Consider the following 144,179-nt stretch of genomic DNA (forward strand, 5'->3'; position numbering starts at 1 on the left):
ATACTGTGTGTGGGGGTATGGCGGTACTATGATTTAGATTATACTGTGTGTGGGGGTATGGCGGTACTATGAGAACATTATACTGTGTGTGGGGGTGTGGCGGTACTATGAGAACACTATACTGTGTGTGGGGGTATAGCGGTACTATGAGAACACTATACTGTGTGTGGGGGTATGGCGGTACTATGAGAATATTATACTGTGTGGGGTGGGTATGGCGGTACTATGAGAACATTATACTGTGTGTGGGGGTATGGCAGTAGTGTGAGAACACTATACTGTGTGTGGCGGTATGGCGGTACTATGAGAACACTATACTGTGTGTGGGGGTATGGCGGTACTATGAGAACATTATACTGTGTGTGGGGGTATGGCAGTAGTGTGAGAGCATTATACTGTGTGTGGGGTATGGCGGGAGTATGAGAACATTATACTGTGTGGGGGTATGGCAGTACTATGAGAACATTATACTGTGGGGGGGTATGGCGGTACTATGAGAACATTATACTGTGGGGGGGTATGGCGGTGCTATGAGAACATTATACTGTGTGTGGGGGTATGGTGGTACTATGAGAACATTGTACTATGTGGGGGGGTATGGCAGTAGTGTGAAAATACCTTTTTCACGAGAGATGCCAGTACTGTGGAAACATTATACTGTGTGAGCGACATCATATACAGTGGGGAAAAAAAGTATTTAGTCAGTTAGCAATAGTGCAAGTTCCACCACTTAAAAAGATGAGAGGCGTCTGTAATTTACATCATAGGTAGACCTCAACTATGGGAGACAAACTGAGAAAAAAAAATCCAGAAAATCACATTGTCTGTTTTTTTAACATTTTATTTGCATATTATGGTGGAAAATAAGTATTTGGTCAGAAACAAAATTTCATCTCAATACTTTGTAATATATCCTTTGTTGGCAATGACAGAGGTCAAACGTTTTCTGTAAGTCTTCACAAGGTTGCCACACACTGTTGTTGGTATGTTGGCCCATTCCTCCCTGCAGATCTCCTCTAGAGCAGTGATGTTTTTGGCTTTTCGCTTGGCAACACGGACTTTCAACTCCCTCCAAAGGTTTTCTATAGGGTTGAGATCTGGAGACTGGCTAGGCCACTCCAGGACCTTGAAATGCTTCTTACGAAGCCACTCCTTCGTTGCCCTGGCGGTGTGCTTTGGATCATTGTCATGTTGAAAGACCCATCCACGTTTCATCTTCAATGCCCTTGCTGATGGAAGGAGGTTTGCACTCAAAATCTCACGATACATGGCCCCATTCATTCTTTCATGTACCCGGATCAGTCGTCCTGGCCCCTTTGCAGAGAAACAGCCCCAAAGCATGATGTTTCCACCACCATGCTTTACAGTAGGTATGATGTTTGATGGATGCAACTCAGTATGCTTTTTCCTCCAAACACGACAAGTTGTGTTTCTACCAAACAGTTCCAGTTTGGTTTCATCAGACCATAGGACATTCTCCCAAAACTCATCTGGATCATCCAAATGCTCTCTAGCAAACTTCAGACGGGCCCGGACATGTACTGGCTTAAGCAGTGGGACACGTCTGGCACTGCAGGATCTGAATCCATGGTGGCGTAGTATGTTACTTATGGTAGGCCTTGTTACATTGGTCCCAGCTCTCTGCAGTTCATTCACTAGGTCCCCCCGCGTGGTTTTGGGATTTTTGCTCACCGTTCTTGTGATCATTCTGACCCCACGGGGTGGGATTTTGCGTGGAGCCCCAGATCGAGGGAGATTATCAGTGGTCTTGTATGTCTTCCATTTTCTAATTATTGCTCCCACTGTTGATTTCTTCACTCCAAGCTGGTTGGCTATTGCAGATTCAGTCTTCCCAGCCTGGTGCAGGGCTACAATTTTGTTTCTGGTGTCCTTTGACAGCTCTTTGGTCTTCACCATAGTGGAGTTTGGAGTCAGACTGTTTGAGGGTGTGCACAGGTGTCTTTTTATACTGATAACAAGTTTAAACAGGTGCCATTACTACAGGTAATGAGTGGAGGAAAGAGGAGACTCTTAAAGAAGAAGTTACAGGTCTGTGAGAGCCAGAAATCTTGATTGTGTGTTTCTGACCAAATACTTATTTTCCACCATAAAATGCAAAAAAAATGATAAAAAAACAGACAATGTGATTTTCTGTTTTTTTTTTCTCAGTTTGTCTCCCATAGTTGAGGTCTACCTATGATGTAAATTACAGACGCCTCTCATCTTTTTAAGTGGTGGAACTTGCACTATTGCTGACTGACTAAATACTTTTTTGCCCCACTGTATATTACATAAGGGGTGTAAAAAGGAGAGTCATAAAAAAGATTCCTCAGGGCTGTGCTGCATTTGTACAAAAAGACTGCTATCTGCCGTCCAGACGGGACCATGTGACATCAATGGGAAGAGGGAGGGTTTCCGGAGGGAAGAGTCTAGAGGGTGCACCTGGTCAGGAGACCTTCATGACGCAGTTACTTATATTATAAAGGCCGGAGCCCCAAAGGCAGAACAGATTTGGCTCTAAACAAAGGAAAGGGGTGCGGGGAAGAATCTGAGGTACCAGCTGATGGTAAAGTGCCCGAGGCAGCTGGGTGTGGGGCAGAACCCTGCTTACAGGGCATAATGGGGGCATTACACTGTGTGGGGCCAAGAAAGTGGCCCTGTACTAGGAGAACAATCCGCTCCCTCACTTCTTCCCCTGTCTACCGGCCGCTGTAAGAATTCTCCCTTCTTCCCCCACATGGTAGTATTCCCCTATTCACCTACAGGGGCCATAAGTCCTTCTATCTGGCCCCCATAGATCACTACTGGCCCCCGTGTGCCCCCAAAAATCACTACTGGCCCCCGTGTGCCCCCATATATTACTACTGGCCCCCGTGTGCTCCCATATATCACTACTGGCCCCCGTGTGCCCCCATGTATTACTACTGGCCCTTTGTGCCCCCATAGATCGCTACTGGCCCCCATGTGCCCCCTTATATTACTACTAGACCCCATGTACCCCCTTATATTACTACTGGCTCCTGTGTGCCCCCATATATTACTACTGGCCCCCGTGTGCCCCCATAGATCGCTACTGGCCCCCGTGTGCCCCCTTATATTACTACTAGACCCCATGTACCCCCTTATATTACTACTGGCTCCCGTGTGCCCCCATAGATCACTACTGGCCCCCTTGTGCCCCCATATATTACTACTGGCCCCCATAGATTGCTACTGGCCCCCGTGTGCCCCCATATATTACTACTGGCCCCCGTGTTCCCCCATAGATTGCTATTATTATTATTATTATTATACATTTTTATAGCGCCATTTATTCCATGGCGCTTTACATGTGAATACGGGGCAAATATAGACAAATACATTAAACATGGGCAGATAACAAGGCACACGGGTACATAAGGCGGGAGGACCCTGCCCGCGAGGGCTCACAGTCTGCAGGGGATGGGTGATGAAACACTAGGAGAGGGTAGGGCAGGTTGCGCGGCGGTTCAGTAACTTCAGGATCACTGCAGGCTGTAGGCTTGTCGGAAGAGGTGGGTCTTCAGGTTCTTTTTGAAGGTTTCTATGGTAGGCGAGAGTCTGATGTTTTGGGGTAGAGAGTTCCAGAGTATGGGGGAAGCACGGGAGAAGTCTTGGATGCGGTTGTGGGAAGAAGAGATGAGAGGAGAGTAGAGAAGGAGGTCTTGAGAGGATCGGAGGTTGCGTGTAGGTAGGTACCGGGAGACCATGTCACAGATGTATGGAGGAGACAGGTTGTGGATGGCTTTGTATGTCATTGTGAGGGTTTTGAACTGGAGTATCTGGGCGATAGGAAGCCAGTGAAGAGCTTGACATAGGGGAGAGGCTGGGGAATAGCGGGGAGACAGGTAGATTAGTCGGGCAGCAGAGTGTAGGATGGATTGGAGCGGTGCCAGAGTGCTAGAGGGGAGTCCAGAGAGTAGGAGGTTGGCCCCCGTGTGCCCCCATAGATTGCTACTGGCCCCCGTGTGCCCCCATATATTACTATTGGCCCCCGTGTGCCCCCATAGATCACTACTGGCCCCCGTGTGCCCCCTTATATTACTACTGGCCACCGTGTGCCCCCATAGATCACTACTGGCCCCCGTGTGCCCCCATAGATCACTACTGGCCCCCGTATGCTCCCATAGATCGCTACTGGCCCCCGTGTGCTCCCATAGATCGCTACTGGCCCCCGTGTGCCCCCTTATATTACTACTGGCCACCGTGTGCCCCCATAGATCACTACTGGCCCCCGTGTGCCCCCATAGATCACTACTGGCCCCCGTATGCTCCCATAGATTGCTACTGGCCCCCGTGTGCCCCCATAGATCACTACTGGCCCCCGTGTGCCCCCATATATTACTACTGGCCCCTGTGTGCCCCTATATATTACTACTGGCCCCTGTGTGCCCCCATATATCGCTACTGGCCCCCGTGTGCCCCCATATATTACTACTGGCCCCCATATATTACTACTGGCCCCGTGTGCCCCCATAGATTGCTACTGGCCCTCTTGTGCCCCCTTATATTACTACTAGACCCCGTGTGCCCCCTTATATTACTACTGGCCCCTGTGTGCCCCCATTTATTACTACTGGCCCCCGTGTGCCCCCATAGATCGTTACTGGCCCCCGTGTGCCCCTATAGATCACTACTGGCCCCTGTGTGCCCCCATATATTACTACTGGCCCCCATAGATTGCTACTGGCCCCCGTGTGCCCCCAAATATTACTACTGGCCCCCGTGTGCCCCCATAGATCACTACTGGCCCCCGTGTGCCCCCATAGATTGCTACTGGCCCCCGTGTGCCCCCATATATTATTATTGGCCCCCGTGTGCCCCCATAGATCGCTACTGGCCCCCGTGTGCCCCCTTCTGTTACTACTGGCCACCGTGTGCCCCCTTATATTACTACTGGCCCCCGTGTGCCCCCATATATTACTACTGGCCCCCGTGTGCCCCCATAGATCGCTACTAGCCCCCGTGTGCCCCCATATATTACTACTGGCCCCCTTGTGCCCCCATAGATCACTACTGGCCCCCATATATTACTGCTGGCCCCGTGTGCCCCCATATATTACTACTGGCCCCCATGTGCCCCCATAGATCGCTACTGGCCCCCATGTGCCTCCATATATTACTACTGGCTTCTGTGTGCCCCATAGATCGCTACTGGCCCACGTGTGCCCCCATATATTGCTACTGGCCCCCGTTTGCCCCCATAGATCGCTACTGGCCCCTGTGTGCCCCCATATATCACTACTGGCCCCCGTGTGCCCCCATATATTACTACTGGCCTCTGCTTGCCCCCACGTATTAGTAATGTGCCGCCACATATTAGTAATGCCACCTACAGGGGCTTCTCACAAAATTAGAATATCATCAAAAAGTGAATTTATTTCAGTTCTTCAATACAGAAAGTGAAACTCCTATATTCTATAGAGTCATTACACACAGAGTGATCTATTTCACGTGTTTATTTCTGTTAATGTTGATGATTATGGCTTACAGCCAATGATAACCCCAAAGTCATTATCTCAGTAAATTAGAATACTTTATAACACCAGCTTAATAAATGATTTAACATCTGAAATGTTCGCCTACTGAAATGTATGTTCAGTAAATGCTCTCAGTACTTGGTCGGGGCTCCTTTTGCATCAATTACTGCATCAATGCAACGTGGCAGGAAGGCGATCAGCCTGTGGCACTGCTGAAGGGGTTTATCGAAGCCCAGGTTGCTTTGATAGCAGCCTTCAGCTCGTCTGCATTGTTGGGTCTGCTGTCTCTCATCTTCCTCCTGACAATACTCCATAGATTCTCTATGGGGTTAAGGTCAGGCGAGTTTGCTGCTAAACAAGCCCAGTGATACTGTTTGTAAACCAGGTATTGGTAATTTTGGCCGTGTGGACAGGGGCCAAGTCCTGGTGAAGAATGACATTTCCATCTCCAAAAAGCTTGTCAGCAGAGGGAAGCATGAAGTGCTCTAACATTTCCTGGTAGATGGCTGCACTGACTTAGGTCTTGATAACACACAGTGGACCTACACCAGCAGATGACATGGCTCCCAAACCATCACTGATTGTGGACACTTCACACTAGACCTCCAGCAGCTTGCATTGTGGCCTCTCCACTCTTCCTCCAGACTCAGACCTTGTCTTCCAAATGAAATACATAATTTACTTTCATCTGAAAATACCTTGGACCACTGACAATAGTCCAGTTCTAATTCTCCTTGGCCCAAGTAAGGGTGTGTTTCCACGGTCAGGAAATGCTGCGTGTTTGATGCTGCGTAGAGCTGCAGCGTCAAACACGCAGCGTCCAGATGCTACAGCATAGCGGAGTTGATTTCCACCTAAACGGACATGCAGCGCGTCTTTTCAGAACGCAGCATGTCTGTTTACCATGTGGCGACGCTCCGTTGCCGCACCGTAAATTTCCCATAATCATTAGATGCGGTAAAATCGCATCTATGATTAGTCACATGCGTAGTAAGTGTGTAAACGCAGCTTACTACGCATATCTGCTAATTTACATGCGGGCTTACCTGCCCCGCCGCCGGAAGTCCCGCGTCCACTGCAGTTCTCGCGATAACTTTTATTATCGCGAAAACTGCCGTGTACGTGACCGGGGGTTATCTCCGGTCACTAGGCTGGTTCTCACGATCAGCTGATTGTGCGAACGCTGTAGTTTAGGTGATCGATGCAGAGTTATCTCCACCGATCATCTACAAGTTCTGCTACATCTGGATGTCAGGCATCCAGATGTAGCAGAGCTGGACTCTTGGGACACTCGTTATGTGTGCACATACACCATGCAACATACAACATGCGACATACACCATGCAAAATACACCATGCAAAATACACCATACACCATGCAACATACACCATACAACATGCCACATACGACATGCAACATACAACACATACATACAGACATACAGTGCATATAACATAGAGTACATACTGTTGTGAATTCCGTTCTGGAGCTCCTTCCTGTGGTTGCTAATGGTATTTTTGTGAGTTCTGCCCTTGGGCTCCCTCTGGTGATTTCGAGTGGAACTGCTGCTTCTTTAGGTAGCTGTAGCAGCTGCCTTCACTAATCACCTTGCCTGGGTTTGTTATTTAAACCTGCTCTGGGCTTTAGTTCATGCCTGCTGTCAATGTTCTTGGTTGGATTTTGTTCTCTCCTTGGATTTCTCATATTGCCAGTCCTTGTCTGCAAAAGATAAGTTTTTGCTAGTTTTTGTTTGTCCATTTGTTTGGACTCTATTGCTTTGCATATTTGTCTCTTTTTGTCCAGCTTGTCACTATGTATTATTCAGGCTAGCTGGAAGCTCTGGGAAAGCAGATTTGCCCCTCCACACCGTGAGTCGGTGTGGAGTTCATTTTTGTAAACTCTGCGTGGATTTTGTAGTTTTTTATACTGACCGCACAGTATCCTTTTCTCTCTGTCTATCAAGTTTAGTATTGGCCTCCTTTGCTGAATTCTGATTTCATTTCTTTGTATGTCATTTCCCTCTCCATTCACAGTCAATATTTGTGGGGGGCTGTCTTTCCTTTTGGGGGTTTCTCTGAGGCAAGATAGCCTTCTATTTCCTTCTTTAGGGGTAGTTATTTCTTTGGCTGTGAAGAGGTGTCTAGAGAGAGTCAGGAACATCCCACCGCTATTTCTAGTGTTGTTGTTAGGATTAGGGACTGCGGTCATTAGAGATACCACCTTCTCAGAGCTCGTCCCATGTTGCTTTTTAGCCACCAGGTCGTATCAGTGTGGGCTCTTAACCACCAGGTCATAACAGTACAGCAGGCCAAAAATGAATTAGATGCATCTCAAAAGAAGGAAAAAAAAGAGTTCTGAACCATTTTTTTTTCTGTGCTCTGTTCTGTCTTTTTTTCTTCCTCTTGATATCTGGGTGGTGCTGGATATATGCTCTGGTATGGAGGTTCAGGGTTTGTTTTCTCGTGTGGATCAACTTGCTGCAAGAGTCCAGAGTATCCAAGATTATATTGTCCAGACTCCGGCTCTAGAGCCTAGAATTCCTACTCCTGGTTTGTTTTTTGGGGACAGATCCAAGTGTTTGAACTTTAAAAATAGCTGCAAATTGTTTTTTGCTTTGAAACCCCATTCTTCTGGTGATCCCATTCAGCAAGTAAAAATTATCATATCCTTACTGCGTGGTGATTCTCAAGACTGGGCTTTTGCTCTTGAAACAGGGGATCCGGCATTATTGAATGTAGATGCATTTTTTCAAGAGCTCGGATTATTGTATGACGAACCTAACTCTGTAGAGCATGCTGAGAAAACACTGTTGGCCCTGTGTCAGGGTCAAGAAGCGGCAGAGTTATACTGCCAGAAATTTTGAAAATGGTCTGTGCTCACTAAATGGAATGAAGAGACTCTGGCTGCTATTTTCAGAAAAGGTCTTTCTGAAACCCTTAAAGATGTTATGGTGGGCTTTCCTACGCCTACTGGTTTGAGCGAATCTATGTCTCTAGCCATTCAGATTGATCGGCGCTTGCGTGAGCGCAAGGTGGTGCACAATATGGCAGTGTCCTCTGAGCAAAGTCCTGAGCCTATGCGATGTGATAGGATTTTGACTAGAGCAGAAAGGCAGAAATTCAGACGTCAGAATGGCCTGTGTTTTTACTGTGGCGATTCTGCTCATGCTATTTCTGATTGCCCTAAGCGTACTAGGAGGGTTCCTGGGTCTGTTACCATTAGTACTGTACAGCCTAAATTTCTCTTGTCTGTTACCCTGATTTGCTCATTGTCGTCCTTTTCTGTTATGGCATTTGTGGATTCCGGCGCTGCCCTGAACTTAATGGACTTAGAATTTGCCAAGCGCTGTGGTTTTTCCTTGGAGCCTTTGCAGAGTCCTATTCCCTTAAGGGGGATTGATGCTACGCCATTGGCCAAGAATAAACTCTCAGTACTGGACTCAGTTAACCATGTGCATGGCTCCAGCACATCAGGAAAATATTCGCTTTTTGGTGTTGCATAATTTGCATGATGTTGTTGTGCTGGGTTTTCCATGGTTACAGGTACATAACCCAGTGCTGGATTGGAGATCTATGTCTGTGACTGGTTGGGGTTGTCAGGGGATACATAGTGATATTCCTTTGATGTCCATTTCCTCGTCCCCTTCTTCTGAAGTTCCTGAGTTTTTGTCGGATTTCCAGGATGTATTTGATGAGCCCAAGTCCAGTTCCCTGCCTCCTCATAGGGACTGCGATTGTGCCATTAATTTGATTCCTGGCTGTAAGTTCCCTAAGGGCCGACTTTTCAGTCTGTCTGTGCCAGAGCATGCCGCTATGCGGAGTTATGTAAAGGAGTCCTTGGAGAAGGGGCATATTCGCCCGTCTTCGTCACCGTTGGGAGCGGGATTTTTTTTTGTTGCCAAGAAGGATGGCTCCTTGAGACCCTGTATAGATTATCGCCTTCTCAATAAGATCACTGTCAAATTCCAGTACCCCTTACCTTTACTTTCTGATTTGTTTGCTCGGATTAAGGGTGCCAGTTGGTTTACTAAAATCGACCTTCGAGGGGCGTATAATCTCGTGCGTATTAAACAAGGTGATGAATGGAAAACAGCATTCAATACGCCCGAAGGCCATTTTGAATATCTTGTGATGCCATTCGGGCTCTCTAATGTTCCATCGGTATTTCAGTCCTTTATGCATGATATCTTCCGGAATTATCTGGATAAATTCATGATTGTGTATTTGGATGATATTTTGGTTTTCTCCGATGATTGGGAGTCTCATGTGAAGCAGGTTAGGATGGTATTTCAGGTCCTTCGTGCTAATGCGTTGTTTGTGAAGGGGTCTAAGCGCCTCTTTGGCGTTCAGAAGGTTTCTTTTTTGGGTTTCATTTTTTCCCCCTCGGCTATTGAAATGGACCCTGTTAAAGTCCAGGCCATTCATGATTGGACTCAACCTACATCTGTAAAGAGCCTTCAGAAATTTTTGGGCTTTGCCAATTTTTATCGCCGCTTTATTGCTAATTTTTCTAGTGTGGTGAAGCCTCTGACCGATTTGACGAGGAAGGGCGCTGATATGGTGAATTGGTCCTCTGCGGCTGTTGAGGCCTTTCAGGAGCTTAAACGTCGTTTTACTTCTGCCCCTGTGTTGCGTCAGCCAGATGTTTCTCTCCCTTTTCAGGTTGAGGTTGATGCTTCTGAGATTGGGGCAGGGGCCGTTTTTTCTCAGAGAAATTCTGATGGCTCTTTGATGAATCCATGTGCTTTCTTCTCCAGAAAGTTTTCGCCTACTGAGCGTAATTATGATGTCGGCAATCGGGAGTTGTTGGCTATGAAGTGGGCATTTGAGGAGTGGCGACATTGGCTTGAGGGAGCCAAGCATCGCGTGGTGGTCTTCTTGACTGATCACAAGAATCTGATTTACCTCGAGTCTGCTAAGCGGTTGAATCCTAGACAGGCTCGGTGGTCTCTGTTTTTCTCACGTTTTGATTTTGTGGTGTCGTATATTCCGGGATCTAAGAATGTGAAGGCTGATGCCCTTTCTAGGAGTTTTTTGCCTGATTCTCCGGGAGTTCTTGAGCCGGCTGGCATCCTCAAGGAGGGGGTGATTCTTTCTGCCATCTCCCCTGATTTGCGGCGTGTACTTCAGGAGTTTCAGGCTGATAAACCTGACCACTGTCCTGTGGGGAAATTGTTTGTTCCTGATAGATGGACTAGTAGGGTAATTTCTGAGGTTCATTGTTCGGAGTTGGCTGGTCACCCTGGGATTTTCGGTACCAGAGATTTGGTGGCTAGGTCCTTTTGGTGGCCTTCCTTGTCGCGGGATGTGCGTTCGTTTGTGCAGTCCTGTGGGACCTGTGCTCGGGCTAAGCCTTGCTGTTCCCATGCCAGCGGGTTGCTTTTGCCTTTGCCTATTCCTGAGAGGCCCTGGACGCATATTTCCATGGATTTTATTTCTGATCTTCCTGTTTTTCAGAAGATGTCTGTCATCTGGGTGGTTTGTGACCGGTTTTCTAAGATGGTCCATTTGGTGCCGTTGCCTAAGTTGCCTTCCTCTTCTGATTTGGTTCCGTTATTTGTTCAGCATGTGGTTCGTTTGCATGGTATTCCGGAGAATATTGTGTCTGACAGAGGTTCCCAGTTCGTTTCTAGGTTTTGGCGGTCCTTTTGTGCTAGAATGGGCATTGATTTGTCTTTTTCTTCTGCATTCCATCCTCAGACAAATGGCCAAACGGAGCGAACCAATCAGACCTTGGAAACCTATTTGAGATGCTTCGTGTCTGCTGATCAGGATGATTGGGTTACCTTTTTGCCGTTGGCCGAGTTTGCCCTTAATAATCGGGCTAGTTCGGCTACCTTGGTTTCGCCTTTTTTTTGTAACTTTGGTTTTCATCCTCGTTTTTCTTCAGGGCAGCTTGAGCCTTCTGACTGTCCTAGTGTGGATTCCGTGGTGGACAGGTTGCAGCAAATTTGGACTCATGTGGTGGACAATTTGACGTTGTCTCAGGAGAAGGCTTAGCGATTTGCTAACCGTCGTCGGTGTGTTGGTCCCCGGCTTCGTGTTGGGGATTTGGTCTGGTTGTCTTCTCGTCATGTTTCTATGAAGGTTTCTTCCCCTAAGTTCAAGCCTCGCTTTATTGGGCCTTATAAGATTTCTGAAATTATCAATCCAGTGTCTTTTCGTTTGGCCCTTCCAGCTTCCTTTTCCATTCATAATGTGTTCCATAGATCCTTGTTGCGGAGATATGTGGTACCTATGGTTCCCTCCGTTGATCCTCCTGCTCCGGTGTTGGTTGAGGGGGAATTGGAATATGTGGTGGAGAAGATTTTGGATTCTCATTTTTCGAGGCGGAAGCTTCAGTATTTGGTCAAGTGGAAGGGTTATGGCCAGGAGGATAATTCTTGGGTTGTTGCCTTAGATGTTCATGCTGCCGATTTGGTTCGTGCTTTCCATTTGGCTCGTCCTGATCGGCCTGGGAGCTCTGGTGAGGGTTCGGTGACCCCTCCTCAAGGGGGGGGGGTACTGTTGTGAATTCCATTCTGGAGCTCCCTCCTGTGGTTGCTAATGGTATTTTTGTGAGTTCTGCCCTTGGGCTCCCTCTGGTGGTTTTGAGTGGAACTGCTACTTCTTTAGGTAGCTGTAGCAGCTGCCTTCACTAATCGCCTTGCCTGGGTTTGTTATTTAAACCTGCTCTGGGCTTTAGTTCATGCCTGCTGTCAATGTTCTTGGTTGGATTTTGTTCTCTCCTTGGATTTCTCATATTGCCAGTCCTTGTCTGCAAAAGATAGGTTTTTGCTAGTTTTTGTTTGTCCATTTGTTTGGACTCTATTGCTTTGCATATATGTTTCTTTTTGTCCAGCTTGTCACTATGTCTTATTCAGGCTAGCTGGAAGCTCTGGGAAAGCAGATTTGCCCCTCCACACCGTGAGTCGGTGTGGAGTTCATTTTTGTAAACTCTGCGTGGATTTTGTAGTTTTTTATACTGACCACACAGTATCCTTTTCTCTCTGTCTATCAAGTTTAGTATTGGCCTCCTTTGCTGAATTCTGATTTCATTTCTTTGTACGTCATTTCCCTCTCCATTCACAGTCAATATTTGTGGGGGGCTGTCTTTCCTTTTGGGGTTTTCTCTGAGGCAAGATAGCTTTCTATTTCCTTCTTTAGGGGTAGTTATTTCTTAGGCTGTGAAGTGGTGTCTAGGGAGAGTCAGGAACATCCCACGGCTATTTCTAGTGTTATTGTTAGGATTAGGGACTGCGGTCAGTAGAGATACCACCTTCTCAGAGCTCATCCCATGTTGCTTTTTAGCCACCAGGTCGTATCAGTGTGGCCTCTTAACCACCAGGTCATAACAACATACTCACCACCACCTTGATCCCCGAAGCCATTGTCACCTATAAAAAATATTAAAATAATAAACAATATACTCCCTGATCCGCAGATGTCCAATTAAAACAAGTGTCCCACGACGATCTCCCATGGAGAGCAGCAGCATCAGTTGATACGACCGCTCTCCAGGAGCTCCAGGAATACTATGACGAAAGGTATCCTTCCGCACTGTATTCCTCCGCCCCTGTGAGAAATAGTCCCAATTCTCACTTGTGGCACTGCTGTGTGGGAAAATTCCCACACAGCTTTGCCATAAAGTGAGCCTTTGAACTAAGGTAACCTCAGTGATACACTGCAGGAGCCATTGTCTCCTGTCAGTGTGTCACTGAAGGCCCTATAGAGGAGTGACATCACCTGATGTCACTGTTGTATAGGTGAGATCATCGTGGGATACTTGTTATTAATTGAACTATGGCGGAAAGTGAATATACGGTTTATAATTTAAAATATTTTGCGGGCGATCGAGTATGGTAAGTATGGTTAAATTAAGAATATTAAAATACTTTTTCTGGCTCTTTTTTTTTTTTAACTCTCACTACTATAGGATTAGTAATGGATAGGCGTCTTATTGACGCCTCTCCATTATTAAGCAGGTTTAATGTCACCTTTCAATAGCAAGGTGACATTAACCCCTTATTACCCCATATCCCACCGCTACAGGGGAGTGGGAAGAGAGGGGCTAAGTGCCGGAATTGGCGCATCTTACAGATGTGCCTTTTCTGGGGCGGCTGGGGGCTGGTATTTGTAGCCGGATGGGGGCCAATATCCATGGCCCCTCTCTAGGCTATGAATATAAGACTGCAGCTGTCTGTGTAGCCTTTCTGGCTATAATATATAGGGGGACCCCACGTCATTTTTTCCCCCCTATTTTAATAGCCAGTGTTTTGTCCATTCCAGTAGGACAGTGTGGTTCGTATTATGCATTAAAGTTTTAGTACTATAGTCAGGGCCGTATTTGCCACTAGGCACTTGAGGGCACGTGCCTAGGGCGGGGACAGGCGTGGGGGTGGCACCTCAGCAAGGTTTTTTCTTTTTTTTCTTTTTTTTTTTTTTATATACCAGTCCTGTGCGTCCCTTCCTGAAGACAGGGGGCGGCAGAGCGGCAGCCAGAACACGTGGTGCTGGTGCCGACTCTCCCTACTTCCCCTGCTGAGGCACAGTGACCCCCTGCTCACAGCCTCACTGGTGCCTGGCGGAATGTGACTGCTGAGGTGGAGCAGCGGTGTCCTGTGTCCCGACCATGGGTCCTGTCCTGGACTCACATTGCCTGCCTGGAGAACTCGCAGTAGAGCAGTACATACACAGTAAGTAGTGTACTGTCTGTCTCTAATGATCTCCCTCCTGGCTCCTGCCTGCGCGCTGCCTGCTGCAATGCACGGCTCTGTCTGTGACTCACCTCACGGTCCTCACTCCTTCCCTCACATTCCTCAGCATAGTCTCTGACTGTAGTGCCTGAGGCTGGAGGAGCCGTGCAAACACACAGCAGCCCTTGAATGTTTGATCTTTGCTCCCGGCAGACGGAGCCAGAGAGTGAGTGGTGGGGTATAATACACCCCCACTCACTCTATCTGGGTCCTAGGCGCAAACATTGCCAGTGCTGGTGTGTGTGGCTGTATGTATGTGTGTGTCTGTGCGGTGCTGTATGTGTGAGTGGGCGCGCGGAGCTGTATGAATGTGTGTATCTGTGCGGTGCTGTATGTGTGTGTGTGTGTGCGGGCCGCAGAGCTGTATGTGTGTGTGTGCGGGCAGCAGAGCTGTATATGTGTTCGGGCAGCAGAGCTGTATGTGTGTGTGTGCGGGCAGCAGAGCTGTATGTGTGTGCGTGCACGGGCAGCAGAGCTGTATGTGTGTGTGTGCGCGCAGAGCTGTATGTATGTGTGTATCTGTGCGGTGCTGTATGTGTGTGTGTGTGTGCGGGCAGCAGAGCTGTATATGTGTGCGGGCAGCAGAGCTGTATGTGTGTGTGTGTGCGGGCAGCAGAGCTGTATGTGTGTGCGTGCACGGGCAGCGGAGCTGTATGTGTGTGTGTGCGCGCGGAGCTGTATGTATGTGTGTATCTGTGCGGTGCTATATGTGTGAGTGTGCGCACGGAGCTGTATGAATGTGTGTATCTGTGCGGTGCTGTATGTGTGTGTGCGCGGGCAGCAGAGCTGTATGTATGTGCGTGCATGGGCAGCGGAACTGTATGTGTGTGTGTGTGCGCGCGGATCTGTATGTGTGTATCTGTGCGGTGCTGTATGTGTGTGTGTGTGTGTGCGGGCAGCAGAGCTGTATGTGTGCGGGCCGCAGAGCTGTATGTGTGTGTGTGTGTGTGCGCGGGCAGCAGAACTGTATATGTGTGTGGGCAGCAGAGCTGTATGTGTGTGTGTGCGGGCAGCAGAGCTGTATGTGTGTGCGTGCACGGGCAGCGGAGCTGTATGTGTGTGTGTGTGTGTGCGCGCGGAGCTGTATGTATGTGTGTATTTGTGCGGTGCTGTATGTGTGTGTGTGCGGGCAGCAGAGCTGTATGTGTGTGCGGGCAGCAGAGCTGTATGTGTGTGTGTGTGGGCAGCAGAGCTGTATATGTGTGCGGGCAGCAGAGCTGTATGTGTGTGTGTGTGCGGGCAGCAGAGCTTTATGTGTGTGCGTGCACGGGCAGCGGAGCTGTATGTGTGTGTATGCGCACGGAGCTATATGTATGTGCAGTGGCGTAACTACCGCGGTCGCAGCGGTCGCCAGTGCGACTGGGCCCGGCAGGTCAGGGGCCCGGCAGGTCAGGGGCACCCAACACCATGTTGCACTGCAGGAGATTCCTCCTGCACGGCAACAGTCCGAGGAGTATCTAGGGGGAGGGGGCAGCCGGGGCACGTGAGAGACAGGAAGCAGCTCCAGTCATCATGCCGGGTGAGACTGTCAGCTTCTGCTCTAGTCTGCAGCCCCGGGATAGAAGGTGAGAGCAGGGGGGGGAGGTGCGGGACGGAGCCGCTTTAGTCAGGAAAAGCTGATGCAGGTGCGCAGATGGAGTCCTCTGCTGCCCGGGGCTTCAGGAAAATGGCCGCGGGATGCCGCGCGTGCGCAGATGGAGATCGCGGCGGCCATTTTACTGAAGCCGAGATGCGAGCAGAGGACTCCATCTGCACACGCGCGGCCTTAGGAAGATGGCCGCCCCCACCGATCACCAGGGAAATAGAGCCGATCGTGCGTTTTTTCTTCACCTGTGCAGTGGATTCAGCAGTTGGGCATGCGCAAACCACTACGCCACCAACGGAAAGATATGCAAGATCTGGGGGAAGAAACAGCGATGTCACCACGCCCATATGACCAGACCAGCCTGATTGACAGGCGAAAACGGCGACTTTGGTAAGGTATTTCGGCAGCATAGGTGGGGAATCAGGGTACACAAAATACACTATTGTAACGCACAGCTCAGGCCCTATTAAACAGTATTTTTATCTCATACTGAAAAAACGGGGTGACAGGTTCCCTTTAAGATGAGACAAAAAAACACTGCTAGCAGCGCTTTTTTTCCGTTGCTGCAAGTACCGCATTTACCGGATCGCAGCAAAGCCGCAAGTGCGGCACATGTCTGCAAGTCCCACAGGGAATGAATGAGGCCGAACGCAGTGTTGCCGTAAGTGATGCGTTACATGGCAGATGCAGAAAAACTGCCCCATCTGCCGCGAATGGTAAAAATCGCTGATGTGAAAGTAGCCCAAGTCACTGCTGACAGTGTCTGCATTAGTCATAGTCACCAATGGGGGAGGCAGCACGAAAAGTGCCTAGGGCAGCAAAAACTCTAAATACGGCCCTGACTATAGTGTTTGGTTTGCTGTGTTATATCACCATCTAGTGGTGGTTAAATTTATTATCTGTGCTTTAGTAACAATTAGAGTGTTGCATTGTGGGATTGTACCAAGGTATCCTGGGATAGGGAAACTCCATTATTTTCTGTGTACTTCCTGGGACACACGTGCTCATGTGCTGTGCTGGAACCATCTACTTACTTGCCATCCTGGTTAAGTTTATCCCGTAAGATTCCTACCTCTGTTCTTGTAATATAGTGTTGTACAGAATGTGATTTACTGTATAGCAGCCAGTACATAGGAAATATATTATCAGAGACTTACTGTATGTAGTTATATACACAAGTTGCATCATACTGTATACTTTCTTTGTTAGTTGTAATGTGTCAGTTGTGCTATTATTTGGCCCAATACTTTTTTGTGTCATTTGTATTTTTATAGTTTTACCGCGTGTGTGCATTTGCACACCTGTTTACCAATAAACGAGTTAGACTACAAAGAACAGTCTACTTATTTTGGAGGACAGACGTGGTTTATGCTGTATGTTGGATCACACACCGTATCGACATGTATGAATACAGAACCGTAAAATGGAGGCTAGATGCTGGCGATAGCAAATAGCAGTTGTGCTATTATTTGGCCCAATACTTTTTTGTGTCATTTGTATTTTTATAGTTTTACCGCGTGTGTGCATTTGCACACCTGTTTACCAATAAACGAGTTAGACTACAGAGAACAGTCTACTTATTTTGGAGGACAGACGTGGTTTATGCTGTATGTTGGATCACACACCGTATCGACATGTATGAATACAGAACCGTAAAATGGAGGCTAGATGCTGGCGATAGCAAATACCACTTACGCAACCGCTTGTACCACACCGCACTGCCTGCAGATACCGCAGCGGCCGCCATACACTCACAAGTAGCGAGAGAGCAGCCCACCAAGCGCGACACGTCTCAGTCCACGCTGAAGTTCATTTCTACCTTCTCTGAGACGTCCTACAGCCTGCAATAGACACGAAATGTCTGCAAGTCGAGCATCTTCACTCGGGACGAGGTCCCAAACAAGCCGCTCTAGCAAGTCGTCATCGAAAGGGTCTGCCGCTCTCGCCTGTGCAGAAGCCGAGGCGGCGAAAGTAAGATCTTCCTTCGCTGCACAAGAGATGCAGTTAAAGGTAAGAAAAGCAGAGCAAGAAGCAGATACAGCACGCCTGCGAGCGACCTTGGAAAGGCGTTCCGCTGAAAAGGAAGCAGCAGCCGCAATAGCCAGAGCTGAGTTCTTAGAAGTCATGGAGTTTCCCGAATCTGAGCGAGACAGCGACGTGCGTGGACCAGACCTTGATTGACAGGACCCAGCTCAACGTGTCTCAGAATATGTCCACCAACATCCTAAAATAGATGATAACTGTGATCCGTTACACCAACCAGCCTATACAGATTACCAGAGATCATTCCTCCAAATGCCGTACTGAAAGCAGGAAGGTACACCGCGAAACGACGTCGACCACCACTACTGTCATACAGAACATAAGGTACCGCCTCCTCCCAGACTGACAGGGACACCCTTCGCTTCGGAACGGTTTTATACAGACTTTCCTAAGCCAGAAGCTCCTACCAGGTATGAGGATGCACCACACACACCGCTTGACAACAGCACACCAGCTTGTGTCGGCACTGACTCAGCCACTATGAACTTTGCAAGGTTCTTTACCCGCCGGCAGCTGGTGACCAAGGGACTTGTAAAGTTCACTGATCGAGCTGAAAGCGATAGAGCATGGCGAGCCTCCTTCCAGAACGCCATCAGAGACTTGGATCTTTTCAGTAGTGAAGAGTTAGATCTACTGGTAAAGTGGTTTGGCAACGAGTCAGCTGAACACGCCAAAAGAATCAGGAACATTAACATAAAGTACCCACACACAGGACTTCGTATGGTGTGGGAGAGACTCGAAGAATGTTATGGGTCAATAGAAGCTATAGAAAACGCGTTGTATAAAATAATTGATGATTTTCCCAAGATAGCAAATAAGGGTTTTCAAAGGCTCAGGGAACTGAGCGACTTGTTAATGGAGGTACATGCTGCTCAGGCAGAAGGTGACCTACCAGGGTTTGCATTCCTGGACACTGCCAGAGGTGTCAACCCAATTGTCCAAAAGTTCCCTTACAACTTGCAAGAAAAGTGGGTCAGTCACGGGTCCCGTTACAAACAGGCTCATAAGGTACCATTTCCTCCTTTCAGGTTGTTTGTAGACTTTGTTGCTCAGCAGGCTAAAGTTAGAAATGACCCCAGTTTCGATTTCACTATGTCACGTACCACTGCCTCTGGTGTAAAACCCTGTAAAACACCAGTGGCAGTCCACAAAACTAATGTTACCTCCACAGGGTTTCCTTACAGGGCAAGTAAGTCCTCTCCAGAAAAGGACAAACTTCAGGATTTCAGCAAACACTGCCCCCTACACAAGAAACCTCATCCTCTACTAAAATGTAGAGCCTTCAGGAAGAAGTCTCAAGAAGACTGTAAGAGTTTCCTAAAGAAAAACAAGATATGCTTCAGATGCTGCGCGACGACCTCACACTTCGCCAAGAACTGTGAAACCAGTGTGAAATGCACAGAATGTAGTAGAGTGGAGCACAACACGACCTTACACTCTGGACCACCCTCAGGGGTATCGTTGCGAGTAGAAGAATCTGCCAAAAAACAGATGGACACTGACATTGACACCCCAGAGGTCACTTCTCAGTGTACAGAGATCTGCATGGAACTTGTAGCAGGAAGATCCTGCTCGAAGATCTGTCTTGTCAGAGTATTCCCAGCGAGCCAACGGGATAAGGCAATCAAGGTATATGCAATCTTGGATGATCAGAGTGTGTGGTATCGTCTCCCTCTGCTGGTCATCATCAGCTATTACAGTGTGTGGTATTGGCTCCCTTTGCTGGTCATAATCATCTACTACAGTGTGTGGTATTGGCTCCCTCTGCTGGTCATCATCATCTATTACAGTGTGTGGTATCGGCTCCCTCTGCTGGTCATCATCATCTATTACAGTGTGTGGTATCGGCTCCCTCTGCTGGTCATCATCATCTATTACAGTGTGTGGCATCATCTCCCTCTGCTGGTCATCATCAGCTATAACACTGTGTGGTATCGTCTCCCTCTGCTGGTCATCATCATCTATTACAGTGTGTGGTATCGGCTCCCTCTGCTGGTCATCATCATCTATTACAGTGTGTGGTATCGGCTCCCTCTGCTGGTCATCATCAGCTATAACACTGTGTGGTATCGTCTCCCTCTGCTGGTCATCATCATCTATTACAGTGTGTGGTATCGGCTCCCTCTGCTGGTCATCAGCTATTACAGTGTGTGGTATCGGCTCCCTCTGCTGGTCATCATCAGCTATTACAGTGTGTGGTATCGGCTCCCTCTGCTGGTCATCATCATCTATTACAGTGTGTGGTATCGGCTCCCTCTGCTGGTCATCATCAGCTATAACACTGTGTGGTATCGTCTCCCTCTGCTGGTCATCATCATCTATTACAGTGTGTGGTATCGGCTCCCTCTGCTGGTCATCATCATCTATTACAGTGTGTGGTATCGGCTCCCTCTGCTGGTCATCATCAGCTATTACAGTGTGTGGTATCGGCTCCCTCTGCTGGTCATCATCATCTATTACAGTGTGTGGTATCGGCTCCCTCTGCTGGTCATCATCATCTATAACACTGTGTGGTATCGGCTCCCTCTGCTGGTCATCATCATCTATTACAGTGTGTGGTATCGTCTCCCTCTGCTGATCATCATCATCTATTACAGTGTGTGGTATCGGCTCCCTCTGCTGGTCATCATCATCAGCTATTACAGTGTGTGGTATCGTCTCCCTCTGCTGGTCATCATCATCTATTACACTGTGTGGTATCGGCTCCCTCTGCTGGTCATCATCAGCTATTACAGTGTGTGGCATCGGCTCCCTCTGCTGGTCATCATCATCTATTACAGTGTGTGGTATCGGCTCCCTCTGCTAGTCATCAACATCTATTACAGTGTGTGGTATCGTCTCCCTCTGCTGGTCATCATCATCTATTACACTGTGTGGTATCGGCTCCCTCTGCTGGTCATCATCATCTATTACAGTGTGTGGTATCGGCTCCCTCTTCTGGTCATCATCAGCTATTACACTGTGTGGTATTGGCTCCCTTTGCTGGTCATCATCATCTTTTACAGTGTGTGGCATCGTCTCCCTCTGCTGGTCATCATCATCTATTACAGTGTGTGGTATCGGCTCCCTCTGCTGGTCATCATCATCTATTACACTGTGTGGTATCGTCTCCCTCTGCTGGTCATCATCAGCTATTACACTGTGTGGTATCGTCTCCTTCTGCTGGTCATCATCATCTATTACAGTGTGTGGTGTTGTCTCCCTCTGTTGGTCATCTTCATCTATTACAGTGTGTGGTATCGTCTCCCTCTGCTGGTCATCATCATCTATTACAGTGTGTGGTGTTGTCTCCCTCTGCTGGTCATCATCATCTATTACAGTGTGTGCTATCGGCTCCCTCTGCTGGTCATCATCATCTATTACAGTGTGTGGTGTTGTCTCCATCTGCTGGTCATCATCATCTATTACAGTGTGTGGTGTTGTCTCCCTCTGCTGGTCATCATCATCTATTACAGTGTGTGGTGTTGTCTCCCTCTGCTGGTCATCATCATCTATTACAGTGTGTGGTATCGTCTCCCTCTGCTGTTCATCATCAGCTATTACAGTGTGTGGTATCGACTCCCTCTGCTGGTCATCATCATCTATTACAGTGTGTCGTATAGTCTCCCTCTGCTGGTCATCATCATCTATTACACTGTGTGGTATCGGCTCCCTCTTCTGGTCATCATCATCTATTACACTGTGTGGTATTGGCTCCCTTTGCTGGTCATCATCATCTATTACAGTGTGTGGCATCGTCTCCCTCTGCTGGTCATCATTATCTATTACAGTGTGTGGTATCGGCTCCCTCTGCTGGTCATCATCATCTATTACACTGTGTGGTATCGTCTCCCTCTGCTGGTCATCATCATCTATTACAGTGTTTGGTGTCGTCTCCCTCTGCTGGTCATCATCAGCTATTACAGTGTGTGGTACCGGCTCCCTCTGCTGGTCATCATCATCTATTACAGTGTGTGGTATCGGCTTCCTCTGCTGGTCATCTTCATCTATTACAGTGTGTGGTATCGGCTCCCTCTGCTGGTCATCATCATCTATTACAGTGTGTGGTATCGTCTCCCTCTGCTGGTCATCATCAGCTATTACAGTGTGTGTTATTGCCTCCCTCTGCTGGTCATCATCATCTATTACAGTGTGTTGTATCGTCTCCCTCTGCTGGTCATCATCAGCTGTTACAGTGTGTTGTATCGTCTCCCTCTGCTGGTCATCATCAGCTATTACAGTGTGTGGTATCGTCTCCCTCTGCTGGTCATCATCAGCTATTACAGTGTTTTGTATCGTCTCCCTCTGCTGGGCATCATCATCTATTACAGTGTGTGGTATCGTCTCCCTCTGCTGGTCATCATCATCTATTACAGTGTGTGGTATCGTCTCCCTCTGCTGGTCATCATCAGCTATTACAGTGTGTTGTATCGTCTCCCTCTGCTGGTCATCATCAGCTATTACAGTGTGTGGTATCGGCTCCCTCTGCTGGTCATCATCATCTATTACAGTGTGTGGTATCGTCTCCCTCTGCTGGTCATCATCATCTATTACAGTGTGTGGTATCGTCTCCCTCTGCTGGTCATCATCATCTATTACAGTATGTGGTATCGTCTCCCTCTGCTGGTCATCATCATCTATTACAGTGTGTGGTATCGGCTCCCTCTGCTGGTCATCATCATCTATTACACTGTGTGGTATCATCTCCCTCTGCTGGTCATCATCATCTATTACAGTGTGTGGTATCATCTCCCTCTGCTGGTCATCATCATCTATTACAGTGTGTGGTATCGTCTCCCTCTGCTGGGCATCATCATCTATTACAGTGTGTGGTATTGGCTCCCTCTGCTGGTCATCATCATCTATTACAGTGTGTGGTATTGGCTCCCTCTGCTGGTCATCATCATCTATTACAGTGTGTGGTATCGGCTCCCTCTGCTGGTCATCATCAGCTATAACACTGTGTGGTATCGTCTCCCTCTGCTGGTCATCATCATCTATTACTGTGTGTGGCATAGTCTCCCTCTGCTGGTCATCATCATCTATTACAGTGTGTGGTATCGGCTCCCTCTGCTGGTCATCATCAGCTATTACAGTGTGTGGTATCGGCTCCCTCTGCTGGTCATCATCAGCTATTACAGTGTGTGGCATCATCTCCCTCTGCTGGTCATCATCAGCTATTACAGTGTGTGGTATTGGCTCCCTTTGCTGGTCATAATCATCTATTACAGTGCGTGGTATTGGCTCCCTCTGCTGGTCATCATCATCTATTACAGTGTGTGGTATCGTCTCCCTCTGCTGGTCATCATCAGCTATTACAGTGTGTGGTATCGGCTCCCTCTGCTGGTCATCATCATCTATTACAGTGTGTGGTATCGACTCCCTCTGCTGGTCATCATCATCTATTACAGTGTGTGGTATCGGCTCCCTCTGCTGGTCATCATCATCTATTACAGTGTGTGGTATCGGCTCCCTCTGCTGGTCATCATCATCTATTACAGTGTGTGGTATCGGCTCCCTCTGCTGGTCATCATCAGCTATTACAGTGTGTGGTATCGGCTCCCTCTGCTGGTCATCATCAGCTATTACAGTGTGTGGCATCATCTCCCTCTGCTGGTCATCATCAGCTATTACAGTGTGAGGTATTGGCTCCCTCTGCTGGTCATCATCATCTATTACAGTGTGTGGTATCGTCTCCCTCTGCTGGTCATCATCAGCTATTACAGTGTGTGGTATCGGCTCCCTCTGCTGGTCATCATCATCTATTACAGTGTGTGGTATCGGCTCCCTCTGCTGGTCATCATCAGCTATTACAGTCTGTGGTATCGGCTCCCTCTGCTGGTCATCATCAGCTATTACAGTGTGTGGCATCATCTCCCTCTGCTGGTCATCATCAGCTTTTACAGTGTGTGGTATTGGCTCCCTTTGCTGGTCATCATCATCTATTACAGTGCGTGGTATTGGCTCCCTCTGCTGGTCATCATCATCTATTACAGTGTGTGGTATCGGCTTCCTCTGCTGGTCATCATCATCTATTACAGTGTGTGGTATCGGCTCCCTCTGCTGGTCATCATCATCTATTACAGTGTGTGGTGTTGTCTCCCTCTGCTGGTCGTCATCATCTATTACAGTGTGTGGTATCGTCTCCCTCTGCTGATCATCATCAGCTATTACAGTGTGTGGTATTGGCTCCCTCTGCTGGTCATCATCATCTATTACAGTGTGTGGTATCGGCTCCCTCTGCTGGTCATCATCATCTATTACAGTGTGTGGTGTTGTCTCCCTCTGCTGGTCATCATCATCTATTACAGTGTGTGGTATCGTCTCCCTCTGCTGATCATCATCAGCTATTACAGTGTGTGGTATCGGCTCCCTCTGCTGGTCATCATCATCTATTACACTGTGTGGTATCGTCTCCCTCTGCTGGTCATCATCATCTATTACAGTGTGTGGTATCGGCTCCCTCTGCTGGTCATCATCAGCTATAACACTGTGTGGTATCGTCTCCCTCTGCTGGTCATCATCAGCTATTACAGTGTGTGGTATCGTCTCCCTCTGCTGGTCATCATCAGCTATTACAGTGTGTGGTATCGTCTCCCTCTGCTGGGTATCATCATCTATTACAGTGTATGGTATCGGCTCCCTCTGCTGGTCATCATCATCTATTACAGTGTGTGGCATCGTCTCCCTCTGCTGGTCATCATCAGCTATTACAGTGTGTGGTATCGTCTCCCTCTGCTGGTCATCATCAGCTATTACAGTGTGTGGCATCATCTCCCTCTGCTGGTCATCATCAGCTATTACAGTGTGTGGTATTGGCTCCCTTTGCTGGTCATAATCATCTATTACAGTGCGTGGTATTGGCTCCCTCTGCTGGTCATCATCATCTATTACAGTGTGTGGTATCGTCTCCCTCTGCTGGTCATCATCAGCTATTACAGTGTGTGGTATCGGCTCCCTCTGCTGGTCATCATCATCTATTACAGTGTGTGGTATCGACTCCCTCTGCTGGTCATCATCATCTATTACAGTGTGTGGTATCGGCTCCCTCTGCTGGTCATCATCATCTATTACAGTGTGTGGTATCGGCTCCCTCTGCTGGTCATCATCATCTATTACAGTGTGTGGTATCGGCTCCCTCTGCTGGTCATCATCAGCTATTACAGTGTGTGGTATCGGCTCCCTCTGCTGGTCATCATCAGCTATTACAGTGTGTGGCATCATCTCCCTCTGCTGGTCATCATCAGCTATTACAGTGTGAGGTATTGGCTCCCTTTGCTGGTCATAATCATCTATTACAGTGCTTGGTATTGGCTCCCTCTGCTGGTCATCATCATCTATTACAGTGTGTGGTATCGTCTCCCTCTGCTGGTCATCATCAGCTATTACAGTGTGTGGTATCGGCTCCCTCTGCTGGTCATCATCATCTATTACAGTGTGTGGTATCTTCTCCCTCTGCTGGTCATCATCAGCTATTACAGTCTGTGGTATCGGCTCCCTCTGCTGGTCATCATCAGCTATTACAGTGTGTGGCATCATCTCCCTCTGCTGGTCATCATCAGCTTTTACAGTGTGTGGTATTGGCTCCCTTTGCTGGTCTTCATCATCTATTACAGTGCGTGGTATTGGCTCCCTCTGCTGGTCATCATCATCTATTACAGTGTGTGGTATCGTCTCCCTCTGCTGGTCATCATCATCTATTACAGTGTGTGGTATCGTCTCCCTCTGCTGGTCATCATCAGCTATAACACTGTGTGGTATCGTCTCCCTCTGCTGGTCATCATCAGCTATTACAGTGTGTGGTATCGTCTCCCTCTGCTGGTCATCATCATCTATTACAGTGTGTGGTATCGGCTCCCTCTGCTGGTCATCATCAGCTATTACAGTCTGTGGTATCGGCTCCCTCTGCTGGTCATCATCAGCTATTACAGTGTGTGGCATCATCTCCCTCTGCTGGTCATCATCAGCTTTTACAGTGTGTGGTATTGGCTCCCTTTGCTGGTCATCATCATCTATTACAGTGCGTGGTATTGGCTCCCTCTGCTGGTCATCATCATCTATTACAGTGTGTGGTATCGGCTTCCTCTGCTGGTCATCATCATCTATTACAGTGTGTGGTATCGGCTCCCTCTGCTGGTCATCATCATCTATTACAGTGTGTGGTGTTGTCTCCCTCTGCTGGTCGTCATCATCTATTACAGTGTGTGGTATCGTCTCCCTCTGCTGATCATCATCAGCTATTACAGTGTGTGGTATTGGCTCCCTCTGCTGGTCATCATCATCTATTACAGTGTGTGGTATCGGCTCCCTCTGCTGGTCATCATCATCTATTACAGTGTGTGGTGTTGTCTCCCTCTGCTGGTCATCATCATCTATTACAGTGTGTGGTATCGTCTCCCTCTGCTGATCATCATCAGCTATTACAGTGTGTGGTATCGGCTCCCTCTGCTGGTCATCATCATCTATTACACTGTGTGGTATCGTCTCCCTCTGCTGGTCATCATCATCTATTACAGTGTGTGGTATCGGCTCCCTCTGCTGGTCATCATCAGCTATAACACTGTGTGGTATCGTCTCCCTCTGCTGGTCATCATCAGCTATTACAGTGTGTGGTATCGTCTCCCTCTGCTGGTCATCATCAGCTATTACAGTGTGTGGTATCGTCTCCCTCTGCTGGGTATCATCATCTATTACAGTGTATGGTATCGGCTCCCTCTGCTGGTCATCATCATCTATTACAGTGTGTGGCATCGTCTCCCTCTGCTGGTCATCATCAGCTATTACAGTGTGTGGTATCGTCTCCCTCTGCTGGTCATCATCAGCTATTACAGTGTGTGGCATCATCTCCCTCTGCTGGTCATCATCAGCTATTACAGTGTGTGGTATTGGCTCCCTTTGCTGGTCATAATCATCTATTACAGTGCGTGGTATTGGCTCCCTCTGCTGGTCATCATCATCTATTACAGTGTGTGGTATCGTCTCCCTCTGCTGGTCATCATCAGCTATTACAGTGTGTGGTATCGGCTCCCTCTGCTGGTCATCATCATCTATTACAGTGTGTGGTATCGACTCCCTCTGCTGGTCATCATCATCTATTACAGTGTGTGGTATCGGCTCCCTCTGCTGGTCATCATCATCTATTACAGTGTGTGGTATCGGCTCCCTCTGCTGGTCATCATCATCTATTACAGTGTGTGGTATCGGCTCCCTCTGCTGGTCATCATCAGCTATTACAGTGTGTGGTATCGGCTCCCTCTGCTGGTCATCATCAGCTATTACAGTGTGTGGCATCATCTCCCTCTGCTGGTCATCATCAGCTATTACAGTGTGAGGTATTGGCTCCCTTTGCTGGTCATAATCATCTATTACAGTGCTTGGTATTGGCTCCCTCTGCTGGTCATCATCATCTATTACAGTGTGTGGTATCGTCTCCCTCTGCTGGTCATCATCAGCTATTACAGTGTGTGGTATCGGCTCCCTCTGCTGGTCATCATCATCTATTACAGTGTGTGGTATCTTCTCCCTCTGCTGGTCATCATCAGCTATTACAGTCTGTGGTATCGGCTCCCTCTGCTGGTCATCATCAGCTATTACAGTGTGTGGCATCATCTCCCTCTGCTGGTCATCATCAGCTTTTACAGTGTGTGGTATTGGCTCCCTTTGCTGGTCTTCATCATCTATTACAGTGCGTGGTATTGGCTCCCTCTGCTGGTCATCATCATCTATTACAGTGTGTGGTATCGTCTCCCTCTGCTGGTCATCATCATCTATTACAGTGTGTGGTATCGTCTCCCTCTGCTGGTCATCATCAGCTATAACACTGTGTGGTATCGTCTCCCTCTGCTGGTCATCATCAGCTATTACAGTGTGTGGTATCGTCTCCCTCTGCTGGTCATCATCATCTATTACAGTGTGTGGTATTGGCTCCCTCTGCTGGTCATCATCATCTATTACAGTGTGTGGTATCGGCTCCCTCTGCTGGTCATCATCATCTATTACAGTGTGTGGTATCGTCTCCCTCTGCTGGTCATCATCATCTATTACAGTGTGTGGTATCGGCTCCCTCTGCTGGTCATCATCATCTATTACACTGTGTGGTATTGCCTCCCTCTGCTGGTCATCATCAGCTATTACTTTGTGTGGCATCGTCTCCCTCTGCTGGTCATCATCATCTATTACAGTGTGTGGTATCGTCTCCCTCTGCTGGTCATCATCATCTATTACAGTGTGTGTTATTGCCTCCCTCTGCTGGTCATCATCATCTATTACAGTGTGTGGTATCGTCTCCCTCTGCTGGTCATCATCATCTATTACTGTGTGTGGTATTGCCTCCCTCTGCTGGTCATCATCATCTATTACAGTGTGTGGTATCGTCTCCCTCTGCTGGTCATCATCATCTATTACAGTGTGTGGTATCGTCTCCCTCTGCTGGTCATCATCATCTATTACAGTGTGTGTTATTGCCTCCCTCTGCTGGTCATCATCATCTATTACAGTGTGTGGTATCGTCTCCCTCTGCTGATCATCATCAGCTATTACAGTGTGTGGTATCGGCTCCCTCTGCTGGTCATCATCATCTATTACAGTGTGTGGTATCATCTCCCTCTGCTGGTCATCATCATCTATTACAGTGTGTGGTATCGGCTCCCTCTGCTGGTCATCATCATCTATTACAGTGTGTGGTATCGGCTCCCTCTGCTGGTCATCATCATCTATTTCAGTGTGTGGTATCGGCTCCCTCTGCTGGTCATCATCATCTACTACAGTGTGTGGTATCGGCTTCCTCTGCTGGTCATCATCATCTATTACAGTGTGTGGTATCGGCTCCCTCTGCTGGTCATCATCATCTACTACAGTGTGTGGTATCGGCTCCCTCTGCTGGTCATCATCATCTATTTCAGTGTGTGGTATCAGCTCCCTCTGCTGGTCATCATCATCTACTACAGTGTGTGGTATCGGCTTCCTCTGCTGGTCATCATCATCTATTTCAGTGTGTGGTATCGGCTCCCTCTGCTGGTCATCATCATCTACTACAGTGTGTGGTATCGGCTCCCTCTGCTGGTCATCATCATCTATTACAGTGTGTGGTATCGTCTCCCTCTGCTGGTCATCATCATCTATTACAGTGTGTCGTATCGGCTCCCTCTGCTGGTAATCATCATCTATTACAGTGTGTGGTATTGCCTCTCTCTGCTGGTCATCATCAGCTATTACAGTGTGTGGTATCGTCTCCCTCTGCTGGTCATCATCATCTATTACAGTGTGTGGTATCGGCTTCCTCTGCTGGTCATCATCAGCTATTACAGTGTGTGGTATCGGCTCCCTCTGCTGGTCATCATCAGCTATTACAGTGTGTGGTATCGGCTCCCTCTGCTGGTCATCATCAGCTATTACAGTGTGTGGCATCATCTCCCTCTGCTGGTCATCATCATCTATTACAGTGTGTCGTATCGGCTCCCTCTGCTGGTAATCATCATCTATTACAGTGTGTGGTATCGCCTCCCTCTGCTGGTCATCATCATCTATTACAGTGTGTGGTATCGGCTCCCTCAGCTGGTCATCATCAGCTATTACAGTGTGTGGTATCGGCTCCCTCTGCTGGTCATCATCATCTATTACAGTGTGTGGTATCGTCTCCCTCTGCTGGTCATCATTATCTCTTACAGTGTGTGGTATCGTCTCCCTCTGCTGGTCATCATCATCTATTACACTGTGTGGTATTGGCTCCCTCTGCTGGTCATCATCATCTATTACAGTCTGTGGTATCGTCTCCCTCTGCTGGTCATCATCATCTATTACAGTGTGTGGTATTGGCTCCCTCTGCTGGTCATCATCAGCTATTACAGTGTGTGGTATCGTCTCCCTCTGCTGGTCATCATCAGGGCCGCCATCAGGGCATGACGGCCGTGACTGGCGTATGGGGCCCGGTGAGCAGAGGGGGCCCGCATCGGGCCCCCTCTTATCTGCTCACCGGGCCCCTATCGGCAGCCGCAGGCTAATCGGGCCCTTAGCGCCGACGCTGCAGCTGTTTAAAGCTATTGACGTGCGGGCGCGGGCCCGCACGTCAATAGTTAATAGCCGCGGCGCCGCCAGCCAATCTGAGGCTGGCAGGCGCTGACGTCAGCCGTAGCGTGCGTGCATGTCGCCGGCGTCTGACATCATTGTCAGTCGCCGGCGAGTGCATGCACGCTGCAGCTGCGTGGAGACTTCGCCCGCCGCAGGAGCGCGGCAGGTAAGAAGAACTTCTTTTTTTTTTTTTTAGAGCGGCGATCCGGGGGCCCAAGGAAGAACGCTGGACAGAGATGGGGCAGAGTGCTGGGAAGAGATGGGGCAGAGTGCTGGACAGAGATGGGGCAGAGTGCTGGACAGAGATGGGGCAGAGTGCTGGGAAGAGATGGGGCAGAGTGCTGGGAAGAGATGGGGCAGAGTGCTGGACAGAGATGGGGCAGAGTGCTGGACAGAGATGGGGCAGAGTGCTGGACAGAGATGGGGCAGAGTGCTGGACAGAGATGGGGCAGAGTGCTGGACAGAGATGGGGCAGAGTGCTGGACAGAGATGGGGCAGAGTGCTGGACAGAGATGGGGCAGAGTGCTGCACAGAGATGGGGCAGAGTGCTTGGCAGAGTGCTGGGAAGAGATGGGGCAGAGTGCTGGGCAGAGATGGGGCAGAGTGCTGGGCAGAGTGCTGGGAAGAGATGGGGCAGAGTGCTGGACAGAGTGCTGGACAGAGATGGGGCAGAGTGCTGGGCAGAGTGCTGGGAAGAGATGGGGCAGAGTGCTGGGCAGAGTGCTGGACAGAGATGCGGCAGAGTGCTGGACAGAGATGGGGCAGAGTGCTGGACAGAGATGGGGCAGAGTGCTGGGCAGAGTGCTGGGAAGAGATGGGGCAGAGTGCTGGGCAGAGTGCTGGACAGAGATGGGGCAGAGTGCTGGACAGAGATGGGGCAGAGTGCTGGACAGAGATGGGGCAGAGCGCTGGACAGAGATGGGGCAGAGCGCTGGACAGAGATGGGGCAGAGCGCTGGACACAGATGGGGCAGGATTGGACACAGATGGGGCAGAGTGCTGAACACAGATGGGGCAGAGTGCTGGACACAGATGGGGCAGGATTGGAAACAGATGGGGCAGAGTGCTGGACACAGATGGGGCAGGGTGCTGGACACAGATGGGGCAGGATTGGAAACAGATGGGGCAGAATGGAGACAGATGGGGCAGGATTGGAGACAGATGGGGCAGGATGGATACGATGGGGCAGGATGGGGAGATCATGTGGGGCAGAATGGATACTCATGAGGGCAGGATGGGAGAACATATGGCTGGAGCCTGCAATGAGACACACGGGGGCTAGGATGGCGAATATTACCATAGGGGCTAATTAAGGGATATTATTATTGCAGTGATGTATTTATTTTATTTTTTGAGTATACTGTTTTAAATGGGGGGAGGTCCTGTTACTGTGCAGAGTGATACTATGTCACCTTCTTTATGTGGTGTAATGTAGAGGCTGTGAAAATTAAGTAATGTATTCTGCAAGTGGAACTCGAGATAACTGTGTTATTTCCTGCAGAGATGAGTCCTGGCTGGAAGAAATGATGGCGGTCTGTGCTGGATGAAAGATGAAGGACTTCACCTAGAGACGTCACTGGTGAGTTAGTGTTAACTATACACTGACACTATACACTGTATACTATATACAGAGCTCCTGTGTATAATGTCACCAGTGATCACTGTATTACCTGTACACAGACACTGCTTACTAATTACAGATCTCCTGTGTATAATGGCACTGATGGTGATAGTATTGTGGTTGTTTTTTTTTATTACTGATCAGTATTGTAGTATTCAGTCACTATGTGGTGGTAATATGCGGTCTGGTCATGGTGTTGTGGTATTTGTTCCTTGTATTTTATATTATTCGATCACTGTGGTGGTAATATGTCATCTGGTCATAGTGTTGTGGTATTTGTTCCTTGTATGTAGTATTATAGGTCATTTTAAAAATTGAAAAATAAATAAAAATATACCTAAATTGTATTGCATATTTTAACAAATATTTAGTAGGTTACAGTACAGTAGGGCCCGGCCAAAAGTGTCTACCGTGTTCCGGTGGCGGCTTAAAAAATCTTTTGGCCAAAACAAAAGCTGCCAGCTATATGTGTGATCTGGTGATGGGAACTGTTAATGTGTGATAGGTGAGAAGTGGAGATTTTCCAAGAGATAGCGGTGGGACTGTGGACAGTTCGAGGGGTGGAGCCTGGAGGCGGGGCTGGGGTGGGGCCTGGGCGGAGTCTCAAGGGGGCCCCGAAAATTTTGCCAGTATGAGGCCCCAAAATTTCTAGTGGCAGCCCTGGTCATCATCATCTATTACACTGTGTGGTATTGGCTCCCTCTGCTGGTCATCATCATCTATTACAGTCTGTGGTATCGTCTCCCTCTGCTGGTCATCATCATCTATTACAGTGTGTGGTATCGCCTCCCTCTGCTGGTCATCATCATCTATTACAGTTTGTGGTATCTGTTCCCTCTGCTGGTCATCATCATCTATTACAGTGTGTGGTATTGGCTCCCTCTGCTGGTCATCATCATCTATTACAGTGTGTGGTATCGGCTCCCTCTGCTGGTCATCATCATCTATTACAGTGTGTGGTATCGTCTCCCTCTGCTGGTCATCATCATCTATTACAGTGTGTGGTATCGGCTTCCTCTGCTGGTCATCATCAGCTATTACAGTGTGTGGTATCGTCTCCATCTGCTGGTCATCATCATCTATTACAGTGTGTGGTATTGGCTCCCTCTGCTGGTCATCATCATCTATTACAGTGTGTGGTATTGGCTCCCTCTGCTGGTCATCATCATCTATTACAGTGTGTGGTATCGTCTCCCTCTGCTGGTCATCATCATCTATTACAGTGTGTGTTATTGCCTCCCTCTGCTGGTCATCATCATCTATTACAGTGTGTGGTATCGGCTCCCTCTGCTGGTCATCATCATCATGTATTACAGTCTGTGGTATCGTCTCCCTCTGCTGGTCATCATCATCTATTACAGTGTGTGGTATCGGCTTCCTCTGCTGGTCATCATCAGCTATTACAGTGTGTGGTATCGTCTCCCTCTGCTGGTCATCATCATCTATTACAGTGTGTGGTATTGGCTCCCTCTGCTGGTCATCATCATCTATTACAGTGTGTGGTATCGGCTTCCTCTGCTGGTCATCATCAGCTATTACAGTGTGTGGTATCGTCTCCATCTGCTGGTCATCATCATCTATTACAGTGTGTGGTATTGGCTCCCTCTGCTGGTCATCATCATCTATTACAGTGTGTGGTATTGGCTCCCTCTGCTGGTCATCATCATCTATTACAGTGTGTGGTATCGTCTCCCTCTGCTGGTCATCATCATCTATTACAGTGTGTGTTATTGCCTCCCTCTGCTGGTCATCATCATCTATTACAGTGTGTGGTATCGGCTCCCTCTGCTGGTCATCATCATCATGTATTACAGTCTGTGGTATCGTCTCCCTCTGCTGGTCATCATCATCTATTACAGTGTGTGGTATCGGCTTCCTCTGCTGGTCATCATCAGCTATTACAGTGTGTGGTATCGTCTCCCTCTGCTGGTCATCATCATCTATTACAGTGTGTGGTATTGGCTCCCTCTGCTGGTCATCATCATCTATTACAGTGTGTGGTATTGGCTCCCTCTGCTGGTCATCATCATCTATTACAGTGTGTGGTATCGGCTCCCTATGCTGGTCATCATCATCTATTACAGTGTGTGGTATCGTTTCCCTCTGCTGGTCATCATCATCTATTACAGTGTGTGTTATTGCCTCCCTCTGCTGGTCATCATCATCTATTACAGTGTGTGGTATCGGCTCCCTCTGCTGGTCATCATCATCTATTACAGTCTGTGGTATCGGCTCCCTCTGCTGGTCATCATCATCTATTACAGTGTGTGGTATCTGCTCCCTCTGCTGGTCATCATCATCTATTACAGTGTGTGGTATCGGCTCCCTCTGCTGGTCATCATCATCTATTACAGTGTGTGGTATCGGCTTCCTCTGCTGGTCATCATCATCTATTACAGTGTGTGGTATCGGCTCCCTCTGCTGGTCATCATCATCTATTACAGTGTGTGGTATCGGCTTCCTCTGCTGGTCATCATCATCTATTACAGTGTGTGGTATCGTCTCCCTCTGCTGGTCATCATCATCTATTACAGTGTGTGGTATCGGCTCCCTCTGCTGGTCATCATCAGCTATTACAGTGTGTGGTATCGTCTCCCTCTGCTGGTCATCATCATCTATTACAGTGTGTGGTATTGGCTCCCTCTGCTGGTCATCATCATCTATTACAGTGTGTGGTATCGTCTCCCTCTGCTGGTCATCATCATCTATTACAGTGTGTGGTATCGGCTCCCTCTGCTGGTCATCATCATCTATTACAGTGTGTGGTATCGTCTCCCTCTGCTGGTCATCATCATCTATTACAGTGTGTGGTATTGGCTCCCTCTGCTGGTCATCATCATCTATTACAGTGTGTGGTATCGGCTCCCTCTGCTGGTCATCATCATCTATTACAGTGTGTGGTATCGTTTCCCTCTGCTGGTCATCATCATCTATTACAGTGTGTGTTATTGCCTCCCTCTGCTGGTCATCATCATCTATTACAGTGTGTGGTATCGGCTCCCTCTGCTGGTCATCATCATCTATTACAGTCTGTGGTATCGGCTCCCTCTGCTGGTCATCATCATCTATTACAGTGTGTGGTATCTGCTCCCTCTGCTGGTCATCATCATCTATTACAGTGTGTGGTATCGGCTCCCTCTGCTGGTCATCATCATCTATTACAGTGTGTGGTATCGTCTCCCTCTGCTGGTCATCATCATCTATTACAGTGTGTGGTATCGGCTCCCTCTGCTGGTCATCATCATCTATTACAGTCTGTGGTATCGTCTCCCTCTGCTGGTCATCATCAGCTATTACAGTGTGTGGTATCGTCTCCCTCTGCTGGTCATCATCATCTATTACAGTGTGTGGTATCGGCTCCCTCTGCTGGTCATCATCATCTATTACAGTCTGTGGTATCGTCTCCCTCTGCTGGTCATCATCAGCTATTACAGTGTGTGGTATCGGCTTCCTCTGCTGGTCATCATCATCTATTACAGTGTGTGGTATCGTCTCCCTCTGCTGGTCATCATCATCTATTACAGTGTGTGGTATCGGCTCCCTCTGCTGGTCATCATCATCTATTACAGTGTGTGGTATCGTCTCCCTCTGCTGGTCATCATCATCTATTACAGTGTGTGGTATTGGCTCCCTCTGCTGGTCATCATCATCTATTACAGTGTGTGGTATCGTCTCCCTCTGCTGGTCATCATCATCTATTACAGTGTGTGGTATCGGCTCCCTCTGCTGGTCATCATCATCTATTACAGTGTGTGGTATCGTCTCCCTCTGCTGGTCATCATCATCTATTACAGTGTGTGGTATTGGCTCCCTCTGCTGGTCATCATCATCTATTACAGTGTGTGGTATCGGCTCCCTCTGCTGGTCATCATCATCTATTACAGTGTGTGGTATCGTCTCCCTCTGCTGGTCATCATCATCTATTACAGTGTGTGGTATTGGCTCCCTCTGCTGGTCATCATCATCTATTACAGTGTGTGGTATCGGCTCCCTCTGCTGGTCATCATCATCTATTACAGTGTGTGGTATCGGCTCCCTCTGCTGGTCATCATCATCTATTACAGTGTGTGGTATCGGCTCCCTCTGCTGGTCATCATCATCTATTACAGTGTGTGGTATTGCCTCCCTCTGCTGGTCATCATCATCTATTACAGTGTGTGGTATTGCCTCTCTCTGCTGGTCATCATCATCTATTACAGTGTGTGGTATCGGCTTCCTCTGCTGGTCATCATCATCTATTACAGTGTGTGGTATCGTCTCCCTCTGCTGGTCATCATCATCTATTACAGTGTGTGGTGTTGTCTCCCTCTGCTGGTCATCATCATCTATTACAGTGTGTGGTATCGGCTCCCTCTGCTGGTCATCATCAGCTATTACAGTGTGTGGTATCGGCTCCCTCTGCTGGTCATCATCATCTATTACTGTGTGTGGTATTGCCTCCCTCTGCTGGTCATCATCATCTATTACAGTGTGTGGTATCGTCTCCCTCTGCTGGTCATCATCAGCTATTACAGTCTGTGGTATCGGCTCCCTCTGCTGGTCATCATCAGCTATTACAGTGTGTGGTATCGGCTCCCTCTGCTGGTCATCATCATCTATTACAGTGTGTGGTATCGGCTCCCTCTGCTGGTCATCATCATCTATTACTGTGTGTGGTATCGGCTCCCTCTGCTGGTCATCATCATCTATTACAGTGTGTGGTATCGGCTTCCTCTGCTGGTCATCATCATCTATTACAGTGTGTGGTATCGGCTCCCTCTGCTGGTCATCATCATCTATTACTGTGTGTGGTATCGGCTCCCTCTGCTGGTCATCATCATCTATTACAGTGTGTGGTATCGGCTCCCTCTGCTGGTCATCATCATCTATTACTGTGTGTGGTATCGGCTCCCTCTGCTGGTCATCATCATCTATTACAGTGTGTGGTATCGTCTCCCTCTGCTGGTCATCATCAGCTATTACAGTGTGTGGTATCGGCTTCCTCTGCTGGTCATCATCAGCTATTACAGTGTGTGGTATCGGCTTCCTCTGCTGGTCATCATCATCTATTACAGTGTGTGGTATCGGCTCCCTCTGCTGGTCATCATCATCTATTACACTGTGTGGTATCGGCTCCCTCTGCTGGTCATCATCAGCTATTACAGTGTGTTGTATTGGCTCCCTCTGCTGGTCATCATCATCTATTACAGTGTGTGGTATCGTCTCCCTCTGCTGGTCATCATCATCTATTACAGTGTGTGGTATCGTCTCCCTCTGCTGGTCATCATCATCTATTACAGTGTGTGGTATCGTCTCCCTCTGCTGGTCATCATCAGCTGTTACAGTGTGTGGTATCGTCTCCCTCTGCTGGTCATCATCATCTATTACAGTGTGTGGTATCGTCTCCCTCTGCTGGTCATCATCAGCTGTTACAGTGTGTGGTATCGTCTCCCTCTGCTGGTCATCATCATCTATTACAGTGTGTGGTATCGTCTCCCTCTGCTGGTCATCATCAGCTGTTACAGTGTGTGGTATCGTCTCCCTCTGCTGGTCATCATCATCTATTACAGTGTGTGGTATCGGCTCCCTCTGCTGGTCATCATCAGCTATTACAGTGTGTTGTATTGGCTCCCTCTGCTGGTCATCATCAGCTATTACAGTGTGTGGTATCGCCTCCCTCTGCTGGTCATCATCAGCTATTACAGTGCGTGGTATTGGCTCCCTCTGCTGGTCATCATCATCTATTACAGTGTGTGGTATCGTCTCCCTCTGCTGGTCATCATCATCTATTACAGTGTGTGGTATCGTCTCCCTCTGCTGGTCATCATCATCTATTACAGTGCGTGGTATTGGCTCCCTCTGCTGGTCATCATCATCTATTACAGTGCGTGGTATTGGCTCCCTCTGCTGGTCATCATCATCTATTACAGTGTGTGGTATCGTCTCCCTCTGCTGGTCATCATCATCTATTACAGTGTGTGGTATCGGCTCCCTCTGCTGGTCATCATCATCTATTACACTGTGTGGCATCGTCTCCCTCTGCTGGTCATCATCATCTATTACAGTGTGTGGTATCGGCTCCCTCTGCTGGTCATCATCATCTATTACAGTGTGTGGTATCGGCTCCCTCTGCTGGTCATCATCATCTATTACACTGTGTGGCATCGTCTCCCTCTGCTGGTCATCATCATCTATTACAGTGTGTGGTATCGGCTCCCTCTGCTGGTCATCATCATCTATTACAGTGTGTGGTATCGGCTTCCTCTGCTGGTCATCATCATCTATTACAGTGTGTGGTATCGGCTCCCTCTGCTGGTCATCATCATCTATTACAGTGTGTGGTATCGGCTCCCTCTGCTGGTCATCATCAGCTATTACAGTGTGTTGTATTGGCTCCCTCTGCTGGTCATCATCAGCTATTACAGTGTGTGGTATCGCCTCCCTCTGCTGGTCATCATCATCTATTACAGTGTGTGGTATTGGCTCCCTCTGCTGGGCATCATCATCTATTACAGTGTGTGGTATCGCCTCCCTCTGCTGGTCATCATCATCTATTACAGTGTGTGGTATCGGCTCCCTCTGCTGGGCATCATCATCTATTACAGTGTGTGGTATCGTCTCCCTCTGCTGGTCATCATCATCTATTACAGTGTGTGGTATCGTCTCCCTCTGCTGGTCATCATCATCTATTACAGTGTGTGGTATCGTCTCCCTCTGCTGGTCATCATCATCTATTACAGTGCGTGGTATTGGCTCCCTCTGCTGGTCATCATCATCTATTACAGTGTGTGGTATCGGCTCCCTCTGCTGGTCATCATCATCTATTACAGTGTGTGGTATCGTCTCCCTCTGCTGGTCATCATCATCTATTACAGTGTGTGGTATCGTCTCCCTCTGCTGGTCATCATCAGCTATTACAGTGTGTGGTATCGTCTCCCTCTGCTGGTCATCATCATCTATTACAGTGTGTGGTGTTGGCTCCCTCTGCTGGTCATCATCAGCTATTACAGTGTGTGGTATCGTCTCCCTCTGCTGGTCATCATCATCTATTACAGTGTGTGGTGTTGGCTCCCTCTGCTGGTCATCATCATCTATTACAGTGTGTGGTGTTGTCTCCCTCTGCTGGTCATCATCAGCTATTACAGTGTGTGGTAACGGGTCCCTCTGCTGGTCATCATCATCTATTACAGTGTGTGGTGTTGGCTCCCTCTGCTGGTCATCATCATCTATTACAGTGTGTGGTGTTGTCTCCCTCTGCTGGTCATCATCAGCTATTACAGTGTGTGGTAACGGGTCCCTCTGCTGGGCATCAATTCAATTCAATTCAATTCAAATGAGATTTATTGGCAGGACTAAGTACATGTTAGCATTGCCAAAGCATATGGTAAAAATACGGGGGTGTGGGAGGGGGGATATAGAGGTCCAAGGAATATCAAATTCCTTTTAGAGGATCATCATCATCTATTACAGTGTGTGGTATCGGCTCCCTCTGCTGGTCATCATCATCTATTACACTGTGTGGTATCGTCTCCCTCTGCTGGTCATCATCATCTATTACACTGTGTGGTATGTCTCCCTCTGCTGGTCATCATCAGCTATTACAATACATCTGCTGTGTGTTCAGAGCTTCGCACGATGTCTGTCTGCTTCTTCAGTCACTGTAGACAGCTTTGCCCATTGTCGCCATCTGCTGTTCATTCTTTGGTATTACAGGCGGCGGCCATTTTTCTGGAGTCAGGTTCCCTTCACTTTTATTATTGTTTTCATTCCTCTATTTTCTTGGCTTCCTGTAACCACGTGATAGGAGCTGGCTGTTCATTGGCTGTTTCATGTCAGGTGATGTGATTCTATTAGGGCCGAGCTGTGAGTCCATCTGGGCGGCCGCTGCGCCTCCTTCTGTCTCCCGCCTGCGTTCTTCGGGAATTATCCGCTGCTGCACCGAGTCCTGCGTCTGCTGCTGCCTTCACGGTCAGGTCTGTCATCACACGGCACTACAAGTCTCAGCCTGCCTGCTCTCAGTTGCGGGTGACAACTGCCTGTCACGTGTGCAGCTCAGTGCCCGTAATAACGCTGGTTCTGTGGCCGCATCACTACACCTGATATCATTGCGCCTCCTCTGTGTGGGTTGTATCATCTCTTATTGCTTTGCTCCCCTCGCCCCCTCTTTGCGCCCTTTGCCTCCTCCACTGCCCCTTTTTTTACTCCTCTCCTGCCGCCCCTTTGCCCCTCTCCTCTTCCCGCCGCCCCATCGTGCCCCTCTCCTCTTCCCGCCGCCCCATCGTGCCCCTCTCCTCTTCCCGCCGCCCCATCGTGCCCCTCTCCTCTTCCCGCTGCTCCTCTGCGCCCCGCTCCTCTTCCCGCCGCTCCTCTGCGCCCCTCTCCTCTTCCTGCCGCCCCATCGCGCCCCTCTCCTCTTCCCGCCGCTCCTCTGCTCCCCTCTCCTCTTCCCGCCGCCCCATCGCGCCCCTCTCCTCTTCCCGCCGCCCCATCGCGCCCCTCTCCTCTTCCCGCCGCCCCATTGCGCCCCTCTCCTCTTCCCGCCGCCCCATCGCGCCCCTCTCCTCTTCCCGCCGCCCCATCGCGCCCCCCTCTTCCCTCCGCTCCCCTGCGCCCCTCTCCTCTTCCCGCCTTTCCCATCGCGCCCCTCTCCTCTTCCCGCCGCCCCATCGCGCCCCTCTCCTCTTCCCTCCGCTCCTCTGCGCCCCTCTCCTCTTCCCGCCTTTTCCATCGCGCCCCTCTCCTCTTCCCGCCGCCCCATCGCGCCCCTCTCCTCATCCCGCCGCCCTTTTGCGCCCCCAATCACGGCTCTTTACCTCATTACCTGTCTCGGCAGAGTACATCACTATCAGTTTCCCCTCTCCTCTTCCCGCCTTTCCCATCACGCCCCTGTCCTCTTCCCGCCGCCTCATCGCGCCCCTGTCCTCTTCCCGCCGCCTCATCGCGCCCCTGTCCTCTTCCCGCCGCCTCATCGCGCCCCTGTTCTCTTCCCGCCCCTGTCCTCTTCCCGCCGCCTCATCGCGCCCCTGTCCTCTTCCCGCCGCCTCATCGCGCCCCTCTCCTCTTCCCGCCGCCTCATCGCGCCCCTGTCCTCTTCCCGCCGCCTCATCGCGCCCCTCTCCTCTTCCCGCCGCCTCATCGCGCCCCTCTCCTCTTCCCGCCTTTCCCATCGCGCCCCTCTCCTCTTCCCGCCGCCCCATCGCGCCCCTCTCCTCTTCCCGCCGCCCCTTCGCGCCCCTAATCATGGCTCTATACCCCCATTACCTGTCTTGGCAGAGTACATCACTATCAGTTTCCCCTCTCCTCTTCCCGCCTTTTCCATCGCGCCCCTCTCTTCCCGCCGCTCCTCTGCGCCCCTCTCCTCTTCCCGCCGCCCCATCGCGCCCCTCTCCTCTTCCCGCCGCCCCATCGCGCCCCTCTCCTCTTCCCGCCGCCCCATCGCGCCCCTCTCCTCTTCCCGCCGCCCCATCGCGCCCCTCTCCTCATCCCGCCGCCCCATCGCTCCCCTCTCCTCTTCCCACCGCCCCATCGCTCCCCTCTCATCTTCCCGCCGCCCCATCGCTCCCCTCTCCTCTTCCCATCGCGCCCCTCTCCTCTTCCCGCCTTTCCCATCGCGCCCCTCTCCTCATCCCGCCGCCCCTTTGCGCCCCTAATCACGGCTCTTTACCCCAATTACCTGTCTCGGCAGAGTACATCACTATCAGTTTCCCCTCTCCTCTTCCCGCCTTTCCCATCGCGCCCCTGTCCTCTTCCCGCCGCCTCATCGCGCCCCTGTCCTCTTCCCGCCGCCTCATCGCGCCCCTGTCCTCTTCCCGCCGCCTCATCGCGCCCCTGTCCTCTTCCCGCCGCCTCATCGCGCCCCTGTCCTCTTCCCGCCGCCTCATCGCGCCCCTGTCCTCTTCCCGCCGCCTCATCGCGCCCCTCTCCTCTTCCCGCCGCCTCATCGCGCCCCTCTCCTCTTCCCGCCGCCTCATCGCGCCCCTCTCCTCTTCCCGCCGCCTCATCGCGCCCCTCTCCTCTTCCCGCCGCCTCATCGCGCCCCTCTCCTCTTCCCGCCGCCTCATCGCGCCCCTCCTTTACCCGGCACCTCATCGCGCCCCTCTCCTCTTCCCGCCGCCTCATCGCGCCCCTCCTGTTCCCGGCTTTCCCATCACGCCCCTCTCCTCTTCCCGCCGCCCCTTTGCGCCCCTAATCACGGCTCTATACCCCCATTACCTGTCTCGGCAGAGTACATCATTATCAGTTGCGACATTGGTAGATTTTTGGGGCAGACCTCAGGTTCTGGAGTAGCATTGCCTGTAGACCCCCCATTTCCTTCCCTCTGGGGGGGTTGGCTATGATGGGGGTCTTTCTTCTCCGATCACTGACGTCTCCTCTCTTCCTCCAGGTGGGGGCCATGCCGAGCTGCATTGTGAAGGGCTGCACCCACTACACCGGGATGAAGGCCTCCAACCCCCTGCTCTCCATGCACGTCTTCCCCCGGGAGCTCAGCCGCATTAAGCTCTGGCTCCAGCAGATCGGGCAGAATTTCGGGGACCTCGACAATTTTGCGACCAAGGTGTTTGCTGAGGCGAGAACAGGGAAGTATCGCATTTGCTCTGCCCACTTTGCGCCGGGCAGTTACACCTCGCAGGGGAGCAGGATTGTGCTGAAACCTGATGCCATCCCCACCCTGTTCCCTGGGATTTACACGAGACCCCCGCCGGACTGGAAGCCGCTCTCTGCACAGGACAAGACGTCCGGGACCACTGCCAACAGTGACAATATGGACGCCTCAAAGGTGAAAGCCCCCACCCAGAAAAAGGAGGACCCCACAGACGGTACTAAGAGGCTGCAGGAAGGAGCGCGCCGGAGCCAGGGTGCCAAGCAGGGCCGGAGCCAGGGGCCCGCACAGGAGCGGCTCTTAGACGTCAATGGTCGGCACACGAGCGTCAGCAAGGAGTCTGGGCACAAAGACCCCAAATCCAAACCCGACCAACTTAGCTGCAACTGGTCCTTACCAATCCCGGCCAACACCAACGAGGAGAACAGACGCGCACTGTGGTCCCTGGAGAACGTGCTGGTGAGCCAGTAACATCAGTGTGCACTGGCCACATCCGGAGCTGCACTCGCATCTGCTCTGCATGCAGCTCCGGATGTGAGCAGAGTAAAGACGGGATATAGCGTACAGCATCCTCTGCTTTACTTGTAGGATTGAACTTGGAGGCGTTGAGGCGCCTGGGAAAGGGGGCGGGCGACACAGGCCCGGGAAAGTGGGCGATAGGCGAATACGTGGCCCAGGTAAGGGGGTGGGTGACAGGCGGAGACGCAGTCCAGGTAAGAAAGCGGGCGACAGGCAGAGACACAGGCCCAGGAAAGTGGGCGATAGGCGGAGACGTGGCCCGGGTAAGGGGGTGGGTGACAGGCAAAGAGGCGGCCTGGGTAGGGGGCGGGCGACAGGTGGAGACGCGGCCTGGACAGGGGCCGGCTCTTGGGGTAGTTGTCGCTGGTAACAGGCATAGGACGATTATCTCTGTAGATATGAGCAGCTGTTGGTCGCCGCTGATCCTAAGATCTTGAATGTTGGGGTCCTCGGCGTCGGACCCCTCCCAGGACTGGAGGTCAATGACTTTTCTTCCATGTTCCAGGTTTCCCTCCTGCAGCATTTGGCAGAGGCTCCTCTCACCTCCCGATCCCAGAAGCAGAAGACCACTCGCCTGCTGAACCAGACCGCAGAGATTGTGTCGGTTCTGACCGGGGAGGTGAGATGGGCCCGGGGGGGTCGGGGTGATGATGGGTCGGGGGTATTTGGGGCGTTTGGGTCCATGTATGTGAGCTGAACCTCTCGGGTGCCCTTTTCTTGCGTTTCGCAGGAGTGGACGGTGGTGAAGAAGAACTCGCACATCAGCAAGTTTTACAACATGATACGAGAGGTGGGTGGGCCGCCAGGTGGACGGTCAGGGGCTTGGTCATGGGATTCGCCAGGTTTTGGAGGTGACCTATGGGTTAACTCTGTGTTTCAGGTCCCCATTAAGGTGGGAGACGTGGCGGTGTTCTTCTCCATGGATGAGTGGGATTACATCGAGGACCACGAGGAGCAGTATAAGCACGTGATGGTGGAAGAACCCAAGAGCTTACAGCTCAACGGGAGTTCAGGTATGCTGCTGTGCGGCGCCCTCTGTCGGAGAGGGGGAGGGATCACGGTGCGCGGTGCCCTCTGTAGGGAGGGGTCACGGTGTGCGGCGCCCTCTGTAGGACTGTCGGTTGGGGGTCACGGTGCGCAGCGCCCTCTGTAGGACTGTTGGTTGGGGATCACGGTGTGCGGCGACCTCTGTAGGACTGTCGGTTGGGGGTCCTTCTGGGATTACAGCTTTTGTTTTGTCATTCTAGATGGGACAAAATGTGAATTTTTGCCGGAGCCGCACAGTGAACAGGGACCAAGCTTCAGTAAGTGAAGGCCGGGTCACAATGGCGCTGTTCTTCCCCCGTGGTCTCCGGTGGCGCTGCTCCAGAAACCTCCCCCCCCTTCCCCTGCAGTCTCTGGTGCCCCTGTCTGTGTACACAGGACTGGACAGTACTGAACTCCGTCACAAATCCTGCAGATGTGGCCATTAGGAGAAGGACGGACGGCCTGGTCCCGTGTTGTTTGCAGCTCCTGTGCAGACCAATGTGTCAGTGTTGTCTGATCCTGCAGCCTCCACTAGGGGGAGCAGTGGTTGGTGCAGCAGTTAATGGAGATTTACCTGTTCTCTGAGCGGCGCCCCCTGGTGTCGGGGACAGTAAATGTCTTTAATGTGTTGCTCTTTATAGGTGACGTAGATTTTGGGGATCACCTGGACTATGTGCGGACCCCCACAGTACCCCCTTTGCACACAGGTGAGCAGTGGTGGAGGGGTTGGTGCAGGTGGCTGCGGCCCTCTGTAGGATGTGGAGGGATCACGGTGGGTGCGTGGCTTCTTCTGTAGGTCGCGGTGGGTGCGTGGCATCCTCTGTAGGAGGGGTCGCGGGGGCGCGGTGCCCTCTGTAGGACTGTCGGTTGGGGGTCCTTCTGGGCTTTCAGCTTTCGTTTTGTCATTCTAGATGGGACGAAATGTGAATTTTTGCCGGAGCCGCAGAGCGAGCAGAGACCGAGCTTCAGTAAGTGAAGGCCGGGTCACATTGGCACTGTCCCCCCTCGCGGTCTCCGGTGCCCGTCTGTGTACACAGGACCGGACAGTACTGAGCTCCGTCACAGATGCGGCCATTAGAGGACGGACAGCCCAGTCCCGTGTTGTGTTTGCAGCTCCTGTGCAGAGCAATGTGTTGGTGTTGTCTGATCCTGCAGCCTCCACTAGGGGGAGCAGTGGTCGGTGCAGCAGTTAGCTGGGATTAACAGTTCTCTGAGCGGCGCCTACCGGTGTCGGGGACAGTAATGTGTCTTTAATGTGTTGCTCTGTGACTCTGATAGGTGACATAGATTTCGGGGATCACCTGGACTATGTGCGGACCCCCACGGCGCCCCCATCGCATACAGGTGAGCAGTGGTGGAGGGGACGATGCAGGCGGCGTCGGCCCTCGCTGATCTTCTCGTCTTCCGTTTCCACTCAGATAAAGAGGTTGCGATCAGCTGTAAAGACATGGAGGTCCTGGAGATGAGCTGCTCCTCAGGTAATGATCGGCGGCAGCGGTCACTCCACTGATTGTTCTCAGATGGTTTCTAACTTTCGCCACTTCTCTGCACAGATGAATTTATTGAACCGTTGTCTGAACCCCCCCAGAGCGAAAGAATAGATTCTTCCTCAGGTAAAAAGCTGACAAGCGTGGGCTGTACCAACTGCAGGAGGGGGAGACTGGGTGAAGTAGTTATTCCCATCACACCCTCTATCTTACAGGAGATAGGGCTGATGAAGACCACCCAGATGATCTCCAGAGCCCCCCACCACCGATAGGTGAGACGCTCTGAAATTGCCAGTGATGACAAAGGGCCAGCGCGCTCTATTTAGTATGTAAGGGAGGGGAGACATTGAAACTCTGGTGATCCAAGTCAACGACTGACGTCCCCCTTATGTACTGTGCAAGCCGCAGAGCGCCGATGTGGGGTCCGATCACAGCAGCGGGATCCTACATGCCATCTTTTATTTCAGAGAAACAGAAAGAAATAAGAAAAGAAGATGATGGTGATGGTGAGGATAACGACACCAGCAACAAAGAGGAAGAGGAGACACCAGATCTGCCCCCAGGTAACACATGATGGGGGGCCGGGGAGACCCCGATCTTATCTCACCCTCTGATGCTTTTCTGTGCAGATGACGTCACGGCACAGCCAGTGCCGGAGCCCCCCAAAGTAACAGAGCCGCCCTCAGGTAATGTGTGTTGTATGGGGAGGGTCCGCCCACCTGGTGTGATGCCGCACGCCCCGTGCCCCACGCACCCCTCACTTCTCCTGTGTTCCCGCAGACGCCATGGATGAGCCCTCCAGCTCGGAGCTGTGGATCGCGCAGGACGGCACCACTTCTTCCACGTGGATCCCGCAGGACGACCCCAGGCCCAAAGGAAGAAACTGCTTTAAATACGGTAAACACGCGGGCAGGATCCAGTGTCCGGTCAGCCTGTCAGGCACCACCATCTTATTACCGGAGCTGCCCATGAAGATGGCGGAGTCGGACCCCCGTTGCCACCTCTGTGACATCACCTTCCCCGATGAATACGAACTGGAGCTGCACCAGCGGACGATGCACAGTAAGAAGCAGCGGCTGTGACCCTGGGAGCCGGCGGCAGCGGGGGGCTTTGTGTAAAAAGCTTGTTTTTATAGCGGATGGTAACCAATAATAAAAGGTTTGTGCACAGCCGACAGCGGCCTTTTCTGGAACACGTCACCGCCGCCACCTTGGAGTTCCTGTGACAACACTTCCTGCCTGGGTACTGGCCTTCAGCATGGAGCAGCCTGGGCGCCAGAAGGTGCGGAGGCCGCTGTTTATTCTTTCATCCCCCCACAACAAAATAATGAAAATTCAATGTCACTCCACCCCTTTTATAAATCACTGGCCAGGAAGTGTTGTCATAGTCCCCATCTTACACCCCCACTAACTGGAAACGTTGTGTTATTAGGACAGGATTTCACCCTGTGCATGAACCCTTCCCGCTCACTGATGGCGACCAGGGGATTTCACCATTATTATTATTTTAATATTTGTAAAAATTTTACTTTTCTTTTTGTAAGAAATGAGACTAAAGCGAGTGAAGAGCGGAGTCGTGGCTGTGAATCATTTCATATACATATTTATAGATATATATTTACACACATACATGTCATGTACAAAGCTACATTCTAACCCCAGGGGGGGCCGACCGTGGAAATAAATATGTCCCTACAATACAAAAGGTAACGCTGGCTACAAAGGTGAAGAGATGAGGTGCCAACCCTGGCACACCGCTGGAGACACACGGTGCCAACCACAGCACACTGCTGGAGACACAGGGTGCCAACCCCAGCAGAGCGCTGGAGAGAAGGGGTGCCAACCATGGCGCACCGCCAGAGAGATGGGCGCCAACCCCGACACACCGCCAGAGCGCTAACATTGACTGAGAAGACTAGATAGGCAGCTGTGAAAATGTTCTCATTTTTAATGATGACGTGTGGTGCCGCGCTTTAATCCTTTGGTACGTTTTGGAATTTCACCGCAATAAATATCGTGCACATTTTTTTTTTTTTCTGCCAACGTGGACACAATTCAGAATAAAAAAAAAAAAAAAATAAGTGCGGGGTCTGTAGGTCTGTACACGGGTTAGTGTCTCAGGCTCGTATATAAAAGGTTAATATCTAATATATAAAATAGGCAGAACTCGCGTCATAAAAATGTGCGCAGGACTGGAAGAAAAAGAATCGATACACAAAGATGGAGACCGTCCATCACCCCAGAAGATATGAGCCAGGGAGACGTCATATATACAAGGCGTGTAAAGTGCTGGACGCAGCGCGGACAATACTGCACGGAATCTATACTGACAGATTTATTTTGCAGGTTTATGCAAAATTATTAAGAAAATAGAGAAAATATATTTTTTTTTCTTAAACTTATTTTTGGTAATTCCGGGTCAGATTTTTTTTTCCACTTTTATGTCACACCACACAATAGGGTTAAAACAAAAATATATAGAATATTCAATAAAAAAAAAAAAATGGAAATTAAGTTTTTTTTTTCTAGCAGCAAAATCAGGGAAGACATAGCGCCCCCACGTGATCGCAATCATCTACATTAATTACAGGCGGGTGTCAGACTTCTGTGTTTCTGCACTTCCCTCTTTCAGCTCCATCTGCTCTGCCTTCACATACAAGACACTACCTGTAGTCACCACTAGAGGGAGCTCAAGGCAATGCAGAGTTCCCAGCTTACTCCTCAGCTCCCTCTAGTGGTGGCCACGGTAGTAAGCATTTTATGATTGCACTGCAGCAATGGTGGGATGTACACACACCGTACGTAAAGGGAGACCGCACTGGTGAATGGCGAGACTTGACTCTCATGGATCGTCCACCTCCATGCTCTCGAGTGAAAGCAGCAGTGTTAGGAAGGTGGCTGATGTTACATGGAAACCCAACCGCATCTCTGCTCTGTCCACAAAATACAAAACTCCAAGACTGGTGGATAAACAAAACTTTCAACCATCGAGTCCGAGCAAAAGAAATAGGAATGAAAAACTAAAAAGTCACAATCCTGATGGGATTTATCGCTAAGGATAAAGCAGGTTGGTGTCGGGTTTTCATGGAGGCGTGAGACCATTTACACCGGAGCGTGTGGTGGACATAACAGGGCAGCGCAGATCAAATCCAGGTTGAGGGGTCTCGGAGCATCCGCAGGGTGCCAGAACAGAGTGCTCCCGCTTTGATGCATCTTGTTGGGCCGCAACGATCGCATTGTTTGCCTTCTGATTTTACAGTCATTGAAGTGTTAAAATATCAGATAAAAGTGAGGTGAAAAAAAAATAATGAATGCGGCAGCTATACACATCATGCACGGGGTGTCGGGGGTCTTCAGTCGTTGCTGGCGCACATGACTTGCCAAACTATGAGGTGACTCCTCTCCATTTTGGCCATGGAGGGCTCAAACTGTAAGGAATCGTCTAAGCCTTCGGATTCAGCGCCGTCATCACCTGCGGAGAGGACATGGAGTCAGGAGGAAATGCCACCAGATGCAGGGTGGAGACCACATATAACAAATACAGCACTACAGTTGGGGTGCCCCTGTGTGGTACTTCCTTACCCATTCTAAAGTCGATGTAGCCCTCTCCACCGCTCATCACCAGCATGAACTTCTGGTTTGGAGCGCCGGCATCCTGCTGGGACACCGCACCCTTGTCTGTGGTCAGATCTGGAGAGCTACTGCCAGCCGGTGGAATCACCTGACCTGGAAGATAAGATGGCTCCACCATTACAGGAGCTCAACCTTTTTACCCTCATCCTCCTCCAATTTATCAGGATCCGTACCTGGCACTGACACAAAGAATTTCACGGCGTCCCGATGCCCGTGGAAGCAGAGCTGAGCGTGCGCCATAGAGCAGTACGGTATGAAGGTTCCCGGCGTGACTTTGTCGCTGTTCTCGTCACCGTAGACGCGGATGACGCTCCCTGGACGATTGCCAGAGGTGGACAGACCCTTATTGGCTTTAGAATATAAAGAAAACAAAAAGGGTAAATTATCACAGGGCAGGGAACATTCCACTATCAATACACCTGGTATCGTCCTCGAGGAGTGCTGCTGGAAGGGAAACAGTCAGCATTTAGTATTTCAAGACATAGCTTGAAATCACGAGAAGGGCATGCTGAGATCGGAGGGAAGGAGGGAATGAATGTGTGATTTGTTCATCTAGCACTGGTCTACAACTAGTTTGGATACCGCTGTCCGCACTGGTGATGTGGTGCCTAAGCCGACAGCGACCATCTGAGGCGGGACACCAATGGAAAAGGTGAGGACTACAGCCGGTATGTGTGCAAGGCTTGGAGACCATTACGTATCCATCCTTCAATCTCCCTGTGGGTCTGAGGTTACGTTCTTCCATCAAGATTTAATGTGTGAGACGTCTCAGTCCTGGTCACAACCACAAACCGCCTGACAGACGACCGGTGGGAAAGTGGTCATGCAAGGTCCATGGCATGAGCGGCCAGAGGTCTCTTCAAAGATCTTGTGAGCTTTTCTAGAAACCCATAAACGAAAAGAGAATGGTTCCAGCTTCAGTAAAATCATGAAAATTTATTCCAACATTTAAAATGGAGAAACAACTCCTGGGACAGCACCATAGCACATGTGAGGTAGGCAACGCGTTTCGACCGACACAGCGGTCTTTGTCACAGCTGATCTACTCACTGATTCCTCAGGTATAAAAAGAACCAGGAACCAATAAAATGATAGTGAGTCCTCACATGACCCGAAGGTCCTAAATACTAACAATGAACCTCGATATAAAATACGTAAATTTGTACAAAACTAACAAATACACATAAACATATAGAATAATACACACATACAATATTTCTAAAGTTGATGCAAAAAATACAAAAATAGCACAAAATAAGATTGAAAAATGAAAAAAATATAAAAAATGCATGAAAACTTTTTACAATACATGAAGAGACTATCAGTAATGGAACATTATTCATTCCTTCTATTTAGACCATTAGGAAACCTAGTGCCAAGGTTAAAAATCCAAAAAGCCTCCCTGTTTAACAATATTCTCTGAATGTCACCTCCTTGTGAAGGTTTTATTTTCTCAATCCCTGTTACTCTCAATGATATTGTACTGCGAAAATGGTAATCAATAAAATGTTTGGCTGCTGCTGAAACAGTGCGACTATTATTTAAAGTACAGGAGATATCGTATAGATGTTCTGATATCCGATTTTTCAGTTTTCTAGTTGTACAGCCAATATATGTTTTACCGCAGTCAACGCAATCAATCTTATATATAACACATTTTGTGTTGCAGTTAATAAAGCTTTGAATTTTGTGCAGGCTATTTTCTGCGGTGCCAAATGATTTAGTGGTCACCAGGTGTTTGCACGTAGTGCAATTAGTCACATTACATTTGTAGCTCCCTGTACACTTGAGCCATGTGCTACTGCGTTTTTGAGACAAAAAATTATTGGGAGACAATTTGTTGCCAAGAGTAGGTGCTCTTCTGGCTACAATATTACACCCTTCACTCAATATTTGGGAGAGAATGCGATCTTAATATAAGATAGGGATGGCTTTATTTATAATTGTTTAAATTTTATTAACCCCTTAGTGACAGAGCCAATTTGGTACTTAATGACCGGGCCAATTTTTACAATTCTGACCACTGTCACTTTATGAGGTTATAACTCTGGAACGCTTCAATGGATCCCGCTGATTCTGAGATTGTTTTTTCGTGACATATTGTACTTCATGTTAGTGGTAACATTTCTTCGATATTACTTGCGATTATTTATGAAAAAAACGGAAATATGGCGAAAATTTTTTAAATTTTGCAATTTTCAAACTTTGTATTTTTATGCCCTTAAATCAGAGAGATATGTCACGAAAAATAGTTAATAAATAACATTTCCCACATGTCTACTTTACATCAGCACAATTTTGGAAACAAAATTTTTTTTTGTTAGGGAGTTATAAGGGTTAAAAGTTGACCAGCAATTTCTCATTTTTACAACACCATTTTTTTTTAGGGACCACATCACATTTGAAGTCATTTTGAGGGGTCTATATGATAGAAAATAATGAAGTGTGACACCATTCTAAAAACTACACCCCTCAAGGTTCTCAAAACCACATTCAAGAAGTTTATTAACCCTTTACGTGCTTCACAGGAACTGAAACAATGTGGAAGGAAAAAATGAACATTTAACTTTTTTTTGCAAACATCTTAATTCAGAACCATTTTTTTTTATTTTCACAAGTGTAAAAACAGAAATGTAACCATAAATTTTGTTATGCAATTTCTCCTGAATACGTGGGGGTAAACCACTTTTTGGGCGCACCGCAGAACTTAGAAGTGAAGGAGCGCCGTTTGACTTTTTCAATGCAGAATTGGCTGGAATTGAGATCGGACGCCATGTCGCGTTTGGAGAGCCCCTGATGTGCCTAAACAGTGGAAACCCCCCACAAGTGACCCCATTTTGGAAACTAGACCCCTTAAGGAACTTATCTAGATGTGTGGTGAGCACTTTGAACCCCCATGTGCTTCACAGAAGTTTATAATGTAGAGCCGTGAAAAAAAAAAAAAAAAAAAAAAAAAATCGCATTTTTTCTACAAAAATGATTTTTTGCCCACAAATTTTTATTTTCACAAGGGTAACAGGAGAAATTAGACCACAAAAGTTGTTGTGCAATTTCTCCTGAGTACGCTGATACCCAATATGTGGGGGTAAACCACTGTTTGGGCGCACCGCAGAGCTTGGAAGAGAAGGAGTGCCGTTTTACTTTTTCAATGTAGAATTGGCTGGAATTGAGATTGGACGCCATGTCGCGTTTGGAGAGCCCCTGATGTGCCTAAACAGTAGAAATCCCCCACAAGTGACCCCATTTTGGAAACTAGACCCCTTAAGGAACTTATCTAGATGTGTGGTGAGCACTTTGAACCCCCATGTGCTTCACAGAAGTTTATAATGCAGAGTCGTGAAAATAAAAAATATTTTTTTTTTCCACAAAAAAGATTTTTTAGCCCCCAAGTTTTTATTTTCACAAGGGTAACAGGAGAAATTGGACCACTAAAGTTGTTGTCCAATTTATCCTGAGTATGCTGATGCCCCATATGTGGGGGTAAACCACTGTTTGGGCGCACGGCAGAGCTCAGAAGGGAAGGAGCGCCTTTTTGGAATGCAGACTTAGATAGAATGGTCTGTGGGCGTTATGTTGCGTTTGCAGAGCCCCTGATGTACCTAAACAGTAGTAACCCCCCACAAGTGACCCCGTTTTGGAAACTAGACCCCCCAAGGAACTTATATAGATGTGTGGTGAGAACTTTGAATGCCCAAGTGCTTCACATAAGTTTATAAAGCAGAGTCATATATATATATATTTTTCCACAAAAAGGATTTTGTAGCCCCCAAGTTTTTATTTTCACAAGGGTAACAAGAGAAATTGGACCCCAGAAGTTGTCCAATTTATCCCGAGTATGCTGATGCCAAATATGTGGGGGTAACCCACTGTTTGGGCACACGGCAGCGCTCAGAAGGGAGGGAGCACCATTTGACTTTCTGAGCGCAAAATTGGCTGTCGTGTTTGGAGACCCCCTGATGTACCTAAATAGTGGAAACCCCCCAATTCTAGCTCCAACCCAACTCCAACACACCCCTAACCCTAATCCCAACCCGATCCATAATTCTAATCACTAACCCTAACGATAATCCCAACCCTTACCCCAAAACAACCCTAATGTCAACCCTAACCATAACCCTAATCAAAACACTAAATCCAACACACCCCTAATCCTAATCTCAACACTAACCTCAAACCTAACCCTAATCCCAATACACCCCTAATCACAACCCTAACCTTAACCCTAATCCCAAACCTAACCCTAATCCCAAGCGTAACCCTAATGCCAACCCTAACCCTAATAGCAACCCTAATCCCAACTCTAACCCTAACTTTAGCCCCAACCCTAACCCTAAGGCTACTTTCACACTTGCGTCGTTTGGCATCCGTCGCAATCCATCATTTTGGACAAGAAACGGATCCTGCAAATGTGCCCGCAGGATGCGTTTTTTGCCCATAGACTTGTATTGCCGACGGATCGTGACGGATGGCCACACGTCGCGTCCGTAGTGCACTGGATCAGTGTTTTGGCGGACCGTCAGCACAAAAAAACGTTCAATGTAACGTTTTTTTGTACGTCGCATCCGCCATTTCTGACCGCGCATGCGTGGCCGTAACTCCGCCCCCTCCTCCCCAGGGCATAGATTGGGCAGCGGATGCGTTGAAAAACTACATCCGCTGCCCACGTTGTGCACAATTTTCACAACGTGCGTCGGTATGTCGGGCCGATGCATTGCGACGGCCCCGTACCGACGTAAGTGTGAAAGAAGCCTAACCCTAAATTTAGCGCCAACCCTAACCCTAAATTTAGCCCTAACCCTACCCCTACCCTAGCCCTAATTTTAGCCCCAACTGCTCTTCTCCTGCCGGCCGGCAGATGGAGACAGATGGTGGGCGCACTGCACATGCGCCCGCCATTTTCTTTTGCCCAGAAGATGCCGGCGGCCAGGAGGAGCAGCAGGAGGATCCAGGGACACAGGTGAGTATGGCAGGTTTTTTTTTTGCGGTCGCCGGTAAACAGTTAATTACCGGCGATCGCAAAACAGGGGTCGCTAAAACCGACCCCCGATCATGCTCTTTGGGGTCTCGGCTACCCCCGGCAGCCGAGACCCCAAAGATTCTCGCGGGGCCGGCCGGCGGGCGCACTGCGCATGCGCCCGCCATTTTGAAGATGGCGGCGCCCACCGGGAGCCACGAGGAGCATCGGGGGAGATAGGTAAGTATTGGGGGGCTACCTAGGACCCCTTTTCTCTATCCTCCGATGTGCGATCACATCAGAGGATAGAGAATTTAAAAGAGATCGCGGTTTTTTTTTTTTTTGTGATCGCCGGTAAACGGTTAATTACCGGCGATCGCAAATGCGGGGTGGGTTAAAAACCCCCCAAATCTTGTTCTCTGGGGTCTCGGCTACCCCCGGAAGCCGAGACCCCGGAGAAAATCCGACTCTGGGGGGCGCTATTTACTTTTTCCACAGCGCCGTTAATTAACGGCACTGTGGTTTAAGTACCCTTAGCGGCCGCCGTTAAAAGGCGTATCGGCAGTCGCTAAGGGGTTAAATTGTGGGCTAAATTGTAAACAAACGAATGGTTTATTCATGACACTGTTTTTATTAATTAATTTGTTTGGCGTTGGTTTTAAACCATTCTTTGGGGGATTTGTCCCTGAACACAGGGTTACTTTGCGATTTTGTATCGTTATTTACTAGATGTAACGCTCTATTCAGCATCCAATTTGGATATCCATGATGATGGAATTTCTTACAGGATTTTACAAGATCGTTTTGAAGTTCAGCATTATTGTTACAATTTCGTTTTAACCTAGTGAATTCACCTACAGGGATGGATTTGACAGTATGTTTGGGATGGCTACTTCGGGCATGTAGGATGGTGTTGCCTGCTGATGGTTTAATGTAGGTTCTTGTGGAAATTAATTTGTTGGGAACACCTGTTAATTCTAAATCCAGAAAGGAAATTTTGGTTTCAGCATGGACATATGTAAATTTTAAATTGAAATTATTATTGTTAATGTAAATCAGAAAATCCTGTATGGCAGATACATCGCCTTGCCAAATAATGAGCGTATCGTCGATGTATCTGCCATACCAATGGATGAACGAAGAAAAAACATTGGAGGTGGAAAATAAAAATAAATGTTCCCAGTGCGCCATAACCAGGTTGGCCAATGAAGGTGAGAATTTGGCCCCCATTGCTACACCGGTACATTGTAAATAATACTCAGAATCAAATGAGAAAAAATTTTGAGTTAAAAAAAAGAATGTGACTTGTAAAATAAAATTGATAAGATCCAGGGAGTATGAACTATAATTGTTTAAGTGGAATTGTAATGCCGACATAGCTATGCTGTGTGGAATACACGTATACAGCGAAACTATGTCGCAGCTAAGCCAGGTGTAACCTGATTTCCACTCTTTGTGTGTTAGAATATCAAGAATGTCCTTTGTGTCCCTAATATACCCCGGAGTTCTTTGGACCAATGGTTGAAGCAAAGAGTCCAGCCACTGGCCCAAGAATTCATTTATTGATCCTATACTTGAGACTATGGGTCTCATTGGGGGAAATTTTGCTTGCTTATGAATTTTGGGCAATCCGTATAGAATAGGTGTCACAGGGTGAGGGACTTTTAAGAAATTAGCCTGTTTATTGGTTAGAACTCTTAAAGAGACCCCTTCTTCGATCATTTTATCAATTTTTTGTTTGAACAAATTAGTAGGGTCCGAAGATAATTTTTTATAAACATTCCCATCAGAAATTAACTTCAAAATTTCACTTTTATAATCTAGGGAGTTCATGATGACAATCACACCCCCTTTGTCACTATTCTTAATGACTATATCATCCATGTCTTTTATATCTTTAATGGCCTGTCGATGCTCTTTTGATAAATTATTATTGTAATTATTAGATGGAATATTATTCTTAAGAATTTTAAGTTCCCGTTCAACCACTTCCTGAAACCTATTCATGCAATCCGCACGTGATTGGATAGGATAAAAAAACGGATTTTTGGTCTTAAAGTTGTCTGATTAATACAAGTATTATTTCCTATGTCAAATCCCTGTAGTTCTTGTAAGGTTATTAAAGAGACCTGCTCATGAAACTCATTTTTCACCATATTAACAACCGTATTTTCATTTTCCAAATGATCCGCATGTTCATCTGACCAAAAATGTTTTTTCAATGTAAGATTGCGGATAAATTTATTAATATCTAGTATGGTTGAAAATAAATAAAAATTCTGATCAGGTACGAAATTAAGTCCATAAGTCAATAACTGTAATTGTTCCTGTGAAAAAAGTTTTGACGATAAATTAATCACATTAGCACTTATCTCGTCATGCCTTTCCTGCGGCGGGTCTGCATGCCAAAATTGTTTTCTATGCTTCCTCCCGCCGCGCCTTGTGCGTTTTTTGATTTAGTCAGTTGTCTGGCAGAACTACACCCAGCGGACTCATTGAGGGAATTATCAGAAGCACTGAAAGTATAGTCATCAGATTCCCCTTCTCTTGAGCTGAAACTTACATATCGTTTGTTCTGCCGTTTTTTATAATTAGACTGTCTCAGAATAGATCTTGGGGTTCTAAAAGAACTCTCCCCTTCATTCCAGTTATAAACTTTGTTAGACGTGTAGTCACCTAAATCACGTTGAAATTTGCGCTTTTTTCTTTGAATAATTTCATCTTCTAATGCTGTTATATCCTCTTGGATTTTTTTTATAAAAGTCGCTTGTTAGTATTTAGGACCTTCGGGTCATGTGAGGACTCACTATCATTTTATTGGTTCCTGGTTCTTTTTATACCTGAGGAATCAGTGAGTAGATCAGCTGTGACAAAGACCGCTGTGTCGGTCGAAACGTGTTGCCTACCTCACATGTGCTATGGTGCTGTCCCAGGAGTTGTTTCTCCATTTTAAAAGTTGGAATAAATTTTCATGATTTTACTGAAGCTGGAACCATTCTCTTTTCGTTTATGGAATCCTACTGCGTCTTGTCAGGACGAAGTTCCGTGCTTCTTGCAATGATCGGTGAGCTGGCTTTTGCCGTATATTCTGTTTATATCTTTTCTAGAAACCCCTTGATTCCTGGAGCTGTGATGAATGAAACGCCATCCAGGTAATAAACCTCCACCTCACCCACCACCATCAGTCATTCTCATCTGCCACCATGCCTCAATTCTGTCCATCCTCAGCCAAACCGCCTTCTCCACAGTCCCATTCGCAACCTCACCTTCTGCAAACACCATCACTTCAACCTTTCATCACCATGCGCACCCTCTGCCATGCCACTTCACCATACATCCTCACTTGTTCCTCAACCCAATTCCTTCACCATCCCTCATCCTCACCTATTTTCATCCTGATTTCAGTTCTCCGCCATATTTATTCCCCACCATCCCTCACTCGACTTCCCTCTTTCTCGCTTCTACCATCCTTCGTCCCCACCCTCCCCTCATTCTCGCTTCTGCCATCCCTAGTCCCCGCCCTCCCCTCATTCTCGCTTTCTGCCATCCCTCGTCCCCGCCCTTCCCTCATTCTCGCTTCTGCCATCCCTCGTCCCCGCCCTCCCCTCATTCTCGCTTCTGCCATCCCTCGTTCCCACCCTTCCCTCGTGCGCTTTCCGCCATCCCTCGTCCCCACTCATCCCTCATTCCCATGTTTCGTAGTGATGAGCGAGTTGCTCGGGTTTTCCCGAGCACGCTCGGTCGGGGTCTCCGAGTATTTAGGACTGCTTGGAGATTTCGTTTTCCTTGCCGCAGCTGGATTTACAGCTACTAGCCAGCTTGATTACATGTGGGGGTTGCCTGGTTGCTAGGGAATCCCCACATGTATTAAAGCTGTCTAGTAGCCACAAATCATTCAGCTGCGGCAAGGAAAACAATCTCCGAGCAGTCACAAATACTCCATCCAAGCGTGCTCGGGAATACCCGAACGAATAAACTCGCTCATCACTAGTCTTCCGTCATCACTCGTCCTCACCCATCCCTCATTCCCGTCTTCCGCCATCCCTCGTCCCCACCCACCCCTCCCCTTACCTCGTTCCTCAACCCCACCTTCTGCTATCCCTCATCCCCCATCCTTGCCTCATTCCCCACCTTCCGCCATCCCTCGTTCCCACCTTTGGCCATCTCTCATCCTCGCCTCAGCTCCACATTACGCCATCCCTCATCACCTACCTTCTGCCACCCCTCATCCCCCACCCTTCTCTGATTATCACCTTCCGCCATCCCCACCTTCCACCGCATCCCTCATCCCCCATTTTCAGCCATGCCTCACGCCCCGCGTGCTGCAGGATTTCGCTAGCTAAAGACATGCTAGATTGACAAGACACATCCATAAGAATGAGGAAACGATGAGAGCGGGAGAAGATATGAGAGGAGAGCGGGAGAAGATCTGAGAGGAGAGCGGTGTGCGAGATGTGAAGCGCCAGCAGATGACGATGTGGTGACCAGTGTACACACAGCGACTACAGGATTAGCTGCCACATGAGGACAATAGACCGCCCAGCCGTTTAGTAATACGTAAGATTGCTGCCAATTAAGGGGGAGGAGGAGACGTCCAGAAGATGTCAGGAACATACAAAGGAGGGTGATCTATACAGCCAGTGGCTACTCGGAGAAGCCGGAGCGATGTGCTGTCACTTACCCCTTAACCCAAGTAACCGTCCCTGGTGCAGAATTACCGCTATAGTGAGACAGTAAGGGGAGGAGAAGTGTGAGAACCAGAGGTCACCATTCAGGTGTAACACTATGCCATATTTGACCCTGCATGGGGCAGAAGAACGGCAGCAGAGAAAGCAACCACCACCAGGCCCCGAACATAGAAGTAGCGGGATGAGCGCGGCACGTGACTCTCTACTATCGGATATCTTCCTCTATACTCAGCCCAAATACCTGAATAAGAAGCTACAACTAACAGGCTGTGCTACAATTCTCACTGTCAGTGAATGGAAACATGCATCGATTCACACCCAAAGGCTGATACGGACTATTCTCCCGACAACATGACATTATATCCATTTGTGTATATAATGCTTCATACTCTCAGGGAGGGGGCACTTACTTTCAGTCAGGGGTATGGAGATAATGACACCATTGCCGGTGCCCACCCACAGGCGGTTACAAGACACCATCAAGGCGGTTATTCTAACAAACGAGAAGCCGAGCTTCCCGGTGCCTGGAAAGAGAAGATCACACACACCGGTCAGAAAACAGCAGCGGAAATCAACAAAACTCATCACATCGACCCGAAATGTCCAAAGCGGGGCCGGGACTCACCGAGCATCTTACTGACATATGGTTCAATGTCCACATCCTGTAGATGCTGATAGGTGTGAGCGTGGTAGAGGCGCAGCGTGGAGTCCAGCCGGATGGAGACCCAAACACCATCACCCACCCAGGCCAGCTGGCGGACCTGGCTCTCCTTCCGAGGATGAGCGTCAAAGGATTTCTGGAGGAAAAAAATGTCCAGCTATCAGCAAGTATCAACTCCTGCCACCCCGACATCAAACCCGCAATCCACCCCAACAACCTCCCCAAGATGTACAGCTGATCAGCAAGTATAAGCTCCTGCCACGCCAACTTCCAAACTCACCTCAACCCTAACATCCAACCAGCCCTCCACACGAACCCACCAACCTGACCTCTACTCCAAGATTACAGGTAATCTCCTGCCACCCCCCAACCTCCACCATCAATACCCTTATGCCTACTTCCACCTGCACCAACCCCAACTAATACCTAGTCAACCCCCACTTCTACTGGCTTCACCTCCATAGCCACCACTGCCGCCTCATTTTCTACCTCCACCCCTTGTATCACCGTCACTACCCCCCTTCCATCACTTCTGCTACCTCTACTGATTCAGCCAACAACACCACCTCTAGCACTTGTACCTCCCCTCAGTAACTGGGCGGGTATTGGTGCCTCCTACCTCTATCTTCATGGTCTTGGGTTGTACGATGTAGATCTTGTTCCTGTACCCGCACCAGACCTTCTCGTGTACCACAGTCATACAGCGGATGGAGTGGTGCGGGCGGCCAAAGTCCAGCAGGTGGTAGTTCGATAAATCCCACTGACCGTCTGCAACAAGAAAAAAAAATTTCTTGTAAATCACAGATGGACACCGTAAAATCTGATCCGATGCGCAGGATGTGGGACAGGTCAAATAAGGAGCAGATGACTTATGCATTGTACCTACCGATGCCTCGATGGAAGATTGCCAGCGTCCCGTCTGCCAAAGCCACCAGCACGATGCCCTTCACGTGTCTGTAATGGAGGAGTGCGGGTGATTGGATGCGAAGTGCAGATCTATACACACAGCTCAAAAAAATAAAGGGAACACCAATATCCCACATTCTAGATATCTGCCTGCTGAAGGTCATTTTGAAGGCTCTGGCAGTGCTCCTTGCACAAAGGAGGAGGTAGCGGTCCTGCTGCTGGGTTGTTGTCCTCCTAAAGCCCCCTCCACCGCTGCAGCTTGGTGAGAAGGCAACAACTGTTGTCACAATTATTAGAAAATGGAAGAAACACAAGATGACTGTCAATCTTCCTCAGTCTGGAGTTCCATGTAAAATCTTGCCTTGTGGGGCAAGAATGATTCTGAGAAAGGTCAGGAATCAGCCCAGAACTACACGGGAGGACCTGGTCAGTGACCTCCTGAAGAGAGCTGGGACCACAGTCTCAAACATTACTGTTAATAACACACTGCGCCGTCATGGATTAAAATCTCAGAAGGTTCCCCTGCTACCACCAGCACATGTCCAGGTCCGTTTGAAGTTTGCCAATAACAATCTGGAAGATCCAGAGGAGCCATGGGAGAATAGCGCCAACATATTCCGCAGAGCTTTACATTATAAAGAGGACTTGTACAGACAGACATTACAGTATAACAATAAACAGTTCAAAACAGATACCAAGAGGAGTGAGGGCCCTGCTTGCAAGCTTACAATCTATGAGGAAAAGGGGAGACACGAGAGGTGGATGGTAACAATTGCAAGTGGGTCTAAATGGAAGGTGTAGCTGACACATTTGTACTTGATCCAGGGATTTGCACCTCGCACTTCAAAAGTAGGTTCGTTGTGATAAATGTGATATCCTAGTTCCTCCAGAGGGTGCTCTGGGTCAATGGTGGCAAACTGGGAGGCTTCCTCAATTTCTTTTCGCACTTCAACATCGATTTCCTTCAGTTCCTCCACATTGGACAGGTTGTTGTTGAGCATCCTGTCCTTCAGCAGAGTGATGGGGTCACTTTTACTCCTCACTTCCTGATTTTCTTCTCTTGTTCGGTAACTTCAGGGTCACTCATACTATGTCCATGGTAATGGTACGTCTGAAGCTCCATCAGAATAGGCCCCTTCCCAGATCTGCAGTGATTAGCCGCAAACTTGGTGGCTTCTCTGACGCAAAGAACATCCATGCCATCAACCCTGAGGCCTGGGAAGTAGTCCCCACGTTTGTAGTAGTCGGTGCTTTGCTGCCGCCCTCTCCACAGAGGTGCCCATACCATATCTGTTATTTTCACAAATGAAGATACAAGGCAGTTTCCATAAGGCAGCCATGTTGTAGGCTGACTAGCGGCACCTTCAATGCCGACTCTGAGGGGCACCTGAGCCCCTACGATGCCATTTCCACCGTAAAAGTGTTTGGCATACCTGTGCATGGATCCTCCTTTACCTTTGGCACAGCCGCCTCTTCTTCCTGTCAGCTTGGCCAGGATTTCCTTCACGGAGACTCGGCGGGTATAGGTGTACCCATGTTCCCGGTAGGCTGTGATGAGGTGATCTGTGGGGTTTATAGCAGATTCTAGACCGACACAACAAGCTTCCTGCACATGATAAAGATGACAGAACCCGTGAATAATCTTCTGCTTGTAGAGCAGATCTGACTTCAGCTCCATGCGCCGGATGATCTGCATGGTCCTGTAGTACTGCAGACCATCCTCGCGAGTCAGCGGTGGTTGGTGGGGCCTCCTCCAGTTTGTGTACGTCACATTTGATGTCAAATGTTGCTTCAGATGCTAAATCTGCCTAGCTACGTGATGCCACAATAACACGGGCGGCAGAGACAGGCTTCTGGCCTGAGCCCCGGAGCACACGGGACAGTAGAGACAGCATGTTTTGCATGGGCGGACCCTCACAGGAGGATCCGGGTCACTGTCCGAGACCCCTTCTGGTGACACCGACGACCTCAAAGTCTGATCGGCTGCCTGTAACCTTCCAGCGGCTTCTCTGCAAAGGGGGACAGGACGGCTGCACCATATTGAAGGGAGGTTGATGGAGTTATGTATCGTGAGTTTTTGGCCAACAACCTCCTTCCCTCAGAAGGATGGGTCTTCCAGGATGACAATGACCCAAAACACACAGCCAGGTGCAAAATTGGTCAAGAACTACAGGAAACCTCTGACCTCTGTAACTTATTTCATGCAATAAAATGCAAAGTAATTGTGTAACAATCCTACAATGTGATTTTCTGGATTTTTATCAGGTGAAGTGTACCTACGATAAAAATTACAGACCTCTCCATTCTTTGTAGGTGGGAAAACTGCAAAATCGACAGCGTATCAAATACTTATTTTCCCCACTGTATATAGAGATATATACACACACATATATATATACACACGCCCTCTGTACTCACACTATACTCAGGATGGAGTCCTTCAGTTTGATCTGCAGGAGACATTTCTTCCACTGGGTGACGGAGGAATGGACGTAGAGGCTGCAGGAGAAAGCCAGAGGTCAGATGTCTATGGGGCCGTCCGTCAGCTGCAGAAAACCAAAACACTACGTCCTGCAATGCACCAGAGCAGCTAAACAATGAGAACCTGGAGGACCGAGCAGCGGGAACCGTGTAATACCTCATTTTTCCTGCGGGAGTGCTGTAGAGGAATTGAGCATCTTCTGATCGTAACATTAACCCCTTCCTGACATGCGCCGTGCTAGTACTGCTCTGCGGGAACTGCGTTCCCGCAAACCGCAGTACTAATACGGTGGCATCGATGCGATCGCGTTGTTCCGGTGGTCTCCATGGAGACCCCGGATCCAAAATGGCCACGGGGTCCCTCCGGGTCCCTCACTGAGGTGGCTTCCCAGCACCTGCTGAGAGCAGTGTGCTATGTAAAATGTCAGATCAGCGATCTGACTTTATATAGTATTGTCCCAACCTGGGACAATGTTATAAAAGTTAACCCCTTCATGACCCAGCCTATTTTGACCTTAAAGACCTTGCCGTTTTTTGCAATTCTGACCAATGTCCCTTTATGAGGTAATAACTCAGGAATGCTTCAACGGATCCTAGCGGTTATGAGATTGTTTTTTCGTGACATATTGGGCTCCATGTTAGTAGTAAATTTAGGTCAATAAATTCTGCGTTTATTTGTGATAAAAACGGAAATTTGGCGAAAAATTTGAAAATTTCGCAATTTTCACATTTTGAATTTTTATTCTGTTAAACCAGAGAGTTATGTGACACAAAATAGTTAAAGGGACACTGTCACCTGAATTTGGAGGGAACAATCTTCAGCCATGGAGGCGGGGTTTTCGGGTATTTGATACACCCTTTCCTTACCCGCTGGCTGCATGCTGGCTGCAATATTGGATTGAAGTTCATTTTCTGTCCTCCGTTGTACATGCCTGCACAAGGCAAGATTGCCTTGCGCAGGCATCTACTACGGAGGACAGAGAATGAACTTCAATCCAATATTGCAGCCAGCGGGTAAGGAAAAGGTGTATCAAACACACGAAAACCCCGCCTCCATGGCTGAAGATTGTTCCCTCCAAATTCAGGTGACAGTGTCCCTTTAATAAATAACATTTCCCACATGTATACTTTACATCAGCACAATTTTGGAAACAAAATTTTTTTTTGCTAGGAAGTTATAAGGGTTAAAATTTGACCAGCGATTTCTCATTTTTACAACGAAATTTACAAAACCATTTTTTTTAGGGACCACCTCACATTTGAAGTCAGTTTGAGGGGTCTATATGGCTGAAAATACCCAAAAGTGACACCATTCTAAAAAATGCACCCCTCAAGGTACTCAAAACCACATTCAAGAAGTTTATTAACCCTTCAGGTGCTTCACAGCAGCAGAAGCAACATGGAAGGAAAAGTCGTAGTTACTCACCGATAACGGTGTTTCTCGGAGCCCATGACAGCACTACGGAGAGGGGATCCGCCCTTCAGGGACAGGAAACCTACAGATAAAAGGGCGGTACCTCTCCCTCGCATCAGTTGGTTTACAGAGCATCGGAGGACCTCCAGGTTAGTTTACAACAGAGAAAAAATCATATTACAACATTTCTTAAAAGAGGAACCCCGTGCCTATACTCATACTATATACACTATATAAATTATATGTAATTAAAGGTGCTCACCGCACACGTGATGGGAGGGAATAAGCGAGTGCTGTCATGGGCTCCGAGAAACACCGTTATCGGTGAGTAACTACGACTTTCTCGGTCTCCCATGACAGCACTACGGAGAGAATTGCAGAGACTAAGCTTAGGGAGGGACCACCGCCTCGAGAACCCTTCGTCCGAAGGTTAAGTCAGACACAGAGGCTAGATTTAATCTATAGTGTCTAAAAAAGGTCGATGGTGATGACCAGGTGGCCGCTTTACAGATTTGCTCTATTGATACCTCTGACCTCTCAGCCCATGAGGTAGCTACTGCTCTTGTGGAATGCGCTCTTATACCATCTGGGATCTCATTCCCCGAGGATGAATATGCCAAGACTATCGCCTCCTTTATCCACCTCGCCAAAGTACCCTTGGATGCCCGAAATCCTTTTCTGGGACCCTGGAAACAGACAAACAGAGAGCCTTCCTTCCTATACTCTCTGGTGGAATCTAAATATTGGATTAGGCATCTTCTGACGTCTAGATTATGGAAGTTCTGCTCTTTCTCATTTTTTGGGTTTGGACAAAAGGATGGCAGGGAGACTTCTTGTGACCTATGGAATTTTGATGCCACTTTTGGCAAATAGGCCGGGTCAGGTCTAAGAGTGACTCTATCATCTAATATTTTAGTGAAGGGCGGATTAGAGGATAAAGCTTGAATGTCACTTATTCTGCGTGCGGAATGTTAACGCTACCAAAAGAATGGTCTTAAGTGATAGAGTTTTTATGGGAATCGTCTCTATGGGTTCGAATGGAGGACCCGTTAACGCCGAAAGGACTAAATTTAAGTCCCATGAGGGCACTTTCTGAGCGACTAATGGCTTTGATCTTGTCACCGCCTTAACAAATCTAATTATCCATGGGTTGGCCGCAATATTATGGTTATAGAGTGCTCCTAGAGCTGCTATTTGTACTTTAAGAGTACTAACCGACAACCCCTGTTCCAGACCTTTTTGTAGGAACTCCAGTATTTTAGGAATTGAGGGCCCATCTTGGACTTTTACTTTGGAGACGGACAGAAATTTTTTCCAAGTTTTCCCATATATTTTAGTAGTGATGGGTTTTCTACTTTTTAACAACGTGGTAACTAAATTATCCGAGAAACCTCTTTCTTTTAATAGTCTCCGTTCAAAAACCAGGCTGTCAAATGTAAGTTCGAATCCTGTGGGTGGAAGATCGGCCCTTGATGTAGAAGGTCTGGTATATTCGGCAGGACCCATGGGTCCGAGACCGAAAGCATCCTCAGCCAGGAGAACCACGTCCTTTTTGGCCAGAACGGGGCTATGAGGATCATTTTCGTTTTGTCCTCTCTGACTTTCCGAATGACTGCCGGGATCAGAATAGTTGGAGGAAAGGCATACGTTAATTTTTGGGTCCACGGAATCATAAAGGCATCTAGAGCCTGTGGATTCCCTACCGGGTTCAGTGAGCAGAATCTGTTCACTTTTTTGTTTTTGTGATTGGCGAATAGATCTATTGTCGGTGCTCCCCACATTTTTGTGATCTGATCGTAGATGGATTGGTTTAGAGACCATTCGCCTTGTTTTAACTGAGACCGACTCAGGTAATCTGCTCTCTCGTTGTTTGAACCCTGAATGTGTAGCGCAGAGAGGGATAGTAGATTTTCTTCCGCTAGGTTGAAAATTTTGGCTGAAGAACTCATGAGTGCCCGAGACCTTGTTCCTCCCTGGTGGTTTATATACGCTACAGTCACTTTGTTGTCCGAAAAGATTCGGACATGATGTCCCCGAATATAGGTCAGAAAAGAAAGAAGAGCTTGAAGTACTGCCCAAAGTTCTTTTTGGTTTGAGGATGCTGATAGTTCCTGGACTGACCAGGTTCCCTGAGCAACTCTGTCCCCCATGTGAGCCCCCCACCCTGTGGGACTCGCATCGGTTGTATCACCCGGGATATTTGTGTCACCCAAGGAACTCCCTTTGATAAGTTTTGGGTTTCCCCCCACCAACGAAGGGAATGAATAACTGAGGAATTCAGGGTGATTTGACCTTCCAAGTTGTCCTTTAGTATTGACTGCCATTCGAGTACGTGCCACTGAAGTTCTCTTGTGTGGAACTGTGCGAAGGGTATCGCTGGTAGGCATGAGGACAGAGAGCCTAGTAGCGACATTGCTCTCCTTAGAGTCATGGAAGGATGGTGAAAAGTTCGCGTTATCATAGCTAATATGCTGTCTTTTTTGGGGTTTGGAAGCCGACATTCTTGGACTCGGGAGTCTAATGTCAGACCTAGGAACTCCTGTACTTGACAGGGTTCCAACTTTGATTTTTTTAAGTTTATGAGCCACCCCAAGTCCGTCAAGATAGTCATTACCCGGTCCCTCTGTTCTTTGCAACTTTGGGCCGAGTTGCTTACGATGAGAAAGTCGTCTAGGTAAGGGACTATTAATATATTTTGTTCCCTTATGTGGGCCATCATTTCCGCTATTACCTTCGTGAATATTCGAGGGGCTATAGAGATTCCGAACGGAAGAGCTCTGTACTGAAAAAATCTTAATTGTCCTTTTATGGAAACTGCCAATCTCAGGAATTTTTGAGACTGATTGTGGATGGGCACATGATAATATGCATCGGTTAGGTCTATCACGACCATGTAGCAATTCGGAAACAGGATTTTTATGGTGGACTTTATTGTTTCCATTTTGAATTTGTAATTTTTTACGTATTTGTTCAGGTTTTTTAGATTTATAATGGTCCGAAAGGACCCGTCGGGTTTTGGTACTAAAAAAAAGAGGGGAGAAAAACCCTTCTCCTACTTCCTGAGGAGGGATTTCTTGAATTACAGATTTTTGCAGTAGGGAAATGATTTCTTTCTCTAAAGCTGCTTGTTCTGCCACTGAAGATCTTATTTTCGTTTCTATGTACTTTCGGGGAGGAAAAGAAATAAAATCTATTTTTAGACCGTACTGTATGATGTTTAGAATCCAGGTGTTGTTGGATATTTTCTCCCAAGCGGGAAGGAAAGATGTGAGTCTTCCCCCTACCGTAGGCACAATGTCATTTGGCGGGTTTTTTGTCACGAGAGGTGTTGCCAAAGAGGTAACCTCTATCCCTTCTCCTGCCTTCTTCCCATTTATTCTGCTCCCTGGGGGGTCTGCGGCGGAAAAATCTCCGATTCCGAAAGGACTGCCTGAATGGGGCTGGGCCCAAATTTGGAAACCCTTTCTTTTTGTCTCCTGCTTTTTGGAGAATGTCATCCAGGGTCTCTCCAAACAGAAAATTTCCTTCACACGGAATAGAACATAGCTTAAGCTTTGTCTGGAGATCCCCAGGCCAGCTTTTGAGCCATAAGGTTCTTTTGGCTGCATTGGAGAGAGCAGCGGCCTTAGATGTTAACCGTACGGAGTCTGCCGAGGAGTCCGCCAGGAATGCTGCTGCTGCTCTGATTGCAGGGATAGAATCCAGTAATTTATTCCTGGGTAGCCCGTCTCTAATTTGACTCTCTAATTGATCGATCCATACCATCAGAGATCTGGAGGTGCAGGTAGCCGCAACAGTAGGCCTCAAGCTACCCCCAGCCGACTCCCATGCCCCTTTAAGAAATGTGTCTGCTTTTTTATCTAAAGGGTCTCTGAGGTTACCCATGTCCTCGAACGGGAGCGCAAATTTTTTCGAGGCTTTTGCCACCGCTACATCCAACTTTGGTGCCTTATCCCAGGAAGTGGATGCATCATCTTCGAAGGGATACTTTCTTTTAAGCGAGGGTACTGAAGAGTTTCTCCTATCAGGTTTTTCCCATTCTTTTTTAATTAGGGATTGGACATTGGGATTTAAAGGAAAGGTTTTCCGTTTTTTTTTGTCCCAAGCCACCAAACATAACATCTTGGGCTGTTTTGTCAGGTTTAGGCTCCTCCACCCCCACAGTAGCCCTAACAGCTCTTACTAAGGCATCCACTTCCTCGAGAGGAAAACAATGTCGGCCTGAATCTTCCTCGGAGGAGGATAGGGAGGAGTCAGAGTCGTCCGAATCTGCGTCATCAGATGAGGATCGGACAGAGTGGGATTGTACTGTTTCCTTTACTTTATCTTTTCCTTTTTTGGAGGAAGATACAGCATTCTGAACCTCAGATCTAATAATATTTTTTAGCTCTGATGCAAAGTCGGGAGTCTCCTCACATAGCACACGCTGGATACAGGATTTACATAGCTTTTTGTCCCAGGCTACTGGTAAAGCTTTGTCACAGATGGGGCAGGATTTGTTTTTCCTTTTCTCCAGCTTCTTCTTTCCCTATTAAGGGAGAAGAGGGAGCCCTATTATAATATATACATTCACGAAGATCACTCACCATTCGGACGTGCAGGCAGGTACCGGTTCTGGAGGGGGCCCTGGGTCTGGAATGGAAGGTTCCCGAGGAGGTGAACTAGTCTTCGCAGCAGACCTGCTGCGCTGTGTAGAACGGCTGCTAGACCCACTCCTAGCGCTCTTAGGGTCTGTCTTCTTGTGGTGCTGCTGCCTAGGCTGCAGCTCCTGTGGATCGCTGTCCTCCATGATTTACAGGGAGATGGTGCGACAACTGTGTGTGCACCATCTCCCTATTTGTATTTGGCGCCACCTCCGGCGTTCCCCCGCACTTCCGGTCCTGCGTCACGTCCAGGGAGAAGAGAAGCTACCGCGCATGCGCGCGGCGATGACCCGGAAGTCCTGCCGCATTTCCGGAGCGGCGGCCATCTTAGTACACCCGGAGCGTGCGCTTGTCGGCACAGAAGCTCCGGGTGATCCAGCGCCCCTTCCTCTCTCAGAGTCGGCGGCGTTCTCCCTCCGCTCACCCTGAAGAACCCCTCGGTTCCAGCGGTGGCGGCTTCGGGAGCCGGACAAGCCGCGGCAGGAGCCTCCTCGCTGCCGGTACTCGACCGCCCGGTCCCGGTCCATCGGTCTTCATACAGGTACCACCGGAAAGAGGTTCCCTGTTCAGGGACAGGAAACCAACTGATGCGAGGGAGAGGTACCGCCCTTTTATCTGTAGGTTTCCTGTCCCTGAAGGGCGGATCCCCTCTCCGTAGTGCTGTCATGGGAGACCGAGAAAAATGAACATTTAACTTTTTAGTCACAAAAATTATCTTTTAGCAACAATTTTTTTATTTTCCCAATGGTAAAAGGAGAAACTGAACCACGAAAGTTGTTGTCCAATTTGTCCTGAGTACGCCGATACCTCATATGTGGGGGTAAACCACTGCTTGGGCGCACGGCAGGGCTTGGAAGGGAAGGCGCGCCATTTGACTTTTTGAATGAAAAATTGGCTCCACTCTTTAGCGGACACCATGTCGCGTTTGGAGAGCCCCCGTGTGCCTAAAAATTGGAGCTCTCCCACAAGTGACCCCATTTTGGAAACTAGAGGCCCCAAGGAACTTATCTAGATGCATAGTGAGCACTTTAAACCCTCAGGTGCTTCACAAATTGATCTGTAAAAATGAAAAAGTACTTTTTTTTTTCACAAAAAAATTCTTTTCGCCTCAATTTTTTCATTTTCACATGGGCAATAGGATAAAATGGATCATAAAATTTGTTGGGCAATTTCTCCCGAGTACGCCGATACCTCATATGTGGGGGTAAACCACTGTTTGGGCACACGGCAGGGCTCGGAAGGGAAGGCGCGCCATTTGACTTTTTGAATGGAAAATTAGCTCCAATTGTTAGCGGACACCATGTCGCGTTTGGAGAGCCCGTGTGCCTAAACATTGGAGCTCCCCCACAAGTGACCCATTTTGGAAACAAAACCCCCCAAGGAACTTATCTAGATGCATATTGAGCACTTTAAACCCCCAGGTGCTTCACAGAAGTTTATAACGCAGAGCCATGAAAATAAAAAATAATTTTTCTTTCCTCAAAAATGATTTTTTAGCCTGGAATTTCCTATTTTGCCAAGGGTAATAGGAGAAATTGGACCCCAAATGTTGTTGTCCAGTTTGTCCTGAGTACGCTGATACCCCATATGTAGGGGTAAACCACTGTTTGGGCGCACGGCAGGGCTCGGAAGGGAAGGCACGCCATTTGGCTTTTTAAATGGAAAATTAGCTCCAATCATTAGCGGACACCATGTCACGTTTGGAGACCCCTGTGTGCCTAAACATTGGAGCTCCCCCACAAATGACCCCATTTTGGAAACTAGACCCCCATAGGAACTAATCTAGATGTGTGGTGAGGACTTTGAACCCCCAAGTGCTTCACAGAAGTTTATAACGCAGAGCCATTAAAATAAAAAAAAAAAATTATTTTCTCAAAAATGATCTTTTAGCCTGCAATTTTTTATTTTCCCAAGGGTAACAGGAGAAATTTGACCCCAAATGTTGTTGTCCAGTTTCTCCTGAGTACGCTGATACCCCATATGTGGGGGTAAACCACTGTTTGGGCACATGTCGGGGCTCGGAAGTGAAGTAGTGACGTTTTGAAATACAGACTTTGATGGAATGCTCTGCGGGCGTCACGTTGCGTTTGCAGAGCCCCTGATGTGGCTAAACAGTAGAAACCCCCCACAAGTGACCCCATTTTGGAAACTAGACCCCGAAAGGAACTTATCTTGATGTGTGGTGAGCACTTTGAACCCTCAAGTGCTTCACATAAGTTTATAATGCAGAGCCGTGAAAATAAAAAATCATTTTTCTTTCCTCAAAAATGATGTTTTAGCAAGCAATTTTTTATTTTCACAAGGGTAACAGGAGAAATTGGACCCCAATAATTGTTGCGCAGTTTGTCCTGAGTATGCTGGTACCCCATATGTGGGGGTAAACCACTGTTTGGGCACACGTCGGGGCTCAGAAGTGAGAGAGCACCATTTGACTTTTTGAATACAAAATTGGCTGGAATCAATGGTGGCGCCATGTTGCGTTTGGAGACCCCTGATGTGCCTAAACAGTGGAAACCCCTCAATTCTACCTCCAACACTAACCCTAATCCCAACTGTAGCCATAACCCTAACCACAACCCTAATTCCAACCCTAACCCTCTAAGGCTATGTGCCCACGTTGCGGATTCTTGTGAGATTTTTCAGCACCATTTTTGAAAAATCCGCGGGTAAAAGGCACTGCGTTTTACCTGCGGATTTACAACGGATTTCCAGTGTTTTTTGTGCGGATTTCACCTGTGGATTCGTATTGAGGAACAGGTGTAAAACGCTGCGGAATCCGCACAAAGAATTGACATGCTGCGGAAAATACAACGCAGCGTTTCCGCGCGGTATTTTCCGCACCATGGGCACAGCAGATTTGGTTTTCCATAGGTTTACATGGTACTGTAAACCTGATGGAACACTGCTGCGAATCCGCAGCGGCCAATCCGCTGCGGATCCGCAGCCAAATCCGCACCGTGTGCACATAGCCTAATTCTAAAGGTATGTGCACACGCTGCGGAAAGTGCTGCGGATCCGCAGCAGTTTCCCATGAGTTTACATTTCAATGTAAACCTATGGGAAACAAAAATCGCTGTACACATGCTACGGAAAAACTGCACGGAAACGCAGCGGTTTACATTCTGCAGCATGTCACTTCTTTCTGCGGATTCCGCAGCGGTTTTACAACTGCTCCAATAGAAAATCGCAGTTGTAAAACCGCAGTGAAATGCGCAGAAAAACCGCAGTAAATCCGCCATAAATCCGTAGCGGTTTAGCACTGCGGATTTATCAAATCCGCAGCGGAAAAATCCGCAGAGGAACAGAATACGTGTGCACATACCGAAACCCTAACCCTATTCTAACCTTAGTGGAAAAAAAAAAAATTTCTTTATTTTTTTATTGTCTCTACCTATGGGGGTGACAAAGGGGGGGGTCATTTATTATTTTTTTTATTTTGATCACTGTGATAGATTATATCTCAGTGATCAAAATGGACTTTGGAACGAATCTGGAAGATGGCGGCGCCCAGGGAGAAGACGGACGGACCCCGGCAGGATCGGTAAGTATGATGGGGTGGGGGAGGGGGGGGGGATCGGAGCATGGGGTGGTGGATCGGAGTGCGGGGGGTGGATCGGACCCCGGGGGGGTGGATCGGAGTGCAGGGGGGGTGGATCGGAGCACGGGGGGGGGGGGGTGATTGGAGCACGGGGGGAGCGGACAAGAGCACGGGGGGAGCGGAGCACAGGACGGAGCGGTGCATAGCACTGATCGGAGGACTGGGGGGGGGGGGGCGATCGGTGGGGTGGGGTGGGGTGGGGGCACATTAGTGTTTCCAGCCATGGCCGATGATATCGCTCTGATTGGCAGTTTCACTTTCAACAGCCAATCAGAGCGATCGTAGCCACTGGGGGGGGGGGGGGTGAAGCCACCCCCTTCAGGGCTAAACTACCACTCCCCCTGTCCCTGCAGGTCGGGTGAAATGGGAGTTAACCCTTTCACCCGATCTGCAGGGACGCGATCTTTCCATGATGCCACATAGGCGTCATGGGTCGGATTGGTACCGACTTTCATGACGCCTACGTGGCGTCAAAGGTCGGGAAGGGGTTAAAAAAAAATAATTTGAATGTATAAAAAATAAATAAATCCCCAAATAAAGGAAAAAAAAAATTTTTCCCAATAAATCCATTTATGAAAATAAAAATAAAACAATAAAAGTACACATTTGGTATTGCCGTGTCCGTAATGACCCGACCTATAATAATAATAATAATAATCTTTTTATATAGCGCTAACATATTCCGCAGCGCTTTACATTATTATCGCTGTCCCCGGATCTATAAAACTGTCCCACTAGTTAACCCCTTCAGTGAACACCGTAAAAAAAAAAAAACCAAGGCAAAAAACAACGCTTTATCATCATACTGCCGAACAAAAAGTGCAATAGAACGTGATCAAAAAGACGGATATAAATAACCATGGTACCGCTGAAAACGTCATGTTGTCCCACAAAAAAAAGCTGCAATACAGCATCAGCAGAAAAATAAAAAAGTTCTAGCTCTCAGAATAAAGCGATGCAAAAACAATTATTTTTTATATAAAAGTTTTTGTGTAGAAGCGCCAAAACATAAAAAAATGATATGAATGAGGTGTCGCTGTAATCGTACTGACCCGAAGAATAAAACTGCTTTATCAATTTTATCAAACATGGAATTGGGGGGTTTCCACTGTTTAGGCACATCAGGGGCTCTCCAAACACGACATGGTGTCCGGTCTCAATTCTAGCCAATTTTGCATTGAAAAGTCAAATGGCGCTCCTTCCCCTTCCGGGCTCTGCCATGCGCTCAAACAGTGGTTTACCCCCACATATGGGGTATTGGCGTACTCAGGACAAATTGTACAACAACGTTTGTGGTCCAATTTCTCATATTACCCTTGGGAAAATAAAAAATTTGGGTCTGATGTAAAATTTTTGTGAAAAAGTTAAATGTTTATTTTTTTTAAGCATTCCAAAAATTCCTGTGAAGCACCTGAAGGGTTAATAAACTTCTGGAATGTGGTTTCCAAAAAAATTGGGTTTCCAAAATTGTGCTAATGTAAAGCAGACATGTGGGAAATGTTATTTATTAACTATTTTGTGTGATATGACTAATTTAAGGGCATAAAAACTAAAAGTTTGAAAATTGCAAAATTTTTAAAATTTTCTCCAAATTTACGTTTTTTTTTCACAATTAAACGCAAGTTATATCAAAGAAATTTTAACACTAACAAAGTACAATATGTCCCGAGAAAACAGTCATCAGGATCCGTTGAAGCGTTCCAGAGTTGTGACCTCAAAAAGTGACAGTGGTCAGAATTGAAAAAAATGGCCTGGTCAGGAAGTTGAAAACAGGTGAAGGGGTTAATGTGACAGACTGGAGAATGTAAGAATCGCGTGGTCCTGCGGCGCCCCCTACAGGTGAAGGTACTTACTGCCCATTCTGCGACCCCAGCCACATGGTGGGTAACAGGCTGTTCATCTTCTGGGCCTCCTCTCTCATCAGATCCTGTTCAGTGGGTAACGTAGCTATGCCGTCTTTATAGAGGTCGGACTCGTTACTGGGAGGGAACGGATACTGAGAGTTATCCTCCCCGCATTGCCGTTAGATCATGGATACCTTCATGCTGTGTAACCCTTACCTGTCCGGGCAGCTGGTGTCGTCCGTCGTGTTCTGTACACCCAGGGGGTCCGTGAACACGTGCTCTGTGTAGATTCCCGCCTGCGTGATGTCGGCCACGTCGTCTGTGGGGCTGTCGCCGGCCTCGGTAGCCTCGGTGGCCTCTTCTGCCGTGGGCACGTTATCATCCAGCTCAGGACTGCTGGAGTCGGGGTCTGTCAGACATGACGACAGTGAGGACCACGTGTACCCTGACCAGGGCGGCTCTGCATTACCTGGTGCCCCTCCGGCTTACCCACCTACCTGGCTTACTCTCCACCTCCGGGGAGATAACACTTGGCGTCTGGCATACCATGGGCTCGGCGTCTTCAGCGGAGGCGATGGTCACGCGGACGCCAGTGATGTCACCGGAGGAGCTGCTGCTCGCCAGGCTCTCCGATAAGGAGGACTTGTCTGTCTGAGCAGAGTCGGCGTCCAGCTTGGAGGAATCTCCTGATGGGTAGTCAGTCTCCATCACTCCTAATGAGGAAAGTTATCACTTCCTGCACAGCTGAAGGTTTGTTACAATGACATCCTGTAACAAGCCCCGAGGTCAGGCGGGATCTGCGCATTACTAGGTGGCATCTCACCTGGCACGCTGGCGATGCATAGCACGTGGGAGTTGCAGACGATAAAGCTGTCCAGCATGTTTCCCGGCTCGTTGGCGTCCACGATGATGACCTTGGTGGAGGAATGGGTACTGGTGCAGATCCACACCAGACTGGACAGCTCGTCCTGATGCCGCAGCTCCTTCTGCTGCACCTGCACGATGACAGGGATGGCTCCTTTAAGACTCAGTATAACAGAAATGCGCTGCCGGTGTCCGGGGACTGGACTGCGGGGGGACAGTACGAGCTCTACCTTCAGCTCTTGCTCCAGTTTCTCCAGGCTGCTCTGGGATTCGCTCCTGGGTTTTTGGCTCTCCGTCTCTGACCCGGGAAGGTCACTGTAAAAGACGCTTGCTCCGATAATGGAGCCGCCGTCCCTGGTCTTTCCACCAGAAAGGTTAACGCCGACGGCGCACCACAGCTGTGACCGAAAAGACATGGTGATCAGTCACAAAAAAATAAAAGGGTGAGTGCAGCTCCGGATAGGACTAGAGCATATGACATCACCTTCATGGACGTGTCCTTCTCATCCAGGGGCCGGAGATACACCGGGACGGGTAAATTCTTCATTTTGCCGTCGCTCTGGCCACCGTTGGTCGCCTACAGTAAGATGACACCCGTGTATTGATGGCATCCATGTCTTCACAGCCCAGAAGTGGTGAGCGGGGTCAGCCATTACCTGCTTGTACTTCTGAGGAAGACTCCAGCCGAACGCCTGCACGCGGCCATCCTCCTTCTGGACGTGCGCCTTCATCTGCCGGTACTGCTCCCGCTTCTGCTCCCGCCTGGAGGCTGAAGACGCCTCGCTGCCACCCGAGAGGCTGAAAGAGAAGAGCTAAAATGCTACAACGTGGTCACTGGAAACCGTCAGCAAGTTGGTGGACAGATACTTAGTGGAGGTCCTATAATGCAGGGGGGAAGTTAGTTTCTTCTACACCAGATGACTATACACAGCCGGGTGTAAAGACTACGTTTCCCAGCATGCAAATCACCAGAGCAAGCAGGGAATGCTGGGAGATTTCCCAATAAGCAATGCAACGTCTACGAGCCGTATTCGCTGCTCACTCGTCGCTGAGGAAGTCGAAGGCTTTGGACTTGTCGCTGGGCAGTTTGGCCAGGGCGCTGCTCTTCTTCTTGATGGAAGGCGTGATGTGCGAGGTCGGCGCGTTGTACTTGACGTTAACGGGAAGCTCCGGTTTCTTGGTGGTTGTGCCGGAGGAACTGAAGAGGCGGCTGAAGCTGAGAATGGGAATGAAGGGCGTTAGTGGGATAATGCCGCACGCGGGCTGGGACTGCCGACGGGCACGGACCAGCTACTCACAACTGCCAGATGCTGGAGCGCTTCTTCTCCTGCATGGCAGGATTTTCTCTCGATGCCCTAAAAGACAAAAAAAAAAATCCCCAAGATCATCAATGCCATGATGACTTGGCTGCCTTCTCCAAAAACAGCGCCGCCCCTGTATACAAGCTGTGTGTGGTATCGCAATGCACCCCCACGATCACAAACATGGTGGCCCTGATCTCCCCTGGGGTTGAGGACCACATGTCTCTGTACCTGATCATCTCCGTCCACCTCACGGCCTCCTGCAGCTCCATCAGTCGCTCCTTGTACTGGTTCCGCTCCATCAGTACTCGCGCCATCTCCACCCGCGTGAATCGCTTTCTCTGAGCTGTGGGTACGTCGCTCTGCGCCGGGAGAAGGGGCATCGATCAGCGGAGGCGAGAACACTACAAAGCTGGATGGCGCCCCCCAGAATCAGACACTTACATCGTCTTCGTCTTTTGATTTCTGTTTCGCTTCCTCAGTTTCTGCTCGAGCCCTGGAAGAAAAAAAAATAATAAAAATCAGCCGATTTCTGTAACCTGCATTATTTATTTTTGAGCCTCACCCGCCCAGACTATAACGTGACTTATTAATAAGGGGGCACTTACTTCTTCAACTCCTCCTCCAGCTCCTTGTTCTTCTCCTCGAGCTTCTGTTTGGCTTGTTTCACGGCGTCCAGCTCGCCCTGCAGCACGTCCTTCTCGCACATCAGCTCGTCCAGCTTGCCGATCAGGTCGTTCTTCACCACATTCAGGGCGTTCCTATCACAGGACAGGAGGTTATATGGGGGGAGAGGATATATACATGGGGTGAGTGTAGGTCCCGGCCCACGTACTTGGTCTCCAGAAGCTGCGTGTTCTCCAGGATCAGGTTCTCCACCTCCCGTCCCATCCCTGCAACAAAAATGGCCGGATTATCAACGGGTTAAGGCACATCACAGCCCACTCGCTGCCAGAGTCCCTAAGACAACACTTCTGGTTGTTCTCAATCGGAGTCATAAATGTCCTGTAACACAGTTATTACCCAGCAGGTCGGCCCCTTCATCCACGTCTCCGATCAGGTCGGTCCCCGCGGAGGACAACTCCTCGAATAGCGACTCCGTGTTGCGGTCGAACGCTTTGTTCTCGATGCCTCTGGATGGAGTGCTGGGAAGAGACGGCGGACAGGTTAGGGCACTATGGCGGCAGCCCCGATGATGTCGCCCCCTGGTGTCCTGCGCCATACCGTTACACAGCGCCAGCGTCTCACCTCGTCATCTGATAGGCTCGCTCCTTGTCCATGTCCAGCTCCGGGGTGGATTCGATGATCGACTGCACCTCAGATTTCTCCTCGTTGTCATTGGTATCTGTAAAACACGGACACGGTGACAAGGTTTTAGAGGGGCTGTCCGTATTTGCAAAGGCAACATTTAAAGAGACCAATATGCATGGAAAGACGCGGCTCCGCCAGAAGGAGGCAGAATTATCTGCGCGGAGCCTTGGCAAGAGTCCACTACAACTCCCAACATCTCAGGTGTGAGCCCCGTCAGTAATTGGAACGTGTGCCCTCTCCGTCCTGTGCCAGACGCAGCGGCGCCTCCTGCAGATGTAATCGATCCATTAAAAGATCAGGCATTAAGGAAGCCGCAGACGAGAACGACCTCCGTGTGTGGCCCGCGACCTTGAGCCGGTCAATGAGCGCATCCTCTCGGATACTCACTCTGCTGGGGAGAAGCCTTACATTAAATGTGACTGTCTGCACTGCCCACACTGTAGCAGACCCTCAGCTGTGAGAAGACAATGTTAGACGCCGACAATGAACAGGAGCAGCGGTATATTGAGGTGGGACCTACCCGTGGCGGCGGTGCTGGTCTCCTGGTTCACCTGGACGTCTTCGTTCTTCTGGGTGTTCTGGACGTTGTTGTTCTTCAGGTTCGCCTTCAAGATGACCTCGTCCTTTTGTTCCTTTTGCACCATGTTGGCGGGGTCCGGGCCGGTGGGCTTTGCCCCCGTCTGGCTGAAATTGAAGAGTTCGTCCTGCAGGAAAAGATGAAAGCCGACATCCCTGTTATACAGGGTCGCCGACCCTCCAGTATTACGCCCCCGGCCATTATAGGTGACCACCTTCAGACTGGCGTTGCAGCGGGCGTGAGTCGGATCTGGAAGCTTCCAGGGGCCATTTCCGGGCGTCTCTGCTCCGCGGGTTTCTGGTAGGACTAAGGAGTCTCCAGGAGACAGCGGGAAGATCCCCAAAGAGATGGGACGCTCCTTCCTTATAGGGACAAGAGACAGTGGCCATTAGTGCCACGTTGGGCTATAGACAGGCTCACAGCGTGTCAGTGGAGACGTCACAGCTGATGGTTTGTTACAATTGCATCCAGTCTCCTCCAGATAATCACCTCAGACTGACATATTGTGTTAAACTACGAGGACCAGAGAGTGATTTGTGCCGACGTGTTCTGCTCGTCTAGTCTGGATACAACGGTAACAAAACCTCAGCTGTAGGAACAGGACAGCGTCAGGGTAGACCTCATACAATCAGAACTGTTCCCATTCACTGACCACAAGAAGAGATGAAAGGGCCCTCGTCTTATCCCCAAAAACTGATCCTGAGAGCAGGACTGTGTATGGAGGTGTCATCTGAGGAGACAATCGGCCACAGACAGACTAGCAGCCTCCAGAGCAGCCGCTGCAGCAGGAGGAGGAAGCTGACAATGTGTCTACAGTCACTGATGTAAATCGTCATCTTACAGGAGACAGTGGGGTGGGGGACAGAGCGAGGGGGAAAGGACAGACAGCAGGGGTTTGGCAGGGGACAGAGCGCGGGAGGGGGTGGGAAGGACAGGGCGCGGGAGGGGGTGGGAAGGACAGGGCGCGGGAAGGACAGAGCACGGGAGGGGGTGGGAAGGACAGGGCGCGGGAGGGGGTGGGAAGGACAGGGCGCGGGAGGGGGTGGGAAGGACAGGGCGCGGGAGGGGGTGGGGAGGACAGAGCGCGGGAGGGGGTGGGGAGGACAGAGCGCGGGAGGGGGTGGGGAGGACAGAGCGCGGGAGGGGGTGGGGAGGACAGAGTGCGGGAGGGGGTGGGACGGACAGAGCGCATGAGGGGGTGGGAGGATAGAGAGCGGGAGGGGGTGAGAGACAGAGAGCGGAATGGGGGGGACAGAGCACGGGAGGAGGTTGACAGAGCGTGGGGGGCACAGCAGACATTTCTCCCCCCCCCATAGCTGACCGGCACAGCAGACATCTCTATACCCCCCCCCCCCCTCCGCCACCACCCCCCCAGAACACACCGGCACAGCAGACACCACCCCCCCCCCCCCCCAGAGCACACCGGCACAGCAAACATATCCCCCCCCCCCTCCCCAAGAGCACAGGGGCACAGCAGACATATCCCCCCCAGAGCGCGGGAGGGGGTGGGAAGGAGAGAGAGCGGGAGGGGGTGGGAAGGACAGAGCACGGGAGGGGTTGAGAGACAGAGAGCGGGATGGGGGGGGCAGAGCACGGGAGGAGGTTGACAGAGCGTGGGGGGCACAGCATTTATCTCCCCCCCTATACCCCCAGAGCACATCGGCACAGCAGACATCTCTAACCCCCCCCCCCCCCCCGCCCCCTTCCACCCCCAGAACACACCGGCACAGCAGACATATCCCCCTCCCCCCCCCCCAAGAACACAGCGGCACAGCAGAGATCTCTCCCCCCCCAGAGCACACCGACACAGCAGAGATCTCCCTCCTCCAGAGCGCACCACCATGGCAGACATCTCGCCCCCAGAGAGCACTGGCAAGGCAGATATCCCCTCGTAGAACACACAGACAAGACACACATCTCTCCAGAGCACGCCATCACCGCCAACATCTCCCCTAGAGCGCACCGGCAGAGGACATATCCAAGATGTCCACCGACTCAGCAAACATCAACTACAATGCAATGGTGCAGAAGACATCTCCCACAATTCTCCAGCACAGAGGACATACCCCCCCAAAACGCTCCAGCACATCCCCCACAATGCACTGGTGCAAACAGATCTCCCACAATGCCCCAGAACGGTGAAATGTAACATGCAGGACTGGAGCTGGGCAATACTGGTGGTGCGGGCTGAATCCCCCCGAGGGGGAACGTTCACCTATCCAATATATATCAATAGATCTACAACTGCAACACACACACACTCTTAAAGGCATTTCAGGTCAGTTGCCTGCCCCTCTATTGGATCCAGTACTTCGCCCCTTTAAGATGAAATTTAACTCAAGGTCAGATCTAAGCAGAAGAAATAGTTTTACTGATCACGCTGCAAAGCTATCAAAAAGTTAGTGCCCCCCAGCGATGGTGTAAGAAACCAAGGGAGGTTCCAGGAGCCCCCGTGGGTCGTCCCCTCCTGCACTGCCCGTCCTTCCCCTGGAGACGCGAGATCCCACAGTACAAAGCCGATATCCTCTGTTGTACACAGACTACGGCAGACAGATCCCCCCGGACCCCGGCATCACGCGATACACCCCACTATGTGACACCACAAAGGCAGAATCCAGAAATCAGCATCTGTCTGTGGAAACGAGAACGCAGCACTTGTCGCCCGCGGACACCAGCAGAAAATCGCACCTGACGTCCTGGGGAAAATCCAGAAACCAAACACTGCAGGAAAACCCAGAGCAGATCAGTCGCTGATCTCTGCAACAAGCCGCATGCCGCCGCAGGTGCCAGCATGGGGTGGAAAGGGTGAGCGTTGGCAGCAGGCAAGGCCTGGGTACCTGAGGATCCTCGGCAGGTTCTCCGTCAAGGCCGGCAGGCCTGTAGAGAAGGAGAAGTGCACCAGCAGCAGGACGGACAGGGACACCAGGATGGCAGAATTAATGACCACCGCCCCGCCAACAAAGCCAAACACAAAGAGAAGCATGCATCTGGGACTCATGGTCCTGCCCTGGCATGGTGGCACGTCGGGATGAAGGAAGCCGCCCGGCACACAATGGTTGTACGTGGGCTCTGCCGAGGCTCTGTCATTCAGCCGATGCCATGGACAGACGCTGCAGCAGCCCCGGACCATGACATCATCCCCCAGCCTCAGTGCTGAGGAGGGGAGAGGCCGAGCCAGGCTGCAGCCAATCACTGCACATCAGCTGTCAGGGGAGCGAGCAGGAGGGAGGGGGGAGCAGAACAGAGTGCAGAGCGCTGCCACCCTCACCGTGCAGAGAGCTGCCCCCCTCACCGTGCACAGCGCTGCCACCCTCACCGTGCACAGCACTGCCACATGCCTCATCATAAAGCACAGAGCGCCACATGCCTCATCATAAAGCACAGAGCGCCACAAGTCTCATCATAAAGCACAGAGCACCACATGCCTCATCATAAAGCACAGAGCGCCATATGCTTCATCATAAGGAACAGAGCGCCACATGCCTCATCATAAAGCAGAGAGCGCCACATGTCTCATCATAAAGCACAGAGCGCCATATGCCTCATCATAAGGAACAGAGCGCCACATGCCTCATCATAAAGCAGAGAGCGCCACATGTCTCATCATAAAGCAGAGAGCGCCACATGTCTCATCATAAAGCACAGAGCACCACATGCCTCATCATAAAGCACAGAGCGCCATATGCCTCATCATAAGGAACAGAGCGCCACATGCCTCATCATAAAGCACAGAGCGCCACATGCCTCATCATAAAGCACAGAGCACCACATGTCTCAAAGCACAGAGCACCACATGCCTCATCATAAAGCACAGAGCGCCACATGCCTCATCATAAGGCAGAGCGCCACATGCCTCATCATAAAGCACAGAGCGCCACATGTCTCATCATAAAGCAGAGCGCCACAAGTCTCATCATAAAGCACAGAGCGCCACATGTCTCATCATAAAGCACAGAGCACCACATGCCTCATCATAAAGCACAGAGCGCCACATGTCTCAAAGCACAGAGCACCACATGCCTCATCATAAAGCACAGAGCGCCACATGCCTCATCATAAGGCACAGAGCGCCACATGCCTCATCATAAACCACAGAGCGCCACATGCCTCATCATAAAGCACAGAGAGCCACATGCCTCATCATAAAGCAGAGCGCCACATGCCTCATCATAAAGCACAGAGCGCCACATGCCTCATCATAAATCACAGGGCGCCACATGCCTCATCATAAAGCACAGGGCGCCACATGCCTCATCATAAAGCACAGAGCGCCACATGCCTCATCATAAAGCACAGAGCGCCACATGCCTCATCATAAAGCACAAGGCGCCACATGCCTCATCATAAAGCACAAGGCGCCACATGCCTCATCATAAAGCACAGAGCGCCACATGCCTCATCATAAAGCACAGAGCACCACATGTCTCATCAAAGCACAGAGCACCACATGCCTCATCATAAAGCAGAGCGCCACATGTCTCATCATAAAGCACAAGGCGCCACATGCCTCATCATAAAGCACAGAGCGCCACATGCCTCATCATAAAGCACAGAGCACCACATGTCTCATCAAAGCACAGAGCACCACATGCCTCATCATAAAGCAGAGCGCCACATGTCTCATCATAAAGCACAGAGCGCCACATGTCTCATCATAAAGCACAGAGCGCCACAAGTCTCATCATAAAGCACAGAGCGCCACAAGTCTCATCATAAAGCACAGAACGCCACATGCCTCATCATAAAGCAGAGCGCCACATGCCTCATCATAAAGCACAGAACGCCACATGCCTCATCATAAAGCACAGAGCACCACATGTCTCAAAGCACAGAGCACCACATGCCTCATCATAAAGCACAGAGCGCCACATGCCTCATCATGAGGCACAGAGCGCCACATGCCTCATCATAAAGCACAGAGCGCCACATGTCTCATCATAAAGCACAGAGCACCACATGCCTCATCATAAAGCAGAGAGCACCACATGCCTCATCATAAAGCACAGAGCGCCACATGTCTCAAAGCACAGAGCACCACATGCCTCATCATAAAGCACAGAGCGCCACATGTCTCAAAGCACAGAGCACCACATGCCTCATCATAAAGCACAGAGCGCCACATGCCTCATCATAAAGCACAGAGCGCCACATGCCTCATCATAAAGCACAGAGCGCCACATGCCTCATCATAAGCACAGAGCGCCACATGCCTCATCATAAAGCACAGAGCGCCACATGCCTCATCATAAAGCACAGAGCGCCATATGCCTCATCATAAGGAACAGAGCGCCACATGCCTCATCATAAAGCAGAGAGCGCCACATGTCTCATCATAAAGCACAGAGCGCCACATGCCTCATCATAAAGCACAGAGCACCACATGTCTCAAAGCACAGAGCGCCACATGCCTCATCATAAGGCAGAGCGCCACATGCCTCATCATAAAGCACAGAGCGCCACATGTCTCATCATAAAGCAGAGCGCCACAAGTCTCATCATAAAGCACAGAGCACCACATGCCTCATCATAAAGCACAGAGCGCCACATGTCTCAAAGCACAGAGCACCACATGCCTCATCATAAAGCACAGAGCGCCACATGCCTCATCATAAGGCACAGAGCGCCACATGCCTCATCATAAAGCACAGAGCACCACATGCCTCATCATAAAGCACAGAGCGCCACATGTCTCATCATAAAGCACAGAGCGCCACATGCCTCATCATAAAGCACAGAGAGCCACATGCCTCATCATAAAGCAGAGCGCCACATGCCTCATCATAAAGCACAGAGCGCCACATGCCTCATCATAAATCACAGAGCGCCACATGCCTCATCATAAAGCACAGGGCGCCACATGCCTCATCATAAAGCACAGAGCGCCACATGCCCCATCATAAAGCACAGAGCGCCACATGCCTCATCATAAAGCACAGAGCGCCACATGCCTCATCATAAAGCACAAGGCGCCACATGCCTCATCATAAAGCACAAGGCGCCACATGCCTCATCATAAAGCACAGAGCACCACATGTCTCATCAAAGCACAGAGCACCACATGCCTCATCATAAAGCACAGAGCACCACATGTCTCATCAAAGCACAGAGCACCACATGCCTCATCATAAAGCAGAGCGCCACATGTCTCATCATAAAGCACAGAGCGCCACATGTCTCATCATAAAGCACAGAGCGCCACAAGTCTCATCATAAAGCACAGAGCGCCACAAGTCTCATCATAAAGCACAGAACGCCACATGCCTCATCATAAAGCACAGAGCACCACATGTCTCAAAGCACAGAGCACCACATGCCTCATCATAAAGCTGCGACCCACACCGTGCACAGAGCGCAACATGTCATCATAAAGCACAGAGCCAAATGCCTCATCATAAAGCACAGAGCGCCACATGCCTCACCGTAAGGCACAGAGCGTCACGTCTCATCATAAAGCAGAGCGCCACATGCCTCATCATAAAGCACAGAGCGCCACATGCCTCATCATAAAGCAGAGCGCCACATGCCTCATCATAAAGCACAGAGCGCCACATGCCTCATCATAAGCACAGAGCGCCACATGCCTCATCATAAGCACAGAGCGCCACATGCCTCATCATAAAGCACAGAGCACCACATGCCTCATCATAAGGCACAGAGCGCCACATGCCTCATCATAAAGCACAGAGCGCCACATGCCTCATCATAAAGCAGAGCGCCACATGCCTCATCATAAAGCACAGAGCGCCACATGCCTCATCATAAGCACAGAGCGCCACATGCCTCATCATAAGCACAGAGCGCCACATGCCTCATCATAAAGCACAGAGCGCCACATGCCTCATCATAAAGCACAGAGCGCCACATGCCTCATCATAAGGCACAGAGCGCCACATGCCTCATCATAAAGCACAGAGCGCCACATGTCTCATCATAAAGCACAGAGCGCCACATGTCTCATCATAAAGCACAGAGCGCCACATGTCTCATCATAAAGCACAGAGCGCCACATGTCTCATCATAAAGCACAGAGCGCCACATGCCTCATCATAAAGCACAGAGCGCCACATGCCTCATCATAAGACACAGAGCACTACATGCCTCATCATAAAGCACAGAGCGCCACATGTCTCATCATAAAGCAGAGTGCCACATGCCTCATCATAAAGCACAGAGCGCCACATGCCTCATCATAAATCACAGGGCGCCACATGCCTCACCATAAAGCACAGGGCGCCACATGCCTCATCATAAAGCACAGAGCGCCACATGCCTCATCATAAAGCACAGAGCACCACATGTCTCATCAAAGCACAGAGCACCACATGCCTCATCATAAAGCAGAGCGCCACATGTCTCATCATAAAGCACAGAGCGCCACATGTCTCATCATAAAGCACAGAGCGCCACAAGTCTCATCATAAAGCACAGAGCGCCACAAGTCTCATCATAAAGCACAGAACGCCACATGCCTCATCATAAAGCACAGAGCACCACATGTCTCATCATAAAGCTGCGACCCACACCGTGCACAGAGCGCAACATGTCATCATAAAGCACAGAGCCACATGCCTCATCATAAAGCACAGAGCGCCACATGCCTCACCGTAAGGCACAGAGCACCACATGCCTCATCATAAAGCTGCGACCCACACCGTGCACAGAGCGCAACATGTCATCATAAAGCACAGAGCCACATGCCTCATCATAAAGCACAGAGCGCCACATGCCTCACCGTAAGGCACAGAGCGTCACATGTCTCATCATAAAGCAGAGCGCCACAAGTCTCATCATAAAGCACAGAGCGCCACAAGTCTTATCATAAAGCACAGAACGCCACATGCCTCATCATAAAGCACAGAGCACCACATGCCTCATCATAAAGCTGCGACCCACACCGTGCACAGAGCGCAACATGTCATCATAAAGCACAGAGCCACATGCCTCATCATAAAGCACAGAGCGCCACATGCCTCACCGTAAGGCACAGAGCGTCACATGTCTCATCATAAAGCAGAGCGCCACATGCCTCATCATAAAGCACAGAGCGCCACATGCCTCATCATAAAGCAGAGCGCCACATGCCTCATCATAAAGCACAGAGCGCCACATGCCTCATCATAAGCACAGAGCGCCACATGCCTCATCATAAGCACAGAGCGCCACATGCCTCATCATAAAGCACAGAGCACCACATGTCTCATCATAAGGCACAGAGCGCCACATGCCTCATCATAAAGCACAGAGCGCCACATGCCTCATCATAAGCACAGAGCGCCACATGCCTCATCATAAGCACAGAGCGCCACATGCCTCATCATAAAGCACAGAGCGCCACATGCCTCATCATAAAGCACAGAGCGCCACATGCCTCATCATAATGCACAGAGTGCCACATGCCTCATCATAAAGCACAGAGCGCCACATGTCTCATCATAAAGCACAGAGCGCCACATGTCTCATCATAAAGCACAGAGCGCCACATGTCTCATCATAAAGCACAGAGCGCCACATGTCTCATCATAAAGCACAGAGCGCCACATGCCTCATCATAAAGCACAGAGCGCCACATGCCTCATCATAAGACACAGAGCACTACATGCCTCATCATAAAGCACAGAGCGCCACATGTCTCATCATAAAGCAGAGCGCCACATGTCTCATCATAAAGCAGAGTGCCACATGCCTCATCATAAAGCACAGAGCGCCACATGCCTCATCATAAATCACAGGGCGCCACATGCCTCACCATAAAGCACAGGGCGCCACATGCCTCACCATAAAGCACAGAGCGCCACATGCCTCATCATAAAGCACAGAGCGCCACATGCCTCATCATAAAGCACAGAGCGCCACATGCCTCATCATAAAGCACAGAGCGCCACATGCCTCATCATAAAGCAGAGCGCCACATGCCTCATCATAAAGCACAAGGCGCCACATGCCTCATCATAAAGCACAAGGCGCCACATGCCTCATCATAAAGCACAGAGCGCCACATGCCTCATCATAAAGCACAGAGCACCACATGTCTCATCAAAGCACAGAGCACCACATGCCTCATCATAAAGCAGAGCGCCACATGTCTCATCATAAAGCACAGAGCGCCACATGTCTCATCATAAAGCACAGAACGCCACAAGTCATCATAAAGCACAGAACGCCACATGACTCATCATAAAGCAGAGCACCACATGTCTCAAAGCACAGAGCACCACATGCCTCATCATAAAGCACAGAGCGCCACATGCCTCATCATGAGGCACAGAGCGCCACATGCCTCATCATGAGGCACAGAGCGCCACATGCCTCATCATAAAGCACAGAGCGCCACATGTCTCATCATAAAGCACAGAGCGCCACAAGTCTCATCATAAAGCACAGAGCGCCACATGTCTCATCATAAAGCACAGAGCACCACATGCCTCATCATAAAGCACAGAGCGCCACATGCCTCATCATAAGGCAAAAATCGCCACATGCCTCATCATAAGGCACAGAGCTCCACATGCCTCATCATAAAGCACAGAGCACCACATGCCTCATCATAAAGCACAGAGGACCACATGCCTCATCCTAAAGCAGAGCGCCACGTCTCATCATAAAGCACAGAGCGCCACATGCCTCATCATAAAGCGCCACATGCCTCATCATAAAGCACAGACGCCACATGTCTCATCATAAAGCACAGAGCGACACATGTCTCATCGTAAAGCACAGAGCGCCACATGTCTCATCATAAAGCAGAGCGCCACAAGTCTCATCATAAAGCACAGAGCGCCACATGCCTCATCATAAAGCACAGAGCGCCACATGCCTCATCATAAAGCACAGAGCGCCACATGCCTCATCATAAAGCACAGAGCCACATATCTCATCATAAAGCACAGAGCGCCGCATGTCTCATCATAAAGCACAGAGCGCCACATGCCTCATCATAAAGCACAGAGCGCCACATGCCTCATCATAAAACACAGGGCGCCACATGCCTCATCATAAAGCACAGAGCGCCACATGCCTCATCATAAAGCACAGAGCGCCACATGCCACATCATAAAGCACAGAGCGCCACATGCCTCATCATAAAGCACAGAGCGCCACATGCCTCATCATAAAGCACAGAGCGCCACATGCCTCATCATAAAGCACAGAGCGTCACAAGTCTCATCAAAGCACAGAGCGCCACATGCCTCATCATACAGCACAGAGCGCCACATGTCTCAAAGCACAGAGCACCACATGCCTCATCATACAGCACAGAGCGCCACATGTCTCAAAGCACAGAGCACCACATGCCTCATCATACAGCACAGAGCGCCACATGTCTCAAAGCACAGAGCACCACATGCCTCATCATGAAGCACAGAGCGCCACATGCCTCATCATAAGGCGCAGAGCGCCACATGCCTCATCATAAAGCACAGAGCCACATGCCTCATCATAAGGCAGAGCGCCACATGTCTCATCATAAAGCACAGAGCCACATGCCTCATCATAAGGCAGAGCGCCACATGTCTCATCATAAAGCACAGAGCGCCACATGCCTCATCATAAAGCACAGAGCGCAACATGTCATCATAAAGCACAGAGCCACATGTCTCATCATAAAGCAAAGAGCGCCACATGTCTCATCATAAAGCACAGAGCGCCACATGTCTCATCATAAAGCACAGAGCGCCACATGCCTCATCATAAAGCACAGAGCGCCACATGTCTCAAAGCACAGAGCACCACATGCCTCATCATAAAGCACAGAGCGCCACATGCCTCATCATTAGGCACAGAGCGCCACATGTCTCATCATAAAGCACAGAGCGCCACATGCCTCATCAAAGCACAGAGCACCACATGCCTCATCATAAAGCACAGAGCCACATGCCTCATCATAAAGCAGAGCGCCACATGTCTCATCATAAAGCACAGAGCGCCACGTCTCATCATAAAGCACAGAGCGCCACATGTCTCATCGTAAAGCACAGAGCGCCACATGTCTCATCGTAAAGCACAGAGCGCCACATGTCTCATCATAAGGCACAGAGCGCCACATGCCTCATCATAAAGCAGAGAGCGCCACATGTCTCATCGTAAAGCACAGAGCGCCACATGTCTCATCATAAAGCAAAGCGCCACATGCCTCATCATAAAGCAGAGCGCCACATGCCTCATCATAAAGCACAGAGCGCCACATGTCTCATCATAAAGCACAGAGCGCCACATGTCTCATCATAAAGCACAGAGCGCCACATGCCTCATCATAAAGCACAGAGCGCCACATGCCTCATCATAAGCACAGAGCGCCACATGCCTCATCATAAGCACAGAGCGCCACATGCCTCATCATAAAGCACAGAGCGCCACATGCCTCATCATAAAGCACAGAGCGCCACATGCCTCATCATAAGGCACAGAGCGCCACATGCCTCATCATAAAGCACAGAGCGCCACATGCCTCATCATAAGGCACAGAGCGCCACATGCCTCATCATAAAGCACAGAGCGCCACATGTCTCATCATAAAGCAAAGCGCCACATGCCTCATCATAAAGCAGAGCGCCACATGCCTCATCATAAAGCACAGAGCGCCACATGTCTCATCATAAAGCACAGAGCGCCACATGTCTCATCATAAAGCACAGAGCGCCACATGTCTCATCATAAAGCACAGAGCGCCACATGCCTCATCATAAAGCACAGAGCGCCACATGCCTCATCATAAGCACAGAGCGCCACATGCCTCATCATAAGCACAGAGCGCCACATGCCTCATCATAAAGCACAGAGCGCCACATGCCTCATCATAAAGCACAGAGCGCCACATGCCTCATCATAAGGCACAGAGCGCCACATGCCTCATCATAAAGCACAGAGCGCCACATGTCTCATCATAAAGCACAGAGCGCCACATGTCTCATCATAAAGCACAGAGCGCCACATGTCTCATCATAAAGCACAGAGCGCCACATGCCTCATCATAAAGCACAGAGCGCCACATGCCTCATCATAAGGCGCAGAGCGCCACATGCCTCATCATAAAGCACAGAGCCACATGCCTCATCATAAGGCAGAGCGCCACATGTCTCATCATAAAGCACAGAGCCACATGCCGCATCATAAGGCAGAGCGCCACATGTCTCATCATAAAGCACAGAGCGCCACATGTCTCATCATAAAGCACAGAGCGCCACATGCCTCATCATAAAGCACAGAGCGCAACATGTCATCATAAAGCACAGAGCCACATGTCTCATCATAAAGCACAGAGCGCCACATGTCTCATCATAAAGCACAGAGCGCCACATGTCTCATCATAAAGCACAGAGCGCCACATGCCTCATCAAAGCACAGAGCGCCACATGTCTCAAAGCACAGAGCACCACATGCCTCATCATAAAGCAGAGCGCCACATGCCTCATCATTAGGCACAGAGCGCCACATGCCTCAAAGCACAGAGCGCCACATGCCTCATCAAAGCACAGAGCACCACATGCCTCATCATAAAGCACAGAGCGCCACATGTCTCAAAGCACAGAGCACCACATGCCTCATCATAAAGCACAGAGCGCCACATGCCTCATCAAAGCACAGAGCACCACATGCCTCATCATAAAGCACAGAGCCACATGCCTCATCATAAAGCAGAGCGCCACATGTCTCATCATAAAGCACAGAGCGCCACGTCTCATCATAAAGCACAGAGCGCCACATGTCTCATCGTAAAGCACAGAGTGCCACATGTCTCATCGTAAAGCACAGAGCGCCACATGTCTCATCATAAGGCACAGAGCGCCACATGCCTCATCATAAAGCAGAGAGCGCCACATGTCTCATCGTAAAGCACAGAGCGCCACATGTCTCATCATAAAGCAAAGCGCCACATGCCTCATCATAAAGCAGAGCGCCACATGCCTCATCATAAAGCACAGAGCGCCACATGTCTCATCATAAAGCACAGAGCGCCACATGTCTCATCATAAAGCACAGAGCGCCACATGCCTCATCATAAAGCACAGAGCGCAACATGTCATCATAAAGCACAGAGCCACATGCCTCATCATAAAGCACAGAGCGCCACATGTCTCATCAAAGCACAGAGCGCCACATGTCATCATAAAACAGAGCGCCACATGCCTCATCATAAAGCACAGAGCGCAACATATCATAAAGCACAGAGCGCCACATGTCCCATCATAAAGCACAGAGCTCCACATGCCTCATCATAAAGCACAGAGCGCCACATGTCTCATCATAAAGCACAGAGCTCCACATGCCTCATCATAAAGCACAGAGCCACATGCCTCATCATAAAGCAGAGCGCCACATGCCTCATCATAAAGCACAGAGCGCCACATGCCTCATCATAAAGCACAGAGCGCAACATGCCTCATCATAAAGCACAGAGCGCCACATGCCTCATCATAAAGCACAGAGCCACATGTATCATCATAAAGCAGAACCACATGTCTCATCATAAAGCACAGAGCGCCACATGTCTCATCATAAAGCACAGAGCCACATGCCTCATCATAAAGCACAGAGCGCCACATGCCTCATCATAAAGCACAGAGCGCCACATACCTCATCATAAAGCACAGAGCGCAACATGCCTCATCATAAAGCACAGAGCGCAACATGCCTCATCATAAAGCACAGAGCGCCACAAGTCTCATCATAAAGCACAGAGCACCACATGCCTCATCATAAAGCACAGAGCGCCACATGTCTCAAAGCACAGAGCACCACATGCCTCATCATACAGCACAGAGCGCCACATGTCTCAAAGCACAGAGCACCACATGCCTCATCATAAAGCACAGAGCGCCACATGCCTCATCATAAGGCGCAGAGCGCCACATGCCTCATCATAAAGCACAGAGCCACATGCCTCATCATAAGGCAGAGCGCCACATGTCTCATCATAAAGCACAGAGCCACATGCCTCATCATAAGGCAGAGCGCCACATGTCTCATCATAAAGCACAGAGCGCCACATGTCTCATCGTAAAGCACAGAGCGCCACATGTCTCATCGTAAAGCAGAGCGCCACGTCTCATTGTAAAGCACAGAGCGCCACATGCCTCATCGTAAAGCACAGAGCGCCACATGTCTCATCATAAAGCAAAGCGCCACATGCCTCATCATAAAGCAGAGCGCCACATGCCTCATCATAAAGCACAGAGCGCCACATGCCTCATCATAAAGCACAGAGCGCCACATGCCTCATCATAAAGCACAGAGCCACATGCCTCATCATAAGGCAGAGCGCCACATGTCTCATCATAAAGCACAGAGCCACATGCCTCATCATAAGGCAGAGCGCCACATGTCTCATCATAAAGCACAGAGCGCCACATGTCTCATCGTAAAGCACAGAGCGCCACATGTCTCATCATAAAGCACAGAGCGCCACATGTCTCATCATAAAGCAGAGCGCCACATGTCTCATCATAAAGCACAGAGCGCCACATGCCTCATCATAAAGCACAGAGCGCAACATGCCTCATCATAAAGCACAAAGAGCCACATGTCTCATCAAAGCACAGAGCGCCACATGTCTCATCAAAGCACAGAGCGCCACATGTCATCATAAAACAGAGCGCCACATGCCTCATCATAAAGCACAGAGCGCAACATGTCATCATAAAGCACAGAGCGCCACATGCCTCATCATAAAGCACAGAGCGCCACATGTCTCATCATAAAGCACAGAGCTCCACATGCCTCATCATAAAGCACAGAGCCACATGCCTCATCATAAAGCAGAGCGCCACATGCCTCATCATAAAGCACAGAGCGCCACATGCCTCATCATAAAGCACAGAGCGCAACATGCCTCATCATAAAGCACAGAGCGCCACATGCCTCATCATAAAGCACAGAGCCACATATCTCATCATAAAGCACAGAGCGCCACATGTCTCATCATAAAGCACAGAGCGCCACATGTCTCAAAGCACAGAGCACCACATGCCTCATCATAAAGCACAGAGCACCACATGCCTCATCATAAGGCCGGGGTCACACTAGACCGTAATACGGACGAGTGCAATGCGATAAAAAAAAAAAAAAATCGCATAGCACTCGTCCCAATGTTAATCAATGGGGCAGCTCCCATCATCCGACATTTTCTCGGCCGTATTCAGGATCCGAGTGAAATCGCAGCATGCTGCGATTGTCAGCGTTTCTCGGCCGAGAATCGCCAATGAAAGTCTATGGAAGCCCCAAAAATACGGATTACACACGGACCAGCAGTGTGACTTGCGAGAAATACGCAGCGCTGTTACAGAGAAAAGCCGGCAATTCAGTGCGGTGTACGGTAAAATCACACTGACAGCTTACAGTAGAATAGGTAGAATAAATATGTACACATAGAATAGGTATATATATATATATATATATAGGTATATATATATATATATGTCAGTGAGACACATATATGTATATATTTTCTTAATTCATACAGCCGCGATATAGCAAAAAGCCGGTAATTCAATTACCGGCTTTTGCTTTCTCCTTCCTAAAACCCGACATGATATGAGACATGGTTTACATACAGTAAACCATCTCATATCACCTTTTTTTTTGCATAATCCACACTACTAATGTTAGTAGTGTGTATCTGCAAAATTTGGCCGTTCTAGCTCTTAAAATAAAGGGTTAAATGGCTGAAAAAATTGGCGTGGGCTCCCGCACAATTTTCTCCGCCAGAGTAGTAAAGCCAGTGACTGAGGGCAGATATTACTAGCCTGGAGAGGGTCCATGGTTATTGGCCCCCCCTGGCTAAAAACACCTGCCCCCAGCCACCCCAGAAAAGGCACATCTGGAAGATGTGCCTATTCTGGCACTTGGCCACTCTCTTCCCATTCCCGTGTAGCGGTGGGATATGGGGTAATGAAGGGTTAATGCCACCTTGCTATTGTAAGGTGACATTAAGCCTAATTAATAATGGAGAGGCGTCAATTATGACACCTAGCCATTATTAATCCAATTGAATGAAAGGGTTAAAATAAACACACACACATTATTTAAAATTATTTTAATGAAATAAAAACAAAGGTTGTTGTAATATTTTATTTAACGCCCAATCCAATCAATGAAGACCCTCGTTCTGTAAAAGAAAAAACATAATAAACCAACAATATACTTACCTTCCGCAGATCTGTAAAGTCCAACGATGTAAATCCTTCTGAAGGGGTTAAAACATTTTGCAGCAAGGAGTTCCGCTAATGCAGGCTGCTCCTTGCTGCAAAACCCCGGGGAATGAAGCTAAATATAGGTCAATGATCTATATTTAGCTTTATTTGCGGTGAGGCGCCCTCTGCTGGCTGTTCATAGATCGTGGGAACTTTCCTAGAATTAGTAGTGTGGATTATGCAAAAAAAACGGTGATATGAGATGGTTTACTGTATGTAAACCAGGTCTCATATCATGTCGGGTTTAGGAAGGAGAAAGCAAAAGCCGGTAATTGAATTACCGGCTGTTTGCTATCTCGCGCTGGATGAAATATTAATATATATACATATATGTGTCTATATATATTGACAGTATATATGTTTTTTTTTTTTTTGGGTCACATGGATCCCTTGTATTGCCGTATGTCGGTCTTGCAAGCATGCGATAAAAACACGCAGTAGGGATGCCATACGGATGTCACACGGATCATTTGATGCGAGAAAATCGCATCCTCGCACTGCACACGGATCAATGTTTTGGTAACATTTGTGCGATTCTCGTCCATCAAAAACGGTCCGTTTTTTTATACGTTGTGTGTGTCCCCGGCCTAAAGCACAGAGCGCCACATGCCTCATCATAAAGCACAGAGCGCCACATGCCTCATCATAAAGCACAGAGCCACATATCTCATCATAAAGCACAGAGCGCCGCATGTCTCATCATAAAGCACAGAGCGCCACATGCCTCATCATTAGGCACAGAGCGCCACATGCCTCATCATAAAGCACAGAGCGCCACATGTCTCATCATAAAGCACAGAGCGCCACAAGTCTCATCATAAAGCACAGAGCACAACATGCCTCATCATAAAGCACAGAGCGCCACTTGTCTCAAAGCACAGAGCACCACATGCCTCATCATAAAGCATAGAGCGCCACATGCCTCATCATAAAGCACAGAGCACCACATGCCTCATCATAAGGCACAGAGCGCCACATGCCTCATCATAAAGCACAGAGCACCACATGCCTCATCATAAAGCACAGAGCGCCACATGCCTCATCATAAAGCGCCACATGCCTCATCATAAAGAGCCACATGCCTCATCATAAAGCACAGAGCGCCACGTCTCATCATAAAGCACAGAGCGCCACATGTCTCATCATAAAGCAGAGCGCAACATGTCATCATAAAGCACAGAGCCACATGCCTCATCATAAAGCACAGAGCACATGTCTCATCAAAAAGCACAGAGCGCCACTTGTCTCAAAGCACAGAGCACCACATGCCTCATCATAAAGCATAGAGCGCCATATGCCTCATCATAAAGCACAGAGCACCACATGCCTCATCATAAGGCACAGAGCGCCACATGCCTCATCATAAAGCACAGAGCACCACATGCCTCATCATAAAGCACAGAGCGCCACATGCCTCATCATAAAGAGCCACATGCCTCATCATAAAGAGCCACATGCCTCATCATAAAGCACAGAGCGCCATGTCTCATCATAAAGCACAGAGCGCCACATGTCTCATCATAAAGCACAGAGCGCCACATATCTCATCGTAAAGCACAGAGCGCCACATGTCTCATCGTAAAGCAGAGCGCCACATGCCTCATCGTAAAGCACAGAGCGCCACATGCCTCATCGTAAAGCACAGAGCGCCACATGTCTCATCATAAAGCAAAGCGCCACATGCCTCATCATAAAGCAGAGCGCCACATGTCTCATCATAAAGCAGAGCGCCACATGTCTCATCATAAAGCACAGAGCGCCACATGCCTCATCATAAAGCGCCATATGCCTCATCATAAAGCACAGAGCGCCACATGTCTCATCATAAAGCACAGAGCGCCACATGTCTCATCATAAAGCACAGAGCGCCACGTCTCATCATAAAGCACAGAGCGCCACATGTCTCATCGTAAAGCACAGAGCGCCACATGCCTCATCGTAAAGCACAGAGCGTCACATGTCTCATCATAAAGCACAGAGCGTCACATGTCTCATCATAAAGCGCAGCGCGCAACATGTCTCAGAGCACAGAGCCACATATCTCATCATAAAGCAGAGCGCCACATACCTCATCATAAAGCACAGAGCGCCACATGTCTCATCATAAAGCACAGAGCACCACGTGCCTCATCATAAAGCAGAGCGCCACATGCCTCATCATAAAGCAGAGCGCCACATATCTCATCATAAAGCAGAGCGCAACATGTCTCAGAGCAGAGCCACATGCCTCATCATAAAGCACAGAGCCACATGTCTCATCATAAAGCACAGAGCACCACGTCTCATCATAAAGCACAGAGCCACATGCCTCATCATAAAGCACAGAGCCACATGCCTCATCATAAAGCACAGAGCGCCACATGCCTCATCATAAAGCACAGAGCGCCACATGCCTCATCATAAAGCACAGAGCGCCACATGCCTCATCATAAAGCACAGAGCGCCACATGCCTCATCATAAAGCACAGAGCGCCACATGCCTCATCATAAAGCGCCATATGCCTCATCATAAAGCACAGAGCGCCACGTCTCATCATAAAGCACAGAGCGCCACATGTCTCATCGTAAAGCACAGAGCGCCACATGTCTCATCATAAAGCAAAGAGCCACATGCCTCATCATAAAGCACAGAGCGCCACATGTCTCATCATAAAGCACAGAGCGCCACATGTCTCATCATAAAGCACAGAGCCCCACATGTCTCATCGTAAAGCACAGAGCGCCACATGCCTCATCGTAAAGCACAGAGCGCCACATGTCTCATCATAAAGCAAAGCGCCACATGCCTCATCATAAAGCAGAGCGCCACATGTCTCATCATAAAGTAGAGCGCCACATGTCCATTATAAAGCAGAGCGCCACATGTCCATTATAAAGCAGAGCGCCACATGTCTCATCATAAAGCAAAGCGCCACATGCCTCATCATAAAGCAGAGCGCCACATGTCTCATCATAAAGCACAGAGCGCCACATGTCTCATCATAAAGCACAGAGCCACATGCCTCATCATAAAGCACAGAGCGCCACATGTCTCATCATAAAGCACAGAGCCACATGCCTCATCATAAAGCAGAGCGCCACATGCCTCATCATAAAGCACAGAGCCACATGTCTCATCATTAAGCAGAACCACGTCTCATCATAAAACACAGAGCGCCACATGTCTCATCATAAAGCAGAGCCACATGCCTCATCGTAAAGCACAGAGCGCCACATGCCTCATCGTAAAGAACAGAGCGCCACATGTCTCATCATAAAACAGAGCGCCACATGTCTCATCATAAAGCAAAGAGCGCCACATGTCTCATTATAAAGCAGAGCGCCACATGTCTCATTATAAAGCACAGAGCCACATGTCTCATCATAAAGCACAGAGCGCCACATGTCTCATCGTAAAGCACAGAGCGCCACATGTCTCATCGTAAAGCACAGAGCGCCATATGTCTCATCGTAAAGCACAGAGCACCACATGCCTCATCATAAAGCACAGAGCCACATGTCTCATCATTAAGCAGAACCACGTCTCATCATAAAACACAGAGCGCCACATGTCTCATCATAAAGCAGAGCCACATGCCTCATCGTAAAGCACAGAGCGCCACATGCCTCATCGTAAAGAACAGAGCGCCACATGTCTCATCATAAAACAGAGCGCCACATGTCTCATCATAAAGCAAAGAGCGCCACATGTCTCATTATAAAGCAGAGCGCCACATGTCTCATTATAAAGCACAGAGCCACATGTCTCATCATAAAGCACAGAGCGCCACATGTCTCATCGTAAAGCACAGAGCGCCACATGTCTCATCGTAAAGCACAGAGCGCCATATGTCTCATCGTAAAGCACAGAGCACCACATGCCTCATCATAAAGCACAGAGCGCCACATGCCTCATCATTAAGCAGAACCACATGTCTCATCATAAAGCACAGAGCGCCACATGTCTCATCGTAAAGCAGAGCGCCACATGCCTCATCGTAAAGCACAGAGCACCACATGTCTCATCGTAAAGCACAGAGCGCCACATGCCTCATCGTAAAGCACAGAGCGCCACATATCTCATCATAAAGCACAGAGCGCCACATGTCTCATCATAAAGCACAGAGCACCACGTGTCTCATCATAAAGCACAGAGCACCACATGTCTCATCATAAAGCACAGAGCACCACATGTCTCATCATAAAGCACAGAGCACCACATGCCTCATCATAAAGCAGAGCGCAACATGTCTCAGAGCAGAGCCACATGCCTCATCATAAAGCACAGAGCCACATGTCTCATCATAAAGCACAGAGCACCACGTCTCATCATGAAGCACAGAGCGCCACATGTCTCATCATAAAGCAGAGCCACATGCCTCATCATAAAGCACAGAGCGCCACATGTCTCAGAGCACAGAGCCACATATCTCATCATAAAGCACAGAGCCACATGCCTCATCATAAAGCACAGAGCGCCACTTGCCTCATCATAAAGCACAGAGCCACATGTCTCATCATAAAGCACAGAGCACCACGTCTCATCATAAAGCACAGAGCGCCACATGTCTCATCATAAAGCACAGAGCGCCACATGTCTCATCATAAAGCACAGAGCACCACATGTCTCATCATAAAGCACAGAGCACCACATGTCTCATCATAAAGCACAGAGCGCCACATGTCTCATCATAAAGCACAGAGCGCCACATGTCTCATCATAAAGCACAGAGCGCCACATGTCTCATTATAAAGCACAGAGCGTCACATGTCTCATCATAAAGCACAGAGCACCACATGTCTCATCATAAAGCACAGAGCGCCACATGTCTCATCATAAAGCACAGAGCACCACATGCCTCATCATAAAGCACAGAGCCACATATCTCATCATAAAGCACAGAGCCACATGTCTCATCATAAAGCACAGAGCCACATCTCATCATAAAGCACAGAGCCACATGTCTCATCATAAAGCACAGAGCACCACATGTCTCATCATAAAGCACAGAGCGCCACATGTCTCATCATAAAGCACAGAGCCACATGTCTCATCATAAAGCACAGAGCCACATATCTCATCATAAAGCACAGAGCCACATGTCTCATCATAAAGCACAGAGCACCACATGTCTCATCATAAAGCACAGAGCGCCACATGTCTCATCATAAAGCACAGAGCACCACATGTCTCATCATAAAGCAGAGCCACATGTCTCATCATAAAGCACAGAGCGTCACATGTCTCATCATAAAGCGCAGAGCGCAACATGTCTCAGAGCACAGAGCCACATATCTCATCATAAAGCACAGAGCGCCACATGTCTCATCATAAAGCGCAGAGCACCACATGTCTCATCATAAAGCACAGAGCACCACATGTCTCATCATAAAGCACAGAGCACCACATGTCTCATCATAAAGCACAGAGCCACATGTCTCATCGTAAAGCACAGAGCACCACGTCTCATCATGAAGCACAGAGCGCCACATGTCTCATCATAAAGCAGAGCCACATGCCTCATCATAAAGCACAGAGCGCCACATGTCTCAGAGCACAGAGCCACATATCTCATCATAAAGCACAGAGCCACATGCCTCATCATAAAGCACAGAGCACCACATGTCTCAGAGCACAGAGCCACATATCTCATCATAAAGCACAGAGCGCCACATGTCTCATCATAAAGCAGAGAGCGTCACATGCCTCATCGTAAAGCAGAGCGCCACATGCTTCATCGTAAAGCAGAGCGCCACATGCTTATCATAAAGCACAGAGCGTCACATGCCTCATCATAAAGCACAGAGCGTCACATGCCTCATCGTGCAGAGCATCGCAACATCTCATCATGCAGAGCGCCCATTGCACAGCAACAGAACCCTCATCACACAGAGCACTGTAAACGTCATCCTCTAGGCCGCCCCCCCCCCACCCCCAAAACACACATTATGATATATAAATTAAATAAAAAATAAAATAAGAAAAACAATTAGAAAAAGAATCCTTTATCGCACTGCTGCATTTGTATCAGAAAGAACATCACCTCACCACGCAAAAAGCAAATCTTCACCTGTCTATCAACGTAACAGCACCGAAGAAGAATCGTGTTATCAGGTCATTTTCTGTCATTTCACCGCACTCCCATTGTCCACGATATTGTATGTTAAGACTGGCAATGTCTTCCAATACTACAACTACAAAACACCAGGCTGGACGTGGGGCTATGAGGCAGCAAAACCACAAAAAGAGGACTTAGAAATCCTCCAAAAATTATTAAAAAAACACCATAAAAAAGGCAGAGATGCCCCGCCACACCTGGCCCCCGCCACGTATGGGCCCCTGCCATGCACGGACCCTGACCCCGCATGTCCATCGCCTCCAACATCACCGGACACCATGTTGTGCTCACACAACTCTCTCCGCAGGGAGACTCCGACTGACAGGAAAAAGGGTTCCGCCGCAGTCACCTCTTATACTGCTGAGGTAAAATGAAAGCTGGGCTCTGATTGGTTGCTCTGGACAATAAAAGCCGGGCTCTGATTTGCTAACCTTGACAATGTAACCCGAGTTCTGACAGGCTGCTCTGGCTACATGAAAGCTAAGCTCTGATTGGGTAAAATCAAAGCATAGTTCTGTTTGGCTGCTGCGGGCAATGACACCTGAGCTCTGATTAGCTACACTAGCAAAACGAAACTGGAACTGTGATTGGTTACTCTGGGCAATATAGGTAGGTGAGGCCTGATAAGCGTCATCCTGTACATAGCACAGGGGCCCCGGGGCCGCTCTTGTGGCCCTCGCTGTATAAAACTGACAGCCTGCAACTTACAACTTCTTAGAAGAAGCATAAATGGCGGCATTGTGCCCCGGTGACGGCCCCTATGAATTCCGATCATTCATCCGGCTTTTCTGCATCAGCCGCAGCATTGTTGGGGGATTTCCACACACTGGGGCCATTGTCTCCCCTCCCCCGTACCTGATCTTGCTGTGCAGGGTGGGGTCCAGCGGCTCGGCCCCCAGCAGCTGCTGCAGCTTGCTCCGCTCCAGGTGTTCCATGTAGTTGTGGATAATCTGCAGGAAGAGGTGGGATTATTAGCAGCGGGATTTATAGCCCACCATTCTACATTATGGGGGGCTCCAACTACACACAAAGTGAAAGCCTAGTCCTAATGTACAGGGACGGTGAGGAGCCCATGTAGGGGCCGCCGTACCTCGGAATGGCGCTGGTGCAGGGCGTTGTACTCCTTCTTCAGCTCGGCTTCTCTCTCCTCCAGGCGACTGACTGAAAAGAGAAAATCCAGAGAACATCACTCGAGACGACTCGAGAAGTGAGCAATGTCAATGCGGGGAGAAGAAAGGTGGGAGCGCAGGTAGTCTGTGTACACACACATCAGCCACAAGATTACTACCACTAACTGGTGAAGGAGTAACATGGCAGGGCTTACAGGGTGCTCCAGGTATAGGGTGGTCCTGGTACACGGCAGGCCTTGCAATGTGCTCCAGTTATAGGGCAGGGGTGCTCCTGGTACACGGTGGGCCTTGCAATGTGCTCCAGGTATAGGGGAAGGGTGCTCCCAGTACACGGCAGGCCTTGCAATGTGCTCCAGTTATAGGGTAGGGGTGCTCCTGGTACACGGTGAGCCTTGCAATGTGCTCCAGTTATAGAGAAGAGGTGCTCCTGGTACACGGCAGGTCTTGCAATGTGCTCCAGTTATAGGGGAGAGGTGCTCCTGGTACACGGCAGGCCTTGCAATGTGCTCCAGTTATAGGGTAGAGGCGCTCCTGGTACACGGCAGGCCTTGCAATGTGCTCCAGTTATAGGAAAGGTGCTCCTGGTACATGGCAGGTCTTGCAATGTGCTCCAGTTATAGGGGAGAGGTGCTTTTGGTACACGGCGGGCCTTGCAATGTGCTCCAGTTCTAGGGGAGAGGTGCTCCTGGTACACGGCGGGCCTTGCAATGTGCTCCAGTTAGAGGGGAGAGGTGCTCCTGGTACACGGCAGGCCTTGCAATGTGCTCCAGTTATAAGAGAGAGGTGCTCCTGGTACACGGCAGGTCTTGCAATGTGCTCCAGTTATAGGGTAGAGGCGCTCCTGGTATACAGCAGGCCTTGCAATGTGCTCCAGTTATAGGAGAGAGGTGCTCCTGGTACACGGCAGGTCTTGCAATGTGCTCCAGTTATAGGGGAGGGGTGCTCCTGGTACAAGGCAGGCCTTGCAGTGTGCTCCAGTTATTTGGGAGGAGTGCTCCTGGTATACGGTGGGCCTTTTGGGGCGCTCCTGGCACACAACAAGCCTCACAAGGTGCTCCTGATACAAGGCAGGTCTTGCAAAGTGCGTCTGGTATACGGCAGACCTTGTGGGGTGCACCTGGTATAGGGAAGGGGCACTCCTGGCACACGGCGAGCCTTGTGAGGGAAGGTGTCTGGTCCGAGTCTATCGAAGAGCTACTGTACCCCAAATTACTGAATAAAGCATTGATCACATTGATTCTTGGTATGATGTGGAGGTGACACGTACCAACACTGCACAGCGTCCCATCATGGCATAATGGTGGGTGCACAGAACCTCCTGCTGCCGTACCAGGTACCGCAGGACACCTGCGGAGGAATGTGGAGCCTCAGGTGGTAGTAATGTTATGGCCCCGTATAGCAGCTCTTACTCTGATCCGCATAGTTCTTCGCCTTCAGCTCCAGCTGTCTGGTTTGCGACTCCAATAACTCCACCCGGAGCTGCAGATCCTTCTTGTCCTGCTCCTGCAAATCCTCAAACTCGATGAATTTCTACAGAGAAAGAAAAGAAGAAAACTCGTTAAAGGAGACGATTAAATCATAATTAACCCCTGCACCCCTAAATCAGCAGCCCTGCGGGTGTCACAGGGTTAACCGTGTCATATACAGATTGTCCACTAGGGGGCATAACGCTCCTGACCATACAGTCATATCCTGCATCGGTTAACCCCTTCAGCCCATATTGGGCTCAGAAACTTCCAGACTTCGCCCCTTCTGCACAGAACCTCGTGTGTTCACATCACAAGGCACAGGCCTTCTGACTGACACGTCGTCGGCCCTGCGGCCCACAATCCGACCTCACGCCCACAAGACTGGGTAATCCATCTACTGGAATCATAGAACTTGTGGGTGATGTTATTTCTCTATTTTACTGCTTGTTAATAGGAGCCAACATGGCACACAATGCTGTGAACCGGCAGGTGACAGCTCCTGAGAGCCAACAGAATCGCAGCAGAACTCTGATTGCAGCGCTGGGTGATTGCATTATATGAAGTGCAATGTAAAATATTTGTATGCTGCCCCCCACAGGGGCCGGGGGTCACTGCTCACAATGAACCTGCGCTGACCCCCCGCACGGGGCTCTAGAAAGTCCCAGACCAGCAGTCCCAGAGCCCGTCATCCCACCCATTGTGATAGGAACTGACCGAGCGAAAATTCCTGGCCGGCCACCCCCGTGCCAGCACCGCTGCGCCCCTCACTTCACCAGCAGTCCTGTATTATCCCAGCAGCAAATCTGTCGCTGCCACTGGCGCCAAATAAACTACAAAATGTCCTCGCACCGAAAAAACAGCACACCGAGAACCAAAGGGCCGGCTCCACGACCGTCGGCGCACAGGAGAGACCGTCGGCGCACAGCAGGGACCGTCGGCGCACAGGAGGGACCGTCGGCACACAGGTGAGTGGTTCCATCGTCACTCTCGGGTAGAAGAATAGAAAAAAGTCCAATCCTAGCCAGCCAGACACGTGACACAGACGTACCGCTGGACAACGACGCAGATGTACCGCCAAACACGAGACAGCGACGCAGACACACGAGACCTCCCACTCCAGGCTCCACTCTGTCCCATCCCCCACCCCAGTCTCCCCTCCGTCTTGAAGTGGGGATTTCCTGGACTGCGGAAGCGTACCATGTGGTCGTCACCCCCGGCCCATGACCAAGTGACGGCAGCATGAGACATCCACTGACAGGGGCTGTGCACAGTGCGGACATGACAGCAGGAAGCGGGACCCACCCAGCAGCCCGTGTTTGTGATCACTACTGGCGCTCTGTCACACACAGGGGATGAAGACTTTTGCATAGTTATGAAGTATATTCAGTGGTGTTTGCAGAACTCCAGTTTGTGTCCACAGCTCCTCTGCAGTCCTATGCATCTCCATGGAGCTATCCTGGGGGTGGGGGTAACGTGACTGCAGTCTGTAACCATGGACACACACCGCTCTGCATAGGAGCTGTAGACGGAAAACAGTTCATCTCTGTTATTAACACAAGGTGAATAGTAAAGCTGCGGAGGTGGAAGATCCTTCACTCCGACAGGTATCACACATTCTGGACTGGTGGACAGGAAGGGTTGTCATATGGAAGGGTCAACAGCGCAGGCTCCAGCCGGGGAAGGGTCAACAGCGCAGGCTCCAGCCGGGGAAGGGTCAACAGCGCAGGCTCCAGCCGGGGAAGGGTCAACAGCGCAGGCTCCAGCCGGGGAAGGGTCAACAGCGCAGGCTCCAGCCGGGGAAGGGTCAACAGCGCAGGCTCCAGCCGGGGAAGGGTCAACAGCGCAGGCTCCAGCCGGGGAAGGGTCAACAGCGCAGGCTCCAGCCGGGGAAGGGTCAACAGCGCAGGCTCCAGCCGGGGAAGGGTCAACAGCGCAGGCTCCAGCCGGGGAAGGGTCAACAGCGCAGGCTCCAGCCGGGGAAGGGTCAACAGCGCAGGCTCCAGCCGGGGAAGGGTCAACAGCGCAGGCTCCAGCCGGGGAAGGGTCAACAGCGCAGGCTCCAGCCGGGGAAGGGTCAACAGCGCAGGCTCCAGCCGGGGAAGGGTCAACAGCGCAGGCTCCAGCCGGGGAAGGGTCAACAGCGCAGGCTCCAGCCGGGGAAGGGTCAACAGCGCAGGCTCCAGCCGGGGAAGGGTCAACAGCGCAGGCTCCAGCCGGGGAAGGGTCAACAGCGCAGGCTCCAGCCGGGGAAGGGTCAACAGCGCAGGCTCCAGCCGGGGAAGGGTCAACAGCGCAGGCTCCAGCCGGGGAAGGGTCAACAGCGCAGGCTCCAGCCGGGGAAGGGTCAACAGCGCAGGCTCCAGCCGGGGAAGGGTCAACAGCGCAGGCTCCAGCCGGGGAAGGGTCAACAGCGCAGGCTCCAGCCGGGGAAGGGTCAACAGCGCAGGCTCCAGCCGGGGAAGGGTCAACAGCGCAGGCTCCAGCCGGGGAAGGGTCAACAGCGCAGGCTCCAGCCGGGGAAGGGTCAACAGCGCAGGCTCCAGCCGGGGAAGGGTCAACAGCGCAGGCTCCAGCCGGGGAAGGGTCAACAGCGCAGGCTCCAGCCGGGGAAGGGTCAACAGCGCAGGCTCCAGCCGGGGAAGGGTCAACAGCGCAGGCTCCAGCCGGGGAAGGGTCAACAGCGCAGGCTCCAGCCGGGGAAGGGTCAACAGCGCAGGCTCCAGCCGGGGAAGGGTCAACAGCGCAGGCTCCAGCCGGGGAAGGGTCAACAGCGCAGGCTCCAGCCGGGGAAGGGTCAACAGCGCAGGCTCCAGCCGGGGAAGGGTCAACAGCGCAGGCTCCAGCCGGGGAAGGGTCAACAGCGCAGGCTCCAGCCGGGGAAGGGTCAACAGCGCAGGCTCCAGCCGGGGAAGGGTCAACAGCGCAGGCTCCAGCCGGGGAAGGGTCAACAGCGCAGGCTCCAGCCGGGGAAGGGTCAACAGCGCAGGCTCCAGCCGGGGAAGGGTCAACAGCGCAGGCTCCAGCCGGGGAAGGGTCAACAGCGCAGGCTCCAGCCGGGGAAGGGTCAACAGCAGAAACTCCAAGAGGTGAAATAAGGACAACAGATTGTGATTTATGGCCAACACATGAGGTACAGACTACCAAAACTAGTGAGCGCAGCTCTGGAGTATAATACAGGATGTAACTCAGGATCAGTAATGTAATGTATGTACACAGTGACTGCACCAGCAGAATAGTGAGTGCAGCTCTGGGGTATATAATACAGGATGTAACTCAGGATCAGTAATGTAATGTATGTACACAGTGACTGCACCAGCAGAATAGTGAGTGCAGCTCTGGAGTATAATACAGGATGTAACTGAGGATCAGTAATGTAATGTATGTATACAGTGACTGTACCAGCAGAATAGTGAGTGCAGCTCTGTGGTATAATACAGGATGTAACTCAGGATCAGTAATGTAATGTATGTATACAGTGACTGTACCAGCAGAATAGTGAGTGCAGCTCTGGAGTATAATACAGGATGTAACTCAGGATCAGTAATGTATGTACACAGTGACTGCACCAGCAGAATAGTGAGTGCAGCTCTGGGGTATAATACAGGATGTAAGTCAGGATCAGTAATGTATGTACACAGTGACTGCACCAGCAGAACAGCGAGTGCAGCTCTGGAGTATAATACAGGATGTAACTCAGGATCAGTAATGTATGTACACAGTGACTGCACCAGCAGAATAGTGAGTGCAGCTCTGGAGTATAATACAGGATGTAACTTAGGATCAGTAATGTATGTACACAGTGACTACAGCAGCAGAATAGTGAGTGGCAGCTCTGGGGTATAATACAGGAAGTAACTCAGGATCAGTAATGTAATGTATGTACACAGTGACTGCACCAGCAGAATAGTGAGTGCAGCTCTGGGGTATATAATACAGGATGTAACTCAGGATCAGTAATGTAATGTATGTACACAGTGACTGCACCAGCAGAATAGTGAGTGCAGCTCTGGAGTATAATACAGGATGTAACTGAGGATCAGTAATGTAATGTATGTATACAGTGACTGTACCAGCAGAATAGTGAGTGCAGCTCTGTGGTATAATACAGGATGTAACTCAGGATCAGTAATGTAATGTATGTATACAGTGACTGTACCAGCAGAATAGTGAGTGCAGCTCTGGAGTATAATACAGGATGTAACTCAGGATCAGTAATGTAATGCATGTACACAGTGACTGCACCAGCAGAATAGTGAGTGCAGCTCTGGAGTATAATACAGGATGTAACTCAGGATCAGTAATGTAATGTATGTACACACTGACTGCACCAGCAGAATAGTGAGTGCAGCTCTGGGGTATAATACAGGATGTAACTCAGGAACAGTAATGCAATGTATGTACACAGTGACTGCACCAGCAGAACAGTGAGTGCAGCTCTGGAGTATAATACAGGATGTAACTCAGGATCAGTAATGTATGTACACAGTGACTGCACCAGCAGAATAGTGAGTGCAGCTCGGGGGTATAATACAGGATGTAACTTAGGATCAGTAATGTCTGTACACAGTGACTACAGCAGCAGAATAGTGAGTGCAGCTCTGGAGTATAGTACAGGATGTAACTCAGGATCAGTAATGTAATGTATGTATACAGTGACTGCACCAGCAGAATAGTGAGTGCAGCTCTGGAGTATAGTACAGGATGTAACTCAGGATCAGTAATGTAATGTATGTACACAGTGACTGCACCAGCAGAATAGTGAGTGCAGCTCTGGGGTATAATACAGGATGTAACTCAGGATCAGTAATGTAATGTATGTGCACAGTGACTGCACCAGCAGAATAGTGAGTGCAGCTCTGGAGTATAATACAGGATGTAACTCAGGATCAGTAATGTAATGTATGTACACAGTGACTGCACCAGCAGAATAGTGAGTGCAGCTCTGGAGTATAATACAGGATGTAACTCAGGATCAGTAGTGTATGTATACAGTGACTGCACCAGCAGAATAGTGAGTGCAGCTCTGGAGTATGATACAGGATGTAACTCAGGATCAGTAATGTAATGTATGTACACAGTGACTGCACCAGCAGAATAGTGAGTGCAGCTCTGGGGAATAATACAGGATGTAACTCAGGATCAGTAATGTAATGTATGTATACAGTGACTGCATCAGCAGAATAGTGAGTGCAGCTCTGTGGTGTACTACAGGATGTAACTCAGGATCAGTAATGTAATGTATGTATACAGTGACTGTACCAGCAGAATAGTGAGTGCAGCTCTGGAGTATAATACAGGATGTAACTCAGGATCAGTAATGTAATGTATGTACACAGTGACTGCACCAGCAGAATAGTGAGTGCAGCTCTGGAGTATAATACAGGATGTAACTCAGGATCAGTAATGTAATGTATGTACACAGTGACTGCACCAGCAGAATAGTGAGTGCAGCTCTGGGGTATAATACAGGATGTAAGTCAGGATCAGTAATGTATGTACACAGTGACTGCACCAGCAGAACAGCGAGTGCAGCTCTGGGGTATAACACAGGATGTAACTCAGGATCTGTAATGTATGTATGTACACAGTGACTGCACCAGCAGAATAGTGAGTGCAGCTCTGGGGTATAATACAGGATGTAAGTCAGGATCAGTAATGTATGTACACAGTGACTGCACCAGCAGAACAGCGAGTGCAGCTCTGGAGTATAATACAGGATGTAACTCAGGATCAGTAATGTAATGTATGTACACAGTGACTGCACCAGCAGAACAGTGAGTTCAGCTCTGAGGTATAATACAGGATGTAACTCAGGATCAGTAATGTATGTACACAGTGACTGCACCAGCAGAATAGTGAGTGCAGCTCTGGAGTATAATACAGGATGTAACTTAGGATCAGTAATGTATGTACACAGTGACTACAGCAGCAGAATAGTGAGTGCAGCTCTGGGGTATAATACAGGAAGTAACTCAGGATCATTAATGCAATGTATGTACACAGTGACTGCACCAGCAGAACAGTGAGTGCAGCTCTGGAGTATAATACAGGATGTAACTCAGGATCAGTAATGTATGTACACAGTGACTGCACCAGCAAACTAGTGAGTGCAGCTCTGGGGTATAATACAGGATGTAACTCAGGATCAGTAATGTAATGTATGTACACAGTGACTGCACCAGCAGAATAGCGAGTGCAGCTCTGGGGTATAATACAGGATGTAACTTAGGATCAGTAATGTATGTACACAGTGACTACAGCAGCAGAATAGTGAGTGCAGCTCTGGAGTATAATACAGGATGTAACTCAGGATCAGTAATGTATGTACACAGTGACTGCACCAGCAGAATAGTGAGTGCAGCTCTGGGGTATAATACAGGATGTAACTCAGGATCAGTAATGTAATGTATGTGCACAGTGACTGCACCAGCAGAATAGTGAGTGCAGCTCTGGAGTATAATACAGGATGTAACTCAGGATCAGTAATGTAATGTATGTACACAGTGCCTGCACCAGCAGAATAGTGAGTGCAGCTCTGGAGTATAATACAGGATGTAACTCAGGATCAGTAATGTAATGTATGTGCACAGTGACTGCACCAGCAGAATAGTGAGTGCAGCTCTGGATTATAATACAGGATGTAACTCAGGATTAGTAATGTAATGTATGTACACAGTGACTGCACCAGCAGAATAGTGAGTGCAGCTCTGGAGTATAATACAGGATGTAACTCAGGATCAGTAATGTATGTACACAGTGACTGCACCAGCAGAATAGTGAGTGCAGCTCTGGGGTATAATACAGGATGTAACTCAGGATCAGTAATGTAATGTATTTACACAGTGACTGCACCAGCAGAATAGTGAGTGCAGCTCTGGATATAATACAGGATGTAACTCAGGATCAGTAATGTAATGTGTGTACACAGTGACTGCACCAGCAAAATAGTGAGTGCAGCTCTGGAGTATAGTACAGATGACCTGGGCGGATGATTGGCTGTGTGACCCACACAGGGGGGACCCTTTCCTTGCTGTGTGACTTATCAGCCTCCTCTTTAGCATGTTAGTATGCAGAGAATTCTCCTGAATATTCCTATATATGTGGACAGCACAGGACTTTCTAGCCCCTCTCTGATCTGCAGCTGTGACAGCGCCGGCGTCAGTGCCACATCAGGAGTCCCGTGCAGGATGCGGCTCTGCAGATCACAGCGCAGAGCTGGAGCGGTGGGGAGAGGCCTCGGGTGGAGTCGGGGTGACGGTCAGCGAGGTGACAGATCCCACATGAGTCACAGGAAAAAGTGCAGAATAATTGCACAGCAAGAGCTAATTAAAGGGCCGGTACAGACTTAGTGCTAGAAATCTTCATCTTCAGCATGGTTCCGACACGCTCCAGCAGATCTCTGCTGAAAACTACACTGTTACGAAAGCCGTGTCACAGCTGAGGGTTTGTTACATTGTATCCAGCCCAGACTAAGCTGGGAGGTGAAGGCCTCTGTCCTGAACGGTTACTATGTGTTGGGCCCAGGAGACACAATGTAACAAACCCTCAGCCCCTGAAGTGAGCATGAGCCCACCCTGACCCGTGCGACTCATTAAGAGCTTGCCCACTTTACGTTGGGGTTTCCGGGGGCTCCTTCCAGTGATGCTGGATATAGGGGGCATCACCTGTCTCCATCCCCATTTTCCTCGCTCATCCCTGTCCCAATTTACTGTGCGCTCTATTGCTCCCTGTTATCAGCCATTCCTCTGAACAGTCTGGTGATGAGCCTGGAATGTGCGGCTGCTGGGATTTCCTTAGGAAGGATGGGATGATGGGGGTTGTGCTTCCTGTACTGATCCTCTACTAGATAAGGTGGTCTGCACCCTGTGCGCTCCCATAAGTCGCCCCCTTACCCTCCCCCACAGCGCGGCCATATTACAGCTTATATTGAGTCAACCCAATGTTCTTGTCACCACAGCAGCACAGAGGATGAAAGCGGCTCACGTGCCCAAACTACAGAGCGAGGGTCCCGAGAAGAAAGACCCCAACACAAGCAACAATCGGGACCTCAGAGCGAAATCAACAGGGGCCACAAAAACGTCCCACGAGGGCCCTCCGGCCTGCCACAATACACCAGGACCACGAGATGCAACAGCCCCCCGATAATGGAGGCCCCCACTAAGCGCACCTGCCCCCCGATAATGGAGGCCCCCACTAAGCGCACCTGCCCCCCGATAATGGAGGACCCCACTAAGCGCACCTGCCCCCCGATAATGGAGGACCCCACTAAGCGCACCTGCCCCCCGATAATGGAGGACCCCACTAAGCGCACCTGCCCCCCGATAATGGAGGACCCCACTAAGCGCACCTGCCCCCCGATAATGGAGGACCCCACTAAGCGCACCTGCCCCCCGATAATGGAGGCCCCCACTAAGCGCACCTGCCCCCCGATAATGGAGGCCCCCACTAAGCGCACCTGCCCCCCGATAATGGAGGCCCCCACTAAGCGCACCTGCCCCCCGATAATGGAGGCCCCCACTAAGCGCACCTGCCCCCCGATAATGGAGGACCCCACTAAGCGCACCTGTCCCCCCGATAATGGAGGCCCCCACTAAGCGCACTGGGGGGTCTCCTCTCCGGATGGGGCAGCACTGGGGGTCTCCTCTCCGGATGGGGCAGCACTGGGGGTCTCCTCTCCGGATGGGGCAGCACTGGGGGTCTCCTCTCCGGATGGGGCAGCACTGGGGGTCTCCTCTCCGGATGGGGCAGCACTGGGGGTCTCCTCTCCGGAGGGGCAGCACTGGGGGTCTCCTCTCCGGATGGGGCAGCACTGGGGGTCTCCTCTCCGGATGGGGCAGCACTGGGGGTCTCCTCTCCGGATGGGGCAGCACTGGGGGTCTCCTCTCCGGATGGGGCAGCACTGGGGGTCTCCTCTCCGGATGGGGCAGCACTGGGGGTCTCCTCTCCGGATGGGGCAGCACTGGGGGTCTCCTCTCCGGATGGGGCAGCACTGGGGGTCTCCTCTCCGGAGGGGCAGCACTGGGGGTCTCCTCTCCGGAGGGGCAGCACTGGGGGTCTCCTCTCCGGAGGGGCAGCACTGGGGGTCTCCTCTCCGGAGGGGCAGCACTGGGGGTCTCCTCTCCGGAGGGGCAGCACTGGGGGTCTCCTCTCCGGAGGGGCAGCACTGGGGGTCTCCTCTCCGGAGGGGCAGCACTGGGGGTCTCCTCTCCGGAGGGGCAGCACTGGGGGTCTCCTCTCCGGAGGGGCAGCACTGGGGGTCTCCTCTCCGGAGGGGCAGCACTGGGGGGGTCTCCTCTCCGGGGGGCAGCACTGGGGGGGTCTCCTCTCCGGGGGGCAGCACTGGGGGGGTCTCCTCTCCGGGGGGCAGCACTGGGGGGGTCTCCTCTCCGGGGGGCAGCACTGGGGGGGTCTCCTCTCCGGGGGGCAGCACTGGGGGGGTCTCCTCTCCGGGGGGCAGCACTGGGGGGGTCTCCTCTCCGGGGGGCAGCACTGGGGGGGTCTCCTCTCCGGGGGGCAGCACTGGGGGGGTCTCCTCTCCGGGGGGCAGCACTGGGGGTCCCTCCCGGCCCCTCACCTCCTCCGCGTGCTTCCTCAGCGCCTTCTCCCGCTCGTACTGGGTGAGCAGTTGCTCGTTGTCCTCCCGCAGCAGCTCCAGCTCCACCTCATGCTCCTGGTTCTCGGCGCACACGGCTTCCAGGTTCTCCAGCACGGCCACCACCAGCGGCATCAGCTGCTTCACCGCGTCCTCCTCATAGCGGCCGATCAGCCGCTCCAGCTCCCGGTAGATGGAGGCGGCGAGGCCGGACACCCGATCCGACATGACGGCCCCCGCCGCGCCGCCCGCCTCCTCCTGGTACACCAGGCCGCCCTCCTCCAGCTCCATGTCCGCGGCCTGACTGCTGCCCGGGCCGGAGCCGACACCGCCGCCGCCGCCGCCACCGCTAGGAGCAGCCTGACGTCAGCGCGGGGCGGGGCCAATCGTAGCACCGCCCACTGTCAGCTGCTCCACACGTGCCCCGCCTTCTTCCTTGACACCTCCCCACCCGTTAGCCCCGCCCACTCTGGATTTTTCTCTTTCATCTCCTCCTCTCTTCCCTGATTCTCCCCTTCCTCTCCTGATTCTCCTCCTCTCTTCCCTGATTCTCCACCTCCCTTTCCTGATTCTCCTCCTCCCTCTCCTTCATCTCCTCCTCTCTTCCGATTCTCCCCCTTCCTCTCCTGATTCTCCCCCTCCCTTTCCTGATTCTCCTCCTCCCTCTCCTAATCCTCCTCCTCCCTCCTGATTTTCCTCTCTTTTATTCTGTCTTGATTCTCATAATTCTCCTCCTCCCTCTCCTGATCCTCCTCCTCCCTCCTGATTTTCCTCTCTTTTATTCTGTCTTGATTCTCATAATTCTCCTCCTCCCTCTCCAGATCCTCCTCCTTCCTCTCCTGATTCTCCCCCTCCCTCTCCTGATTCTTCTCCTCCCTCTCTTGATCCCCACCTTCTTCTCCTGATTCTCTTCCTCTCCTGATCCTCTTCCTCCCTCTCCTGATTCCCCTCCTCCCTCTCTTTATCCTCTTCCTCCCTCTCCTAATTCCCCTCCTCCCTCCTCTCCTGATTCTCCTCCTCCCTCTCTTGATCCTCTTCCTCCCTCTCCTAATTCCCCTCCTCCTTCGTCTCCTGATCCTCTTCCTCCCTCTCCTAATTCCACTCCTCCTTCCTCTCCTGATTCTCCTCCTCCCTCTCCTGGTTCTCTTCCTTCCTCCCTCTCCTGATTATCTTCCTGCCTCTCCTGATCCTCCTCCTTCCTCTTCTGATTCTCCTCCTTCCTCTCCTGGTTCTCTTCCTTCCTTCCTCTCCTGATTATCTTCCTGTCTCTCCTGATCCTCCTCCTTCCTCTCCTGATTCTCCTCCTTCCTCTCCTGGTTCTCTTCCTTCCTCCCTCTCCTGATTATCTTCCTGCCTCTCCTGATCCTCCTCCTTCCTCTTCTGATTCTCCTCCTTCCTCTCCTGGTTCTCTTCCTTCCTTCCTCTCCTGATTATCTTCCTGTCTCTCCTGATCCTCCTCCTTCCTCTCCTGATTCTCCTCCTCCCTCTCCTGGTTCTCTTCCTTCCTCCCTCTCCTGATTATCTTCCTGCCTCTCCTGATCCTCCTCCCTCTGCTGATTCTCCTCCTTCCTCTCCTGGTTCTCTTCCTTCCTCCCTCTGCTGATTATCTTCCTGCCTCTTCTGATCCTCCTCCTTCCTCTCCTGATTCTCCTCCTCCCTCTCCTGGTTCTCTTCCTTCCTCCCTCTCCTGATTATCTTCCTGCCTCTCCTGATTCTCCTCCCTCTGCTGATTCTCCTCCTTCCTCTCCTGGTTCTCTTCCTTCCTCCCTCTGCTGATTATCTTCCTGCCTCTCCTGATCCTCCTCCTTCCTCTCCTGATTCTCCTCCCTCTGCTGATTCTCCTCCTTCCTCTCCTGGTTCTCTTCCTTCCTCTCTCTCCTGATTATCTTCCTGTCTCTTCTGATCCTCCTCCTTCCTCTCCTGATCCTCCTCCTTTCTCTCTCCTCCTCCCTCTTCTGGATCTTCTCCCAGGAGATAGACAAGTGAGAAGACGCACATGGTTAATGCCTAACAGAGTTGTCTCGGAGTGCGCCATCTGCTGGTGAAAGTAGTAATAATTACATTAGTAGGAACTGAAGAGTGAAATGTATGTTCCCTTGGAGAAAAGGTTAGAGGAGACACCAGGCGGTAGCCGTGGCGCAGTTAGTAACTATAAAAGGCCCAGGAGGGCAGTGAAGGGGAGGTGTTAGCTCCTGGATTTGTAGGAGGACGGAGATATGCTGCAGCGAGCTAGTTACAAGAGACCAGATCCAAGTAAAGACCCAAACGGGACCAGAGCTGCGAGAGCTGAGCGGAGTGCGCAGACCCAGGTCAGAGAGAGCGACGACTAGGCCGCTGCGGAGGGACGTCCGTGTGAGCCGTCGCTTCCAGTGTAGATGGTACAAAGTGGGGGCCGAGCCCTTTCTTCAGGGACGCCCTTTTATTAGGACCTAGACATCACTGCCGATAACAGTTATTTAGTGGTCATAATGGAATGAGGGGGTGTAAGTAGCAATGGGTCAGTATCCTGCTCAACTGTGTCTTCCTAGGAAATCTTCACCATTTACGCTGCCCCCTAATATTGTGCCGCGGGCCCCCCTGTAATTGTATTAATCTAATAATTAGTTGTTGGTGTAAGCCCCGGTGTCTGCTCATTGTCTGTGCTATTGCATCCGTACACCTGTTAACACTCCTTCTCTGGATTCTCCTCCTCACTCTCCATATTCTGCTCCTCCCTCTCCTCCCCCCTCTCTGGATTCTCCTCTTCACTCTCCATATTCTGCTCCTCCCTCTCCTCATTTGCCTTCCCCCTCTCTGGATTCTCCTCTTCCTTCTCTGGATTCTCCTCCTCACTCTCCATATTCTGCTCCTCCCTCTCCTCATTTTCCTTCCCCCTCTCTGGATTCTCCTCTTCCTTCTCTGGATTATCCTCCTCGCTTTCCATATTCTGCTCCTCCCGCTCCTCATTTTCCTCCCCCCTCTCTGGATTCTCCTCTTCCTTCTCTGGATTCTCCTCCTCACTCTCCATATTCTGCTCCTCCCTCTCATCATTTTCCTCCCCACTCTCTGGATTCTCCTCTTCCTTCTCTGGATTCTCCTCCTCACTCTCCATATTCTGCTCCTCCCTCTCCTCATTTTCCTTCCCCCTCTCTGGATTCTCCTCTTCCTTCTCTGGATTCTCCTCCTCACTCTCCATATTCTGCTCCTCCATCTCATCATTTTCCTCCCCTCTCTCTGGATTCTCCTCTTCCTTCTCTGGATTCTCCTCCTCACTCTCCATATTCTGCTCCTCCCTCTCCTAATTTTCCTCCCCCCTCTCTGGATTCTCCTCTTCCTTCTCTGGATTCTCCTCTTTCCTCTCTGGATCCTTTCTTCCTGGATTCTCCTTTCTGGATTCTCCTCCTCACTCTCCATATTCTGCTCCTCCCTCTCATCATTTTCCTCCCCTCTCTCTGGATTCTCCTCTTCCTTCTCTGGATTCTCCTCCTCGCTCTCCATATTCTGCTCCTCCCTCTCCTCATTTGCCTTCCCCCTCTCTGGATTCTCCTCTTCCTTCTCTGGATTCTCCTCCTCACTCTCCATATTCTGCTCCTCCCTCTCCTCATTTTCCTTCCCCCTCTCTGGATTCTCCTCTTCCTTCTCTGGATTCTCCTCCTCGCTTTCCATATTCTGCTCCTCCCTCTCCTCATTTTCCTTCCCCCTCTCTGGATTCTCCTCTTCCTTCTCTGGATTCTCCTCCTCACTCTCCATATTCTGCTCCTCCCTCTCATCATTTTCCTCCCCTCTCTCTGGATTCTCCTCTTCCTTCTCTGGATTCTCCTCCTCACTCTCCATATTCTGCTCCTCCCTCTCCTCATTTTCCTTCCCCCTCTCTGGATTCTCCTCTTCCTTCTCTGGATTCTCCTCCTCACTCTCCATATTCTGCTCCTCCCTCTCATCATTTTCCTCCCCTCTCTCTGGATTCTCCTCTTCCTTCTCTGGATTCTCCTCCTCACTCTCCATATTCTGCTCCTCCCTCTCCTAATTTTCCTTCCCCCTCTCTGGATTCTCCTCTTCCTTCTCTGGATTCTCCTCTTTCCTCTCTGGATCCTTTCTTCCTGGATTCTCCTTTCTGGATTCTCCTCCTCCCTCTCCATATTCTCTTCTTCCTCCTCTCTGGATTCTCCTCCTTCTGCTAATGATTTTCCTCTTCCCTCCAGGACCAGACTCCTCTCCTTCTTCCCATCACCCCCTCGTTACTTGCAGTTCCCTCCTCCGTTTCTGCCTCTGTTATCCTCCTTTCTCATCCTTGATCTCCTCTTTTGGTCAGTCCACCTATTCAACCAAATAACAAAGGCGAGTGATTTTTGGTCCTCACCTCCTTCTCTTCTTCCCGTGGTTTCCTCACCTTCAGGCCTTTTCCTCCATCTACCCGATTTCTTCCTGGTTCCTCTCGGTCTCCTCACCTTCACCTTCCCTCCCTTGTTTCACTAATTTTCTTACCTTCTGGATTTTGGGAGGATTTTTTCCTTCTGGTCCTTTAATTGAGGAGGTTACAAGCGCTGATTATTCCCACCCTGGCAAATCATCTATTTACACGACAAGTGTTAATTTCTTGACCCCAACAATCCCAATAATGGGCTCCGAAATCCCCATAAGGAATGGAGCAGGGTCCATGCATTGGGGCCAATGCTCCATTCTCTGGGGATCGGTGAGGGTCATCAGACCCCTGTGACCAGTCAGTATCCGCTGGAGAGTTCATCAGTCAGCACCCTCTGGACAGTTCATCAGTCAGTACCCTCTGGAGAGTTCATCAGTCAGTACCCTCTGGAGAGTTCATCAGTCAGTATCCTCTGGAGAGATCATCAGTCAGTACCCTCTGGAGAGTTTATCAGTCTGTACGCTCGGGAGAGTTGGTCAGTATCCTCTGGAGAGTTCATCAGTCAGTACCCTCTGGAGAGTTCATCAGTCAGTACCCTCTGGAGAGTTCATCAGTCAGTATCCTCTGGAGAGTTCATCAGTCAGTACCCTCTGGAGAGTTCGTCAGTCAGTACCCTCTGGAGAGTTCGTCAGTCAGTACCCTCTGGAGAGTTCGTCAGTCAGTACCCTCTGGAGAGTTCATCAGTCAGTATCCTCTGGAGAGATCATCAGTCAGTATCCTCTGGAGAGATCATCAGTCAGTACCCTCTGGAGAGTTCATCAGTCTGTACGCTCGGGAGAGTTGGTCAGTACCCTCTGGAGAGTTCATCAGTCAGTACCCTCTGGAGAGTTCATCAGTCAGTACCCTCTGGAGAGTTCGTCAGTCAGTACCCTCTGGAGAGTTCGTCAGTCAGTACCCTCTGGAGAGTTCGTCAGTCAGTACCCTCTGGAGAGTTCGTCAGTCAGTACCCTCTGGAGAGTTGATCAGTCTGTACGCTCTGGAGAGTTCATCAGTCAGTATCCTCTGGAGAGTTCATCAGTCAGTACCCTCTGGAGAGTTCATCAGTCAGTACCCTCTGGAGAGTTCATCAGTCAGTACCCTCTGGAGAGATCATCAGTCTGTACCCTCTGGAGAGTTCATCAGTCTGTACGCTCGGGAGAGTTGGTCAGTATCCTCTGGAGAGTTCATCAGTCAGTACCCTCTGGAGAGTTCGTCAGTCAGTACCCTCTGGAGAGTTCGTCAGTCAGTACCCTCTGGAGAGTTCGTCAGTCAGTACCCTCTTGAGAGTTGATCAGTCTGTATGCTCTGGAGAGTTGGTCAGTATCCTCTGGAGAGTTCATCAGTCAGTACCCTCTGGAGAGTTCATCAGTCAGTATCCTCTGGAGAGTTCATCAATCAGTATCCTCTGGAGAGTTCATCAATCAGTATCCTCTGGAGAGTTCATCAGTCAGTATCCTCTGGAGAGTTCATCAGTCAGTATCCTCTGGAGAGTTCATCAGTCAGTACCCTCTGGAGAGTTGCTCACTCAGTACCCTTTGGAGAGTTATCACAAGAGATCGGCCCAAAGAAAACCACAAAAGACGGAAATCTATGGTCGTGATTAGAGTTGAGCGACCTTGACCTTTTTAGAGTCGAGCCGGGTTTCGCGAAACCCGACTATCTCAAAAGTCGGGTCGAGTGAAATCGGCCGATTATGACGTAAAGTCGGGATCGACCGAAACACGAAACCCAATGCAAGTCAATGGGGCAGCATAGTCGGCAGTGAGTGGGGGCCAGGAAAACACCTAGCGTGCCCATTTTAAATGTCAAAACCATCCATTCTTCTTAATGAAGCTTGTCAAGCGTAATTTACCTTATAATAATTGGAAGGCATTTGAAATTGGGGGTCATTTGGCTAAAGTTGTGTGGGGTAGGGCTGGTTCAAGTAATTAGTGGGCCCAGGAAATCTGGACCACGTCACGGCAGTGGAGCAGGGAGAGGTAAGTATTTCAACTTTGCAAGTGCTGTGATCCTGAGCAAGCAGGGGGGGCCCACTTGTTGGCATTGGCACTGGCACAGGGCCCCTCAAAGTACAGCGGTGTGTTTGCACGGCGGGGGCGCCTCCCACCGGCAGCAACACTTTTGCGTACTATGAGAGGCCCTGTGCCAGTGACGTCGCCAACTAGTATTCCTCCCCCCACCTGATGAAGGAACCTGCACTTTCATCTGCACCTTCCTCTTTGTCCCCGTGTAAGGTGGTATGGTATGCGGGAAGAGCAACCTGACTTTCAGCAGGGTCACAATGTTGTTGTGTAGCATGCACGGGGAATGTTGCGTTATGGGTCAATGTACCAGCAGACTCATCTATCACTGGCTGGGCAATGGGCACGATGAAGTGGAAACACAGATATAGGCCCAAAGAATAAAGTGGGCTAAATGCAGTTCAAAATTGGTAACACAGGAATAACCAGGGGGCATTGCAGTGGAGGACAACTGGAATGAGAGGCTGACACAGAGAGTAGGGCCAAATCAGTAAGTAGTCGAAATGCAGTTCAAAATTGGCAACCGTAGTAAACAGGCGGCACAGCTTTGTTCAGTGGAGGAGAACAGCAAGGAGTGGCAGACACCGATAGTAGGCCCCAACCCAACTAGTAGGCCAAATGCAGTCTAACATTAACAACTACTTAACGAGAGCCTGAAAATGGAATTTCAGGACAGGAAACCAGGAGAACAGCAAGGAGTGGCAGACACCGATAGTAGGCCCCAAACCAACTAGTACGCCAAATGCAGTTGTTCCATTTAACCACAATTTAATGAGAGCCTGAAGATAGAAGCTCAGGAAAGGCAACCTGGGGAACACCTTGGAGTGTAACACACCATCTCTCTCCACCCCATACCCATTTTGTAGGCCTAATGCAGTGTACTTTTCTACAACTACTAAACGAGAGTCGGAAGACCGAAGCAATGGCAAGGAAACCTGGGGAACACCTTGGAGTGTAACACACCATCTCTCTCCACCCCATACCCAATTTGTAGGCCTAATGCAGTGTAGTTTCCAAGAACTACTAAACGAGAGCCGGAAGATCGAAGCTCAGGAAAGGCAACCTGGGGAACACCTTGGAGTGTAACACACCCTCTCTCTACACCCCATACCCAATTTGAAGGCCTAATGCAGTGTAGTTTCCAAGAACTACTAAACGAGAGCCGGAAGATCGAAGCTCAGGAAAGGCAACCTGGGGAACACCTTGGAGTGTAACACACCCTCTCTCTACACCCCATACCCAATTTGAAGGCCTAATGCAGCGTAGTTTCCAACAACTACTAAACGAGAGCCGGAAGATCGAAGCTCAGGAAAGGCAACCTGGGGAACACCTTGGAGTGTAACAAACCCTCTCTCTACACCCCATAGCCAATTTGTAGGCCTAATGCAGCATAGTTTCCGACAACTACTAAACGAGAGCATGAAGATCGAAGCTCAGGAAAGGCAACCTGGGGAACACCTTGGAGTGTAACACACCCTCTCTCTACACCCCATACCCAATTTGAAGGCCTAATGCAGTGTAGTTTCCAAGAACTACTAAACGAGAGCCGGAAGATCGAAGCTCAGGAAAGGCAACCTGGGGAACACCTTGGAGTGGAACACACCATCTCTCTACACCCCATACCCAATTTGAAGGCCTAATGCAGCGTAGTTTCCAACAACTACTAAACGAGAGCCGGAAGATCGAAGCTCAGGAAAGGCAACCTGGGGAACACCTTGGAGTGTAACACAACGTCTCTCTACACCACGGAAGGGCTGATTCTTAGGAAGGAAGGCTGTTGGAAATAAGCATTGCGCGTCCGAGGGTGATTATATTCTTATTAGGTATATACTCACCCTCGGACGCGCCCTGCTTCTTTATTTGGAATGAATGTTTATTTGCAATGTGGTGTTGACTTTCTCTATTATTTTGGTAATTAATGATTTTATTATTTTCATTGTTTTGCATCTTCTCGGCAATAATATAAAGAAGACGCGACAGGACAACACTCGGTGGATGCCATATCTGTGTTTTCAATTTAAAAAACCTTTCAGTTAACTACTTGCAGGAGAAAGTAATTGTAGCTGGTGGCCATTTTTAGTACTGTACCAGATTTTAGTTGTGTGTTTGTTTTTAATGTTAAAATGTCTGCATTTGATATCTCACCAGTATTTTCTTTTTTATAAGCAAAATACTTTTTTTTTATTTTATGATGTTGGTTCAAGGGGTACACGGGCAGCAGTAGACAGGTCAGTGGAGGCCTAGTGGAAGGAGGGACCGCAGACAGGCATCGAAGGCCTAAAATAATAACACATGGCTGTAGGCAATTTTAAATTGGTTCCAGGGGTACACGGGCAGCAGTGCCCTGGTCAGTGTAGTAGTAGTTGAAAGAATGGACCGCAGACAGGCATCGAAGGCCTAAAATAAAAAAATTGGGCTGGCTGTAGGCAATTTTAAATTGGTTCCAGGGGTACACGGGCAGCAGTGGTGTGGTCAGTAGAGGCCTAGTGGAAGGAGTGACCGCAGACAGGCATCGAAGGCCTAAAATAATAACACATGGCTGTAGGCAATTTTAAATTGGTTCCAGGGGTACACGGGCAGCAGTGCCCTGGTCAGTGTAGTAGTAGTTGAAAGAATGGACCGCAGACAGGCATCGAAGGCCTAAAATAAAAAAATTGGGCTGGCTGTAGGCAATTTTAAATTGGTTCCAGGGGTACACGGGTAGCAGTGGTGTGGTCAGTAGAGGCCTAGTGGAAGGAGTGACCGCAGACAGGCATCGAAGGCCTAAAATAATAACACATGGCTGTAGGCAATTTTAAATTGGTTCCAGGGGTACACGGGCAGCAGTGGTGTGGTCAGTGGAGGCCTAGTGGAAGGAGTGACCGCAGACAGGCATCGAAGGCCTAAAATAATAACACATGGCTGTAGGCAATTTTAAATTGGTTCCAGGGGTACACGGGCAGCAGTGGTGTGGTCAGTAGAGGCCTAGTGGAAGGAGTGACCGCAGACAGGCATCGAAGGCCTAAAATAATAACACATGGCTGTAGGCAATTTTAAATTGGTTCCAGGGGTACACGGGCAGCAGTGGTGTGGTCAGTGGAGGCCTAGTGGAAGGAGTGACCGCAGACAGGCATCGAAGGCCTAAAATAATAAGACATGGCTGTAGGCAATTTTAAATTGGTTCCAGGGGTACACGGGCAGCAGTGCCCTGGTCAGTGTAGTAGTAGTTGAAAGAATGGACCGCAGACAGGCATCGAAGGCCTAAAATAAAAAAATTGGGCTGGCTGTAGGCAATTTTAAATTGGTTCCAGGGGTACACGGGCAGCAGTGGTGTGGTCAGTAGAGGCCTAGTGGAAGGAGTGACCGCAGACAGGCATCGAAGGCCTAAAATAATAACACATGGCTGTAGGCAATTTTAAATTGGTTCCAGGGGTACACGGGCAGCAGTGCCCTGGTCAGTGTAGTAGTAGTTGAAAGAATGGACCGCAGACAGGCATCGAAGGCCTAAAATAAAAAAATTGGGCTGGCTGTAGGCAATTTTAAATTGGTTCCAGGGGTACACGGGCAGCAGTGGTGTGGTCAGTAGAGGCCTAGTGGAAGGAGTGACCGCAGACAGGCATCGAAGGCCTAAAATAATAACACATGGCTGTAGGCAATTTTAAATTGGTTCCAGGGGTACACGGGCAGCAGTGGTGTGGTCAGTGGAGGCCTAGTGGAAGGAGTGACCGCAGACAGGCATCGAAGGCCTAAAATAATAACACATGGCTGTAGGCAATTTTAAATTGGTTCCAGGGGTACACGGGCAGCAGTGGTGTGGTCAGTGGAGGCCTAGTGGAAGGAGTGACCGCAGACAGGCATCGAAGGCCTAAAATAATAACACATGGCTGTAGGCAATTTTAAATTGGTTCCAGGGGTACACGGGCAGCAGTGGTGTGGTCAGTGGAGGCCTAGTGGAAGGAGTGACCGCAGACAGGCATCGAAGGCCTAAAATAATAACACATGGCTGTAGGCAATTTTAAATTGGTTCCAGGGGTACACGGGCAGCAGTGGTGTGGTCAGTGGAGGCCTAGTGGAAGGAGTGACCACAGACAGGCATCGAAGGCCTAACATAACAAAAATGTCAATACAATGGTATTGTCAGTGGCAGGCATTGAAGGATGTCAGCGCATAGACTAAACATTGGTGGAGCTGTGAGATAATTTTGCAAGTGGTAGAGCACTGTTTGAGCTGGGGTGGGGGGAAACTGTCTTGTGGCCGGCGGTACAGGCCCAGGGCCCCTCATATTACAACGGTGTGTCTGACGTTGGGTGCGCACCACCACCGCCAGAGACACTTTATTGTACTAGGAGGGACCCAGTGGCAGTGCCGTCGACCAAAAGCGGGCACACCCACCTCTTCAGACAAACTGCACTCTCACGGGTGCTGTCGCCAAGTGTCGATACCACGGCCCCGTGTGGGGAGTTTGGCCATTTAGTGAGGTGTAAACATGTCGTATGCTGGACAATCAGGTGCTGAAAATTACGAGATTGGAAAAGGCATTCAGAATAGTCCACAGGCAAGACCTTTTCATAGGAAAGCTAGGTGTCAGCCGGGCAAGGTGGGGCAAAAGATTTCGAAATCCAGTTGTGGTTCATTTTAATGAAGGTTAGATCATCTACATTTTGGGTAGCCAGACGAGTCCTTTTTTCTGTTAGTATTGAACCTGCAGCACTGAATACTCTTTCTGATAGGACACTAGCTGCCGGGCAAGCAAGCTCCTGCAATGCATATTCTGCCAATTCTGGCCAGGTGTCTAATTTTGATGCCCAGTAATCAAATGGGAATGACGGTTGAGGGAGAACATCGATAAGGGATGAAAAATAGTTTGTAACCATACTGGACAAATGTTGTCTCCTGTCACTTTGAATTGATGCTGCAGTACCTGTCCTGTCTGCGGTCATAGCAAAATCACTCCACAACCTGGTCAGAAAACCCCTCTGGCCAACGCCACTTCTGATTTCTGCCCCTCTAACTCCTCTGGTCTGCTGGCCCCTGCAGCTCGTGTGAGAACGATCACGGGCGCTGTGTGCAGGGAATGCCAGAAGCAAACGGTCAACAAGAGTTGATTGTTTGGTTGCTAATATTAGTTCCAAGTTCTCATGTGGCATTATATTTTGCAATTTGCCTTTATAGCGAGGATCAAGGAGGCAGGCCAACCAGTAATCGTCATCGTTCATCATTTTAGTTATGCGTGTGTCCCTTTTGAGGATACGTAAGGCATAATCCGCCATGTGGGCCAAAGTTCCAGTTCTCAAATCTGCGGTTGTGCTTGGTTGAGGGGCAGTTTCAGGCAAATCAACGTCACTTGTGTCCCTCAAAAAACCAGAACCCGGCCTTGCCGAGCCACCAATTTCCAGTGGCCCCGGAAAAGCTTCCTCATTAAAAATATAATCATCCCCATCATCCTCCTCGTCCTCCTCCTCCTCTTCGCCCGCTACCTCGTCCTGTACACTGCCCTGGCCAGACAATGGCTGACTGTCATCAAGGCTTTCCTCTTCCTCAGCTGCAGACGCCTGATCCTTTATCTGCGTCAAACTTTGCATCAGCAGACGCATTAGGGGGATGCTCATGCTTATTATGGCGTTGTCTGCACTAACCAGCCGTGTGCATTCCTCAAAACACTGAAGGACTTGACACATGTCTTGAATCTTCGACCACTGCACACCTGACAACTCCATGTCTGCCATCCTACTGCCTGCCCGTGTATGTGTATCCTCCCACAAAAACATAACAGCCCGCCTCTGTTCACACAGTCTCTGAAGCATGTGCAGTGTTGAGTTCCACCTTGTTGCAACGTCTATGATTAGGCGATGCTGGGGAAGGTTCAAAGAACGCTGATAGGTCTGCATACGGCTGGAGTGTACGGGCGAACGGCGGATATGTGAGCAAAGTCCACGCACTTTGAGGAGCAGGTCGGATAACCCCGGATAACTTTTCAGGAAGCACTGCACCACCAGGTTTAAGGTGTGAGCCAGGCAAGGAATGTGTTTCAGTTGGGAAAGGGAGATGGCAGCCATGAAATTCCTTCCGTTATCACTCACTACCTTGCCTGCCTCAAGATCTACAGTGCCCAGCCACGACTGCGTTTCTTTCTGCAAGAACTCGGACAGAACTTCCGCGGTGTGTCTGTTGTCGCCCAAACACTTCATAGCCAATACAGCCTGCTGACGTTTGCCAGTAGCTGCCCCATAATGGGAGACCTGGTGTGCAACAGTGGCAGCTGCGGATGGAGTGGTTGTGCGACTGCGGTCTGTGGACGAGCTCTCGCTTCTGCAGGAGGACGAAGAGGAGGAGGAGGGGGTGCGAACGGCTACAGCCAATTGTTTCCTAGACCGTGGGCTAGGCAGAACTGTCCCAAACTTGCTGTCCCCTGTGGACCCTGCATCCACCACATTTACCCAGTGTGCCGTGATGGACACGTAACGTCCCTGGCCATGCCTACTGGTCCATGCATCTGTTGTCAGGTGCACCTTTGTGCTCACAGATTGCCTGAGTGCATGGACGATGCGCTCTTTAACATGCTGGTGGAGGGCTGGGATGGCTTTTCTGGAAAAAAAGTGTCGACTGGGTAGCTCGTAGCGTGGTACAGCGTAGTCCATCAGGGCTTTGAAAGCTTCGCTTTCAACTAACCGGTAGGGCATCATCTCTAACGAGATTAGTCTAGCTATGTGTGCGTTCAAACCCTGTGTACGCGGATGCGAGGCTAAGTACTTCCTTTTTCTAACCATACTCTCATGTAGGGTGAGCTGGACTGGAGAGCTGGAGATCGTGGAACTAGCGGGGGTGCCGGTGGACATGGCAGACTGAGAGACGGTGGGAGATGGTATTGTTGCCACCGGTGCCCTAGATGCAGTGTTTCCTACTACGAAACTGGTGATTCCCTGACCCTGACGGCTTTGGCCTGGCAAAGAAACCTGCACAGATACTGCAGGTGGTGCGGAAAATGGTGGCCCTACACTGCCGGAAGGGATGTTGCGTTGCTGACTAGCTTCATTGGCCGAGGGTGCTACAACCTTAAGGGACGTTTGGTAGTTAGTCCAGGCTTGCAAATGCATGGTGGTTAAATGTCTATGCATGCAACTTGTATTGAGACTTTTCAGATTCTGTCCTCTGCTTAAGGTAGTTGAACATTTTTGACAGATGACTTTGCGCTGATCAATTGGATGTTGTTTAAAAAAATGGCAGACTGCACTCTTTCTAGCATCGGATACCTTTTCAGGCATTGCAGACTGAGCTTTAACCGGATGGCCACGCTGTCCTCCAACAGGTTTTAGCTTTGCCACGCGTTTTGGGCAAGATACGGGCCCGGCAGATGGAACCTGTTGCGATGTTGATGCCTGCTGCGGCCCCTCCTCCTCCGCTTCAGAACTGCTGCCGCCTGCACCCTGTTCCCCCAATGGCTGCCAATCGGGGTCAAGAACTGGGTCATCTATTACCTCTTCTTGTAGCTCGTGTGCAACTTCGTCTGTGTCACCGTGTCGGTCGGTGGTATAGCGTTCGTGATGGGGCAACATAGTCTCATCAGGGTCTGATTCTTGATCAGCACCCTGCGAGGGCAATGTTGTGGTCTGAGTCAAAGGACCAGCATAGTAGTCTGGCTGTGGCTGTGCATCAGTGCACTCCATGTCAGATTCAACTTGTAATGGGCATGGACTGTTAACTGCTTCACTTTCTAAGCCAGGGACGGTATGTGTAAAGAGCTCCATGGAGTAACCCGTTGTGTCGCCTGCTGCATTCTTCTCTGTTGTTGTTTTTGCTGAAGAGGACAAGGAAGCGACTTGTCCCTGACCGTGAACATCCACTAACGACGCGCTGCTTTGACATTTACCAGTTTCACGAGAGGAGGCAAAAGAGCTAGAGGCTGAGTCAGCAAGATAAGCCAAAACTTGCTCTTGCTGCTCCGGCTTTAAAAGCAGTTTTCCTACTCCCAGAAAAGGGAGCGTTCGAGGCCTTGTGTAGCCAGACGACGAACCTGGCTCCACAGCTCCAGACTTAGGTGCAATATTTTTTTTCCCACGACCAGCTGATGCTCCACCACTACCACTACCCTCATTACCAGCTGACAATGAACGCCCCCAGCCACGACCTCTTCCACCAGACTTCCTCATTGTTTTAAAAACGTTACCAAACGAACGGTATTTGTTGCAGTCACACAACTTACACGGTGAGCTATAACTTCAGTATGATTTAGCTACCCCTTTACAGGTGGGTGAGACCACAACGAAAATCAGCCACAATGTTACACACTCTGTTGTTGTTGGCAACAAATGAGATGGCACACACGCAGGACTGTCACTGAAGCGCAAATGTAAATATTTATCTCCCACTGATTTGTGTTTGGTTTTTTTTAAAAGGGAGACTTCAGAAAAAAAAAAAAATAAATAAATTATTTTTTACAGAAGAATTTATAAAACAAATAAAATGAAATGATTGTTTCAGGGAGAATTTAGGAAAAAAAAAAAAAAAAAAAAAGGCTTTGTAGGGCCCACTGAGTGAGAGAGGACGCACACAGGAGTCAGGAGTGGCACACAAGCCCAGAGGCCAATATTAATCTCCCACCGATTGATTTAGTTATTTTTTTTGGTAGATTTTGGAACCCAAATCAAGCAAAAAAATTAATAGGCTTTCTATGGCCCACAATTGGGGAGAGAGAGAGAGATGGCACACCCAGGAGTCAAGACTGGCACACAAGCAGAAGGGGCAATATGAATCTCCCACAGATTTTTTTTTTTTTTTTTTTTTCAGGGAGACTTGAGAGAAAAAAAAATACCAAAAAAATGATTTTTTTCAGGAATAATTTAGAAACCAAAGAAAATAAAATGATTGTTTCAGGGAGAATTTAGAAAACAAATAAAACAAAAAATAGGCTTTCTAGGGCCCACTGAGTGACAGATGACGCACACAGGAGTCAGGAGTGGCACACAAGCCCAGAGGCCAATATTAATCTCCCACTGATTGATTGATTGATTTTTTCAGGTAGAATTATGAACCCAAATCAACCAAAAAAATAAATAGGCTTTCTATGGCCCACTATTTGTGAGAGAGATGGCACGCTCAGGACTGGCACACAAGCCCAGAGGCCAATATTAATCTCCCACTTTTTTTTTTTTTCCAGGGAAAATTTATAAACCCAATAAAAAAAATAATAATAAATAGGCTTTCTATGGCCCACTATCTGAGAGAGAGAGATGGCACGCTTAGGACTGGCACACAAGCCCAAAGCCCAATATTAATCTCCCACTGATTGATTGATTGATTTTTTCAGGTAGAATTTAGAACCCAAATCAAGCAAAAAATTAATAGGCTTTCTATGGCCCACTGAGTGAGAGATGGCACACACAGGAGTAAGGAGTGGCACACAAGCCCTGAGGCCAATATTTTTCTCCCACTGATTGATGTTGTGATTTTTTCTGGTAGATTTTGGAACCCAAATCAAGCAAAAAAATAAATAGGCTTTCTATGGCCCACTGAGTGAGAGATGACACAGACAGAGATGGCACTCTAGCAGAAATGTCAATCTTAATCTCCCACAAAAAAAAAAAAAAGGAACTGTCCTTCAATTACTATCTCCCTGCAGTAATCTCAGCCAGGTATGGCAGGCAGCAATAAGGAGTGGACTGATGCACAAATTAAATAAAAAGTGTGGACAAACAAACAAGATAGCTGTGCAGAAAGGAAGGAACAAGAGGATTTGTGCTTTGAAAAAAGCAGTTGGTTTGCACAGCGGCGTACACACAGCAATGCAGCTATCAGGGAGCCTTCTAGGGCAGCCCAATGAGCTACAGCGCTGAGGAAAAAAAAAAAAAAAAGGAGCTTCCACTGTCCCTGCACACCGAAGGTGGTGTTGGGCAGTGGAAATCGCTACAGCACAAGCGGTTTTGTGGTTAATGGACCCTGCCTAACGCTATCCCTGCTTCTGACGAAGCGGCAGCAACCTCTCCCTAAGCTCAGATCAGCAGCAGTAACATGGCGGTCGGCGGGAACTCCCCTTTATAGCCCCTGTGACGCCGCAGACAGCAAGCCAATCACTGCAATGCCCTTCTCTAAGATGGTGGGGACCAGGACCTATGTCATCACGCTGCCCACACTCTGCGTTTACCTTCATTGGCTGAGAAATGGCGCTTTTCGCGTCATTGAAACGCGACTTTGGCGCGAAAGTCGCGTACCGCATGGCCGACCACGCACAGGGGTCGGATCGGGTTTCATGAAACTCGACTTCGCCAAAAGTCGGCGACTTTTGAAAATGTTCGACCCGTTTCGCTCAACCCTAGTCGTGATATCATGAGTTTACTCAAACAGCATCAGTCTCTTGTACAATGAGGCCACGAGTGATGACTGTCCTTACCGGGAGGCCATCATCAGAAAATGACTGTTAAATCGGGGGGGGGGGGGGGGGGTTGTCTCATTTTTGGGGGCAATGTTTTTTTCTAGACCTTCATTAAAACAAATATATTTTTAATTTTAATCTGATACTTTCAGGAAGAGTTTTCAGCGGACTACTTATTAGCACAGACAGGAGTATACTGACTGGTAACTCAGGATCCACCATTCACTATAGTATTGCAGTACATGGTATGAGTGATCTAAATAAATTGGAAAAATTCAAGGAAAAAAACGTTTTTCAAAATGTAAAAGTTTAAAGAAAATATATATAAAAATTCTAATTCTGTTCCCCCATGAAAAATAAAGGAAAAAATAAACATATTTCATATCGTTGCATTCGTAAAATCAAGTGTAATAAAATATGAATTAATTCCTCCGATCGGTGAACGTTCTAAAGAAAAAATAAACTTTTTACAACATTTCAATAATTTTTTTAATTAGATAAATAGAGAAAAAAATGGAGGTATCAGTTATCAGACTGATGTGGACAATCATATTTCCAGGTCATTTTTACCACGCAATGAACGCCGCAAAAAAAAAAAAAAAACAATGGCGGAATTGCATTTTTTTTAAAGGGGTTAATAAAGGTTGTGATATGGGAAAATATAATTCCAAAAAATATGAAAAAAAAAAAATCAATTTAATACAAAATCTACCTCCTCACCAACACCGGAGCTCCTGCAACCCTCAACCTACTGTCTCCTCCCCCATAATCCTGTAGAATGTAAGCCCGCAAGGGCAGGTTCCTCGCCCCTCTATCAGCCTGTGATTGTTAGTTTGCTTACTGTATGTGATATCTGTAATTTGTATGTAACCCCTTCTCATGTACAGCACCATGGAATCAATGGTGCTATATAAATAAATAATAATAATAATTAAAAGAACAGATCATTTTATGATGACATTTTCCCTTTAAGACTAAAGTGTACGGTTAGATATAAATGATGAAGAGCACAAAAAGCAGTAAAACCGGATATGCAGCCTAAATATGAAGACAACTAAGGTCAAGTCAGTGAAATCCACAAATCTACAGCAATAACCCCCCACAGGATACCGCAGACAGGAGAGCGGAGCCGACAGAATAGCGGCGCAGACAGGAGAGTGGAGCAGACAGGAGAGCAGCGTAGACAGAAGAGCGGAGCAGACAGGAGAGCGGAGCAGACAGGAGAGCAGCGCAGACAGAAGAGCGGAGCAGACAGGAGAGCAGCGCAGACAGAAGAGCGGAGCAGACAGGAGGACGGCGTAGACAGAAGAGCAGCGCCGACAGGAGAGTGGAGCAGACAGAAGAGTGGAGCAGACAGGAGAGCGGAGTAGACAGGAGAGCGGAGCAGACAGAAGAGCAGCGCAGACAGGAGAGCGGAGCAGACAGGAGAGCGGAGCAGACAGGAGAGCAGCGCAGACAGGAGAGCGGAGCAGACAGAATAGTGGCGCAGACAGGAGAGTAGCGCAGACAGGAGAGCGGAGCAGACAGGAGAGCGGAGCAGACAGGAGAGCGGAGCAGACAGGAGGACGGCGTAGACAGAAGAGCAGCGCCGACAGGAGAGCGGAGCAGACAGGAGAGTGGAGCAGACAGAAGAGCAGGGCAGACAGAAGAGCGGAGCAGACAGAAGAGCAGGGCAGACAGAAGAGCGGAGCAGACAGGAGAGCGGAGCAGACAGAAGAGCAGGGCAGACAGATGAGCGGAGCAGACAGGAGAGTGGAGCAGACAGAAGAGCAGGGCAGACAGAAGAGCGGAGCAGACAGGAGAGCGGAGCAGACAGAAGAGCAGGGCAGACAGAAGAGCGGAGCAGACAGGAGAGCGGAGCAGACAGGAGAGCGGCGCACACAGGAGGACGGATTGACTCCTATATTGATGCAGGGGGTCATATTGGATATGCATTCTGTTATCTGATGGTGGCGCCAGCAGTGGCATAGCATGGGTAGGCAGCGCCCAGGGCAAGGCAAGTATTTTGTGCTCCTTAACCTGGACCATTAGCTTTCTGTGAGTCCCTTCTGCAAGTCCAGTATTGAACTCCTTGTCCTAAAACTACATGTATTATATTTTAAGAAAATACTGATGGAATTATAGTTTGCCATATAGCCCTCTAGTTTTTTTTTTCTGTTGATGTCTAATTTAAAAAAAAAAATAAAAAAAGTTAAATATTGTTATAATTTGTTTTTACTTTCTATAACATTTTTTATGTACCTATTTTATTACCATAACCCTAGCCCTAACTATCCTTAGCACTAGCGCTGGCTCAAACTCCAACCACCATCCAAGACCTAACCCAGTCTCCAGCCCTAACTCAAACCTTAGCCCTTACCCTTGCCCAAAATCTAACCTTATTCCTACCTTTAACCTTTGCCCTAGCCCGGGTCAAAACTCTAGCCCAAGCTCCAACCCCAGTCCCATTACTATCCCTGATTCTAACCTTAGTCCTACCTCTAACTTTAGTCCTAACCCTGGCCCAAACCATAACCCCAATCCTAACGCTAAGTCGGACCCTCGCCCAAACTCTAGCCCCAAGCCGAGCCCTCAACCAGTCTCCAACCCTAACTGTAACCTTAGCTCCACCTCTAGCCTTAGCCCTTGCCCCAACTCGAACCTTATTCCAACCTTTAATCTTAGCCCTAGCCCAACTCTAGCCCCAATTGAAGCCCAAAGCTCCAACCCTCGCCCTAATTCTAACTTTAGCCCTACCTATAACCTTAGTCCTAGCCCAAGCCATTGCCCCCATCCTAATGCTAACGCTAACCCTAGCCCAAACTCTAGCTCCAACCCCAATCCTAGGCCTAATTCTAGCCCTATACTAGCCAAAAGTGACAGATTTTGCACCTACATAAAATTTGGCATCTGTGGCACCTCCTCCCCAAGCAATGCCACTGGGCACCAGTAATTGATCCATCATCTCTAACATGTTACACAACTATTCATACATTTGTGAAATTGAGCACGTGACATAAATAGGATCTCCAGATCTCTGGGGCGCCACCAGTAAACGCTCTAGCTCGTAATTCTTACCCAGTCACCCCAGACGTAAAACACGGCATGAAGGGGCTCAGAGAAGGTGGCGGAGAAGGTGTGCAGGTGTCTAATTGGCCCTTGTAACTCATAAAAGGACAATTGTCCGGCTTCATAATCCAGATAGATCCTGAAGCTGTGAGAGGACACGTAATGATGGATCTGGCTGACGTCGCTGGAATGTATGGCCGAATACTCCTGATTAAATTTACATAAACCCCAGGACTTGCCGTTGTTTCCGATGTAGGACTGGACGCCTTTCCTGTCTATACTGGGATAACACACCCCGATCATCCAGTCTCCAGACTCACTGGCCTCCACCTCCCAGTAATGGCGTCCTGAGGAGAAGCTCCTGGTGCTCATTACCTGACAATACTGAAATCTCTCCAGGGTTTCGAGACGACACTGATTTAGATCTGACCAGGACACAGATTTCAGATCCCCGGATACTGCCACGTAATTACCAGCAGTGTTTAGATCGAGTAATATATCCAGGGACTCAGACACATAAATCCCTCTTTTCACACCGGTCATAATGTCAGCTAGACCAGCATGTAAGGCCGCAGAGATCAGACCTTCATCTAGATCTCCAGCCTCGTGGACCTTCTTATCTTCTCTCTCTCGGTCTTCATCATCTCCCTCTTGACGGTCATAAAAGTCATCTCTTATGGATGCCCGTCCTTGTAGGACAGTGACGGGATCGTTCATGTGGCACAGCTCCTCAACATCGAACATTTTCCTGGACAGCTCGTCCTTCTTTATCTCTAGCTGCTGGATCAGGTTGGAGACCGTGTGGGACACCTGCTCTTCCCAGTTGGATATTTCACTGAGGACCCTTTTCTCCAGAAGGTCCAACTGTTCCCGAATATCCCTAAACAGCACATTCACCTGCTTGGTCACTCCGACGGCTTTTTCTTGGACGTCCGCCCTTCGTTTTTGCAAGTTCTTGACTCGTTTCTCCGTCCTCTTTTTTTTCACAGTCAACTTTTCCAAAAAATGTATTAGCCTGTCTCTCTTTTTTTCGAAAGCTGCATTGATGGGCTCCACGTAGTGTCCCTTATGTTCTCCAAACGCAATGCAAGATACACAGATGCAAACGGCGTCCTTGGAGCAGTAGTATTCAAGGATCTTCTTGTGCGTGGGACATTTTCGCTTTCCGTAAGAAGTGGTCGGCTCTGATAAGACGTGTTCTGGGGACTTGCTGTGGACCCTTAGATGATTGTCACACAGAGACGCTTCACACAGCAGGCAAGATTTGACAGCAGGTACCGGAGAATGAATGCAGTAAGTGCAGAATATCCCCGATGCTTCATGGCCCTCATGGGACATGGATGGACACTCTACTGGGTGGCATGGGTTGATGGTCCTCTGCCACGTTGGTCTCTCGTGAAACCTTTTTCTGCATTCAGGACAGGTGTAAACTCCAGACTCCTGCTGAGCATCCAGTTGCCGATCGATACACCCCCGGCAGAAGTTGTGCCCGCACCTCAAGGTGACAGGATCCGTGTAGTCTCCCATGCAGATGGAGCAGTTTTGCCCATACTTGAAATCAGCAGCTGCCATACTTGCAATCAGGAAGTGTCTCTATTTGCCAAATCCAGTTTCAATGGTCGCGATTGTTCCACTCCCGCTGGGAAAAGTCTCAATTCTTCTCTTGGCGTAACTTTTTTTGGGGGGGAATATTAAAAGGTTTTTGACGTTTACGGCAGGTTTCGCCTCGCGGTTATGCCCTGAATGCACAGACGTACCCTTTTTTTTTTCCTGTGTCTCTTTCTCTGTGAGAACGGAACACCAGACCGTCAGCTGTGCTGAAAATTACGCGGTTGCCAGCTGAGTTCGCCATCTTGTGGAAAAAAAGCAGATCGCACGAAGATTTCTTACTCTACGAAATACGCAATAGGCGCATAAGGCGGCACCTGGAGCTGGGCATATAGTACCGCTGATCCCCGCCACTCCCGAATCTTCAGGTTCACTAACTGGAGCTATTGCCCTTTTGGAGCAAGAAGGGTAAAAAAAAAAAAAAAAATTGAGGGGTACACTGGTCATTTCGAAATGGCGCAAAATAATGTTCCATACCTCCCAACTTCTGAAGAACAGCAAGAGGGACACAGCTGCAAAGTTTTGGGCCAAGCAATACCCTCTCAGGTTAAAAAGTGATGGACAATCACTTTAAGGCTCTGTTCACTCTAATGCTATACCCTTCTGTTCCATTATAGAAGCAAAGCAATGGAAAGTAGCTGGGAACAGCTTCATCATTAGGCGCACATAATATGAAAGTTGACGGAGTGGGGACTCAGTCAACTTTCATATTTCCAAACCAAGTTCGTGTTCTTATAAGTCCACGCGCAGGTCATCTCCTCCATTTTCCTCTCTGACCCCACACCAAAGTCCATGGCATCATGATCTTCCCTTGCTTTAGTGCTGACTCTCCGCCACAGCTGCCGACAGTGGTAAGAAGCACAAATGTTAGAATGAGGGGTGCTAAAATATGTGGAATAATGTGATGGCTCCTAAGGTGGACAGTACGTTTCTAGCACACCAGGGACATCACATGGCACAATGGCAATGCAATATTCATATAAAAAATCTGGAATAATAATCTGATGTCCACACCACTCACGGATAGATCACTTCTGTGAGTTCAAACGTGAGGACTTGGAAATATGGTGGCCAAATTATTCCACGAGGAGGTTCCTGTGAGAAAATCTGACAAATTAGTAATGTCCTGCACCCATCTTTCTGCGCATACAATTAGCCGTCCTCCGCTGACCTCACCACGAGGAGCCGTGAGGGGTCTGGATCCAACATATGAAATTCTATCCAGGAAACATCACGCCACATCCAGGAAAGATAACGAGAATTGTAGATCTGTCCCAGTTTCTGCAGTGATCTCCTCTGCCTTCTATGTATGTCTTTTTATTATTTCATCTATTTAGAATCTGTCATCCTTTTTCCAGATTAAATGTAAAATTCAATAAGATTGTTTATTACTGCTCTAACTGTACCAACAACCTCGAAGAGGGAAAGTATATCCTGTTTGTGTTACCCTATCTATGCTATTTGTTTATTGCTGTTCTAAATGTACCCACAACCTCGAAGAGGGAAAGTATATCCTGTTTGTGTTACCCTATCTATGCTATTTATTTATTGCTGTTCTAAATGTACCCACCACCTCGAAGAGGGAAAGTATATCCCATTTGTTTATTGCTGTTCTAAACGTACCCACAACCTCGAAGAGGGAAAGTATATCCTGTTTGTGTTACCCTATCTATGCTATTTGTTTATTGCTGTTCTAAATGTACCCACCACCTCGAAGAGGGAAAGTATATCCTATTTGTTTATTGCTGTTCTAAACGTACCCACAACCTCGAAGAGGGAACGTATATCCTGTTTGTGTTACCCTATCTATGCTATTTATTTATTGCTGTTCTAAATGTACCCACCACCTCGAAGAGGGAAAGTATATCCTGTTTGTGTTACCCTATCTATGCTATTTGTTTATTGCTGTTCTAAACGTACCCACAACCTCGAAGAGGGAACGTATATCCTGTTTGTGTTACCCTATCTATGCTATTTATTTATTGCTGTTCTAAATGTACCCACCACCTCGAAGAGGGAAAGTATATCCTGTTTGTGTTACCCTATCTATGCTATTTGTTTATTGCTGTTCTAAACGTACCCACAACCTTGAAGAGGGAAAGTATTTCCTGTTAGGATAACACAAACAGGATCTGCTTTCCCTCTTTGGGGTTGTGGGTATTTTTAGTGCAGCAAAAAAACAAACGGCATAGATTGTGTTACCCTATCTATGCCGTTAGTTTCTTGCTGCTCTAAACGTACCCACAACCCCAAAGAGGGAAAGTATTTCCTGTTTGTGTTATCCTATGTATGCCATTTGTTTCTTGCTGTTATGAACGTTCCCACAACCTCAAAGAGGGAAAGTATATCCTGATTGTGTTACCCTATCTATACCAAAGTACAATAATATCAATTGTCAGGTGCTTGGATATGCATTGTGTGCGTGTGCTAGTGTGTACCCGAAGGACAGGCGTCTCGCTGCCTAACAAAACTGAGTGGTGACAGCAAAAAGTGTGGTGTGGAAGTGTGAACTGGCTATGGGGAGCGCTGAGTTTTGCAGTAGACGACTGGACAAGTGGGTTTATGACACCCATTATAGCCTATGGGTCTGTTCACATCTCCGTTGATTTTTTTTTACTAATTTTCCACAAGAAAAAAAAAGTTAAAATCTGTACAATATGGAAAAAAAACCAAGGACATGATACATCTGTTTTTGTCAAGTTTTGGTTTTGCAAAATCCAAGTGTGGTTCTGCCATTGCTTTTTTTTCCGGTTCTGTTTTTCTGATGACAGGTTCCCTTTAAGGATCCATAACCCTTGGAGCCATGATGAGGTTATTCATCCATAGACCCCAAGTTTTATGAATCCAATGTGGACACAGAAATATCCACAATTATCTATATTAGGAATGCCTAATTCTCAAGGTGCCCAAAAGAGACTCCATGACTTCAAGGTTGTCCCACAAATTGTCTTGTAAAACTCTACCATCCCTGAACACGTGGACTTGTAGGTGTCATAAACTGATGGACACCACAATTGTCAGATATGCCAAGAAACCGCAAGTCCCAAAACGCCCCTTACCTAGAGCTTGGAGGTAGCCCAACAGCACCCGGACCATGGCTTCAGTAGCCTACTAGTGACACCTCCATTGCCCACTCCTTTCTACATTGATCGCCACCAGACCCATAAAAAAACTTCACGTTTAGGTTTCCGTAAAGAGAACAGACACTTCACATATTAACACTTCTTTATTCTATTCTTTCATCACAACAGGCACAGATCTAACAAATCCTTCAATCCAAGAGGCCCCCATACACATCAGGTGGATGGCCAGTCCTGTTGACATTGGCAGACTTTCATCTCATGTATGGACGACCTTGGTTACAGAATTAACGGAATTAACTATTTTAGGTATGTAGTACCAATATAATAATGTTATGCAGTAATAACCATAATGCCCACATATTCCCACCAGAGAACGTAAGCAAAGTATAAAGCAGGTCGCACACATTACACGTAGAAGCCGGGTGATGATGGAACAACCATTGAGCAGACGATCATCCAGTATTTTGCCGACAAAGCCATTCACTGGTTGTTACAGTCATTAAAACGGGCCCTGGGAACAGAAAGAAAGGACATCCTGGGAATGTTCTTCAGGGAAAGATCTTTTGTGGACAGTCAGGCCAAAAACATCAACATCTTCTTTCCAGACGACGGCTGTCATCAACTGGTTAAAAGTGTCATTTGCAATGGGTTAAAATGTCACAAAAACTGGATAAGAAAAAACCAATGACCGATGCTAATCACATAAGACTTATTTTCAGAGCATTATTTTTTGGGTGTCAATGTGCGGACCTGACCTGGAAGATCAGGCACTCTTCAGTCTTTCCTCTCAGTTCTTGATTCTCAACCAATTGTTCTGCACAATGAAAGCAGCGTGAAGGGGCTCGGTGAAGGTGGCGAAGATGGTGTACACGTGTCTAACAGCGTCACTGACTTCATAAAAGGACAGACGTCCATCATTGTAATCCAGATAGACCCTCACTCTACTACAGAATGTCCTATAAGGTAGTGAACGCGAATGGCCATTATGCTCTGCCACAAGCCCATTATTGCTCCTCTGCAGACACCATGACTTGTTATTACATCCAAGCCTTGACTGATCACCCTTCCTCTCCATACTGGGGTAACACACCCCTACTCCCCAGTTTACAGAGTCTCTGATCTCCACCTCCCAGTAATGTCTTCCTGAAGAAAAACTTCTTGTGCTTATGACCTGGTCACCCCCAAATCTTTCCTCTTTGTCCGGGAGATTGTGGTGAGATTCTACGTAGGTGACAGTCTTTAGATCGTCTGACATCTGGAGATGATGAGACACTGAATTTATGTCCAGGCATATGTTTGCAGGTTTCTGTGTATAGAACCAGATGTTCAGTCCTTTCATTATGTCTCCTAACCCAATTTGTAATGTCTTCGAGATTGGGTGCAGGTCCAGACCACCGGCATTGTGTAACAGTTTATGTCTCCTTTCTTCTTCCTTGGGACCACATGAGCTTCCCACATCCGACTGCTCTTCCTGTAGGACGATATATGGGTCAGTCATGTTACACAGCTCCTCAATGTGACACTTAGTCTTGAGCAGCTCCACGTTCTGCTTCTGCAAGTCCGAGATCAGGTCATTATAAGAATTTAACTGCTGTTCTCTCATTTGGAAAATATCACCGATGAGAGTTTCCTCCAGAACTTTGAGTTCCCTCACGATTACTCTAAACCGATCCTGGACTCTCCGAGTTACGACATCTGCCTTTTCTTGGACTTTTCTCATTTCTTCTTGCCAAGTTTGTACTTTTCTCTCAGTCTCCTCAGTTTTCGCATTCATCGCCCAAAGAATTTTTCTCAGTTCCTCTTTCCTCTTCTCAGAGGCCTCAGTCAGTGGATCCACCTGGTGTTCCCGGTGTTCTTTGGCCATGGCACAGGACAAGCAGATACAGGTACCATCCACTGTGCAGTAATACCCCAAGATCTTATTATGGATGGGGCATCTTCTTTTAGCCAGGGAAGTGGTGGGGTCAATTAATGTGTGCCTCACTGACCTGTTGTGGCTTCTGAGATGTCTCTCACACATGGAAGTTTCGCACTGCAGACATGTTTTAATGGCAGGAGATGGAAGGTCACAGTAATTGCAGAAGACCTCGGTGTCATCATTATTGGGCTGAGCAGTATGGAATTGTTCAGCGATGTTACTGAGGTTTGTGTTCTTGGTTAAAACGGGTCGTCCTTTGAATCTCTTCCTGCACTGAGGACACGTGTAGACTCTTGACCTCTGGGAGTCCAGTGCGTGGTCAATACATGTCCAGCAGAAGTTGTGTCCACACCTTAGGGTTACAGGATCCTTAAATACATCTAAGCAGATCGGGCATGTAGGTTCAGCTGCTAGATCTGCCATAGTTCATGAGAGAAATGAAAGAGAAACTATCAGTGGCCACTCCTTAGGCCTGACGTGTGCCAACATTGAGGAGGCATCTGGTACTTTCCGTTATCAAGGGGGGGGGTTGTGATATTTATGCCTGAAGGGTAGATACCTTCCCATAAAGCTCTGAGTCACATGCGGTATCTTCTGATCGCTCGTGTCACAGGATGAAGCATACATATAACCACCTCAGTGCGTGCCTGCTCCTTGCTCTGTTTTCACATTGCAGTTATGGCTGAGTGACCTTTGATATGTTGTAAAATCTTACGAGACAAGAATAGCAGCCACAGAACAGGACATCGCAGCCTGGAGCAGAGCCTCACCGCTGCAGGTGCAATGGGGGGGCAGTCCAACGCACAAAACCATTCTTCCTCCAGTATTAAGTCATCTGGAAAGGATATGTGGGGCACCAGCAGGGGGTATCATGACAGCAGAAGAAAAGAGGTCCATGTAGCACCATGAACAGCCCAGGTCTTCTTCTGGGAGGGATAATTTTGCTAATAAGTAGCTTCAGGGATCTATGAATAGCCATGCTTAAGTGTGCACACCTTCCCCTGGCCTATCCACCACATAACTAGCAGTATCCGGACGTTACCACTGCGTACTTTGTGAAGCCATTGGTTAACGATGACCAACTATCACGCATGGTCGTGGTGCATGTGGTTCTTGGATCCACCCTGCCACGGGATGGGACTAGGAGGGGCATAGCTACACAGTTACCAGGTATCTGGTTTTCACTGGAGCTTCTGATGGTGGAGTCAGGTTTGAGCTGCAGGTAGCCACCAGGTACCACTCTCAGGCAGTCCTCAGTACTGCAGCTGCTGAATCCAGGAGTGAGGATAGCAAACACAGACTGGGCTCGGAGTATCTGAAGGGCAGGATTTGAACTCTGTTCAGACTACACCGGTACTGGATCCTCAGATAAAATGGATACTTGCACAGAGTCAGACTGGATATGGATCCTGGAAAAGGCTCTAACAGTTCAGACTCTGGTACTCTAACCAGGACAGACAGGGATGCTGGTTCAAGTATCGTTGGAACAGTTTAAGGTTCAGGTACCGCCAATGTGGCTTCAGGGTTCAGGATTGAGGTACGATGCGGCCTCATAGATCTCAGGGACAAGCTAGGGATAATACCACAAGGGAAACTACAACAGGTTCGGGTTCAGGCCCTGGCCACACAGACCCGGGGGTTTGGATTCAAGCCCCAGGCACGCAAGGACCTGTGATTCGGGTTCAGCCTCGGGCCACGCAAGGACCAGGGCTTTGGGTTTAGCCTCTGGCCACGCAAGGACCAAGGCTTTGGGTTTAGCCTCTGGCCACGCAAGGACCAAGGCTTTGGGTTTAGCCTCTGGCCACGCAAGGACCAAGGCTTTGGGTTTAGCCTCTGGCCACGCAAGGACCAAGGCTTTGGGTTCAGGTTCAGGCTTTGGCCACACAAGGACCAGGGGATCAGGTTCAGGCCCTGGCTACACAAGGACCAGGGGACCAGGTTCAGGCCCTGGCTACACAAGGACCAGGGGATCAGGTCAGGGACTTGGAAACTCACTAGTTGCACCAAAACTACAAAGGGAGAACCTTTTACAGGCACCGCCCTACTGGGGAGGGTGCCTTTTATACAAGATGCCTCCCCTCTATTGGCTGGGGGCATTTTCAAAGTGCATGCGCTATCCCTTTAAGAACAGGGAAAAAAGCGCACGCGTACTAGATGCATTGCTGGGGAGCCTGTGTGATGTGTTCAGAGCAGGAAGCAGAAGACGGAGAGCTCACCGTGCGGCTAGAGCAGAGAGTATGTCGGCGTCCCTGCATGAAGGGGAAAGATGGATTATGCAGGGCCGCCGGTATTAGGGTTACACCAACCCTCCTGGGTGACAAAATGTGGTCGTGCGGTACGCTCTGCGTTTCCCAAACTAACAAGGTAGTCCACCATAAATCCTATGGGTCAGATACCAACTCCATGGGTAGGACGCGCCACAACCCTATCATATAAGAAAACAAGTAATGATACGATTAGGGGCTTGGGCTGCGGAGTCGGCGGTCAGTCAGTGACGGGGTGAGATTACAGGTAGAGAACAACATACCAAACTTTTCGGTTTTCTGGTCCAGCTGATGATTTGCAGAGACGGGAAACTGCAGAATCTTCAGCTCCTTCAGGCCTGCATGGCTTCCTGGCTGCCCTTGTTCTGTGTCAGTGGTTTACTAGGCAGGGGACGGAGGGAGCGGTTGCCCAGGCTCTTGACTTGAAGGAGCCCACCCGGAGAAACTACCACCCTTAACTGTATACTGATACAGTTAACTCAGTGGTAGAGCAGAGAGACATGATCTCCCTCCACTACCACTCTCTCTTCTGTGGCCTGCAGAAAGTCCCTGGTGGAGGGACGTGATGACGTCTTTGTGACGGGACTCGGATAGCCTGTGCTGTTACAAGTCTGCAACACAGGACTAAGGTAGAAGCGGGAAAATAGACCCTGCACTATGACTAGGCTGAAACCCTACGATGGAGTGGGTGACTCATTCCTTGCGAATAGACCCACCGACGATCCTAGGTTAATCGCACTGACACCGCTGCTGCCTCATCACTATCGAAGCTACCGCCTCACCAACACCGGAGCTCCTGCAACCCTCAACCTACTGTCTCCTTCCCCATAATCCTGTAGAATGTAAGCCCGCAAGGGCAGGGTCCTCGCCCCTCTGTATCAGTCCGTCATTGTTAGTTTGTTTACTGTATGTGATATTTGTAACTTGTATGTAACCCCTTCTCATGTACAGCACCATGGAATTAATGGTGCTATATAAATAAATAATAATAATAATAATAATAATAATCTCCAGTGAAGACCTATAGATACCGGTCACCTCCTAATAGAAAACACAGAGAAGGCTGCAGAAACCAATAGAAAACAGAAACTAAGGGTACCATCACACAGTGCCATTTCGATCGCTACGACGGTATGATTCGTGACGTTCCAGCGATATCGTTACGATATCGCTGTGTCTGACACGCATCAGCGATCAGGGATCCTGCTGAGAATCTGAAAAAGAAAAAATATAATTAAACAAAAAAAAATATATAATAAATTATATATATATATATATATATATATATATATATATATATATATAAATCCAATCGAGCTTCACTGACCCGTAGAAGCACCAGGAGGGTGCGAAACGGCCGTCGTCAGGCTTGCCGCACTCTTTTGAATCTGTACCCCCGGCCGTGAAGACTTTTAATCTGTAACAATAAAGATACATGTCTCGGATGGATCGGTGAGTGCTGCCTTTCTTTATCTCGATTGGATTTATTGGCATGTGTTGTCGGCAGAAGCACCCGAGGTCCGGCGGCTACATCTCTGTTCACAGGCGTGAGAACTCAGCTGTGTCATTAGGAGGTGGTGCGGGCTACTGCGTTTCTGGAGACTGACATATATATATATATATATATATATATATATATATATATATATATATATATATATATATATATATATATATATATATATATATATGTGTTTATGCGCTACATGTATACCAACTCAAACCAAGCTCGATTTTTGTGTTTTTTTTTTTCCCCAGGCAAAACATGACACGGACCGTACAAAAACCAGTACCCGGGAGAAGCATGACCCGGACGGTACAATTACCAGTACCCGGGAGAAGCATGACCCGGACAGCACAATTACCAGTACCCGGGAGGAGCATGACCCGGACGGTACAGCTACTAGTACCCAGGAGAAGCATGACCCGGACGGCACAATTACCAGTACCTGGGTGAAACATGACCCGGATGGCACAATTACCAGTACCCGGGCGAAACATGACTCGGACGGCACAATTACCAGTACCCGGGAGAAACATGACCCAGACTGTACAGCTACCAGTACAACTACTACTACTCCTACTCAGGCGAGACATGACCCGGACGACAGTACTACTACTACCCAGGTGAAACATGACAGTACCACTACCGGGCGATGTGCACCGTACATACCCAGGAGCGTCTAACGTTAACTGGTGATTACAGGGGCGCTTTCCTACTTATCAGAATTGATCAATGACACACAAGTTATAGAAGGGTAAACTTTTATTGTTTCGTACCATTTAACCATTTTATACATAAAAAATACTTTAAAAATTATTTTTTTCCCCTTTTGGTGCAAATACAATAAAGGAAAACAAAGTAAAAAACTATTTATATACACAAGTAAGCTCAGTTCTTCGGGGCACACTTTTGTGGCTCCATCTGAAGCTCCGAAATAGGGGATTTGGGCGAAACCCCTGACAGAACCATTCACTGTGGCACAATATAGGAGTCGGGTCACGGGCGTTCAGTGCATCTAGCCTAGGTCATTCCCATCTTCCTAAATTCCACAGTTTACTTATTATTAATATTTTCTGTTTACAGCTTGTTGCCTTGGAGACCGACCATATGCGCGGTGCTTACGAGGTAGGCAGCAACAGTGGTCAGTCTCCAAGGGAATTAACTGTAAGCAAAAGAAAAGTGTTAATATCTCAAGAACGACTGCAAATTCTAAAGTGCAGTAAATTACAAAATGGTTTTTTATGTACAAGCACTATCCGACAGAACCTATCTATGAAGATGAGCCTTAAATAACGGCACCTAGACATACATTTTAGTGTTACTTTACAAGACCACTTCTTAAAAAAAAAAAATCTAAGTCTAATATTTTTTTAAAAATTAAATAATTTTAAAAAGTGTTAAAAATCACAATAATAAAAAAAAAAAATAAAACACAGTGACAGCTGTGAAACTGTTCATGTTGTAGGAGGCAAGGACGGAGCAGTTGGTTGTGGCAGCGGCTTACTCCGAGCATGCATGGGTAT

At 49.2% G+C, this 144,179-nt stretch overlaps 3 protein-coding genes and 2 pseudogenes across 6 annotated transcripts; 1 reads left to right on the forward strand and 4 right to left on the reverse strand.

The window, feature by feature from the left end:
• The first annotated feature begins 39,336 nt into the window (after window positions 1–39,336).
• Window positions 39,337–46,709, forward strand: LOC138663051 (uncharacterized). Its single transcript, XM_069749113.1, has 15 exons — window positions 39,337–39,478; window positions 41,890–42,564; window positions 43,130–43,243; window positions 43,355–43,414; window positions 43,505–43,637; window positions 43,872–43,928; window positions 44,292–44,357; window positions 44,562–44,618; window positions 44,929–44,994; window positions 45,069–45,128; window positions 45,204–45,263; window positions 45,353–45,409; window positions 45,605–45,700; window positions 45,767–45,823; window positions 45,918–46,709. The coding sequence occupies exons 2-15, from the start codon at window positions 41,899–41,901 to the stop codon at window positions 46,217–46,219; spliced, it is 1,851 nt and encodes a 616-aa protein (XP_069605214.1). The 5' UTR covers window positions 39,337–39,478; window positions 41,890–41,898; the 3' UTR covers window positions 46,220–46,709.
• An 8-nt stretch (window positions 46,710–46,717) lies between these two features.
• On the reverse strand, window positions 46,718–112,864 carry SPAG9 (sperm associated antigen 9). 4 transcript variants are annotated; one of them, XM_069749108.1, is made up of 30 exons: window positions 112,470–112,864; window positions 102,836–102,956; window positions 101,387–101,457; window positions 101,152–101,246; window positions 78,226–78,373; window positions 77,955–78,138; window positions 77,372–77,468; window positions 77,147–77,268; window positions 76,959–77,016; window positions 76,732–76,884; window positions 76,568–76,619; window positions 76,355–76,485; window positions 76,121–76,177; window positions 75,865–76,038; window positions 75,479–75,620; window positions 75,307–75,399; window positions 75,053–75,220; window positions 74,782–74,953; window positions 74,456–74,671; window positions 74,175–74,367; window positions 73,968–74,093; window positions 62,397–62,477; window positions 59,959–60,026; window positions 59,692–59,840; window positions 59,037–59,208; window positions 58,822–58,935; window positions 58,405–58,443; window positions 48,943–49,119; window positions 48,719–48,862; window positions 46,718–48,608 (listed from the first exon to the last, which is right to left on the reverse strand). In XM_069749108.1, exons 1-30 carry the CDS (start codon window positions 112,776–112,778, stop codon window positions 48,490–48,492), a joined length of 3,945 nt encoding a protein of 1,314 aa, XP_069605209.1. In that variant the 5' UTR covers window positions 112,779–112,864; the 3' UTR covers window positions 46,718–48,489. The 4 variants fall into 4 exon arrangements, with proteins under 4 accessions (XP_069605209.1, XP_069605210.1, XP_069605211.1 ...); XM_069749109.1 differs by lacking the exon at window positions 58,405–58,443; XM_069749110.1 differs by lacking the exons at window positions 101,152–101,246; window positions 101,387–101,457; window positions 102,836–102,956; window positions 112,470–112,864 and adding an exon at window positions 80,849–81,157.
• Window positions 60,570–62,017, reverse strand: LOC138663052 (pyruvate dehydrogenase E1 component subunit alpha, mitochondrial-like; annotated as a pseudogene).
• Window positions 112,865–115,149: 2,285 nt separating the features above from the next.
• LOC138666380 (cilia- and flagella-associated protein 251-like) lies at window positions 115,150–115,746 on the reverse strand. Its single transcript, XM_069754608.1, has one exon. It carries the CDS (start codon window positions 115,744–115,746, stop codon window positions 115,150–115,152), a length of 597 nt encoding a protein of 198 aa, XP_069610709.1.
• Window positions 115,747–132,264: 16,518 nt separating this feature from the next.
• On the reverse strand, window positions 132,265–139,646 carry LOC138666381 (uncharacterized; annotated as a pseudogene).
• Window positions 139,647–144,179: the final 4,533 nt, after the last annotated feature.

The sequence above is a fragment of the Ranitomeya imitator genome, chromosome 2, assembly GCF_032444005.1.
Source record: "Ranitomeya imitator isolate aRanImi1 chromosome 2, aRanImi1.pri, whole genome shotgun sequence".
Taxonomy (NCBI): Eukaryota; Metazoa; Chordata; class Amphibia; order Anura; family Dendrobatidae; genus Ranitomeya; species Ranitomeya imitator.

Excerpts from the sequence above, each read along its gene's own strand:
- LOC138663051 (XM_069749113.1), top strand. The coding sequence starts at position 41,899 with ATGCCGAGCTGCATTGTGAAGGGCTGCACCCACTACACCGGGATGAAG. Across the intron at positions 43,638-43,871 it reads ACAGCTCAACGGGAGTTCAG|ATGGGACAAAATGTGAATTT; the intron begins GTATGCTGCTGT and ends TTGTCATTCTAG. Across the intron at positions 45,129-45,203 it reads GGAGATGAGCTGCTCCTCAG|ATGAATTTATTGAACCGTTG; the intron begins GTAATGATCGGC and ends TTCTCTGCACAG.
- SPAG9 (XM_069749108.1), bottom strand. The coding sequence starts at position 112,778 with ATGGAGCTGGAGGAGGGCGGCCTGGTGTACCAGGAGGAGGCGGGCGGC. Across the intron at positions 77,017-77,146 it reads TGAAGGGGCCGACCTGCTGG|GGATGGGACGGGAGGTGGAG; the intron begins GTAATAACTGTG and ends TTTTTGTTGCAG. Across the intron at positions 48,609-48,718 it reads CTACATCGACTTTAGAATGG|GTGATGACGGCGCTGAATCC; the intron begins GTAAGGAAGTAC and ends TCCTCTCCGCAG.
- LOC138666380 (XM_069754608.1), bottom strand. The coding sequence starts at position 115,746 with ATGGAGAGTGAGGAGGAGAATCCAGAGAAGGAAGAGGAGAATCCAGAG.